The 144,179-nt window shown below is 41.3% G+C and overlaps 2 protein-coding genes across 5 annotated transcripts; both read left to right on the top strand.

Moving 5' to 3' along the window:
- The first annotated feature begins 54,463 nt into the window (after positions 1-54,463).
- CCDC112 (coiled-coil domain containing 112) lies at positions 54,464-75,139 on the top strand. Of its 3 annotated transcripts, XM_048503952.1 has the most exons (10): positions 54,465-54,843; positions 60,134-60,249; positions 63,331-63,452; positions 64,401-64,490; positions 65,344-65,419; positions 65,814-66,198; positions 69,118-69,528; positions 71,884-71,979; positions 74,585-74,703; positions 74,779-75,139. In XM_048503952.1, the coding sequence occupies exons 1-10, from the start codon at positions 54,793-54,795 to the stop codon at positions 74,807-74,809; spliced, it is 1,497 nt and encodes a 498-aa protein (XP_048359909.1). In that variant the 5' UTR covers positions 54,465-54,792; the 3' UTR covers positions 74,810-75,139. The 3 variants fall into 3 exon arrangements, with proteins under 3 accessions (XP_048359911.1, XP_048359909.1, XP_048359910.1); XM_048503954.1 differs by lacking the exon at positions 74,779-75,139 and having other exon boundaries at positions 54,464-54,843; positions 71,884-72,030; positions 74,585-74,720; XM_048503953.1 differs by lacking the exon at positions 64,401-64,490.
- Positions 75,140-76,842: 1,703 nt separating this feature from the next.
- On the top strand, positions 76,843-118,943 carry PGGT1B (protein geranylgeranyltransferase type I subunit beta). 2 transcript variants are annotated; one of them, XM_048503649.1, is made up of 10 exons: positions 76,843-77,046; positions 80,902-81,020; positions 87,607-87,674; positions 98,235-98,386; positions 101,750-101,882; positions 106,322-106,367; positions 109,919-110,103; positions 110,717-110,825; positions 112,840-112,899; positions 118,288-118,424. In XM_048503649.1, exons 1-9 carry the CDS (start codon positions 76,901-76,903, stop codon positions 112,863-112,865), a joined length of 984 nt encoding a protein of 327 aa, XP_048359606.1. In that variant the 5' UTR covers positions 76,843-76,900; the 3' UTR covers positions 112,866-112,899; positions 118,288-118,424. The 2 variants fall into 2 exon arrangements, with proteins under 2 accessions (XP_048359606.1, XP_048359605.1); XM_048503648.1 differs by lacking the exon at positions 112,840-112,899 and having other exon boundaries at positions 76,846-77,046; positions 118,288-118,943.
- The last annotated feature ends 25,236 nt before the right edge of the window (positions 118,944-144,179 follow it).

Genomic DNA, 144,179 nt, shown 5'->3' with positions numbered 1-144,179 from the left:
GGACTAATAGATCTACGGAGGACGCCATTGCCATTAGCCTCCACACTGCTTTGACGCATCTGGAACATCAGGGGAATTATGTGCGAATGCTCTTTGCGGACTCTAGTTCCGCATTTAATACAATCTCGCCATAAAGACTGGTGACGAAACTTGTGGATCTTGGACTCTCACATTCAATCTGTTTGTGGATTAGGGACTTCTTGTCTGGACGTTCCCAGAGGGTTAGACTGGGAAATCGGGTTTCCTCAGTTCTTACTCTAAATATGGGAACACCACAGGGCTGTGTGTTGAGTCCTTTACTGTTCACCCTTTATACATATGACTGTACTCCTGTCTATCATAGTAACACCATTATCAAATTTGCTGATGACACAACGGTGGTGGGGCTCATCTCTGGAGGGGATGAGTCTGCCTATCGGAATGAAGTGGACCGACTGCTCTCATGGTGCAGGGAAAATAACCTGGTTCTTAATACTAACAAGACAAAGGAGCTCATAGTGGACTATAGAAGCAATAGCTCAGAAATTCAGCCCTTGACTATAAATGGAGATCAAGTGGAGCGGGTGGCTAGTTTTAAATTTCTGGGTGTTATGATTAAAGAGGACTTGACCTGGGGCGTACAGACTGCCGCGGTGGTTAAGAAAGCCCAGCAAAGACTGTACTTTCTGAGACTTTTAAGGAAGCAACAACTAGATGGAAAACTTCTGGTGTCCTTTTACTGCTGTGCTATAGAGAGTGTCCTAACCTACTGCATCTGTGTATGGTTCTCCAGTTGCACAGTGGCGAATAGGAAGGTGCTCCAAAGGGTGATCACTACTGCACAAAGGATTATCGGCTGCCCTCTTCCCTCCTTGGAAGAAATCTATAATTCCCGAAGCCTAAATAAAGCCCAAAATATTCTGAGGGACCCGTCTCATCCAGCACACTCTCTTTTTAAACTGTTACCATCTGGCAGACGATACAGGGCCCTCAGAACTAGGACAAAGAGGCTTAGAGACAGCTTCTACTCTAGAGCTGTGGCTATGCTAAACTCCGCTGCTTCATATTGATGTATTTGGGGCTGTGTAGGGATGGGTGGAGGAAGGGGAAAGTGAGGATGATGTATGAGTCTGAAATTGTGTGCATCGAGGAATGCTGCTGTAAATTTCGTTGTGCGTGCACAATGACAATAAAATGCTTATGCTTATGCTTAGGAGAGGTTGCAGCGTTCGGGACTCTTTAGTTTAGAGAGGAGATGTCTGAGGGGGATATAATTGAAGTCTATAAAATTATGCATGGGGTAGAAAATGTTGACAGAGAGAAATTTTTCTCTTTCTCGCGATACTAAAACAAGGGGGCATACATTGAAAATGCTTTGGGGAAGAATTAGGACCAACAAAAGTTCATGCAACGCATGATTTGTGTTTGGAATATGCTGCCACAGGAGGTGGTGATGGCCACTCACCTGGATAGCTTTAAAGGGGGCTTGGACTGATTTATGGAGAAGTTGATCTATGGCTACCAATCTTGATCCTTCTTGATCTCAGATTGCAAATGCCTTAGCAGACCAGGTGCTCAGGAGCAGCAGCAGCAGAAGGCTATTGCTTTCACATCCTGCATGTGAGCTCCCAAAGGTATCTGGTGGGCCACTGTGAGTAGCAGAGTGCTGAACCAAATGGACTCTGGTCTGATCCAGCAGGCTCTTATGTCCTTAAGAACAATATGCAAAATTACCATTTCTGTTCTTAAAGATTAGTGTCTTCTGTTTCAGTTCTTTAGAATACAGCTCACATGTAGGTGAGCCTAGGCCACCAGAAGATGGTTAGATTACACCTGTTGAAGGCAGTTTGACAGATAACCTCACCTTCTTTGACTGACCATGAAATTGTTAGAGTCCAGCATACTTCTTTTTTTTCCTCACAAGCTTTCATCAGCATATATTTTCTTTCCACCTACACAATCCTCTCTACTAGAGTTTTCCCACACACCGGTACTTCCTTTTATGTTACATTTCACTTTTCCAGTCTCTTCCAGGTCACACTTTCTTAATTTTAACCTTCCTCTGCAAAAAGAGAGATAGAGTACATGGATTTTTTTCTGAGTCAAGAATGCTTTCCAGAGAATAAGACCACTGCATCATAGTATAGCATGTAATTTTATTTCAGTGTTCTTCAACTGTGTCAGTTTTTTACCCCAGATTTGGGAATGTGCCTATTAAGAAGAAAGTTTAATACTGCTTTCTCCCTCCCCATTATCAAATACAATTAAAATAATGTAGGTTTCTATTCTTTTTGTTCCTTACTTTGAAGAATTCTTTACAGGGTTGACTTGTTTATTTATAATAGCAAGTGATTTAAGGTTAAGAAAACACTTTCAGAGTTATATGTGACTGTATTCAAATCTGACTTCTGTGTCAATCATCAACCAGGTGAATAAATTCTAGTCTAATTCTGCCGTACTAGTGTAGCATAAGAAGCTATACACACTTTCTCTGATTCCTATTTTGTTTGTTTGCTATTAATTGCCCACCTACGAAGAGATTAAGGAAGATTTGACATTAGATACCAAATTCAAGAACTTCAAATGATTCATCCAGTGGTGCGGCTATGATTGGAATCTGTCAGTAAGGGTATGATTAGGCCTGGATGCAGCTTTTTAAGAGCCCTGGCACGCCAAAATGAACACTTGAGAATTTTTAAAGCTGTGTAGAACCTTCAGATACTCTTAAGCAGGATGGTATTTTAGCTTTTTGCACATAAGCACTATTTTACTAGTTTCTATCCTACTAGTTTCAATGGACTGTGAAGTTTTTAGATGCAGAAAATGACAAAGACTCTTTATGCCCCCTTCATGTGTCCTTTCTTTCTCTACTGTCTTGTACGCTTAATTTTTTAAAAAAAAGACCAGCAGTGTATGTAAGTTTCAATTGCCTGCTGTCCAATAATATAATACCTCAAAATCGTATGCATAATTGAGTAATATAAGGCAGCTGTGTAACTGGAAAAACAAATGTGATCCTGCCACTATGACCCCTTTCGCTGGGACCCTGATTCCTCACAGATTTGAATAACTTATGGGGTTTTTTTTAAGCCATGAACCCTCAAACTATGTGTTTTTGTTTTTGTGCAAGCTCATGTGTGTTGCTTTTGTGCAAGCTCATGCTGCCCCTTCTGCTTTATTCCTTATTAATGCTTTTCTTTCTTACAGACATTTTGTATTTCAGTCTTGCACATAGGAAAGAAGTAAATTTGAAACAAATCCATGTGCGAGGGAAGACACTTGAAGCTGCGTTACAATGAATACGACTGTAGGTTTGTCAAGATCAGTATTACCTACTCTGGTAGCATCTCTTTAGACTCTTAGGCACAAGTCTTCCCCATCACTCTGTATCTGATATTTTTACTGGAGATGCTGGGAACTACATGCCTTGCCAATGCTCTACCACTAAGCCCTCTCTGAGGGAGGGAGTGCTCAGCTTACATCTGGAAAAGGTGTCTTATCTGTAGTAATTGTAATTTGTAATTGAGCAGCTTATTCAAGATGACTAGGCCATCTGGGCATTCACTGAAATGTGATTTGGGTAACTATAATGTGGTATGAGTCACAGACAATTGCACACATTATATGACTTCCTAGTAAATGTAAAGCAGTAGCTAACTAGAGAGATAATATGGTGCCTGTCATTTCAGGACAGATATGTCAGACATTAAAACAACAGGTGTCTGAAAAACTGAGATCCTTGGAGAAAAGAATACACCCTAAATAACCAAGTGACCACATTTGTTTTGATTACTGGTTGCCTAGTTACCTGCATTGTAACTCTAATGCGGGAATGTACAGTCACAGAAATAGTTTAGGTGTAATGGCACTTCTGTGTCAAATCAAATGGCTTGCCTGACTCTCCTGAAGGGGTCATGAACATAAGTGACAGCATCTGAAACAGCAGCCACCCAACCAGTTTGGAAATCTCTTTTGTTATGGATTTTAGCCCAGGGGCAAAGCTTTAGCACCATTATTTTTTACTTCTGAGGCAAACAGAATGTATTTTCAGTGACATTTCTGCCAGCATATGCAATTCTTCCTGCAGTTGGCTTACAGAGTGTTTTAGCTTCTTGCTTTCTTGCATTCAATAGCTTCTTGGGCTTCCATTTGAGGTATACCTGTTCTCTCCATACTCCACTGAGAGCCAGCAGGATTACAGTGTTGGATAAGGATCTGGGAGATCCTGGTTCAAATCCTCACACTGCTATGGAACCTTGCTGAATGTCCTTGGGCCAGTCATATACACTCAGCCCAACACTGATGCAAGCTGCTTTGGGGTACCGACTGGGGAGAAATGAAATAAATACATCTTCATCCTAGTACTGGATTTGGCAGGAAGGTGCAACCCTGGGAAACTTGTGGTATCAATATGTTGTGACAACAGCATTTCTAGCTATTTTTACATTGCTCTCTTATCCTAATATGCATATAACATTCCTTAGCCAGTTGAAAACCACCTTGTGCTATGCCTAGGCAAGTCAGGGTAGCTGGTGTGAATCTATGCATTCGTTGCTGCTTACTTGCATGCGTGCTAGGTTTCGAACCTTAAACCAACAAACAAACTATAGTTGATCAGAAGTGTTTATTGAGAAGCATCAGCGCACCAAAGCTTGGCAAACCCAGTTCTGGGGAAATCTGGCTTTTGCCATTCCCTTTATCCCTGGTAAATCCCCCCTCCTGAATTCCCAAGAATTTGTGAAAAACAGTCCTTGGAGCTGAGGCACCCCAAGGTTGGTGGCAGATAGCGAGGGAGAGCCACATGGCCTTTTACCCCCACGAGATAACGGAAATGACTCCGTGTCTCATGGGATCAGGGTATCAGGGGTAAGCCTAGTTATCTACAAAGTGTGTGAAACCATAAAGTAATGATCAAGGAAAGAATGCCCCAGATAGCAGTGGTAACATATAGCAGGCTGGTTATATATATCTTTTAGTAGCATTTGAATTGTAGCATTAAGCAGTTACAATGAGATAGGAATGCATATTAATAACTTAAATACAAACCCCCTTACATTGTGGCCTACTCACCCACTATAGAACATTCAAGTAGTGCAGTAAGGCATTGTGATGGCTGAAATCTTTGATGACTCTGAAGCAAATTATGAATTACTAATTAAAAGATAATGTATTCATGAAACACCACACTATCAGCTTACAAAATTGATACAGAATACAACTATGGTCATTTGACTGTGAAAAACGCCAGGATTAATGAGATGTTGTTACTTGGTTTTCTTCACTCTTCTAATTACATTTAATTCAAGGGTGGATCATGTTGTTGTCCCATCTGCTCGAGTAGGTCCACTGAAACCAGCCAGACACTTCCATGGATAACTGGGAACTAGGCAATTGAAAAGAGTGTGGCTGTGGTCATAGAAATATTTTTCAACCATGAACTGGGCAGATACAGCTGGCAGAGGGGGAGCTTCCACAGGGACATATGGGGACAAATGCCCTGGGCGGCCGCCGTTCGGTCACATGGGGGGGGGGGGACAGAAAATCACAAAACAAAATAAAATAAAACAACAAACCAACTTCACCTGTGAGAAACTACCTAGCCAGTTCTTATATAGCATATTTATACTATTTTCTAATCCTATTCATTACTAGTATTCTAATGCAATAACCTTAATCTAGTATTTTTATTTTTCCTTTTACATTTGTTAAATAATCTTCAAGTAGCATTATCTAATTGAGCTCAAATAACTTTCGTAAGTGTTCCAGTTTCTTTTGAAGGTCTCTTCGTCTTCCCTTAATTTTCAGGTTAGTTCATCAGCTTTCATTATATCAAAGATCCTCTTCTCCCAGTCTTTCATTGAAGGTGTTTTCTCAGATTTTCAAAGCTTCGCTATCTCTAATCTTGCCGACGTAATCAAATATAAAAAAGATTATCATTCTTTTTAATTATATTATCTGTCGTTATGCCAAGGATTTTTTCAGGTTTCATTTCCATTTTTTTCTCAATTCTACTGATCACTTTTTCCAGAATTTTTTAACTAACTCACAGTCCCACCAAAGATGTAACAATGTTCCAATTTCTGTTTTACATTTCTAACACAATGGACTAGTTTTCCCATTTATCTTGGACAATCTTATTGGGGTTAAATACCATCTATGGAAGAGTTTGAAAAAAATTCTTTTAATTTTACAGAACAAGTGTACTTATTATTTCTCTTCCATAAACCTTCCGATTCTTCCATTGTTAAATTCCGCCCTGTGTCTTTAGCCCATTTTAACATAACCTCCCTTACAGTTTCTCTGTTTTCAATCTGTATACTTTCTTCACCAGTTTTTTGTCCTTTTTTAATGCTATGTCCCGTTCATGATCATTAATTTGAAATCCCCATTTTTCCCTGTCTTTGTTAAATAATTCCATAATTTTCATTTCATTTCATTACCTTTATTAGGCATAGGATAAAACAACAATCAGACTAACAATAACAACAATAGAAAAGGTTATTAGGTGATCAACAGATTCCATAATTTGAAAATAACTTAACCAGTGGCATTGTCCTCACCATTTCTTATATCTTTCCTTTCTTTATGTACCTAAAGGCCATTTTTCTTTTCCATTATATCTTTAAACCTGAGCCAATTTTCATTTTCAGCAAATACTATAATCTGTAAGGATTCTATCCTTGATAGCCAACTGGGTATTCCTGAATAAAAAATATCTCTATATTTTACCCATACTTTACCTAATGCTTTTCTAATCAGGTGATTTTCCTAAAAAAAATTATTCTTCGTATCATTAGATGGCCATAAAAAATCATGCCAGCCTTTATGCATTTCCACTCCTTCTAATATCAATGATTTAGGGTTTTCTAACTTGATCCATTCTTTAATCCATAATAGGGTATTGGCTTCAACGAGGGTATTGCAGTCTGGTACTGCAAATCCTCCTCTACTTTTTTCATCAATTAATGATAAGTACTTTAATCTAGTCTTCCATTTACTCCAAATACATTTTTATATTTCTTTTTTCCATTGTTTCAGAGGGTTTGGTGACAAAATTATTGGCAGATTTTGAAATGAATACATAATTTTAGGTAATATATAATTTTAAATTATCGCTATTTTTCTCGTCATAGAAATTTGTAACTTGTCCCATCTATCCATGTCTTCTTTAATCTCTTTCCAAAAAAATTTATAATTGTCTTCAAATAAATAATTATTTCTTCTTCTTACATTTAATCCTAAATATCTTACTTGGATTTTCAAAACCTGTCATTTCAGTTACCTCCCTCATTTCTTTCTTCAACATTATGCATTAAGATCTTAGTTTTCCCTTATTTATTTTAAATCCCCATAGGTCACCAAACTCTTCTAAAATTTCCAATACTTTAGGAACGTTTTCCTGTGGATCTTCTACAAATAGTACTACATCATCTGCATAAGCTTTATACTTATATGTTTGACCTCTATCTTAGTACCCTTCCAATAATCTTTCTTATCAATTTTTTTGTTTAACATTTCTAATTGGAGTATAAATAACAGAGGAGACATAGGACAACCTTGTCTGGTACCTTTGGTTATGTGATAAGATTTTGTTAATGACCCATATAATATAATTTTTGCTGTTTGCTCCGAATATATTGATTTTATGGCTTTTATTAAATTTCCTTCCATTCCAATCGCTTTCAAGTTTTCTTCTAGAAATAACCAATTGACATTGTCAAATGACTTCTAGGTGTCAAGAAATATAATAGCTGCTTTCTTGTTGGTTTTTCTTCTTCTAAACACCAGTATTCCATTATATTTAATATGATTCTAATGATATCTTTTGTTTGCCTATTAGGCAGGAAGCTTGCTTGGTCTATTTTTATATAGTGAATTAGAAAAGCTTTCAATCTATTAGCCATAATGTTAGTGAATAATTTGTAATTCTGATTCAATAATGATATAGGTCTAAACCGTTTAGGTTCAAGAGTCCTGTCTTTTCTTTGGATATAAGGGAAATATAGGTTTCATTCCAAGACTTAGGTACCCCCTTTCCTTCTAGTACATTATTGAATTTTTTTCCAGTTTTGGGATAAGTAAATATACCAATTTTTAATAAAAATTTCCTGTCAACCCATCTGGACCTGGGGCCTTATTTTTTTTTTCATGTTCTGGATGGCTTCTTTAATCTTCTCCTTAGTAATTGGTTTATTTAATTCTTCCAAAGCTTCTTTCTCAATTGGAGGCAATTTTAAATTTGCCAAATATTTGTTCATTTTCTCTTTGCATGGTTTTAATTTTTCTTTAAGTTTGCATAATATTAGGTATCTTCCTATCAAATCCTCTTCTTCAACTATTTTGTCTTTAGCTTTGGTATGTTTTATAACTCTAGAATCTCTTTCTTTTCTTATTTTGAAGGATAGCCATTTCCCAGGTCTGTCAGCCCATTCGAACTCCCTCTTGTACACTTGACACTTAACTGCTCCATCTTGTTTTAAGTTCTAAGCCGAAACAGCAATGCTGTAAAACTTTGTAAAATGGAATTGGTCAACCCACTCTTCAAATAAAATTCCTAAGCTATGCACAGCCCATGCTATTTGTCAATCCTGACTTTTTGGAAGGACATCATAAAGAAGGTGAAATGAAATAGCATAGTAATGATGTGGCCTACCCTGTGTCTAGTAACATATTGAATCAGAAAAAAGTCTCTTGTCAGGATTGCTGGGTTGGCCAGGAAAGCTCATTAGACTCATAGATGTGATGGGTGTTTCCCAACAACAACAACAATCCACAGGAATGCATCAAAAGGCCAGGAGCTGTAAAGGCAATGAAGAAAATGTGCCAAAGTACAGTGTGGGAGATGTTTTGGATTTCAGGATTGTTCCAGTATATCCCCATTGAAGTAAACAAAACATCTTTTCCAGAAGCAATTGGCACACATTCTGAAACCCAGTGAGTTAAATGAAGATACTAGATTACAACAGAGTGAAGGACAGAGAAGCCATCATACTTTGAATACATACTCATAATTCCATTTGTGACCACGGAAACATAGATTAATAGCTCTTCCTAGTTAATTTATGCAGACCAAGGGTGTGACTTTTCTTATGGCAAAGAAGCTTTAAGTAGTTCATACTGAAAATTGCATGTCTTCTAAATAAGAAAATGCTTTGTTGGTGTGTATGTGTGAAAAAGGAACAATTCTATATGAAAGGATACCCAGTTTCTGGCATGTGAAAAATAGCCTTTTCACAAATGGAGTACACCAGGTAGATCCAGGGTTTCCACCCTTCCTGTCACACCTGACTTACAGGTTTTCCTCAAGCCCCGAGTGCATGTTTCCCAAGTAGGATTGCAACTGTGGCACACACAGAGAAGTTACTTCAGCCTCCCCCACTCTCTGCCCACACCATCTTCCTGAGATTTAATGGTCCCGGAAGTGCACTATTTGACTCACTGCAGAAATCCATATATGCATTCATGGGTTTAACACATAAGAGGCCAAATAGCAACCCTCTCTCCAGGAGTGTTTCAGGTCAAGATCATGAAGTGGGGGAGAAGGCTGAAGACTTTTCTCCACATGCACTTCAGTTGTGATCTGAATTAAGCAATGTGTGCATAGGAATTTAGAAGAACTTGGAAATCATATGTGATTGTTATACAGAGGAAAAACTCCATATTGTCTGAAGAGACTTTTATTCTGAGATTTATTTTTGGAATAAAATATAAGTCAGTTGAGAGAAGGTAAACTGTATCCCACTACACCTGTTCAATAGGTTTGTATACTGAGGCCCAAACACGTTAGTGACAACTACGATGCTGTTTATACCAAACACAACAGTAGAGAGAAGACAAGGTTAGATTAAGCTGGAATTTACAAGGTAAGGATTTCACAGAAATGCATATCTACTCAACAGAGAAAGTCAATTATGTTGGAGTTCTTTTGCTATCATGTTTTAGTAGGGCGAGGGAGCTATTCCCTTTTACAGGGAAATGGAAAAACTACATCCATCTCAGAAAATAGTTCCTCAGTCCTGTCACTTTGAAACTGTGTTTGTGCATATACACTTTGGTCTGGTTTCCAAGGTGGTAGCTGAGTCTATATGCTGGTGTTCTGGCAAGTCACCTGTAGCTCTCTACAGCTCAAAAACTGTCCAGATTTCTTTGCAATTGTTTTTTCTTATTGCACATTTATGGGTTCCTTGAATGTGCCTATTCTAAAGCAAACATCTATATACTGACATGTTGAATATATATCACCTGAGTTCCAAAAACAACAAGAGTAATAACTCAGACATTTGGCTAGAAACATCTGAGAGTTTTGTATTTGACTAGATTTGAGTCCATTACAGTGACGTAGGTATAGAATTTTTTATGGGGGCGGTTAGGGGGTGGGGCCACGTCCCCACCCAGCCCTGCCCTCGGCCTCAGTGCTTATGAAAGCAGCTCTCTGAGGCCAGGGATGGCAGACTCCGGGCAGAGGCATAGCTAGGGAAAATGGAGCCTGGTGCAAAATCTGAGTCCCCCCATTGGCGGCCACTGTGATGCTGGAATCCACTCCAAACAGCATCACTTTCAATGGTGTTTAAACTAGGGAGCCCAGATTTTCCTTTTAAATCCACCTTAAAGGGAGAATCTGGGGTCCCCAGTTAAAACAACATTGAAAGTGATGCTGTTTTGGGGTGGATTAACACTTAAAAATCCAAAAAAATAAATGGGGGGCAAAGCTTTGGACATGTAATCTGAGAATCCCTGAGAATCCCCCCTTACCTACGTCCTTGGTCCATCAGCACCTTAGCAACCAATAAGATTCAAAGCTGATTGGATACCAGTTATCTGACAAAAAGGAGCTTTGACTCGCAAAGCTGATACCCTGAAAATCTTGTTGGTCTCAAAGATACTACTGGACTCGAACCTTGCTCTTCTGCTTTCCTAAAATTTCTGTTTTGACTATTAGCTTTTGCAAATACAGGAATAATTTGAATTGCGTAAAAATAAAAGGAAATGCTATATATTATTTAGTTGGTAATGAACTAAACACCTACACACATTGCCATCCTAGGCAGAGTTGTCTATGTCTAAATCCATCACCTTGAAAGGGGTAAGTCTGCTTCTGTCTTACCCCCTCTGTCTTACTATACTATGGATTGACTCCATAGAGGAAACTACAGCCCACAGTTTGCAGGACTTGAGCAAGGCTGTTAATGATAGAGCATTTTGGAGGTCATTAATTCATAGGTCACCACAAGCTGGAAGCAACTTAATGGCACTTATAAGAAACACATACATTCAGCCTCTTAGCCGATTTCCTTGGATGAGAGCTTCTGTATCTTGGGGCTGGATTCAGCCTGCTTTTCCACTTGCACAATTTTCCTCTTACTTTTTGTCCCTACAGATCATGCGATACCTAATTTAGCCTGATCAGATGGGAGCCTTCCTTATTTCACCAGAAGAAAACCTGGCTGGATCCACCCCTTGGTTTCTTCGCATGAAAGGATGCACCTCAAAAAGGCTTGTGCAAAGTGTGATACTGGCTGAGGGGGGAAAACCCTCACAAGTTGAAATTTTCCCTCACAGTGTCTCATTTGAAGTGGGCATACTGAGGAAAGCAGCACTTAGCTGCCAAATAAAAGTAAAAGAAATCAGTTAAAATTCTGTACTGCTGGAGTTAGAAAGTCATTGGACATGGTTGGTGTAAAGAACTCCAAAATGTATCAAAATGACACAGCATTATTCCTCGAGTCTTGGATGGAATTTAGATTTTGTGGAGGGCAGCCATGTGAATGGAGTCAGGATGGGAGGCCCTTTTCCCTACATGCCCTTTAATATATAAATGTTATTGTCTTCCTCTCACTTCTCTTGAAAGTGAGAGGTTCCAGAGGAAATACTAACCTGAGCTGGTCCACTTTGGAGGAAAAGCATCCTGGAGACAAATGATGTTCTTGTAATATTTATTTTATTTGCAAATATGTCAGTACAACATGTTTGTTGAACAGCCACCTCTTACATATCAGTTGATCCACTACCCCTTCAGATCCTCAGAGAAAGGATTTACCCTCAAAGTGCTTCAGCCATCCCACAGCGTTGACTGCTTCTCTCTGTCTCTTTTCTCTCAGTTCTAAAACTGTTGGTTCTTCTCTTCTTATACATCCCTCCCCTTCCCCTTTAACCAGGGGTGACATCTCCAGGTTCTTATGGGCACTTGGATCACAGCCTTTTCTGAATACCCAACTTGCTGAGGGTAACATGTAGATGACTGTAGAATGCAATGGCAAGCTACCCCATAAACATAGTAGTCTGCCTAATAAATGTTGTGATGTAATGACATCCTATGGGTCAATAATGACCCAGTACTTGCACCTTTGTCATTTTAAAGTTTCATTGAGTAGACATCTACAGTTAATCAGAAACATTACTATTCTTTTGGTGTAGGCTCCAGGTCCCCTATATTTGCCACAGTAGACCAAGCCTTTAACAATATACTATTTGTCACTTGGTTGGCAAGTTAGGAGTTTCGTGTCAAAAACCGGACCGGAAAATATAATACAAGACACACGTATGCTGCTAAAGTGGCATTCAATGTATTACCCTCTTATATTTCTAATCTTACAATACATGAAATACAAGTGCAACAATGCTTATAATATTACTATTCCAAGTGGACTTCCTTAAAAGGAGCGCAAGGATTTTTTGGCACGTGCTTAAAACAGTTCACTCTCAGTTTCGTGCACATTCAAAACAGTCCAACGTATTAATCCTGCTTTTCATATATTTGTATCAAAAACTATAGTCATAGGATATTATCCTGACATTTGCAAAGTATATTCTTCAAGAGTATGATGTTATTCTGGATACGTGGCTGAAATCTTACTGATCCCCTTCAGGAGTCCATTTAAAGGAGCCTTGTTGCAATGCGGAGAAGCATTCAGCAAGCAAAAGTTCAGCAAGCAGAAGCTAGTCACAGAACTAAAGCTTTTCGATGCCTTCTTCAGTGCTCCGCCTTCAATAAGCAATATAATAAATTAAAATTCTATAAATATATATACATTCTCATAAAACTGTATGTGTCAATTTTAAACAATTTTAATAAATACGTGTTAATAAATATTTACCCAAACGGTGGTATGTTAAATATATATGTACATTCATTTCATCTCTATTTTATAATAAATAATTAAATATTAATAAATACCATGCACTTACATTTGCCATTATCCTTATCATTCTAAAAGCTGTTGTTCTCTTAATGGATGTCATTCAAGCATGGTATGTGGTTCCATATATCTATTTCCTATGTGATTTGCTGCAGCTGCTTTTTCTATCTTAGTGTTTTAAAGGGACCACATCCAGCTAGCACTTCATCAAAGTCCATTATAGGTAACAAGAAAAATCTAATTCTCTATTTAGACCTATTTGATATGATTTTAGAATATAAGACCATTTAGTTTCTTGTTGGAGGAGCACTCCCTCTTTATATCTATATTGCTCTCAGATCGCTGATGATGGTACAAAACTACAAATTGGAAATCCTGGGCTGCATGTTGCTTCAAAATAAAAATGCTCAACTAGTGGTTCGCCTTCTTTTTTTGTTCTTATATTACTTATGTGTTCTTGCATTCTAACTCTCAAGACACGGTTGTCATTCCGACGCACACTCAAGTCACAAGGGCAAATAATCATGTAGACACATTCCTTTGTTCCACATGTTGAGAAATGATTTATTTTCCATGTTCTGTTTGTGCGTGGATCCTTAATTTCTTTAGTGTTTAATGATTGTGGACACATGGTGCAGTGTCCACAACGATGGTGTCCTTTAATTCTAGATCTAGTGTACTGTCTATTTTAATATCTGCTCTTATTAGTTGTTGTCTTAAGCTAGCTGTACGTCTAAACCCAATTAAGGGCTGCAAATGAGCATCCTGGAATTTCGGACAGTATGTGCCAATGCTTTTCCACTATGTCTTTTATACTAGTGGCTTTAAAATCATAGTTTAATGCCCATGTTATTCTAGACTGTGTATTCTTACTTTTGTATTGGAGCAATTGTTGGCGTAATCCTTTGATCCTATTAGGGCTCTACTTAGAACAGATTTTGACATTTTATTTCAGTCCGAGAATTTTGTTCCCTGTGAACTCGAATTGAAGCAAGTCATTTAGCCAGTGTAATAGTTCCCCCACATCACAATTGGGCTGCATGATGAATAGCAAGTCATCTATATATCTGCAGTAATATAGAATTTTAGAAAAAAATGGATTTGATTCTTGCATGATATATTGGTTCTCAAAATTGGACATGAACAAATTTGCGACACTTGGACCTAGGGGTGACCCCATGCTCAGGCCGGATTTTTGAATATAATAATTGTCTTTGAATCTGAAATATGTGTATTCAAATATTATTTCAAATAAGGAGATCAAAAAATGTGTGGGGGGTTGTTTGAATTCTCTAGTGTCTAACTCTTCAAGGGGTTATCCAAAATCTGTTCTAAGTAGAGCCCTTAATAGGATCAAAGGAGCCCCACGCCAACAATTGCTCCAATACAAAAGTAAGAATACACAGTCTAGAATAACATGGGCATTAAACTATGATTTTAAAGCCACTAGTATAAAAGACATAGTGGAAAAGCATTGGCACATACTGTCCGAAATTCCAGGATGCTCATTGCCGCCCTTAATTGGGTTTAGACATGCAACTAGCTTAAGACAACAACCAATAAGAGCAGATAGGCCAGACAGTACACTAGATCTAGAATTAAAGGATTGACTCATCGCTGTGGACACTGCACCATGTGTCCACAATCATTAAAACACTAAAGAAATTAAGGATCCACGACAAAACAACAGAACATGGAAAATAAATCATTTCTCAACATGAACAAAGGAATGTGTCTACATGGATTATTTTCATTCTTTGTGACTTAGGGGTGTACGCCTGAATGACAACACGGTCTTGAGAGTTAGAATGCAAGAACAATGCAAGTAATATAAGAACAAAAAAAAAGAAGACGAACCACTAGTCGAGCATTTTATTTTGAAGCAACATGCAGCCCAGGATTTCCAATTTGTAGTTTTGTACCATCATCAACGACTATAAATAGATATAAAGAGAGTGCTCCTCCAACAAGAACTAAATGGTCTTATATTCTAAAACTATACTCAACAGGTCTAAATAGAGAATTAGATTTTTCGTTACCTATAATGGACTTTGATGAAGTGCTAGCTGGATGTGGTCCCTTTAAAACACTAAGATAGAAAAGCAGCTGCAGCAAATCACATAGGAAATAGATATATGGAACCACATACCATGCTTGAATGACATCCATTAAGAGAACAACAGCTTTTAGAATGATAAGGATAATGGCAAATGTAAGTGCATGGTATTTATTAATATTTAATTATTTATTATAAAATAGAATGAAATGAATGTACACATATATATTTAACATACCACCGCTTTGGGTAAATATTTATTAACACGCATTTATTAAAATTGTTTAAAATTGGACACATACAGTTTTATGAGAATGTATATATTTATAGAATTTTAATTTTATTATATTGCTTATTGAAGACGGAGCACTGAAGAAGGCATCGAAAAGCTTTAGTTACGCTGACCAGCTTCTGCTTGCTGAACTTTTGCTTGCTGAATACTCTCCGCATTGCAACAAGGCTCCTTTAAATGGACTCCCCTGAAGGGGATCAGTAAGATTTCAGCCACGTGATCCGCAATAACATCATACTCTTTGAAGAATATACTTTTGCAAAATGTCAGGATAATATCCATGACTATAGTTTTGATACAAATATATGAAAAAGCAGGATTACTTACGCTGGACTGTTTTGAATGTGCAATCTAAACTGAGAGTGAACTGTTTTAAGCACGTACAAAAAAAATCCTTGCCTTAAGGAAGTCCACTTCTGGAATAGTATTGACATAAGCATTGCTGCACTTGTATTTCATGTATTGTAAGATTAGAAATATAAGAGGGTAATACATTGAATGCCACTTTAGCAGCATACGTGTGTCTTGTATTATATTTTCCGGTCCGTTTTTTGACACGTTCTTTGAGACGCACGTTTCCATTCATAAAGTTAGGAGTTTCCCCTAACTGAAATAGATTTGTCTGGGGAGCTTAAAGGTGCTGTCTGGTTCTCTAAGTCATTACATACCCATGGGGATACATCACATCACAACATTTACTAGGCAAACTATTGGGTAGTTTGCCATTGCATTCCCCAGTCATCTACACTTTACCCACAGCAAGCTAGGTATTTGTTTTATTTTCCTTGGAACGTTGGAAGGCTGAGTCAATCTTGAGCCAGCTACCTGAAACCGACTTCCAAGTTAGGATACAAAAATCTGTGATAAACTGGTTCAGTATATTCAGCTGAATTACAGAAGAAGTGCCCACCTCAAAAAGTTCTCAGCCTTACAGAATGAAACTAGATTCTGCTCCTACAGAGTCAGCATTCACTAGGTACCCAAAGCTGCTTACTTCATATATGCATTACTTCATACATACAACTTCTTCAATAGTAACCTTGTATATTAGGAAAAAATCACATTGGCCATTTCCGCATGGGCCAAAACGCTCATGTAAAACGCCGGGCCCCAGGCCGCCGTTGACAGGCCGCTGCCAAGGAGCAGCAGCCGCACCTGGCTGCTCCTCTTCCTCAGGGCGCATCAGGCCGCCTAAAAAAACAACTTGAGGGAACAGCATCTTCGGTGGCCAGCGGTGCCAACAGCACCGCCGGGAATGCTGTTTTTTTTTCACTACTCTGTTTCGGCCTGCTGGCCTCCGAAGCCTCTTTCACTGTCCTCCCACCCCCTGGAGGTCGAGGGCAGTGTGGGGGCAGGGCTTCGGAGGCCAGCAGGCCGAATGCATAGGACAAGGTGAGTGGGAAAGGGAGAAGGTAGAGGCGGAGCCGCCTGTCTGCCGGCCTCTCCTGAGGCCGCACGCACGCTTGCGTGCGAACGGCCTCCGCCCCCACACCGGCAGAATTCTTGCCGGTGTGGGGGCGCCTGGGGGGCCGTGCGGAAATGGCCATTGATTGTTGTGAACTATGATCAAACTATAGTTTCCAAGAAGCAGTGTGAGAATCCATATGTGCATGGAATTATTTATGCATATGTGCCACTAATACAAGCCATGACTTAACTCTTAGAAAACAGCCTTTAAAAAATAGAATGGTTATCAATAAATGCAATGCAGACACAAACTTGAGTCAAAGGGAGTTCACCAGTCATTAATTCCTTCCTCACTTGTCTTTGTACTTGGCATGGCTACTTTGCATAATAAATAAGGGAGCGTGCCAGATGCAACATTTGACTAAGACAATCTATCCATATTATTCTTGTTTTGAGAAACAAATGGTTCATGCAACCCCTGGTGCTGTTTGTGCCACTTTTTGCATGCTAGTTCTGAAAGATGCTTAGAAACACTCTTGTGGTTCTTCCAATAGGCACCCAAATCAACATAGCAAACCCCTGCTGTGTAAACCTCTCATGGACCAAGCACTTTTAGTAATGGCTGAAGCAACAGAACTCTAAAAATCTTAATGTGACTTTATACAAAGATTTGCAAATTTGGCATCTGCCTTATTCAAATTTACATCTATATTCTGTCTAACAAGAAAGTGCTTCTGCTAAGCACAGCTCTTCTTGGTAGCCTTGCAGAAGAAATTATCATGTTTTCTTTCCTATCTGTAGGAGGAGTGTTGCTAAGAGACTGATTTTGTTATACGTTTCAGAGACAGTGCTTAACTTTTGTAATAAAACGATTAAGAATGAATTCCTGAAAACCACTATCATCCACCATGTGTAGAGAGTCCAGTTTTGTAAATCACGCTGTGCCATTCTTTTGACTTTAAAAATAAAAATGAAAGTTTGGGGATACAGTCAGACGTGTGGTAACCAGTCAGTGTTTTTTAAAACATTTTTCTTTAGTGGTACTGTCTATTTTGTTTCACTTTCTGCAATTAAACCAGCTTCAATCATCTCTCCCTACGGAGTAAAGCCTCAAATCATACTAGTAAGTAAGTATGATGGCTGGTCAATGATTGTAATAAAGTAACTAACTTATTATTCGTTCTGCCTCCTTCGTTTCTTTGCTTGCTTTTTATCTCAGGACCCCTTCCCAGCCCTAGTTTTCTCTGTGTGAGTCTCTGTGTCAGCAATTTTCCCTTCCCTTCCAGAAGTTGAACAGTAAACTGCTGTCCACCGAGTAATTGAATGGTCTTTCCTACACCTGCTCAGCCAGTCAGTTCCAGAAGTGTCACTGTCATGAATACAATACTTTAGAGATAAGATCCCCTCTGATACTGCTGGGTGCCAAAGTAGCCATTTGAAAAATAGTTTTAGCTCCATTAATGTTCACAAAAATCTTTGGAAACAAACTAAGCAGCAGCATTCTTTGTCCTCTGCATGCTATTCAAGTATTCCACGAACAGAGTTCATGGCTTACCAACCATCATGTCAACAGATATTTGATGTGAATATAGAGAAGTATTTGAAATGTAGTTTAAAGTAATTGTCTTGGTAATGCTAAATCAATTTAGCCTGCCAGTCCTTTTGTTTTAGGCTCATTTTTAGTGATAGCTTTTCAACTGTGGCCTTGGTGGCTTTTTTCCCTTTTCAACAAGAAGTTCAGTATCGAGTGAATGTATTTGTTGACATATGAAGAAATCTCAGTGGCACTGAATGGAGTCCATAATGAATAGGCTAAGCATTAAATACCTCAAAGGAAATGGTTTTAAAATCCTTAATTCAACTAGGCACAAAAAGGGTCAAAAATCCATGTGCAAGATTAGCCCTAACATTTCTTCTTCTACCAAGCATTGTCCCACTGATGCAGGGTTTCTTGTAGAACCAAAGAATATCTGGATCCTAAAATTTCATCCTATTCAAATGAACATAACAGGGTGTGGGGGGAGAAATCATTCTTTAAATTCCTAATCCAAATGTCCCAAGCAAAACAGACCTCTCCTTTAATAATTATGTCATTAATATGACGTGTGAACATCACCATCTGGCTTGCCCAGAACCATCCTGGAGCTGGGACAAAAATAATTCCCTTCTTCCAGAATGCACTGTGTTCCTCTCAGATAAAACTATTCATTTAAATGGATTCCCATGTAAGATTCCCAGATTGCTTAAGTTCACTCGAGGCTGATGCAATCCCATGGAAGGTTTGGCTTTTCTTTGAGCAGCTGTCCCTTCCCACCCTTGTCAAACAGAGCTTTTCAAACTCCCCTTAGTATCAAAATAAGTCCATCATCTGTTTTTATTTCACTTATGGAGCACAGGAGTAACATTCGCCCTTCTCTGTCCTTGCAGCAGCCATCTGAGGTAGGTTATCTTCAAAGATATTGACTGCTTCACTCACTGAACCTTTTGGCAGAGAGAAGGTTTTAACTCCTGACTTCCCCCAGTCTTAGGCCAACCTTGAGCCTTCCCACAGTAGAACTCTGGCAAAATGGCTATAGTAGGGTTGAAGGACTATCTCCTCCTGAACTGTCCAGCCCATGGGTTGCCTGCTGTCTGTGGCTCCACCTTCACAGGCGAAACAAGTAGTACCAGAGGTGGGATCCAGCAGGCTCTCACAGGTTCCCGAGAGTAGGTTACTAATTATTTGTGTGTGCTGAGAGGGGGTTACTAATTGGTGATTTTGCCACGTGATTTTTGCCTTAGTTAAGCCCCTCCTCTCAGCAGTAGCACGCAGAACTTGAAGCAGTCTAACAGGAGGTGCACCAGCGTGCGTGACAGCCTGCGCCCGCGTGCATTTGTTTCCCGCCCAAGGACCGGCGCAGCAGCTGCATCCTTGCCACAGACCCGCCCAGGAATGCCCCACCCCGGAATGCCTGGTCACGCCCCCGTCGTGCCCCGCCCAGCCCCATTGGTGCTACGCCACAGTTTGAATCCCACCACCATGGAAAATTACTGTTACTAAAATTTTTGGATCCCACCACTGAGTAGTACCTCGCAATGGGGTTTTTACTGGGGAATGCCCTTCCTCTTGAGACTCATCCAGAATCTATTTTATTATGATTTAGGCACCATTTATCTTTATACAGCCTTTTAATTGATATTTTGCATCCTTATTTGTTTTAAAGCCTGAGGAATGTTTTAGTGTTGTTTTATGGCTTGTTTTAATATTGACAGTCATTGATTTCTACCATTTTTGAAAGGAAAAATCCCTTGTTAATATAAGATCAAACATGTTTTAGAAGATGGTAACTTGAAAATGAAAACAAATCAATGAAAACAAAGTCACTGAGAATGAAAGAAAATAAAAACAGTAGCCACAGACTGGTCTAAAGTAAACGTGAGACAAAATCATAAGAGAAAATGCATAAACTGGTTATTGAAAGTATTCCTGGGAAGGATTTATTTGCTACTGCTGTTTTTATTGACAAGATAAGAAACATGTGTTTCTCTAAAACATGGCAATTTAAGAAATAACAGCTATTAGGAAACATTTTCCAATTTTGATTGTTTGTTTATGATCCTTGAGCCACAGGCCTCTGAAAGGAAAACTTGCTAAACTCTTGAGCTAATAATGTTTAAGGAATGCTCCATAAAATCTTTCAGAATCTGCCAAAACATGGCCAAGTTGAAATGCTTCCATCTAAATGTCTTATGTAGAAGCTAATGTAAATCAAAAAGTTTTTCCATTATGGAAGATGGAATCAATAGTTTTGCATTCTGATTCCAACATGCTTATTAGAAGCCCTACCAAATCTAGTGGGATCACTTTCTGATAAGTTTAAAATGCAATCTGTAGGCCCATAAAGTCATGTGGAATAATAATAATAATAATAACAACAACAACAACAACAACAACAATAATAATAAGAGTTGGTTTTTATACCCCATTTTTCTCTCCCGTAAGGAGTCAAATTGGCTTACAATCACCTTCCCTTCTCCCGCCCTCCACGCCAGCATTTTGCAAGGTAAGTGGGGCTGAGAGAATTCTGAGAGAATTGTGACTCGCCCAAGATTTCCCAAGAGTGAGGAATCAAACTTCATTCTCCAGGTTAGAGTCCACCGCTCTTAACCACTATACCATACTAGCATCATTTTGATGCATTTAACACTACACCTCAACCTTTATTGGCATATCAGCATAAAAGACAGGTAAAAATATGTATCCATATATAACATAATAGATCTTGAGGATCGGCTGCAGTACTATAGAAGTCTTACTCTACATTTGTAAATACATCTCAATAGATAGACTTAGAAATTTGGTTTTTGGTTATATTATCAACATCATTATTCAACAGGTATAGGATATTTTGTTGGCCCAATAAACTTTTATTCTTTGCCAGAACCAGTTGCAAAAGATTTAGTCTAGTTGTCTCATATAGAGTGCAGTACAAAAGCACATGCTCGAGCGATTCTACACAGTTCATGGTGCATGTGCAAATTCTCTCATAATGGGGAATTTTCAACTGTCTGCCTTGCAAAAAAGCGATGGTAATACATTACATCTTGCATGAGTAAAGGTGTGGCGCTGATTGGACCTTGGCACTTGCATGAGTAAAGGTGTGGCGCTGATTGGACCTTGGCACCTTGGCACTGAAAACTTTGATGGCCACTGGGACAAATTCATGGCCCTTGGTGTAAAAGAAATGTATCAAAGCCATGGTGCTGTTTTTACTTCCTGCAATCGCTAGATTGCTGTGTGTGGCCCAGTTTGCTTTAAAATGAAAGTTAAGGCCCAAATATTTGAAATGTTTAATTTATTTATTTATTTTATTTATTACTTAAACTTTTAAACCGCCCCATCCCCGAAGGGCTCTGGGCGGTGTACAACACAGAAATGTAAATACAATTAAATAAATTACTAAAACCATTTTAAAACAGCGATAGCAATAAAAGAGGCGTCCGCCAACCCCAATTTTAAAATTCTCCCCAGGAAAAGGGAGGGGGAGGTGGCGAGCCATGTTAGATGGAAGGCCCAGGTGTAGAATCAGCTAGGGGCCAAACTGGAGGGGGCAATTTGACAAAGAGGTTTACCATTTAGTAACCATCTAGCCAGCTTGTATACGTTTGAAAAGACCATGATCTTAGATTTTCAAAATTCAATACTAGCGAATTGTTACTGCAGTACTTCCATTTGTTGAGGAGATGTTTTAAGCCAACTTGATCTAGACAAAAGGATTGCATTATCTGCATATAAAATAAAATTGGAATATGAGCATTTCTTAGCCATGGGGCATGTAAATCGATTTCTAGCTGGGTTGGAGCAAGATCATTCAGAAATAAATTAAATAACACTGGCGCCAAACACACAGCCCCGTTTAACACCCCTTGTGACTGATATCTTAGGGTGAGTAACCCTGAGGGAGTACACTTTATTTGACACATAGTGTCCCTATGTAATGCCTTTATAAGGGTCAAGAGCCTACCATCTATTATGTTATATATGGAGATATCTATATCTATACATACTGATATGCCAATAAAGGTTGACTTGACTTGAATAAACTATAACACTGTGATGGATTAACTAATCTCTTCATTCATCTCCCTTAAATCTACATAATCTACAAACAGATTACTTGATTTCCCTTAAACATACAAGCCAACCATAAAGCAATAAGACATCATGCACCAGAAATGTCTCCCAAGCAAGTCCTGTCAAAATAAATGGGAACTCTACAAGAAATATTCCTAGAAAATGGTGCCAAAGGTAGAATATGCTGGTGACCCTCAAGTATTAGTGTGAAACATCCTCTTTTTCCTATGGTATATTTAATATGGTTTAGCATGAAACTGGCAAATGCTTGAATTTTAATACATGCCTTTTCTCGAGAAAAACGCTTCTCCCTTTACAACAGGGCAGAACAGCTTCCACATGAAACAATGTGCTCTGTTCAGATCTGGATTAAAGTTCCATTGTTTGTTTAAAGAAGATCCTTTTGTTCAATTAAACAAAGCTGGGAGGAAGGGGGGGATGTTTGAGCAATCTATTTCAAACCTATTCATTCTGCAAGAAAACTAGCAATCTTGTGAATTGGGTTTTTAATCATAAAGTTTTCTGAAGCATTTTCACTTGACATTAAAACATTTTTAATGTTTCTGTATATTGTAATGAAAATATAAAACCTGAAATTTGTTTTTGCTACAACTGATATTTAAAAAGGCAGCCTTCTATTGGCTGTCCTGGGTTACATTTTACACAGCATGTGAAATTCATGATGAAAGGGCAGTTCAGAAATGTTTGGTATGCTGTGGTGCAAACTGTTTTGCTATTGAAGGAGTCTTCTTGTTTTAACTCACTGTCAAGGTGGCTCAAACTGTTGTTTCCATTTACCAATGCCTGATGAGACATCCTGTGAAAAACTAGGTCTAGAAAAACTAGAACTAGAATGGTATAACACAGAGGTGTAGGTTCCAGGGGGAAGCCTGGGGACAAACGCCCCGGGGAGCTATCGTTGGGTCACATTCCGCCCCTCCATACCCCTCCTCTTTCCCCCCCTCGGCCCAGTCCTGTACTGCCAGGCATCCCATCCAGCCCCACCCCAACAGACCCAGTGGAAGCAGCAGCCAGGCACCCCTCAGCCCCCCCCCCATCTGGCAGAGGCCACTACCCAGTACCACTGCCCAGCTCCACCCTGCCAGGCTGTTTGCTGGCTAAGGTAAGTGGGGCGTGGGGAGCATGGGAGAGGGTTGGGGGGGCACCCAAAGCAGGTGTTGTCCCGAGCGCCATTTTCCCCAGCAAACATCACTGCTCATAGATCACAGGATCCATGGGCAGAGCAAGCTCTCCCAGCCTCCCCACCATCCTCAGGAAGCCTTCCTGCCCATGGATTGCAGGATCCATGGGCAGAGCAAACTCTCTCAGCCTCCCCCCCCGCATCCCCAGCAAGCTTCCCTGGCACAGACTTTAGGGAATTACAAATTGTTTATTGTATGCGTGCTACTAGATAGGACAGAATTAAGTTCCTGAAGGAGTGGTGTTTGCTCCCTTTAAAAAGAAGACACCAAGTACATGATCTGTTGCTAGAAAAATCTCTTGAAACCTATGGATTTTGGCCATATTTTAAAAATCTTTTTTGGCATCATTTTTGATGCTCTGTGTAAATTGACTTTTCTGCTTAGGGTTTATCACCTAGGCAATTTGAGAACTCCATATCTCTCTCCCCCTCGCCCCAATTTTGTACTAATTGTTAAAATCCCTTCTATATTGTTAGTCTTAAGGGCTTTTGTGTAAAAGTTAAAAGTTACTACCTCAATCTCTGCATATATGCCAAGCCTGATGCTGCTTCCGGCCTGGAGTGTCATACGAGAAAACAAATGAAAGCCATTTGGAAGTGTCTTTTGGGGTCCTTTTATTTATAAAGGAAGCCACAGTCCTCAGTTTGCAAGACTTGGGCAATAGGTCATTTTGGAGGACATTGATCCATAGGGTTGCCACATGAACACACAGACAACTCAAGCTGATAGTCTGCTAAAATTCTCTTGTTTGCTTCTGTAACCAACATAAATTTGCAGTATGATCTTTAGCTTGAGCATCTGGCATTTCTTGTTCCATATATGGTAACAAACTTTGATGTAAGATTTTGAACATCATTGCACTTGCATGAGAAATTAATGTGATAGTCCAGTAGTTGCTGCAGTCTTTGATGTCTCTTTTTTCAGAACTGGAATGTAGATGGAGTGTTTTCACTCTTCAGGCCATTATTTATTTTTCCAGATTTGTTGTCATACTCTTGTTAAGGTTTTGATAGACTCTGTTTCTGTGTCATGGGATAGTGTTGTTGATATCTCATCTACTTCTGATGACTTGTTTCTCCCTTTTGCTTTCAGTGAGCTTTCACTTCACTTTCTAAAACTGCATAGCCAGATCTCAGGGTAATTTCAGTTTGCTAACAGAATCAATGAAGCCACTGGAAAAGTTGCAGCTGCTGTTGAAAGTTTGAAAAGCAGAGGACACTATACTTTCTTTTGTACTTTCTTTTGCACAGAAGGAAATGGCATCAGGGCTGAACAATGTAAAACGTGAGAAATGTACATCTATAATGACAATGATTATGTACCAGAGATCCATTGGTTGTGACTCAACAGCACAAATATTCCATGAGTGTACCCACAATGTTCTCCTCTTAATGTTTTGTGGTGTTCATCACTGCAAACACCAGTATACAGATGAAAAGTCCAATGACATTTAATATGGAGATTAAGACCATTTATGCACATATGTCCTCCACTGCTTTCAGCCTACATTCCCATCAGGATTTATCACGGGTGTAGCTACCATGGGGACATCCGGGGACAAGTGCCCCGGGCGCCACCTTGTGGTGGGCGCAAAAATTGCAGGTTCGTTTGTGGCTTTCTGTGTTTTTTACTGTTTTTTCCATTTTGGCCTGCAGGGGGCGCGGTTTTTAGGCTAGTGGCACCACAATTTCAGGCTATCGTCAGGTGACAGTCCTGATGATACCAGCCAAGTTTGGTGAAGTTTGGTTCAGGGGGTCTAAAGTTATGGACCCCCAAAGGGGGTGCTCCATCCCCCATTGTTTCCAATGGGAGCTAATGGTAGATGGGGCTATCATTTTGAGGGTCCATAACTTTGGACCCTCTGAATCAAACTTCACTAAACCTAGGTGGTATCATAAGGATAGTCTCCTGCTGATACCACCCAGGCTTGGTGAAGGTTGGTTCAGGGGGTCCAAATTTATGGACCCCCAAAAGGGGTGCTCCATCCCCCATTGTTTCCAATGGGAGCTAATGGTAGATGGGGCTACCCTTTTGAGGGTCCATAACTTTGGACCCTCTGAATCAAACTTCACTAAACCTGGGTGGTATAATCAGGATAGTCTCCTAAAGATAGCCTAAAATTTTGGTACTGTTAGCTTAAACATTGCTCTCCTGACAGGCACCCTCAAATTTTCCCCGGGTTCTCTCTTTAAATCCACCCCCTTTGGAGTGGATTTAAAGGGAGAAACTGGGCTCCCTAGATTAAAAAAAACAATTGAAAGTATTGTTGAAGGCTTTCCCAACCAGATTCAACTGGTTGTTGTGGTTTTACAGGCTGTGTGGCCATGGTCTGGTAGATCTTGTTCCTAACGTTTCACCTGCATCTGTGGCTGGCATCTTCAGGGGTGTATCACAGAGAGAAGTCTGTTATAAGAGAAGTCTGGACACAGTGTATAACAGACTTCTCTCTGTGATACACCTCTGAAGATACCAGCCACAGATGCAGGTGAAACATTAGGAACAAGATCTACCAGACCACAGCCACGCAGCCCAGAAAACCCACAACAACCAACATTGACAATGATGCTGTTTGGGGTGGATGGGTGGGAAATCTACCCTGAAACAGCATCACTTTCAATGTTGTTTAAACTAGAGAGCCCAGAGTCTCTCTTGAAGGTGGATTTAAAAGGAGAATCTGGGCTCTCTAGTTTAAACAACATTAAAAGTGAAGCTGTTTCAGGGTGGATTCCCCCCCTTCAAAAAATAGCATCACTTTCAATGTTGTTTAAACTAGGGAGCCCTGGGTGTGTTCAGATTTGTGTGTTGGGGCATGTTCTATAATGTGATGGTGACTTTGAGATGACCTGGTGCAAAAAAATGTTGTTTGGTTGTGGTGGGGGAGGGACGCTGCCCATATGGGGGGCGCGCGCGCGCAAAACTCAGATTTTGTCCCGGGCTCCATTTTCCCTAGCTACGCCACTGCCTCAGTGGGGTATAATGCCATGGAGTCCACCCTCCAAAGCATCCATTTTCTGCACAGGAACTGATCTCTGTAGTCTGGAGATAAGTTGTAATTCCAGAAGATCCCCAGGCCCCACTTGGAGGCTGCCATCCCTACAGAGGAATTAGCTACTTTCCTCTTACTAGTAACTTGGTTGGGACCAACTGCACCAGGCCAATCCATATTTCATTTCTGTTATGTCTACGAAATAGCTTCCTAAAGTTGATTTGAATCTTTGAACAGAATTAACTTTATTGTCCCAAAAGTATTCTAATTTGATTCCACTGCCATGAACTGGTGGTGCATAAAAATCCTGCCTGCTAGCACTGAACCTTGGTAGCACTTTTACACGTGCCAGCAAACACTGTGATAATTGGAGCTTCATCTGACAAACATGCTGTACATATCCACCCTCACCTGACTCATTTGTGTCCACCCCTGCAATTTTTCTTCACTCCTACTGGTTTGATGCTAGTGACGTCAAAGATGTATGCTGAAAACTAGCTGCCAGTACTGTTAGGCTTTTGCATCTCTGTGGGTTGCTTGAACACCCATTATTTCTGAAGTATCTTCACAGAGCAGGATTTTTTCTTCATTTGCTTTGCCCTCTTCCCCCTTCTCCTTTTGAAACATTTTGACTCAAGCAAGCTGATTCAAGAATACTTTCAATAGACTGCTGTGCTGCTGAATTTTAAAAAATGACCTTTCATTTTCTTGCTACCCTTACTGATGCACGATTCAGTCTCACTTTGGGAAATTTGCTAAATTGTGCTCTTAGATTAAAAAAAGAAAAAAAATGAAAGCATTTCTCTTCAGTCACGACTCTGACTGAAACAGGCTAATCTTCCACCACCCCTTTTTTAGTGAGCAAGAAAGCATCTAACTGGAAAAGCTGTAAGACTGGGAAAGTACAGAATGTATGAGATCTAGATCCTTTCCCCCTTCAGCTTATATAAATGAAAATAAGTATTCAAAACTACCAGTTGTATTTGAGTATGTCTCTGCTATGGGATTAACATTATAGCACTCCTAACATGGAATCCTCAGAAGGGGTCTCCAGCAGAATTTTAGTATACTCACAAAGCCACAGTTCATGGGGTTCCTAGGGGGCCATCATGGCCATTGAACCAGTTAAGGCCAATATTTAAATCAGCAGTAAAGGAATGCACTGACTTCCTTGTGAAGAGGGACTGCCCCATTATCAGATGGGACATTAAAAAATAGATTTTCTGTGATCAACTCATAACCAGCAGGAAGGTGAGATGTGAAAGGTATCACAATGATGTTAGTTCAAGCTGGGGATCCATGACTCATGAGTGGTGGAAAAGCCTGCCCACAAACCTTCTCCTTTAGGGTTCTCTAAGCTATCAGGGGGTTGAGCAGGCTGATTTTTTCCTTCCTTCTCTTATCCTTAACTGAACTTCCAGTAGTTGTCTACATTCCTGCCTCCTGGAGCATATTCAGTCCTTTTCTGCCCACTATTGTTAATGTATAGTAATATTTTCCTACACAACTGGGAAGTCCCGGAAAATGTAAAGATCTCCACTTTGCTTGTGGGTTGCCCTTTGTGGTCATATCAGAACCTAATCACTTCCATTAGAAGGCATGATCACTTTGTGGTGCTAGAATCTGCTGGAATGGCATTCTGTCTGTGCCTGTCTAGTGAAACTATCTAAAAAAGAAAATATAGTTCAATCACCCCTCTGATGGTGCCAAGATTCTCTCCTTCATAAGTAAAACTTACATTTTAAGACAAACAAGTTGCTCCCCAAAAAGGAAATTACACTTAAAAAATAATAATACCTACCTTGGCTATAATGTTCATTCAGTTTGAAAATCTGTTCCACTTTCTATCATTCACTTACATTCTTACACAAAGAAGAAGAGAAGAAGAAGAGTTTGGATTTATATCCCCCCTTTCTCTCCTGTAGGAGACTCAAAGGGGCTTACAATCTCCTTGCCCTTCCCCCTCACAACAAACACCCTGTGAGGTAGGTGGGGCTGAGAGAGCTCCAAAGAACTGTGACTAGCCCAAGGTCACCCAGCTGGCATGTGTGGGAGTGTACAGGCTAATCTGAATTCCCCAGATAAGCCTCCACAGCTCAGGCGGCAGAGCTGGGAATCTGGGAATTCCTCCAGATTAGACACACGAGCTCTTAACCTCCTACGCCACTGCTGCTCCTAGAAGAAGATGATAGAGGTTCTGGGGTGACTTTAGTGAGATACATGAAACTGCCTGAGGTCTGCACAAAGTCAGAAAATCAGCTTATCTTTGTTTGCCTGCCTCTCTACTGCTTTACTTTTTATTTGCAGCACTGATTAGCTTAGTAAAGCAGAAAGGTGAATAAAAACTGAGGTCAGTCACAATTCTGTACTGGAACCATATTTTAGGGAATTTCTGTTACAGCTGCTTGTAAAAGCTTTGAAATCTGCCTATGCCTTGGAAGTGAGAGAGGAAAAAAACAAACATAAAATAAAAGGTAGCAAGCAAGTAAATGTACATGTGGGTCTTAAAATAGAATTAGCATGCCATTATGACTGTGGGTATGGATATGAATCACAAAATACACAGCCTTCTTTCAGGAGAGGAGCTTAACTAAAAGCAGACTTGAAATTTTACCTTGACTCATCAATTCATATCAGATTGATTTTAAATATTTGCCGAAGTGCTTAATTTATTCTAATAGCGGTCAGCCAAATCTGAGGATATTTAAATCTAGTGATTTGAGCTATGAATGAGCAAGACAGATCTTTCTACAAAACTGGAAAAAACACCCTAGGTTTGTGAAAAAATCTGAAATCTAAAACCAACCAACCAACAAACAAAGAAACCAACCCACATAAACTGGTTTTTTATTTTAAAAGAAAGTTGAAAGGAGAGCAGTAACATTAACACAGAGATTCCCTCCATGGCTGTTGCTAGGCAACCACACAATTCCAGGCTGGATTTCAGTCAATGAAAGGTGGTGGTGAGAACTGAATCCATTTTAGGGCTGTTTGACCTTCGAGAATGGGCACATTGGAACCAGACCTGCTCCAGACTGGAAAATTCCTGGAAATTTGGAGGTACAGTCTAGGAAGGAGGGTTTGGGGAGGGGAGGGCCTTGGCTACATATGACCCACCCTCGAAAACAGCCATTTTCTCCAGAGTGACAGACTTCTGATCTGGAGTTCAATTGTAATTCTGAGAGTTCTCCAGGTTGGCAACCCTAGGCTTAGCAGCGACCATTGGGCAACATGAAAGCATCTAATTTGAATGACTCAGGCCTAGCTGCTTGCTACTATTCAACAGCAGGCACCCTTTGAAAAGCTGTGTGGTATAGCAGTTAGAACTTCAGAAATAGCATCTGGGGAACCCATGTTTGAATCCCCATCTTTCCTTGGAAGCTTACATGGTGATTTTAGGTTAGTCACATACTTTCAGTCTAACCTATCTCACAGGGTTGTTATGAAAATTTAAAAGATTAAAAAGGAGGAGAGAAGAATCATGTGTTGGAGAAAGATGAGGTAGAAATGAAGTGAATAAATAGTGCATAATCCTTCTTTCCCACACAGAGGTGAGCTTCTGCATTATGGACCAGCTGCAGTTTCCAGTTAACTTCAATTATATTACATTATATTATAGTGTTACCGTGCTGCTCAGGATAACACTTTCCGTCTCAGAGGTATCCCGCTCTCGGCAGCGCCCAGGAACCCAAGCAAGACCCGACACGGCTCGGATAAATAAAAGTGATTTATTGAGATGCTGACCTAAGTGTCAGCACCTCCGCTCCGCACAACAACAGCGCTGCCTAGCAGCCTTACAACACCTTAAGTACACTTTCCCCCGTCGGGAGCCCGGGAGAATCAAAGACAGCCCACCACCATTCATTAACAGAATTCAAAACAACCAATCATTCATTTGCAACCTGCAGGAACCAATCAGAGTTCGATAAGCATTCCCTTCTTGAGTTTCGCGCCAGAGTAGGGCGAGGCGATGACGTGTCCACTGGCGGGAAAACACAAAAGGTTTCCCCAGGTGTCCGGGGTCAGGAAGCAGAGGGTGATGACGAGAGCTTCCTTATCTGCCTGCTGACAGGATTAGGCAGGGCGAGGCGCTTCGACTGAGGTCTTCCTTTGTCCGCGTGCATCAGGAACCTTTACACGTGAATAGGATGTGCCCAGGTGGAGCGGAGATGGCTCTCTGCCTTGGGCTAAGGAGGTTCCATACAGTCACAAATACAAAGAAACTTACAAATCTTATTTCACTATCTAATACAGGTAATTTCTATCTAGCTAGCACAGAGAACAGGACAGTTTTTAAACCTTAATTCGAACACAGTCCAGAAGTGGAGGAATTTCACTTCTGGCTCCGCTATCAATAGTACATACATTATATTACAATAGTAGTATAATGTAATAGTATTAGTAATAGTAGTAATACTATTACTAGTAATAGCAATATAATTATATTACAATATTAATATATTGAGGAAGATGCAGAAGAATGGATCCATGGGGCCATTTGATGGTGCTGATGAAGGAAGAGACCTTTCTAAGATATAACTGATGAACTGACCAAAGCATGCTCCTGTTTCTTAGTAAGTAAGTGTTAGGGTCTGTTACTCTGGTCATCAAACGAGACTCAAGAAGCTTTCAAGAGCTTTATTGGAACTGTGTCAGCCTAAGGCTCAGATAGCCGAAAAACGGAAATGTGGCTCTCTGACCTCTGGTATATACCTATAAGTTACAGAAAGGTTCAACCCATAATCCCCCAACCCTCGCATTCCCATAATATCAGCATTATAAAGGATGGCGGGAACAGAAGCATTGTTTAAGGACAGGCAGTTCACACCTTCGGAGAAAGGCAGATAAGAGCGGACAGTTAAGCTCTATTGAAAAGTTACATGCGAGGGGGGGAGGTCTCCTTGGCCTCCTTTGCCTCGGGCGATGATAATGGCTGGGCCAGCTGTGGCCTTGATGCGGAAGTGCGAACTGCCAGGCTGAGAATGGCGCAGGCCTGACAGTAAGGCAGGTTTAGGAGCACTCCTAGGTCCTTCACATACTTATGAAAGGACAAAGCAGTACCATCCACCCTAAGCAGATGGAAACCCAGCCTATTACTTGGCAGCACATACCATTCATAGGCGAGCATACATGCTGGCTAGATTCAACATTATACCATCCCCGCTCCATAGAGGAAGACTCAAGGGCTCACCGAGCGATAACAGGTTATGTTCCTGTAATCTGGGGCAGCTGGATTCTATTCTGCATATCCTTCTCCACTGCCCATTATACCAGGAACCAAGATCCAGATTGTTAACTCAGGTCATTGATCCTATCGAGGCCCACCCAGAGCCAGTCAAAGTAATAATTCTTTAAAACTGTAATGATTTTAATGGTTGTCTTGTAGTCTTGTAGTGGCAAAGTTTCTGGCCGAGGTCTGTAAACTGAATTCTTGACCAATGTGAAGTTATCTTTACCATTTTAACTGTATTTTAAATTAGTCTGTTTTGTATGCCAGGCTATGGAATAAAGGCTATCAAATCGACCACCCTAAGCAGATGAATACCCCTCCCCTCCCCAGCCTCTGGCTTCCCAGCCTACAGCACCTCGTGTCCATATGCCTATCATACTCCACACCACTCTCATGTTTGCACAAATTGGCATAGAAATGAGAAGGGAGAAAATCAGTAAATGCCAAAAGGAACATTTTTAAAAAATAATAATACCTACCTTGGCTATAATGTTCATTCAGTTTAAAACTCTCTTCCACTTTCTATCATTCACTCACATTCTTACACAAAGAAGATGATAGAGGTTCTGGGTCAATATGGCACATTGTAAGTCACACTATAATTATCAAATGTGTGTACCTGGCTTCTCAAAAGCACGCACCTGCTTCTGTAAATGAGGGAGGCAAAAGTGAATCCCAGTGCAAAAGTGAATCCCTCTGCCACATCATTTCAGTATCACATAGTGGTGGCGAACCTATGGCACTCCAGATGTTCATTGCCTACAATTCCCATCAGCCCCTGCCACCATGGCCAATTGTAGTCCATGAACATCTGGAGTGCCATAGCCTCTTGAAAGCACTTGTCTGGAGCGATTCAGCCCAGAGATTGCCTTTTCTCCCATACTCCACAATTGTTGGTTAGTAAGATTACCACACATGGCTGTGCAATCACAGCAGAAAAACAGCAATGGCTTCACTTAACCCTTGTGCTAGTTATTATTTCTTCTGTATGGTCAATTTTCTTACTTCCTGTTATCTAGTGTTACCAGCTGCTGGGAGAAGATTCCATCTGGACAAAGGCAACACGTCTGAAGAGAAGGCTTTGATGGCTCTTCTGCATACTCTTCAGTGCATACTCTACTGTACATACTGTGTTCAAAATATTCTAGATAGATCACTGACAGTGCAGTTCTCAGCAGAAGCATCCCATTCTATGTCAACAAGCTCATAAGGGTGTGACTGTGCTTAGGACTGTCCTGTGAGCTGATTATGAGAACTAGTCAAGTCATTATTTTTTCTGCTACAATTCACTACATTGTTCTGGTGGGTTTTCCGGGCTGTGTGGCTGTGGTCTGGTGGATCTTGTTCCTAACGTTTCGCCTGCATCTGTGGCTAGCATCTTCAGGGGTGTATCACAGAGGGAAATCTGTTACACACTGTGTCCAGAGAGAAGGGAATGTTTGGGGTATATATTGTCCATGTCCCAGGGTGGGGAACCAATCAGTAAGTGTTTGGGTGGAACTTGATATGCAGAGGTGTGATTGATAATATTGTATTGTGGGTGGGGGTTTTCAGTCCAGGGAGTGATTCACCTTTGCATTCCCTGCAGCAGCAACAGTCTTAGTGAATGCAAACCCTGTGTCTGGGTGGAGTCTATTGCCTATGAGCCTAGCACGCCCTTGGCTTTTGATTTTGGTGTTTTTAATTACTGGTAGCCAAGTTTTGTTAATTCTCAGAGTCTCTTCCTTCTTGTTTAAGTTTTTTTGGTGTTTATGGATTTCAATGGCCTTTCTATGTAATCTGACATAGTAACCTTCCGAGTTGTCCAGAATGTCAGTGTTTTCAAATAGAATGTTATGTCTAGTTTTGTTTAGAGCATGTTCTGCTACTGCAGATTTTTCAGGATGGTTAAGCCAACAGTGTCTTTCGTGCTCCTTAATATGTGTCTGAATGCTGCGTTTTGTAGGTCCCTTCTCACTGGACACAGTGTATAACAGACTTCCCTCTGTGATACACCTCTGAAGATGCCAGCCACAGATGCAGGCGAAACGTTAGGAACAAGTTCTACCAGACCACGGCCACACAGCCCGGAAAACCCACAACAACTAGTTGAATCTGGCCGTGAAAGCCTTCAACAATACATAAACCTTCATAGTTGCTAATCTGCTTTGATCCCCAAGTTGGCTATTCATTACATCTACAGAGGCAGTTTTCACAAATTTGCAAAAACTTTGGTTAGATAAGAATCATAGAGTTGGAAGAGACCACAAGGGCCATGCAGGAATGCAGTCAGAGGACTCCTGGCTGATGGCCATCTAGCCTGTCTAAAGCATTCCAAAGAAGGAGACTCTACCATACTCCAAATCAGAGTATTCCACTGTCGACCAGCCCATACTGTTGGAAAGTTCTTCCTAATGTTTGGCTGGAATCTCTTTTCCTGTACTTTGAATTCATTAGTCCTTGTCCTAGTGTCTGGAGCAGCAGAAAACTAGCTTGAACCATCTTTAACATGACATCCCTTCAAATATTTAAACGTGGCTATCATGTCAGCTCTTAACCTTCTCTTCTCCACACTACACATGCCTAACTCCCTAAGCACTCATCACTCCTCATAAGGCATCAATTTTTTTACCATCTTGGTGCCCTCCTCTGGACCTGATCCAGGTTGTCAATATCCTTGAATGGTGGTGCCTGGAACTGAACACAGTATTCCAGGTGAGGTCTGACCAATGCAGAATAAAGTGGTACTGTTATGTTCTTGATCTCTAGACACTATACTCCTATTGATGCAGTCCAGAATTGCATCAGCTTTCTTGGCTACTGCATCACACTGCTGACTCATGTTCAGTTTGCGGTCTGTTAAAATGCCTAGATCCCGCTCACATGTTCTGTTATCAAGCCAGGTGTCCCTCATCCTATATCTCTGTGTTCCATTTTTTTGCCCAAGTGTATCTCTGTTGAAATTCATTTTATTGAAATTTATCTCTGTTGAAATTCATTTTATTAGTTTTGACCCAGTTCTCTGATCTGTCCAGGTCATTTTGAATTCTGACCTTGTCCTTTGGGGTATTAGCAACCCCTCCTAATTTGGTGTCATCTGCAAATCTGATTAGCATGCCCTTCTGTCTGTCAGGAAGTTTCCCATCCCTATGTCCTCCCTGGCCTGATTGTGAGGCCTTCTTCTTAAAGGGCCTGCCCTGCCTCCTTTCCCTCATGGAACAAATGAAGTCCTACTCCCAACTTGCTCTCCACCCTAACTAACTCAGGCAGGTGCCAGTCACCACCTCCTTCCTCATCTATCCCACCTTTCCCTGACTTGACTCTTCCTCTTCCCTCAGGCAGTGGACTGTCCTGGCCCTACCTCAGGGATGGAGCGAGGGGGAAGTGCGCTCGGTGCACGCACATGCCCTGCACCCCTCCAAGCCCCCGTCTGCCCCTGAAACTCCCCATCCCACCCCCACCATGCCCCTGGAATGCCCTCTGCAGGGGCACGTGCCCGGTGCATCATGCCCCCTGTCCCCTTGGCACTACATCCCTGCCCTGTCTGCAATCAGCCCTCTCCATGACTGTCAGTTCCCTGCCATGATTATGGCTGCAGGTAGGAGCACTGGATTTGTCCAGGGGGTTGACTGTCTCTTCAATGGCTTGGGGCTGGCCAAAGGCCCACCCTTGGCCTCTGAGAGCCCCTCCCTGATGCCCATTACCATTAACATTGGTGACAGGATGGCTGACACCATGGCTCTCTGTAATGCTGGGAGCAGCTAGATTGGCTTTCTTTTGTCAATCATTTATGCTCTTTCAGTGAATTAGAGATCTTGGCAATGGCTGGGATTGAACTAGCCATTGCTCCCTGTCTCTTTCCCTCTCTTCCTTGACCAGAACATGTGACTGGATACCATCACACTGAGTGCAGCTCTGTCTCTGCTGACAGTCACTGATGTGAGAGCACTGACAAAATAAAGTGTATCAATAAATCAGAGACAGTTATACATTCAAGGAAGGAGGTTTCTTTATCAAGTTTTTAAAAGACAGCATTACATTTACAGGGGGTTGGCATTAGTGAGTGCAGACAATTTTAAATTACTGTCAATAAAATTCTTACATAGATATATAATAAATATATAATAATAAAAATAATTATAAATATATTATATTTATTATTATATTCTTACATCGATATAATAAAATTCTTACTTAGAAGGAATCTCTGTATAGGATGTTACAAGAATTCATAGACTGTAGTGTATCACACATGTACTTTTTTTTCCCCAAAATCTACATAGTTGGTTCCCCCTTTCCATGGCACAGAACACTTTACAGACAGCATATACAGATTTCAATATGTGGATTTCTCACAAATTTCTGTGTTAACCTGTACAGCAATAAGTCATAATACAATTTATAACTATGGGACAAATAACCTTGAGGAAGCAATTTAGGTCCCTTCACTTCAATTCTCTTACTTGTTTAATCTCCAGGAATTTTTAGAGCCCTTTAAAATATTTTCACTTTTTCCCTTAAGCCCACTTATGCATCAATCTTCTTATTGCTCTTCATATCAAATAAAATGCTCTGCGTGCTAAGAAAGGCTGCTTTCCCCTTTCACATGCTATTAATGACTTGGACCCACTCAGCACTTGGGCTAAGTTAAGTAAGGGGTATTGATTTCACTCCCTGTCTGCTGTACCTATGAGAGTTCTCCTTTTCTGAATGTAATGAGTCAGCTCCTTTGCACACAGGAATGCTGTATGTGCTTCAGAGAAGTGAAAAATCAATCAGGCTCTCTTATCAGCAGAGATGCTTTTAAAAGAAATCAGCAGTTGAACATACAACCTGCCTTATGTTGACACCATGTTTACTCCTACCTGTGTGTTTACTCTCTTAAAATCTGCTGGAGAATTTGTTTGGTGGTGGGTTTTCCCCAATGATTTTATCCTCTCATGGCAACCCCTACTTTAAATCCCACCCCAAAGGTTCCCTGATCCTCAGGAGTGTGTTTTCAATTAAAACATTGAGAATTTGGAAGATGCTTCAGGTTTCCCATAGAGCTGATCCCATTTCCTTGTAAAGGCAGGTTTATTTACTTATGATACAACTTGGGCCTAAATTTACTTATGATACAACTTGGGCCTTCAGCAGCCAGTCATCTTAACAACACAGTTTCTTCTTTTCAGAGCAGGCAGATGGCCTCCACTTGAACATGTAATTTATTTTTTTAAAAAACTGTATTATCCTTTGTCATGTTTTGCTACAGCAGGAAGTTATAGAAAGAAGAAAAAGATGGCAAAATTTGTTTCCATGCTCTAGTCTGCTTATGGTCACTGGACACACCCCTATATTCTGAGGGAATTATACTTCTATGGATTCTGTACATTGTTATTCCATTTTCATACGTAAATAGTGGAAGGCAGTCTTGTTGAGAGGGATATTCCTTCTACCATTTTTTTAAAGGACAGAGGAGAAATGTACTGCAGAGGTCTGATCAAGATTTGTAATTCTCTGATGGTGAATTGACTTTTTTCAGCCAACTGCTGGACAATCTTATTCCCATTATGTTATTTGTAGACAGACCTGTTTCAGTTAACCAGTGTGCAAGGTTGATTTTGGTTAATGCAAATAAAAGGTAGTTTACAGAAAAGGTTTTGCTGCACGTATGAAACCTCAGAAGTTTGGTACTGTTAATTTTTGTTATTGTTGAAATTCAGCTATTGACTCCCATAGGGACAGCATGAACAATCTCCTTTCAGAGATGTTAGAATGTTTCTGGCAAAGCTCTTTTGATACTGAAGACAACCTTTGCCTGCCCTCTTTCTTTTGTACAAGGAATTATTTTCAGGACTTGGATTCCTTTATTCTTTCTGAAAAGCTATGCATGAAACCAGCAGCCTTCTTCTTTCTTTCTTCCATCAGTTTTAAAAAGCTTGGACCTTGCTAAAGTTCACTCTTTTAGTTTCTTTTAAAAATATACAACATTGTAAAGGAGTAAGAGGAATGAAGGCTGTAACTGCCATCATTATGATTCTTTGGAAGGCATTTCTTCTTTTACCATTGCAGTAGAGAAATCCGTTTGTAAGTTTATTTGAAACTGAGCACAAAAAAGATGCAAAACCTCAGTGCCTTAGAACTGTCACTGGCAAAAGCATTTCAGTCCTTCCCAAAAGTGATGCTGATCCTCCCCCCACACACTTTAAAGTATCTTCAATGACATCTTCTTCAGTTTATCTACACATCAACCAATATTCCACATGATTCAGCTAATTCTGTTTGCATTTCATAACAGAGAGCAGCCAACAGCCCCAACCAATTTTTGAAGCATCATCTAAAAACAAAATGCAAGATATAAACAAGGAGAAAAAAGGCTGTTGACAGTTACCAATCTGTTTTATCCATTTATTTCAGCAAGCAAAGTTATTCTGCAGGAGCATGGGAAGGTTTCAGCAACTGGCTTGCCTAACAGTTTCATAGGCACAGACCAGCCAGAGGAATTTGGGCAAAAGCACTTATAGGTCTAGACTACCAGAATCAGAAGTCCTGGACCTATCAGCACATCTTTCTGGAAGCCCTGTGCAAAAGGGCCCCTGGGATTTTAAAATAATATATAGAGATATTTAAGCATTATTTCCTATTCAAGCCCTTTCTACGCCCTTTGCAAATATTCAATTTAAAATTGTGAGCCTGCGGCAGAAAATATCTCTATGAAAACATTAAAAAGCAGATATGTGGGTACTGATTGGCATAGGTACCAACTAGTATTTTCTAGACAACACCTGCTGGTCAAACCCTAGAGCCGTGGTGGCGAACTTTTGGCACTCCAGATGTTATGGACTACAATTTCCATCAGCCCCTGCCAGCACACATTTTCTTTCTTTCACTAACTATAAAAATGATTGGTTCTTAAATTTAGATTGTCACTGAAATTGCTTATTCTCAATTTATCCTTCTTTTATTCACCCCTCCCCTTTTCTATGAATATGACACATAACGCTTCAACTGTTATCTGTGGCTGATTGTGTGTTTGCAGCAAAACAACAAGCAGTGGCAAAACAAAGAAATAAAAAATAAATTTAAGTGAATTCAAAGGGTGGGGGGGGAGGGAACAGAAGACACCTGAGAATGATCACAAGGATTATCTATTGCACCTACAACCCCCTCAAACTGATTACACTATGACCGTTTCTGCACGGCCCATTTATGACGGCCTGGGGGCGCCAAAAAAGGCGCCCCCAGGCCGCCGTTCGCACAGGTCGCGTTGCAGCAGCGGCGACCTGACTCTTCTTCCCTCCCCCCAGGGCGGCGTCAAGCCGCCCTAAACAACAACCCTTTAAAGGGTTGTTGTTGGGGAGGGAGCGTCTTCCCTGCGGCGCGGTGCGACGAGGAGGACACCGTGAGTGGGGCGGGGGAGGGCGCAGAGGCGGCTCCATGCGGAGCCGCCTGCCGTCTGCCGGCCTCCCCTTTGCCTGCTCGCACGCTTGCGTGCGAGCAGGCTCCCGCCCCCACGCCGGCAGAACTCCTGCCGGCATGGGGGCGCCTCCTGGCCGTGCAGAAACGGCCTATGTGTTATAGTACTACATTTGATAAGTGTATTATAAAAGATGACTTGCTACTTATGGTTGCTCATACAAAAGCCTGGATTCTAGGCAACTAGATCTATTCTTATATCTCTTTAACTTTTTAAAAGCACATGTTGCCATTAGGCTTGTTCCACATTTACTGAACCTTGACTTCCTTGCTGTATTGCTGCTTTGAGCTGCATCCACAAAACACTGTCCTCTTTCTGTCTTGTTTCTGTGTTTTTCCTTTTCTGCAATATTTAGGGCCTGCCCACATCAGGGACCCTTTCCTTACCAGAGCCCCCAGCCACTATGTTTACCCTACGCTCTATTCCCTCTTCACAAATCTAGGAACCAGTCGCTTGTAGCCACAGACCATTGTAATGTCATTTGTATTACCAATTTTTAATAAAATTAGAAAAAAAGGCTTCCAGTGCCACATGGGGTAGATGTCAGTTGTTGGGGATTGAGTCAACGCAAATGAGGAGAGCACTAACAAGCAAATGCTCATGTTCACAATGACACTGAAAGCTGCATGGAATGTTGTCACCATGTGGAAGCAGCTTCCATTGTTTTGTTTTAAGCATAATCCAAGAAGCTGGGGGAGGGGGTGGATCTTCATGATATAGAAAGGCTGACTATAATGAAGTCTGAAATCCCTTACAAAATAGTAATTTTAGAAGAGAATGGTTGATGACTCAGTATGAAAAATAAAGCAAATGCATGAGAGGGTACAACATGTTCCCCTGACATTATAGCATGGCAACTTAAGAAAAAGTATTAAATAGCACTGAAGGGAACAAATAGAAAGAGATTTTCAATCCCTTCTGGGAAGTAATCAATAAGAACAGTTCCTTAGAATGTGCCGTGATGACTATTTGCGGGCTTTAGAATATCGCCTACTACTTGCTAATTCCTATTCAAGCTGAACTACATAAAAATCACAGGCACAAAGGAATAAAAAAATAATTGCAGTCCCACAAACAAAATAGAAACATACAGCACGAAAGTACTCTGAAAAAAGCCATCAGACAATACAATGTTTTCATCATAGGTAATGAATCTATGAACACTTTTTGTGTTCCACAGCTGAAAAAAACTATCATTCCCTACAGTTTTCATTAACAGTTTCACTTCTGAAAACTCACACTCTGCAGAAAGTTTGGCTGATAATGTTTTTTTACAAGCTTGGCTGAGCTAAAGGAAGTGAAGAAAAACAAACAAAAAATTCAGAACCTCTAGTCACTCACTAGAAAATTAACAGAAACAATATCACATCAAGAAGATCTGTCCCTCCTACTGTTGGTTCTGCCCTGTGCACATTTATACTAATGATGCTGCTGACTGAGGACAATAAACCAAACCTACATGCAGTATAGTGATTAGTATGTCTGACTAGGATACAGGAAACACCAGTTCAAATCCTCACTCTGCTCTGGAAGCTTGCAGAGTGACTTTGGGCCAGCTACACACTCTCAACCTAGCCTATCTCGTATGATTACTGTGTGGATAAAATGGAGGAGAGGAGAATAATGTAATCTACTTTGGGTTCCTCCTTTGGTGAGAAATGTGGGGTATAAATTATATAAAATACAAGCACATTTTTTCTTGTAGCACCATATGATTAGACAGCTGTTGCTGTGTTCCTAGCCTTGTTGACATGCAGCCACTTCTGAAATTTTGAGAAAGGGTAGAGAATGCCAACACAAAATGGCTGCCAAAAGGAAAGGAAAAGCCCAGAACACTGGGACAGTCTGCAAAATGTTGGAAAATTCCAAGTTAAGCATCCTCTGTGGTGAAGGAAGTAGCTTAAAAATCCTCCAACCACCAAGGAAATATAAAGATGACTTTCTTGATAGATCTTTGTGTGTTTTCGTAAGGAAAATGTGCATTGCATTTCCTTTTTCCTCTAGAAGCTGGAATGTTGATGCTCGGAGTACTGAAGTGTAGTAGATTTACAGTGAAGACTGCATGTCAGTCACAACATGAGACAAACCTCTAGGTGCCGAGCTCCCACAATCTGCAGGGCAAATATGGTGCTAAGCAGGAGTCTGGAGATAGAAAAATAAAACAGACATGTGAAGAGAGAGCAGCCTTTCAAAAGGTATGCACTTAACCACCCACACAGAAAGCAGTATTAACTGTGGCAGTTCAGTGACATTCATACACACAGAGGGATTAAATTGTTCCGAGAAGCAGTAGGATGCTGAAAACAGGCAAACTGTAACCGAGAGCTCCAAAATGCACTCACTGTCCTTTTCAGACTGCAATGGGATCAGGCACTCAGGATGTTTTGTGAAAATGGAAAAATAAATTCCATACATTTGAGAAAACTGAAGTCATTGTTCTAAACAATTCACACAGAATCTCAAATCATGAGGGTTTATATTTTTCTTTTTATTATTAAGAATAAATATGTCAGTTTTCTTTCCCTGAAGTTATAATTCACAAGTCATTGTGGAGCAGAAATGGAGTGTTCCTTTGACTAGAAATGCTCTTTCTGCATGGAAATTGGATTTATACTCTACATACTGGATCCCATTTCCTCTAAATCAATACACAATTAAATGCAAGCCCCTATTTCTAAACATAGTTGAGGTGTACAGGCTGCAATCTGCAAACTATTTATGCTGAATGTATTGTTGAAGGCTTTCACGCCTGGATTCAACTGGTTGTTGTGGGCTTTCTGGGCTGTGTGGCCGAGGTCTGGTAGATTTTGTTCCTAATGTTTTGCCTGAATCTGTGGCCGGCATCTTCAGAGGTGTATCACAGAGAGAAGTGTGTTACACACTGTGTCCAGTGAGAAGGGAATGTTTAGTGGGGTATATATTGTCCATGTCCCATTATTGTCCATGTCCCCCAGAGTGGGGAACCAATCAGTAAGTGTTTTGGGTGCTATGCAAAAGTGTGGTTGACTGCATTGTATTGCAGGTGGGGTTTTCAGTCCATTTAGTCCAGTAGCAACAGTATTAGTGAATGCAAATCCCATGTCTGGGTGGAGTTCATTGTCTATCGACTTGGCTTGCCCTTGGCCTTTGATTCTGATGTTTTTAAATAGTGGTAGCCAAGGTTTGTTATTTAAGCTGGAGTTTGTTCTAAGTATCTCTTGGTGGAAAGGAATGAAACTATTGGGATCTGGAGGCTTTTGTGTGTGCGGGGTGAGTGGGGTGGTGCTGGTGCTGGTGGTACTGGGCTCAAAGCCTCCTAATGGCATATTTACAACTTTTTTGAGACTGAGAAGACATTTCTCTTTCATGATGCATAAAACACTATGGATGGAATATGATCATCTGTGTGCAATGGCCTGTGTTGTAAGTTTGTGGGACAGAGAAATTATGTGAGTCTGTGATGAGATGATTAGGTGTCCAGAGTGTCTCAGTCAACATCCAAATACAAATGACCATTTTTGTCACACAGCAATTTACCATAGGTACATGGAACTACTCAATAAGTTGGTGGACTCTGTTGTCCTGCCAAGTTGTTGCTTCCATGCAGTTTTTTCAGTTCTTTGTCTCCACTCCTTTTGACTGCTATTACCTCACTACAGCTAGAGGGTTTTTCAGTGGCAATTCTAGGACTGGTATATTGAAATAAAGTAATAATGATCTATTGCAACATTGTGCAGGCTGTACATTTCCCTTGTAACACCAAACATAAATACTAGAAACTTACTGTTTAAAGTAGAAACTAGCTCTTTATTGCTATAAATTGCCATCAGTTGAATAAAAATCAATAATTTTTAAAAAATCAGATTTTGTAAAATAAAATGTTTTTTGAGGAAAAATCTATCTGAAGATAGTTCTATATATTATAGTCTAAAGAATATTCATTATGAAATAAGGTTTACAGTAGTTTTTAAATATGTAGTATGAGACTGTATATTCATGCAATTTTTAAAAAATTTGGTAAATGAATTTTATTAATACATTCACAACATCATGCTCTTCCAGAGGTTTCAGAACAGTTGTTTTCAGACATTTTTCTATTGAGAAGGTATTGTCTGCAGAGATATCATGCTTCTTCACTGAAAAAATATTATAAAATAAACATACAAAGTAGAGAAAAAGACCCAAGTACCACTGTCCTTTTGCAAATCTATGTACACAGAATCAACTTCATAACTCTTAAGTGCTAAGTTTCAAGAATTTCAATTAACAGAAGATTGTTTGCTGTGAATAGATCTGCACAAGGAGCTAAGTGTGAGGAGGGAGGAGTAAGCAGTAAAAATGGAAGTGAAACCCCTTGAGCAGAATACTCCACAAATCTTGGAATCTTTGTGGGAATAGCCTGAGGTTTATCATATTATTCTCTCCCTGTAGAAGATAGTCTATAATGGCAGCAGGTCATAAGAGAGACCCAGTATGGGAATATTCTAATGAAATTCCTCTACCTACGGGTAAGGCATGCATGCATTCAAAATGTAACAAAGAAATGTGAGACATGGTAGCCTAAAGTGCTGTTCATGTAGAAAACCATTATTCAAATCTAGTCTTAATAACTAGTGTAGTCAACCCACTTGAGGGTCGCCGGCCATGGAATAGGCTGACGACGATGAGGAGGTTTCATCTGGCGGAGAGCGTCAGCAACAGGAAGCGCGGGATTTCGTGATCCTGACAACTCTGCCCTGTGCTGATCTCTGGCACCTTTTATTAGGGTTTCATTGTGGGCGTGTAAAGGAGGTGGGTAGGGAGATGAGCGGGAGACCGGGAGACCTGGAGATCATCATGTGATGCATGATCTCACCTGGCTACGTGGCGGAGAGGGCGTAAAGCGCCTGAGCCTAATCCTCACCTGGGGCAAGACCATTGTCCCTGCGCTCCGTGGTGGCTGAACCAGACAGTACATGACCCGTGACTCATAGGGGGGTGAGGAGTGGCGCGGTGCGACCAGCAAGGCCGTGGAGTCCGTTAGGCCCCAACGTTTCTACCACGGTGCTGCTGGGTCAGCAGTGCATTACTACATCTCCTCCCTTTTTACATTTTAGAAAAAGGGGGGACCAAAATGCTACGGGGCGATTTAAAGGGACGCTTGTCTCCTCCGCCCGCCTGGTCAAGCTGACTAAGCTGCTTGTGTAACATTAGAACTTGGCTGCGGGTAAGTGGAAATTCGAGGGGCTTCTTGCACGCTACAGGCAATATTAGATATACATTGAACGGGCAAGATCCGATAACGGCACAATAATTAAACCAATGCAGAGCTGTACAATAGCACTCAACCATCCTCCCGGCAGCCAGCTCCAGAGGGCTGACCACCAATGGGGCAAAACATCATACTTCAGATTAGATACAACGTCTTGCAGCTCACGCACTTTCATGTGAATCAACTGGGAATTATCAGAAAGATTAAAACAACACATATTATGTACATTCTCACACAACCTTGGTGATGTAACAATAACAAATAATCAATAGCGCACGCATTGTTCAGGGTCGCTGGTGGTTCCTGCTGCTCGGAGGCCAGGACGCCCAGAGCTGGAGGTGGAGTTGATGGGCTTCGCGAAGGGCACAGGCCAGCCGCCAATAGTCTTGGTGTTACAGGAAACAAGTCCGGGCTCCCACAAGGAAGTTGCGAGGGAGACAGGCTCCGCCTTGGAGAGGGCGACCGCCGGCCGCTTCACATGAGGGGTCGAAGGCAGAGGCTGGAGCGGGCGGCGTGGCGGGCGTCGGCTCCTGGGGTGGAGCCTGGGTAGCAGAGAGTCCCGCAGACAGACAGTGGAAATGCAATAACAAATAACATAACTTCAAAAAATTAGGGCATGCAATAAATTTAAACAATAACAAACATGGCTAAACCATACATAGGCTGGATGATGTACGGAAGGAAGGCAAACCCGTGGTTGCATAATTGTCCAATGCATGGCTTTCGCTGTTTGGACTACCAAAGCCACCATGGCATGCTAGAGTCCATGGATTTCTCAAGAGCCGAGGGAGAGCTACTGATAGTCTTTAGCTGCAGGTTCAGTGATTCTCACCAGAGCAAGGTTGTGGAGAGAAGGCTAGTGTTCCAACACTATTCAAGCGCTGAAAACAGCCGGAGAGTTCCAAGGGTTAATCTATCAGGAATGTTCCTGGCTGCAATTCCAAGTTTCAGCCAGGGCTGCAGAGAGGAGAGAGAATGGCGCCAGATGAGGAGCAGCCAATACACAGCCGCCAACCTTTGAGCCATAGCTGGTCCGAATGGCAGCCTGCTGCGATCTCCAGGCGTGGAAGAATGGGTGTACTGGTTCCAGAGAGTGTCCCTCCCATCTCGCCCAGGCTGGGGGGGCACCGCCCTCTCGATGTATGGCGGGTCGGATCCTCCAGGGAGGCCCCGCCTCCATCTCCGGATGGGGCTGGTCTGGCATGCATGGCTGACTCCTGTATGGAAGAGAAAACAAGCCGACGCTTTTCCCAGGGTTTTGGCGTGCTGGCTGAGTTAATTCGCTCTTATAGATGACAATGGAAAGCCCAAGCCCCGAGTGGGGCGGCAATTTTGATAGAGAATAGAGAAGAGTACTTTGATATGGTCTGCTGGATGAGACCTTGATTAGGTCAGTAGGGGGAACTACTCCCCCCCTTCTTTCAAGTATTTTGGCCAAGCTTTCGTTAGGGCGAAGTTGGCCCATTCCGACAATCCATCACTTGCAACATTCAAAGCTGCTTAAGAGATACAAGGCAGGAATTGCCCGGCGCTTAGGAGAAGGGAGAGGTCATATCCAGGTCGGATGTTTGTTTGTAAAACAATCCCAATCACCGCCTTGCTGTGTGGGTTTTTTGCAAAGCAACTTAAACAATTCACAATTATAGTCATATCGTAATAGCATCTCTAGGAAAGATGTAGAGAAGATGCAAAGAAAAACAGTTCCTGGGCTTGGAGGTCGATCTGGCAGAGCAAATTGAGAGGGGTTGCAAAACCCCTTTATCAGATCCTAGATCTAGATGGGGTGCCAGCCCATTAGAAAGAGGGAGGGTGTGCAGAAAGGAAGGCAGGGGAAGGGTTTGGAAGTCAGCTCTACCTTCCCTCCGGGTATGACTTTGGGTCGGTTTGAGCTCGCTTCCTACCTTCACAGCCGGAGGCTGTGTAAGATAGGTGTTGAGAGACCCCTTGGCACTGTGACTAGCCAGGAGCCAGCAGAGAATGTGGGAGCATGAAAATGATTTCGCTTCATATAAATCCCTCGCTACGCCAATGTGGCAGTGTAGCCCGTGATGGGATCTAAGGAAAAGGTTCTCAAGGAGAGGTTTGAAGAAAAGTTTTGAAGGTTTAAACTAAGATGGAGGCGGCTTGAAGCAGGTCCCATCGGGTATCCTGGGGAACACGCACGAAGCTGTGGTCCCCGCTGCGCGGATGCTGTAATGGGCTGCCTTTCAAGGCATTGGCACATAATCAGAAGGAGAAAAATTTTAATTGAAGCACAAGAGCATAGCTTAGAAGCAATGGAAAATCCCCTATGAGGGGAAGACTTTAGGGCCCTCTTGAAAGGGGGCAAGACATGCAGAACATACATAGGCATACAGAGCAAAATAATATAAAGTAACAAGGAGGATTACAACTCTGATTTGAGATCTTGCTCTCTCTGAGGTACTGACGATTTTGCTGCCATGGGAGCTTTGAGCTTAGGCTTTGCACATTGGTGCGAGAGGTTATGAGATCTGGTTTGAACCTTACAGCTGGAGAGGGCCAAGGGGCTTCTTCTTCATCGAAGGACTTTTGGCTTAAGGCCATTGTGTGAGCATCTTCCTTTCCATGCCTCATTGTCCTGTAGATTGGCTATGGGGCATTCTGAGGAGGGTTCAAAACGGCAGTCCTCTTCCACAGCATTTCTTCTGCTGCAATTCAGTGACTGTGGACTCTGCAGAGATTTTTGAAATGCGTACATTCTGGGGCACTGGCGGAGGCATGGTGACTTTGGAAGTAGAAGGGGCTAGCAGAGCAGGAAGTATAGACGAGGGGAGCGAGCAACGAGATTTTAGATTAGCTGAACTTAGATTAGACTTAAGTGAGAGCATAGAGGCAGGGTGTTCAGGGTGAACTTGGCAGTTTCAAGCGGGATGTTTGTCCATACTTGGATGTGGATGGCTCCTTGGTGCATGGGGTCGATGACCCCTGGGATGATGAACAACCCCTGTTCAGCGGGCGAAGCTTTGGCAAGACTCAGCCTAATGGTCTCCGTGGGGATGGGATCACTATACTGGAGCTGGAGCAGCCGGCATCTCAGGGGAGCTCCGGGAAGGGTTTGAGGTGCGGATCTTTGTTCCCGGCTGGGGAGATGTCTGGGCTGGCCTCCCCAGCTGGCATTGGGAGCCCGCCCTAGACTTTCCTGGGGGTCTTCGCCTCTGGGGAGAGACCTCCTCCGTCAGGGTTGTAGGCCCCCCGCCGGCAGCAGCCTACACCGAAATGTCCTGGCTTGCCGCACTGAAACACTGTTTCCCGGCTGCCTCCATGGCAGCGGAGAGGGCGTATGCCAGAAGGCTGGCTTGATGGGCTTAAAGACCGATATCCTGGCAAGCTTTGAGCATGTCGGCCAGCTCGGGTTCCTTCCTAGGCCTGTGATCGCTGGCGGCACTCAGCGAGGCGTTTCTCCTTGGCAAGGCGCTTTGGCGGAGTTCGCCTGGCCTCCTCGTCAACCTGTTTCTTGAGGGCCTCCTGGAGCCTGTTCACAAACTCGGGCATTCTTGGGGTTTTGCCGGATGGTGGAGAAACTCTGGGTTGGCTGGCCGGCATTGGGGACTTTGATAAATGCCTTATAGGCGCACTCAGAGGCAACCGTAAGGGTGGCCTCAGGCAGGACAATCTGATCGCTGGGGTTGGCGAAAGCATCGAAACCGTGAAAGCTGGGCTGCTGTGTAGGCGCCGAGGCCGGCTGCCCCCTGCTAAGGCATTGCTGGCGGAACTCGCCTCCCAGATCACAAATTGTGTCGGGCTCAGAGCATGCGGAAGGTGGTCTTCCAGTCGCCCAGAACCATTAAGTGACTCGCGACTGCTCCTCGAAGCATGCTTCTCACATATGGGCTGGTGATTCCTTATCGCCCCGCGACCGCTTCGGCGGAGCTCGTGAGGATATTATAGCTCAAGGGGCGGTACTCGACAACCCGCCGAACTATGCCATCCTCGGGTATCTGTGAAGTGGACGGGCACAATGCAAGGATATCGCATCGCCTTCTCCGGCCAGGGTTTCTTTCTTCTGCAGATCGTGGGCTAATAATGCCTGGGCGTAGAAGTTTTGAAACCCGCTTATTACGCGGGCGCCACGATGCAGCGCTTCGAAAATGAAGGCGGAGCAGTAGAGGCCGAACCGCTGGAGAGGTTTGGAATGGGCTAAGGAGCAGCAAGGCAGAAGGAGGACAGGCCCAATTTAGTGGATAGAGAAAAATTCGCTGAAATTGAAGGTGAAAGATCAAAGCGAGGGCTGCCTACAAGCAAGGGAGCCATAGGTCTGCAGGCTGATATTTACATAACATTGTCTCCACGCCAGTAGCGCCACATCGGGCGCTACGAGGCTCTGTGCTAAGAGTGCGCCTCGATGTTTTCCCCAGTCCTTAAGATTCAATGTCCTCTGGGTACCATGGACACTGAGCTTCAATCTCCTCAACCAATTTGGCGCAGCTCCCTCTTTACGGGACCCTGCCGCATTTCGCTAACGCTTTCAGTTCGCCGTCAACGTGCTTTGTCATAAGCCCTGCTTTTTTGCAAGCTCCCATACTCACCGGGTGTTCCGGCCGGACGAGCGTCCTAGGACGGTCTCTGGATGCGCCGATCCAGAGGACAGGCTTATACCGAACGGTGGTCCCTGGATGCCGATCCGGACTTCGCAGTCGCCCTTCCCCAGGCGACGGTGAGCAGGGTGGTGCCCCAGGATTCCCCGGTTTCGCGCACCAGCTTGTAGTCAACCCCGCAGGGTCGCCGCTAAGGAATAGGCGGTGACGGAGTGAGGTTTCTATCTGGCGGAGAGCTGCCAGCAACAGGAAGCTGATTTCGTGGATCCTGACAACTCTGCCCTGTGCTGATCTCTGGCACCTTTATTAGGGTTTCATTGTGGGCGTGTAAAGGAGGTGGGTAGGGAGATGAGCGGGAGACCGGGAGACCTGGAGATCATCATGTGATGCATGATCTCACCTGGCTACGTGCGGAGAGGAGCGTAAGCGTCTGAGCCTAATCCTCACCTGGGGGCAAGACCATTGTCCCGCCCGTGGCTGAGCCAGACAGTCCATGACCCGTGACTCATAGGGGATGAGGAGTGAGGGTGCGGTGGGCGACCAGCAAGGTCGTGAGGGTCCGCTACATGCCCCAACGTTCTACCACGGTGCTGCTGGGTCAGCAGTGCATTACTACAACTAGTGATTTAAATCATGATTTAAATCAAATCCACTTTAATTGCCAAGACATTACTGAGCTGTAGTTATTTATCAATTACTAATTTTAAAAAGTTCCCAAAAGACCTTTGGTGGGAGAAATGGCAGATGTGGGGATGGGGGGCTAAGATAAGGACAATGGTGCAGATGTGGGTGGCACCTGCAAAAATGTGTGCATTTCCATCCACGTGATGAACAAATGCACTTTGACTACAATCTTTTTTTAAAAGTCTATAACAATCTTGGTTTAAGAAGATTAAAAGCAAAGCAGGGGAAACCTCAAAAGCAGAAGAAATGGAAGCTATCATGTGATTATTTCTCAAAATTTCCATATGGAAACAGCCCTCTGCTTTGATCTTGTTGGAAAGATTGTCTGTATACACTGTGTAGATGGGAAAATGCATATTTTTGAAGGTCCTATCCACCCCAGCACTAACCTCCACCCTTTTACAGCAATTAACTTCTCTTCACCCCACCAGAGGGCTTAAAAAATAAATAAATCAGAGATTGCTGGATCATTACAGTACAGCAACATTTTAACAGTCCAGTGCCACTACATTCTAGTTCCTTTAAATTCACAGCTTTCATTTTTTAAAAAAGTCTTGAGCTGGCTTCCCTGTTCAAATGCAGTATAATCCCAAACACTGCTATACAGAGGCATACCTAGACAAACTGAAGCCCTGGGCAAAACCTGAGTTTGATGCCCCCCCATGGGCGGCCACCCTCCCCCACCATGACCAAACAATGATTTTTTCCACCAGGTCATTTCAAAGTCACCATCACATTATAGAACATCCCCAAACTCACAAATCTGAACACAGCAATGGGCCATGCCACACAGCAGAAATAATTTTTGGAAAACCTTTTCAAAATGCTTTCAAAATGTTTTATTACTGCTATGAAAACATTTTATGGTGTTGTATCCAGTCCCCCCAATTGGCCCAGATTCTCCTTCTAAATCCGCCTTAAAAGGAGAATCTGGGGTTCCCAGTTTAAACAACATTGAAAGTGGTGCTATTTTGGGGTGGATTCTCCCCCACCCTGAAACAGCATCTCTTTCAATGTTAAAACTGGGGACCTCAGATTCTCCCTTTAAATCCATGCCGAAGGGGGTGGATTTAATAATAATAATAACCTTTATTAGGCATTGAGATAGTAAAAGAAAGAAAGAAAACAAGCATTGGCAGGAAGGGAGTGGATTTAAAAAGAGAATCTAGGGAAATTTAGGGGGTGCCTGTTGTTAGGGGTGCAATTATTAAGATAGCAGCACCAAAAATTTCAGAGTATCTTCATGAGACCCTACTGATGATACCACCCAGGTTTGGTGAAGTTTGGTTCAGGGGGTCCAAAGTTATGGACCCTCAAAGGTGTAGCCCCCATCTCCTATTAGCTCCCATTGGAAACAATGGGGGATGGGGGCACTCCCTTTGGGAGTCCATAACTTTGGACTCCCTGAACCAAACCTCACCAAATTCGGGTCATATCATCAGAAGAGTATCCCGAAAGATCCCTGAAATGTTGGTGCTGCTAGCCTAAAATCTGAGCCCTCTGCATTTTCCAAAAATGGAAAAAACACTGAAAATACAAAATCCCCCACAAACGAAGCTGCCCACTTTGCCCAATGGGAGGAACGCCTCTGCTGCTATATCCTCCCCTAAACCCATTGACTCCAACAGATGTTAAAGGATCAAACTCTGCCTAGGACAGTGTTTACAATGTATACACCAAGGGTCCCTAACATGGTGCTTGTGAGCTCCATAGTGCTCTCTGAGACCTTTTCTGGCACCCACCAAATGATTTTAGGAAGTGGGTGGGTCAGACAGGTCTTCTGCCCAGCAAGGCTTTATATTCACCACTGGAGATTTGCTTGGATGTGCAGATTTTTTAAAACTGTTGTTCTGGCAGCTGCCACCACAGTACAAGGATCTGCACTGTATGACTTAAGCAAAGCTGTGGAAATTGTTTAATGGCAGGCTCTGCCTCCTTCAGCAGCCATTTTGTTGCTGTGCCCACCATGCCATGTTAGAATTCCAAAAAAGGTAGGGGACCCCTGGTTGTACACTTTCCCCGTTATAGACCAGGAACAAAAAAAAGGGTTAGGCATTCCCTTTTAAAAATGAATGCTGAGAATCTAAAAGGGATAACAAATACTGGTAACAGATGACTATATTATTGCTCAACAGCAATCTAGTGGTTGTTTATTTTAAAAAAGCCCACAGTGAGTGGGAAATGGCAGCTGCACCAGGCTGAGGCAAGGAAAGTGGGTGGGAGAACTGTCATGAAGACAATCCATTGCTGCTGTGAATGCTTCCAGTTTTTCTTTTTAAAAGCAGCAATTACTAGATCACTTTAGCATGCTAACATTGTAATGATCTACTGCTACAATCTACTCACTCCTCTGAATTCCCTGTTTTCTTTTCATTCACATTGGCAACCAGAGCTATGTGGAAACTAATGGCAAATTACCACAGCAAACTGTCACCTATTTTCACCAAACCTTATGCACTGCAAGAAGCAAAGTGCTAATATAAGAAAAATACCTTGAAATGAAGAAAAACAAGTGACTGTTATTAAGATAGAAATGATCTATGCAAATTCAAAACATAACTTGAATTAACTTAAACATGTGTTCAGATGGACAAAATCTAGATGACAGGTGGACCCTCCTTCCAGCAGGTGCCGTGTTCATAATTAGGGCTGTGTGCACAACTGTGTACCGTGTGCAAAGTCAGATAAGACATGGGCACCTGATTGGCACCTCAATTGTATATAGTTGGCACAGACTACAGGGTGATGTGTGCCTGGAAACACCTGTGGTCTGGCGGAGTACTTTGACAGTAGTTAGCAATAAACAGAACTGCACTGGTGACTGTGTGTCTTTCGGTTCTTGTTTGCATTGCATCCTGCAAGGTGACCTACTCACGAGTAAGCCGCTGCTTCAACATAAACATCATTACAGAAATGCCTTATTTTAGCCTCCTGTAAACAAAACCTTACAGAGCCAGTGTGGTGTACTGGTTAAGAGCAGTGGGTTTGATTCCCCACTCCTCCTTATGAAGTCTGCTGGGTATCTTTGGGTCAGTCACAGTTCTCTCAGAACTCTCAGCCCACGCAGAGACAGTAATGGCAAACCACCTCCGCACATCTCTTGCATTGAAAACCCTATGGGATCATCATAAAACAGCTGTGAGTTGACAGCACACACAAACATAGCCTATTACTTCATCCTATATATTATTACAAAATAATTTAAGTACAGTAAGACTTATTCCAAGTAAATGTGCTCACTATTTAATATGTTAGTATGTTTTCCATGTTTATTTTAAATGGCCTTTTTATTTGTTTTACTTCTTTATTTTGCATCCAGTATAAACAGTATTCAATTTTATCAACGGGGGAGGGGGGGGAGAGAGAACAAAAATTAAGCCTTTTCTCACTGGAAAAAAATGCTGGACTGATTTTATCTTACTGGGGTGGGGTGGGTGAGCCCTGATCTGGATAGCCCATGTTAGCCCAAGCTCAAGAGCTTTTCCAGTTGGCTCTGGTTATTATTTCGATGGGGGCCAAGTTAACCAACGAAATCCAGGGTTGCTTCGCAGAGGCGGCAATGGCAAACCACCTCTGTTAATCTCTTGCCTTGGAGTGCCCTCCAAGTCGCCATAAATCGACTGTGACAGCCCGGAAACCACTCAACACTTCACCGACTGCGATTTGATGGAGGAAAAATACAGATAATTTAAATTTCCCCTTGCGGCAGGAAAATAGCTGGAGTGGCTTTTTCTATACAGAAAACGACAGGGCACATCCTCCCCACATTGTTCTCTTCTTTGAAAAAGCCACCCTAAAACAATCTGTAACGCGCATCTACTCTGCAAGAGATAGGCTATTTTCTTTACCAGGAGGAATTCTGGTGGGCCGCTACCGTCTCTGAGCTCGGATGGGTATAGGGCAGGGGTTGGGAACCCGCGGCTCACAAGCCGCATGCGGCTCTTCCGCCGCTGTTCTGCGGCTTCATGAGCCAAGCCGCCGGCCCCATCCTCGCCCGCCCTGCAGGCAGCAGGGCGGGTGCATCTATCGCCCACGGCCGGCTAGGCCGCGGGCTTGCTTCCCGCCCGCCCCGCTACTTGTGGGGCAAGTGCTCTCCCAGCGGCCGGCCAAGCCGAGCCACCGGCCCCATCTTCGCCCGCCCTGCAGGGAGCAGTGGGGGCGCATCGATCACCCAAGGCCAGCTAGGGGCGAGTGCTCTCCCGGCAGCCGGCCAAGCCGAACCAAGCCGCCGGCCCCATCTTCGCCCGCCTTGCAGGCAGCAGGGCGGGCGCATCCATCGCCCACTGCCAGCTAGGGGCAAGCGCTCTCCCGGCGGCCAGCCAAGCCGAGCCACGGGCCCCATCTTCGCCCGCACTGCACGGAGCAGGGCAGGCGCATCCATCGCCCAATGCCGGCTAGGCCGCTTCGCGGGTTTTGCCTCCCTCCCGGCTCGCTGGTTGCGGGGCTGCTGGCCCCATCCTCACCTGCCCTGCAAGCACGGGGTGAGGGGGGGGGGCGCGAGCAAGCAAGTGGGCGGGGAGCAGCCGGGGGAGGCGTGAGAGCCAGCGGGTAGGGGGGTGAGCGGGGAGGGTGAGCCAAATGGCTCTTTGAGGGGAAAAGGTTCCCGCCCCCTGGTATAGGCGTAGCAGCGGCAGAAGACGAGGAGAGCAGTTTTGCGCACGCACGCACACAAACACACACACCGTGGCTATGAAAGGCTCTAGAGGACAAGTCGCGATGGATGTTACTCCCGGTTAAACAAGCAAGATGATGAAGTTGCACGAAAAAGCAACAATCCACTAGTCCGCTGCGCACCTCAGTGCACAACTTTCCGGACGCGCTCCACACATCCACGCGGCAGTCACAGAATTGGTAGTGCGCATGCTCGACGGAACTGCAAAGGAGAGGCAACCAGCCCCCGCCCGGCCCAGCCTCCTCTTTGAAGTCCGGCGGCTCCACTCAGCGCCGGTGAGGTGAACCCGCCCAGTTTTTTGGCTTCCAAGATGGCCGACGTAGCAACGGTGATACATGCGAGGAAATCCGGGAAGCAGGAGGTAAATTTCTCTCTCCCTAAATTCCCTTCTTCGTATAAGTTGTATCCAGGGATCTTCAGTTTGGAAGACTTTTTTTTTTTTGCCTGGCGTCGGACCCCGATGCAGCTTTCGGAAGAAAACGTGTGTCAGCCTCGAGGCGGAATGTAGGCGTGTCCCTACCCAAACAGAAGACGCTGGCGTGACCTCTTTTAGGCTACTATCTGTATGCGATGCTGTACTTGGCTTGGTAATTTGGTAGATTTACATATTACTGAAGACTATTTGACACTGAGGTTTCGAGATGAAATGCGAGGCAGAAAGAGAGAGAATGCTTATCAAATCGAAGTTAGGTGTGTTCCTTCATATCTCTGTTGCAGTCTAAGGACAGCTGCATATAGTTGGTCTCTATAGAATGAGCCGAGGGACACACCTTTCTCATTAAACTTTTACTTAAACAGGGAATCGTCCCATTCTTTACCCTATGCAGGGAAAGCTCTTCATATATCCACAGTGCCAAGAACTGCCTCACAATGAAGATAATAGCGTAGCGTCACTTTTTGCAGATGTGTCTGTGTGCAAATGTGTCTGAATCCCCATATAACTGGCCAGAATTTTTCAGCACCTTCATTTTCAAATTTTCAAATTTTGCTGTGCTGCTAAAGCACCGGTAAAATGTGTTAAGACATTTTAGTGTGTGGCTGCTACATAATCTATTTCTGTTAGATTGGAGCTTTTTATCTGTTTAGGCTTATATACTTCCTTTATTATAGGCACTCTGTATATTTTCTGAGTAGGATACAGCAAATGTAGTTTCCTAATCTAGTCTAATCTGTGTCCTGCCCTTGTGGTTACAAGATGGAGGAGTGTGTGCGCAAGTGGAGATGTGAAAAGGAGAAAGGATATTTCCCTGACAATATCAGTCTACACATCAAAGAGAGAGTGTCGGAGCAATAGAGAAAGAATGCCCGGTGTCTGCCGCTCTGATTCTGTAGTCCAATCTCCTTCCAAAAGTCTGGGGTTAAGAGGTGTGTAAAGTCCTTCCAACACTCTATCTCAATGTCTTTTGAGTCCTTCTGTCAGATTCATCTTTCTTAGATCCTCAAATCGAATTCTAGGGAATGGCTTGGTACAAATGTTTGCAGTAATTTTCACTGCTGGATAGCACATCAGCTTGAGTGGTTGATCTCTGGATAGTTTGCTTACCAAGTGGTACTTCATGTCAGTATGCTTGCTGTACATATTTACATCTTTTTGCTTAGGTAGGGATATACAGCTCTGATTGTCCTCATGTACTTTTACGGGCTGTGATATGTTTATGTCAGTAGCTGGAATAGCCACTGCATCACTTGACAACCCTGTGCTCAGTGGTGGGATTCAGCAGGTTCGCACCACTTCGACATAACCGGTTGTTAAAATGGTGCTTGTAAACAATCAGTTGTTAAATTATTTGAATTCCCATCACCGGAACTGGTTGTTAAATTATTTGAATCCCACCACTGCCTGTTCTCCTGTTATAATGCTATTCTATCCTGTTTCTTACTTTACCAGCTTATGGGCCCTCCTGCACAGAAAAATATGTGACCACTGGTAGATTCTCTTCCTTATTTCCTGCCCAGTCTGCATCGACATATGCCAGTAGCTATGGGCTTTCATTGGCTGGTAACTTACGCTTATAGTGAGCAGTGCTCTTCAGGTCCCTCACAAGTCTCTTAATAGCATTCCAGCCTTTGTTAGTTGGTAATACAGTCTTTCTACATAGTAAAATTACTGCTGAATTAATGTCTGGTCTCATCACTGTGCTAATGTAAAGAAGCTTACCTAATTCTTCACAGTATACATTCTTTGCAGATAGTTCTTGTGTGTTGTCTTGCTGCTTTACATAGCTCACTTCCTTGGCAGTTGGTGTTGAGTTGGCTTCTTCCATCCTCTGGAATTTTATCAGTTCTTTGATCTTTTGCTCTTGGTTGATGAGAAAATTTCCATCTTCCCCCCTCTGTACTTTAATGCCCAGGTAATGTGAGACATTGACTCATTAGTGATGTCTGCTTGTTCAGATGATTCACTATTTGTTGTCATCTGGATTTTCATATGCTATAATCAGATTCTCTCTGTGTGTTAACTGCTGTCAAGTCACTTCCAACTCATGGTGATCTTATGAATCAGTGTCCTCCAGAATTTCCTATTGTTAACAGCCTTGCTCAGGTCTTGCGAAGTGAGGGCTGGGAAGGATCACATTCGCTTCTCTTGAAGTTTGCTTGAAGTAGCATCTCATTCAGTTTTGTGTTCCAAGCTCTAGCTGCTTGTTTGAGTCCATAGATGCTTTTCTGTAGTGTGTCTACAAGTCTCTCTTTGCCTTTCTGAATAAAACTGGGAAATTGCTACATGTAGATTGATGTAATCCTCTCGTTCTCCATGCAAGAATGCAATCTCCACATCAAGGTGCTTAAGTTGCATTCTACTAGCAGCGACACTTAGAAGTTCTTCTTCTTGAGGCGGTTGTGATATTTCGTCCCAGAATGTTTATGTCCACTGTTCTTGTGAGACAGGAAAGTTGTTTGGCTGGAATACCTTTGGTTGAATGTATTGATCACCTCACTTCACTCTCTATAGTCTGTCCCTGTTGGTCAGGCTGCTCTGGTTGATGGTCAAGAGTTGCCCCCAAGCAGGATTGTCTCAGATTACTCACCTTTTTTTCTTTAAGGCAGATAGCACCTGGATATGCAATCTGTCTGTTAACTTCAGCACATATGTCCTCTGAAGTTAGAGCTTTCTGGCTTTCACACACCTCCTCTGAAGCTGGAACTTTCTGATGCCGATCTTGTTGGTGCTTGGATCTAAAATCTTATAGTCTTTGTTTAGCTAAATACCCCACCATTCTCCTTTCTGTGGCCCTGTCATCTAGCTTAGACCTTTTTTCTTTTGGAATGTATGCAGAGGCCTTGCTCTCAATGGAGCATGCTAGATTTATGGTCATACCACAGCTCACATGGTGTAGTGTTTGTGGCTTTTGCGGGTAGTCTGTTTTGTATGTATATGGCTGTCATAATGCAATCTCCCAAAAATTTGTTTGGTAGGGATGCCTCGTTGAACATGCATCTTACTCTGTCTAACAATGTGCAGTTCTTCCTTTCAGTTGTGCTGTTCTGCAAGGGACTGTAAGAAACTGTAATCTGATTCATTCTCAGGAATTGCTGTGTATCATTGGACATGGATTCTCCTCTGTTGTCTGTGTGCAGAATCTTTGGTTTTCTCCCAAATTTGCTACATATGCCTACCTAGTCTTTTAGCTCATTAAGCATCTGTGACTTCTCACTGAGAAGGAATAAAATGTTATATCTAGAAAAATCATTGAGAAAGATTAGAAAATACTTAAATAGTAGGCATTGGTAGTGCTCCATAGATATCACTGTGGATCAGGACCAGTGGCTCCTTTGTTCTGTTGCGCTGCTTTGGGAATGACTTGTTCACTGCCTTGAACTTTAATACTGCTATATTAAGCAGTATTAAAGTGAAATTTGGTTAGATAAATGTCTCAAGTCAAATCTTGCCTTTGCATCTCTGAAATTGTGTGAAAATGTGTGTGTCCGAAATGTCTATGGCATAAATGGATACATTTTTCTTGGTTATATGATCTAGCAAGATTTATTCCCTCCCTTTGTATGTCATAACATTGTTCCATGAAGTCTGTTTCTACTCAGTATTGCCTGAACGCCTTCTTCAGCCTCTTCTATATAGTAAAGGTCTTGGTGTCTAGTAGCCATCATATAAAATCTCCCATTCTATTCACTGTTAACACTTAATTGCAGATTGTCAACATCAAGTTTAGAGACAGAAATTAGACTGCTGGTAAGTTCTAGAATAAAGAGTCCATCTCTGTTTGGTAACTTGCGAGGAGGAGGAGGGTTGGATTTATTTCCCCCCGTCTCTCTTGTAAGGAAAATCAAAGGGGCTTACAAACCACTTTCCCTTCCCCTCCTCACAACAAATACCCTGTGAGGTAGGTGGGACTCTCAGAAGAACTGTGACTAGCCCAAGGTCACTCAACTGGTGTGTGTTGAAGTGCACAGGCTAATCTGAATTCCCCAGATAAGCCTCCACAGCTCAAGTGGCAGAATGGGGAATCAAACCCGGTTCCTCCACATTAGAGTACAGCTGCTGTTAACCACTACGCCTTCTGCTCCTTTTCACATTTGATTGGAATTCCTTTGACTGGGGGGAATCCAATTCCAATTCCCCTTTTTCATAACAACAACACATACTTCATTTTCCAGGTAAACAGTATTAGAAATACCTTCCAGTTCAGTTAAGAACTCTTATTTGTTCCATATTTGCCCTTGAATCCATAATAAGTTTATAAGTCTTAAGTATATTGTTTGCCAAGAAATTGAAATGGTTTATTTCACTCCATTTGGAATTTGATCTATAATTTTCCTTTTCAGAAGTTTTTTGGTGTTCTTTGTGAGCTTGCTGTCTCGATATCTAAGGCATGCTGCTACCTCGTGGTTGACTTTGTTACAAAAGAAGCAATGAACAGAGACAACCAATCTGTCTGTGGGATGAAAGCCGTCTTCATCTGTGGTTTCAAAGTGGCCTCTTAATAGCATTGCCTTGGCAACAGATCTTTGCATTTTGTTCTGGCCGCTAGCTGCAAAATTGTTTCTTGAGGGGTTGGGGGGACAACCCCTGTTATTTTATGAGCAAATTCCTCAGAGAAACAATTTGCATTTTGATAATATTTCAGCAGTTCAAAAGTTAGCTCAGGCTGTGTTTCCAAGTGACTAATCATATTTGCATAACCTAGTAGCAAATTTAAGAATAAAGCACTTAGCTCGGCATCTTGCTTGTTCAGCACACGCTAATTGAGTAAATAAATCTATCAACTGGCTCATGTAAGGTGAGATTGTTCTAGTATTGAAACCTCCATGGCTGTTTCAGCATCTCTGATAGAAGATAGGAATTTGTTACTCATAGTAGAAATGATTAAATTTTTCACCTTTTTGTCTAATTTCATCTAATCTGTGTGTTGATCATCATCATCATTTGTGGCGGGGTGGGGAGGGGGCTTTCCTCTAAAAGCAACTTCTAGCTAACTTCACCTTGTTTATGAGGACAGTCTCAGTTTAAGAGACAGTGAAAGCTTTCACTTCCAGCAGCTTCTATATTTTATTGTTACACTTTGTGTGATGTCATTAAAATGTGAATAATGTTAAGCCCAAGTTAAGATAATTAGCTGTTCCTTTCCCCCGTTTTTGTTACCTTGTATACATTAATGCATTGTTTCTGATTAAAATAATTTTAATCTTCTTTGTAGAATGACAGTTCTTTCAGTACTCCAAATGCTGATCAAAATATTTGGAACTGGCAGAAGAAAGCTGAACAGATTAAGAAAGCTGAATTCATAAGAGAAGGAGAAAAGCTAAAAACTCAGTAAGTTTAGATCTTGTAATGAATTAAGAATCCCCAAAACAGTAGAGAAACACTATTAATGTAACAAAAGTTAAATATTTTTCCCAGATGAAAGTATCGTAAAATACCTAAGTACTGACATTCTTGTTAAACGCAGATAATTATAACAACTTTCATAGTTCATCTTGATAAATGTGCAGTTTGCATAACCTTGACATCTGTATAGTGTATATTAGGTTATTTTTTTATTTATTCATTCATTTAAGTTATTTATAGTCCATAATTCTTACTGGGTCTCAAGTCAGATTACACAGTATAATTTATGTACAATCAACAGGATGGGGCATCCAATTAACAGTACAATAGGTCTGAGGTAACAGAAATCAGAAAACAAACAGAAATCTAAAACTGAACTGAAACAAACCAGAAACAAGGAATGGGCATTTCAACCAGATACAATGATAGCCAGCAATGGGCTTCTATGGTTATGTGCTTCTGATATTAGACCTCTTCAAAGTATATGGCCATAAGAAACTGACCTGCATGTATTGAGATGTTAATCAGCATTTACTCTTAAATGACAGCCCCATTCCTCATGATTATTCTAAAGAATGATAGTTTCTTTGTTGAATGTTAGCAATTTATGCCCAATATTAGTTTGCTTGTTGAAATGTTTTTGATTTTTCCCTTATGAATATGTCTTTAAAATATGCTTTGGTGTGCACTTAATCATGACAGTCAAAGGTTTTCTTCTCACGTTGCTGCAGAATTCATGAACTGATGCATGTGAGTGGCTTGCTTTGAAGTGGCAGCTAACTGGAGGAGAAATGTAGCAGTTTGCATTTGGTGCCATTATTGTGAGCACTGGCCAAAAGTATAAGATGTCTTATGGATATTATGTTATTAAAATGGAGCTGTTTAAGGTGCCTTTGTTTTTAGCTTGCTGCTAGAATATCCTATCCCAAGAAAATACGTTACTTAAAAAATGGTGGTTTTTTTTCAAATTTGACATTCAGGCTACTTGAAAGGGTTTATATTTGATTTGATTGATTGTAAGCCGTTTAACAGGAAAACATGACTTGTTAATTTGCAGTGTGTGTTGCAAAGAGGCATTTGTCAGCAAAGGGATACCAAGCAGAAGTACCTGCTGTCACAGCTGCTGTTTGCTCCATATCAAAGCCTTGTTGCTGCTGTGCCTTTATTTAGAGGATGGGTAGAAATGGCTCTTGCTCTTAGGATACAACCATGAGCAAGAGTAATTTAATCGCATCCTCTAATCCAGGTGCAGCAGCATCAGTGCTTCCACATTATAGGTTTCTTTGCAGTTTCCATGCCTCAAGCTCCACAGTTGCCATTTTCCACTCTTGTCACTGGAAGGCTTTTTTTTTTAAAAAAGGTAATTGATAGATTTTTACAACATTATAACATTATCGTGATCTGTCTATTAGGTTTTCTGAATTCCTAGCTTTCAGTGGGAAAGGTTTGCCTCTAGTCCCTTTTGTTGCAGAGGAAAAAGGCACATCTCTTTAGTGACAGGAGCTTGATACAATTTAAAGCATTAAATGTCTGGTGCAATTTAAAGCATTAACGCTCTGGTACGGTAGACAAATCGTTATAACAGTATAGGAATTTCCCAAGCACACTATAGTATATGAAATTGCAGTGCCATACAGCCTGTGTCTATTGAGTCCTGGTTTTTGTAAGTAAAATAACAGACAAACACATGAATCTGGATTAAACATAATTATGAACAACATGGGTAGTCTCAAAAACGAAGGCCTTATTATAGCCTTTTAAAATACAGCTAGAAAGGAGCTGGTGATTTGTTGGGAAGATACAGTTCTTTCATCAACACACACATGTGCAACCCTTTTAGTCTTCAAAGGACCAGGTTAATGGCCACAGGAGTACATATTCCCCATTCAAAATCAGAAGATAGTTAGAGCCCAATTCAGATTGGGGCGGGGAAGTTGTGGCAGCTGGGGATGGTGCTGCTCCGCCTCCAATGGAGCTCTGGGCCATGCAGCAAGCAGTGTGTGTGTGTATGTGGGGGAACCCTGGTGTCACTGGGAAAACGCCATTGAAAAAAATTACTTACACCACGTTTTTGTGGTGTAAGTTACAAGCTTGTGCCGGGGCATTCCTGGGCTGAAAGCCTGGTGGAAGCCAATTACTGTCAGTTCCACCTTCTGGGAATGCTCCTAGCCCGCCCCAGGTCTGCTGGCATCTTTCTCTCCGCTGATACAACAGTAAGAGAAATAATAAATCAGACGTGGAGTTTTAATAAACAATCTGAAAAAAATTATAATGGTAGTCCCAAACATAGGGCATGAAAAGAGAAGAAAGTCTTCTGTACTCTTTTCCACTGTAAGATGACAGTAGAATCGTATATTAATCTTCCATTTCCTGGACCTTATTTGTTCAATGTGCCACTTGGTTCCAAGTGCCTACCTAATTCTGTTCCCAAGGCACTAGGACCCAAGTGGATTATTCTAGAACAAAGAAGGCCTAGGCAAATGGCAGATTAATATACAATTATACAGTCATCTTTCGATGGAAAATAGTATAGTCACTTTCTCGCACAGTCTAAGCGGTTGGCAGCTATTTATAAATGCTGCTCAAGACATTCTGAAGGCGCACAACTACTTGCTAAATTTTCTTCATGCTTTGTTGCATTTAATAAGGATGAACTGTGCCTATCAGTCATAGACAGAACAAAAGTAGTTTTATATGTTGACTTATTCCTTCTTCTCTTGCTTGTTTTCTGTATTATGTATGGTATTTATACAAAAGACGTTTTTAGTAAGACTTCTTGAATATAATCATATAGTTGCTATAAACAGATATTAGTCTTAAATGCGGGGAGAAGAGGGAACTGGAGTGCCTTGGAAGAAAAGATGGAATAGATCAGTGGTGGCGAACCTTTGGCACTCCAGATGTTATGGACTACAATTCCCATCAACCCCTACAATTGGCCATGCTGGCAGGGGCTGATGGGAATTGTAGTCCATAACATCTGGAGTGCCAAAGGTTCGCCACCACGGGAATAGATAGTTGCAGTTTGTCAAACATGCTTTTAAAACCTTAACTGTGTTTTCCCAGACTTATGAATATTGAAAAGGATAAAAACAGCCTTCTCTTCAACAAGAAAAGTGACTTTAGAATGGAGTTCAGCACTCTAGAAGAACTGGAATACAAACTGACTAAAAACCGGAAAGAAGAAAGTAAAAATATTCATTTTTAATTTCAATTTATTCATTTATCATTTTGATAATTAAATTCCTGTAAAGGATTTACTGTTATATTACATGTTTCATGAATAAACAGACTAGAGTGATATGTTTGCTCGGAATATATAATCTTTTCCCCCTAACGTTTAAAAGAATGAATCCCCCCCACACCCCTTTGAGAACAGACAAAGAGTACAGACATTAATGCTACCTTGACATTCAGATGTATGTGTGGTGACTCAGATTTGTAAGATCGTCTTTGAAAGTGTTTCCTTTTGGGTATCATAGGTGATTTATTAGAGGCACAGAAAATGTAATACACTAACTTTGTAAAAGTTGTGGGAACAGGTTATTGAAGCCTACTAGAAGTAGGCTTGTGAATTAATCATCTTCGTGTGCACACATACAAAGAGAATTAATTCACACACCTAATTCACATATGTTTGTGCGTGTGCATATATATATATGTTTGTGTGTATGTAGATTTATGTATGTGCTAGACCAGGGGTCTGCAACCTGTGGCTCTCCAGATGTTAATGGACTACAAATCCCATCAGCCCCTGCCAGCATAAATAATGCTTGAATCAAGATTGCATTAAATTATGCTGTAATTGATAATTGTATAGTTGTATGTATTTAATTGCTTTAAACTGTAATAGTTATATTGTAGAGACTAAAAAGTAGTATTAAATGTAATAAAATAATCTCTAAGGAAGGAAAAAATGTCTCTTATGTGGAAAGTGAATATAAGTTGCTATCAAAGATAAAGATGTATGTGAAGATAGTGGAAACAAGCAAACTGATCAGACATGAGAAGAACAGATAATATTGAGTTCCTAAAAACCTATAAAATATAATTTTATATAGTAGAGTTCCAAAAAAACGCAATAAATGTGAGTTGTAACAACCTGGTTTAAAGTGAAATCACCTTTTCCCCCATAGAAGTTAAAATCCAGCAACAACTGACAAAAATTCATAATAATGTTAAGGGCCTTCAGCGGCAACTAAAAGATGTGAAACCAACTCCAGAATGTAAGTCTTATTAATGCTTTTTGTAAGTTAAAAGATGTCTTGTTTTCTTGTGATTTGGATTAACCCTTTGTTTGTGTTAGCAATGAAGTGATCTTGGCATTTCTTGGGTCTGTAAGTCAGAAAGAGGTTTCAGTGTGATGTTGGATGACTCTGGCTTAAATTAATTTGAACTACAGTTGAACCTTAACACAGTGCTATACATATTTTTTTTTTTTGCTGTCAAGTTCACAGTTGAGTTTTGGTGACCCCATGGGGTTTTCAAGGCAAGAAACATTCAGAGGTGGTTTGCCATTACCTGTGTAGCAAACAAGGACTTCCTTGATGGTCTTCCATCCAAGTAGCAGCCAGACCCAAGGCTGTTTAGCTTCTAAGATGTGGCATATTTGGGCTATTAGCCTAGGCTATTCAAGTCAGGGCTGGATATACTTAGCAGGGAGAAAATCCTGTTGAAGACAGAGAGTGATTTCTCAGTAAACTGGTTTAGGATCACTCTGAATGTGATTTTGAGTTGCAGAATCTTGCCCACCTGTTGTTTTTAATGAGGACTGCTAATCTGTATTAATTCTAGTTTAGCTGTCATGTAAGAGCTACTTCTTTATCTAAAATTTTCTGACGAGGACAATGGAGATATCCTTAGGGTGAGTTGATTGTATGCTAGGATATTAGTGTTCATTGAAAGATATTATGAACAGTGTGGGATGTTAGTGTAAATAGCAATTTCCTGTTTGTCTGCAATTTAAATACTTTAATACAAAATACTTTAAATTGAGTTGAATTATCAAATACATTTTCTGTACCATCTTATTTGGCAAATGCTGTACATTCTTAATGTCACTTTTGTTCTGTTTTGCAGTTGTTGACAGACTCAAAGAAATTATGGAGGAAACTGAAAATGCAATAAATAACTTCAAAGAAGAACAACGAAAAATGTATGCTGCTTTCCTTGATTCAACCTGACTGTAGTTAGCAATTTGTTTGCAAATAGATATATAAGTATTTGAAAATAAATATGCATTTGGCTATATTGTAGTATAGTTCTCTGTTTTTTCTCTTTGCCATACAAAAACTTCTGAATATTCCTTTGCCTGAATTCCTTTGCCATACAAAAACTTCTGAATATTTCAGAAGTTTATTGGCCAAATCCCCTTGGTTTCAAAGGCATTTTGTGATGTGGTACAGAGAACTGCATTTTGTGGAACACAAGACAAAACTTTGCACAATTAACTATAAGTTTCTTTAGATTTTGGCCCTAGTTGTAGAACTACTAGATAGTGTTTTGCTATTCAATTATTGGTTTTTTGTTTTGTCCATTGCACTTTACAGCTATGAGGAGCTTATAAGACAGGAGAAGACTTCTACTAATGAACTTAATGGCTTGGAGAGAAAAATTGAAAGGTGGACACTAGGCACTTCAGAAACAAAAAAACATTTCAATCAAGGCACAGTTCCAGTAGATAAAGAGATTCAAAATCATCTGTCCAATGAAATACTAGAGCTTGAAAGGTTTCTTCAGCAAACAGGAGGAAAATACGGGGGGTGGTATGAATATGATCATCAAATTTTTCTGAAATTGTGGACAAAACATAAAGGAAAACCATCATATATTGAGGAAGCCCGTGATTATTTCCCTGAAAAAACAGAAAAGGATATTCAGCAACATGAGAAATGGTATCAAGAATTTCTAATTTTAGAAGCAAAAAAAAAAGAGGTAAGAATTTTGCTGAGCTGTACTTGCATGTCTAACAGCATACATGTTAGAAATGATACAGAGATGTCACATTTTTTCTCATCTCTCTGGCTCTGTGTGTTGCAATGGCTTTTATACTTTACCTGGTAAGTGAGACCTTACCAACTGCTGTAAACATTTTTACAAGAGAGTGTATTATTATGCGGTTGCAATGACCAGTATCATGGATGAGCTTTTCTTTGGGCAAATATTTTTTTTCATAATACTTTTTATTAATTTCCTTCTTTAAAAAACACATTGAACATAAAACATACATGAAGCCATTGAAACACATAAGACATCAACAAATATTAACATGTAACAAATGACCCACATTTACAGTTACCCAAACATAATCTATCCTACCCCAACTACCCATAACAATAACACATAATTCAATACATCTAAATCAAATCAGTTACTTCACTATTCTTTGGTAATTTAAATAAATTTCTTTTCTTATCTAGGCTGTTTCAATATCCCATAATCATGATTTTATCCCTTTTATTGTGAAGTAACTGCCCAGTACTTATTGCTTTGGACTTCCCCTGTTAAGTGACTGAATCCATATTTATTTTTCCCTTAATAAAGGTATACAATTAATTTCATAATATAACTTTTTTGCAGATTAACTTATTGCAATATAATTTTGTAAACCATTTCATATTATATATTCTTCAATCATCTTATCCTTTGAACTCTTTTCTAGATATATAATTAGCTTTCCCCAAGTTTTCAAAAACTTTTCTTGTGGGAGTTCTTTCAATCTCGTCGATAGTCTGTCCATATTTAGGTATTCTATAACTTGGGTCATCCATTCTTCTTTTGTTGGTGAAGCTTCATTCTTCCATACTTTGGCTATCCGCATCCTTGCAGCTGTAGATATATATAAAAATAAGTCAATATTAAGGTCTGGAATTTTCTTTATTCCTAATCCTAAAAGATATATTTCTGGAATTAGTTCAAATGATACCTTTGTTATCTTTTTCATTGTTGTGTGTATTTCTTTCCAGAATTTTTTGATTTCAGGACAAGTCCACCACATGTGTAATAATGTTCCAGTCTCTTTCTTGCATTTCCAACATAGTGATGAGTGGTCTGGATATATTTTTGCTAACTTATAGGGTGTTAAATACCATCTGTGTAAGAGTTTCAGGAAATTTTCCCTTTCTTTGGGCAAATATTGGGCTTTTATGGAAGATCACACTGCTGTCCCCACAACCCTGCATCATTTCCTCCATCTCTGTTCCCAGCAATTTCCTCATATCTGCAGAGATATAGCCTCAGGGAAATGCCATTTTTTAACTTCTCTTCATAACTGTGCCTTCAGGAAAGTCAGTTCATTGTTTGCTGTCTCATGTAAAGCTGCTGAGCATTGGTAGAGTACTGCTGCACAGGAAGCCAGTAAGTTCAGTTGCTTTACTGGTCTGTGCTTCCTTTGCCTCTGTTGACCCCCTTCTACTTACTCTGGTGTCTGATGAAATGACTGCTGAAACTGTGATTACTGATAATCCTGATATCTTCCTCTACCCCCAGTCAGGAGGGAGGTCTGTGTGGTTACTGCTCTGTTTCTGCTGTCTCCTGCTTAATATGCCCCTTTCGTAAAGCCACTGCTCAGTGCAGAAGCTGCTTTGCTTACCAGTGATGAAATCCCACCATTTCTAGTCACCTGTGTTTACTTGAATCTGGCCTAGCAGAAGCTAAGAGATGTCACATGCGCCTACAAGGGCCATACCATTTCACAACCATATTACTTTGTACTAGTATTTTGATCAAATATATCTGTTTAAAAGAGCTGGTTTGTTATTTTGTCAATTGAAACAAATGTTTTGAAAACAAAAAAATGTTTAACCAAAATATCATATTGACAATGTTGCATGAAACAAAATATATGCACTGTTTTTGTGTTAAAAGTCTGATCATGAACATTTTCATGGGGATTAAGGGCTTGTCTGTATATCCTACCTGCTGCCTTTCTTTGGGAATATGATCCATTTGACATGTAAGAAGGTCAATCTGATTGTTACGCCTGTGAGCACATATAAGATTTGTGCTGAGAGAAAACTGTTCCAACTGCACATAACATTGTTCCCCATAAATGGCCCACTTATATGCTAATGTTCATCATGCTGACCAATTAATGGAAGTCTCTATTAGACTTGCAGTTTAATTATGGAATTACACATTCCATATGTTTAAATTTCAGCTGCTTTGTCTTCTCCTGTTCAGATAGGGGCTGGAATAGAGTTATTGCAGCAACAAAACTTTGGACAGGAGAAGGGCACTTTGCACCATGTAATAAGGCTATAGGACTTAGAAGAAAACAGCTGGTGGATAGAAGAACAGAAAACTGTAATGTAGGGGAATAGGTAAGTGCTCTTCTTCTGAACAAAGCTTATTTGCTACAAATCATGCTCTCCTTGCCTCAAATTGCAAAGGAGAAGTAGTGAAGCAGAAAGCATTGTTTTGCTTTAAGCTAATCATAAACTCATATACAACTTACATTACTGTTGCCCTTCTTTAAAAAACTGCACAGCACTCTAACCATGTAACCAATCACTGAAAAAAAACCCTAAGTGGCAGGGACTCAAACATATTGGCAGTTAATAGTAGTAGTATTATTTTCTTACAGTCAAAGACCAGAACAAAAATGTATACATATTGGCAGATAAATACTTCTTCCATTTGATGCACTAGGCACAAAGATGTTAATTTAACAAAGAAAAACTTTTCAATAAAATTCTGTCAACCTGTCTTCTGTATTTAGGGCTATGACAGTTCCTAAATGCTTAGTTAGCTGCATTCCATTAAGTTTGTAGATACTGTCTAAAAATTTGAAAGTTTCTTCAGTCTTGCATGATGGTACATGAAATGTAATTTAGTTTTTCTATTATAATCTAGTCTATTAAAAAGTGGAAAACAAAAAAAACACAAGAAAGAGAAAAAATCTTAGCCCCAAAAGAGTTCCCAAAAAAAGCACACTCCTCAGATCTTCAGCGGGAAGCTCAGAAGCAAAAGGCTGAAAATGAAAGGAAAAAGCATTTGGAAGACCTTGAAAAATGGAAAAGACAAAAAGCAATAGAACATGCAATGAAGCAAGCTGCTCGACTCAAAGAAGAAGAAGAGAAGGAGAAGAAAATGCAGAGAGAACGACAGCGGCAGTTCCAGATGAAGTTGCTACTGGAAGAGTATAGTAGAAAGAAAAAGGAACAGGAAGAACTTGTGAGGCTTGAAAAAAAGACAATAGAAGAAGCTGAAAGGGAAGAGAGGAAACGAACTGCTGCAGAAGAAATTCTGAAGTTTCAAGAGCGAGTGAGTAGACTTGTTCGCATTTTGTGCATGCATGTGTGTCTATAAATGTACTTTATGTTCTCCTATTTGTGTGGTACCACAGAAGTAATAGGGATTTAATAACATTTCATTATCTATATCACATACTGGATATCAATAAAATCTCTGCCCCATGCATTCACCATTCTTGGAAGAAAACAAGATTTTCTGCACTGACTGATGTGGTGAGGCAGCGATTCTCTGGCGGATTCCGCACAGGCCAAAAACAGAGGTGTGAGGATGGTAAAAACACAGCATTGTAGGAGAACTTTGCACAGCTACCACTGCTGAAGCAAAGCTGCAACACCTTATTTTCTTCCCAAACAGGGTATTTGTGAATTGCTAAACGGGCGAGTCTTTTCAGAAATGCCGTTCTGCAACCGGTGCCGAGCAAATGGCCAGGCAGGAGGCCCTTCTGCTCCTGCTGCACTTGTGGTTTTAAAATTTTCTGGTTCGTGTCTGTGTTGCCACAGAAGCGCACAGGGTCGTATTGGAGCCTTGTGGGATGTCAGCGTGGCTGTGGGGGTTCATGCGGAGCTACACAGGAATGGGCAGCCAACGAAAAGCTGATTTGCATGCGGTCCATAGGATGCCCGGCCATGTGACCATCCCGGGGCAGCTGCATTTCCGTTTATGCCGACTGCACTCCGCTGTTTTCAGGCATAATTTTCATTTCAAAGGCATCAGTTCATCTGGGATTTTTGTATCAAGCAGCTAACAGAGCATGAAAAAACATTTCTCATCTGAAATGTACAATATACTGCCTTCTGGCCTGATAGTCTCCTCTGAGATTACAGGACCACATGAAAAATTTGTTTAGTTTATGTGTCTAGATCTAAAGTGGCCACCCATTCTGTAGTCAGTGGTAGGTATACACAATTTGAAAGTATATTTACTTTGAAGTAACTCCTGTTGATTTGGTTGCAGCTCATTTCTGTTAAAATATTTGGCATCTCTTGTAAATAATTGCAGGAGCAACATAATTGCATCATTTGGTTACTGTGTGTTAGTTCAAGACAGCTGGTAGTTAATGAGGGGGACCTTTAATATCTGAATATTATGGTGTAGCTTTCATTTTCCACACTCCCTCCTCCTCTACCTTTTACTCCTTGTCCTATACTGCTTGTTTTGCTTGCCAGTGCTTTTTAGCACAGGACTATTTTGTTTTCCTCTTCTTTTTGTAAATATATTTTTATAGCCTGACTTTTTATACTTAGAACTTTATTAAAAGGTCACTCCTTTTTATAACTCTGCTGCGTTTGTTTTTACTATGCTAAAGAACTGGGTAGTTTCAGTTCTTCTGTCAATTTCCAGGTGTGTTTAGGATTGCAAACAGTGAAACTGAGGAGGAAAGAAAAGAAATTGGTTTGGGTTACATGTATTTTATGTTATTTATAATTGTACCTAGTCATAGGAAAGATGCTTATGTGTGACATCCCCACATGTACAAGTGCAATTTTATTTAAAAGTGTATTTTGTATTATGGGAAGGGGTTATATATAGCCAAAAATTGATGAATTTTGATGCACAGTTTTTAATATTTATAATTTGATTTAAAATTTTGGAATATAAATTTAACTTTTTTGTAATTTACTTTTATAGTTCCATATATGCATTTTTGTTTTTGTTTCTCTGGATTGCATCCTGTTCCTGAGCGCTGATTTTGGGTGGTCTTTCTAGTTAGCAGAGTTTCAGTCCTAGGCTGAAATTCTGCATATGCTTATCTGGGAGTAAGCCCCAATGAACACAGTGGGACTTACTTTAGGGTAAACATGTGTTAACTTTATTAATGGAAGCAGAAGTTAAATCATCCAAGTATGGAGGAAATTGTATGGCTGTTTCTGTATGGCAGATTTTCTGTATGGCAGATTATTCTTGACAAAATTATCATGACTTAAGAAGTAGGTAAAAAGTGCCCTGCCCAAGCACTGAGGTGGCGTCACATCAGAACTCAAGAGCTAGTTACATATTATATCAGACTAGTGGGGGATGCATGAGGAGGAGTGGGTGAATAACTAATTTGAACATCTTCTCCATGGATACGCACACCCAAATCTAGCCCCACTGAGAATTGTTTAAACCCTGAAGAACTTGAGCAAGCATGAACTATATTTAGGCCAATTTTTAATTCTTAGTTTAAAAATTAAATTACAAAGTCTTATTTTTCTGCATAGCTTTGAGGTTCACTGAGTAGGCAGAAACCCCAGCCTTCCCTGTAAGGGGTCTAGTTTTGCTGCTTTTGTGCCAGGCCCAAACCACCCACTGTATCATTAAATAGAGAGGGTGCTTTTATGTTATTCTTAGAATTAAATGATTCTTTTGTTGTATTTTTTCAAGGATCTGCATAAACTTGAGCTTCAGATTCTAGAAAAACAGATGAAGGAAGCAGAAAAGACTGAAAAGGAAAAAAGACTGTCCAAGTTGAGAGAGAAGGTAACACGAATTTGTCATGCAGCCCAGTCCTAAGCATGATTTCTCAGGAAGGTACCCGGAATTTCATATTATAAAATCTTGCCCATCACATTTCATATTAAAGAACAGATGTGATCTAGCTTGCAAACGTTTTTTTTTTGAAATATGAGAAGATTAGGTTCTTTGAAGGGACCAGCTTTACAGTATGTGGTATTTTGGACCCAATCCTGCTGCTCATGGAGGGGTTCAGGAGCATGTTCTGTGATCTTAGGCTGGTTCTGCTGCCAATGCAAATAAATGATGTGGGCACAGTCACAGTCACAAAAAGATTAGAGAACTTTTTAAATAGTTATTCTTGCCACTTTTTTTCCCTCCAGAGGGAAGACAAATACCAGTGGAACTTAATGTTTTTAATGAAGCAAAAGAACTTTAATTCTTCCTGTTCTTATCTTGCCGTAAGGCTTATGCTGAAGGGATGATTTAAAAAATCATAATGGTTTCTTTCATTCCAAGATGACATTAATAATAAAAAGTCAGAATCTTATTTAAAACATGTGCAATCATTTATTAGACACTTTTGTGAACTTGCTAAAGGAGTACTGGTTAGCATTTTTTATGTTCTACACATACATTTGAGAAACAAAAAGGGCTGGGGAGGAGCCTACAACCCCGTAAAACTAAACACATCAAAAAAGGTTGAGGAAAAAAGTATGCTTGTCCTTAAAAAAGCAAACTTAATGTATTGTCGAAGGCTTTCACGGCTGAACTCAACTGGTTGTTGTGGACTTTCCGATCTGTGTGGCCGTGGTCTGGTAGATCTTGTCCCTAAATTTATCCTTAAAAAACTAATTCACCAACACAGAGTCAATGAATGTGTAAAACTAATTATGTAACAGTAGTCATATAATGAATGTTTTACATATCCTACTGACTCTGATATTGCTACTTGTTAACATTTAGGCATTTCTCTTTTTCAAGGATAGACCTACATTTTCCCCCAACCTTTTTGCTTTGTTCTAGCCCTTACGTTTTGGGGCACAGTGTTAAAAGTTCTAATCTCAGTGTCATTAACTAGCCTACATGCATGTAATGTTTTTGTATCTTTCTGCTTGTGGTAATTATTGTATCTGTTATCTGAAAATGCGAGTCTGTGATATAGCACTAACAGCATAGAAAATGTATATGTTTAGCCATGATTAATTCCATGTTTTTAAAAAATGCATTTGTGAATAATGATTCCTGAAAGTCACATATTCATGCCCACGCACTTTAACAAATGTTACACTTCCTAGCTGTGTCTGGAAGTACTACCATTGTTACCATTATTTCCTCATGAGTCTAAGGGTTTGGCATCCCTAATTCTGTCCTGGTGAGAAAAAGTTTGTAGGCCAGATACTTTTGTGCAGCACACAATGCCCTTTATTCTGATTAAGCATGTACTGTATGGAGCTTTCTGCATATTCATGGATATATTTAAGCTTTCCTCCAGTTAATTTGCATGTGCACATGTCCTAAGTATATTTTTCTCTTTCTAAAAGTCATAACAAATGATTAGCAGAGAGATCCATGAGTATTACTGCTCTCAGTTACCAGGATTTTTAAAGGAAGAGGTATTCAGAGGTACGGTAATTTGCTATTGCCTGCCTTCATGTCACAACCTTGGTGGCTTCCCATCTAAACATTAACCCCTAGGCCAACTCTGTTTACCTTTCAAGATCTGATGACATTGGGCCAGCCTGGGCTACCCAGGCTAGGGCCAGAGATCTATGGATTGAGTTAATCACCTTTTTTTTTTGCCATCAAGTGACAAACAACTTATGGCAACCTACTTGAGTTTATTCGGGTAAGAACTTAATCACCTTCCCAACCTAACTGTTCCTAACCTAAAACTTAGTTTTGAAATTTATTTATCTAATAGCAATGTGTGGCCCCCACATGTAGACATCTAAATCTGCAGATTGGGGCCACACTAACACTAACTGGCTTTTCTTGGAAACTTGGGGAATCCCCAGTTCACAGAAAAATCTGAAGTCTTGAAAAAATACTGTGTGTGTGTGTGTTAAATTTTCTCCCAAATTAAAGAGTTCTGTCTGTATATGTGTGACAGAGTGCTTATCTTGATTCTGGGGAGCTGGCAGCAATAGATACCAGGAGATGCTCTTGGCATAGCAGTACACAGGCTCAAAGGTGGCTGGTGAGACCTGAAGCTGCTGTGGGCTTCGCAGTGGGTAGGGGAGATGAGATTCTTCCCCTGTTTCACCCCCGCCCCCCTTAAGTACTATAGATAGCTTAGGGAGCATCTTAAGCATGTCTATCTGAAGTCCCATTTTATTCAGTGGAGCTTATTTCCATAAATATGTTCTCAGGATGGCATTGTGATTTACTATCATAGAAACATTTTTCCTAGAAAGAAGACCTGTGTTCATGTTTTTTAAAAATCTGGAAATGGTACATCTGCTCAAGTATACAGAAATGAAATGCAAAACAAATTGGTTATGACATTTTTGGCTTCTAAAACAAAATCAGCAGTGCCATGCTAAACCTGCCTATTCAGAATCTTTCAGTTGAGATACAAAACTAATGTTCACAGTTACATTTTGTGATTTACAAATTTAATTTCAAATAGGTTGAAATTAATGTACCTCGAGACCCATGTAGGCTGTACAAACCTACAAAAGTTTGGGAGGAACGGACAAAAGAGATTGGACCCATGGGTGCAGAGCCACTTATGCATATTCCACACAGGTAAGGAATTCTATTAAAATAAACAAATATATTTTAATTCTATTACAAGATACTCACTCTAGTTAATTTTTATAGGGCTGTCCCAACCTGGCGACAAGGGCTATAGCTGGATGTCTACTCACAGTTCGACTGAAAAATGCATACATGTATGTGTAAAGTATCTTATTGCATTACTTTGTTGATTTCATTACAGGACAAAAGGATTTCATTTTGTATTTATGATGAAGTTATATAAATGGGAATTGTATGTTAAGCTAAACAAAAAGATCAGAAAGCTAAACACAGAAAGATGCAGAAAGTAGAGGCTGTATATATAAAACCCCATTTATTTCTTAGATCCTTTGCCTACTGCTTTATGACTATTATAAACCAAAGTTAAAAATGCAGTTCTCACTGATGGATAATATTTTGCTAAATAAAGTTTGTTACATTCTTATTTCTTCTTCAGATTGGTTATTGGCTGATATTCTGTTTAACCATATAAATGCAAGTGGCTGATAAAAACATTTAGTGTTCAGAACTCAGACTTGAGATAGATCACCCTAAAGGAGTGCTGGGGAAAATATGGTTTCCTAGCTGCCTATCCTCTAAACCACGTTTAATCTCAGTAAAACCAAGTATTAAGCTGCCAGTTTTTACTTCCACATTCTGGTCTTTATCAGAGAGTTATGGGATGCTTTACTTTGAATGGTATAGTGCAGACACAATTTAATTTCTCATTCTTTAGGGTTTTTAGTTCTTTAGAGCAGAAATTTATGGTGTACTTTCTGGTACCTTGCAAGACAAGAGTTGAATCCAACTCAGAGGCGTATTATTATCAATATTGTTGTTATTGATTCATCTATTTGTATTCCACCCTGTTTGCCGAGACGCAAGGCATATCAGCAGAAACCACTTCAGATGGGAGGGGAGGGGACTGATGACCACACACGTTCTCCCCTAATTGCAGCCCTATGTCACACCCAAAAGTAATCCAGAGTATTGTCGAAGGCTTTCATGGCCGGATTCAACTGGTTGTGGTGGATTTTCCGGGCTGTGTGGCCATGGTCTGGTAGACCTTGTTCCTAATGTTTCGCCTGCATCTGTGGCTGGCATCTTGCCAGCCACAGATGCAGGCTAAATGTTAGGAACAAGATCTACCAGACCACAGCCACACAGCCCGGAAAACCCACCACAACCAGTATTCCAGAGTGTTGGTATTACGGCTTCAGAAGGAAGGATGCAAGGAAAGTGTGTACTGAGCTCCCATATGAAATATCCAAGTCATCTGAAGCATGCAGCAAAATACAGAAGGGCTTTCTCTGAACAAACACTGTCAAATGCTGAATTAAAAGTGAAGGTAAAATGGATTAACCATTCAGAAAGCTGATTTAGTGGTGGAAAGTGCCGTAAAGTCAAAGCTACTTTATGGCAACCCTGTAGACTTTTCAAAGCAAGAGATGTTCAGAGGTGGTATACCATTACCTGCCTCTCCTGGACTTCCTTGATGGTCTCCCATCCAAATGCTGATGCTGGTTAGGTTCTACGATGGGGTTCAGCTACCTGGGTGAGGCTGATTTATCTCTGCTTTATTCCTTAACCTCCTTGCAAACCCAGCAAGGGGCTCAGTGATAGTCGTTTAACATTCTTTTATTGAGGGAAGTGAAAAGCCTTTTTTTAGGAAGTGTATGTGTGTGAGGGGGGGGGGTGTACAATGGTACATGTGACCCATTACTGTCACTTGCCACTCTAGAAACAAATTTAGAATCTGACTTGGGTCGGGATGAACATGTTTATACCATTGTAAAAGATCGAGGTGACGGCGGGACCTATACAACTATAATTCCGTTATGGTATATTTTCCCACGGAAATTCTTGTCTGTCCCGTCACTGTGAAAGCCTCGCAGCTGATCTGGCCTCGGGCCTATTACTTATCTGAAGCGAAGTACAAATACGGCGGGCGAACGCCGCTTGTGCGAAAGCTTGCACCGCCTGCAATCTGGCCAAGCTATTTCGAAGCAGCTTCTCGGCCCGTGCTGCTGACACCTGGCCCCGCCTTCCGCCTCCGCAGGGGGCGGGGCCGAACGCCCCTCCTCCTCTGGCTGCACCTCCCCGAGAGCGCCGATGCCCCAATTAGCATAGCGTTGAGGTCGTGGCACGTGACCGGGTGTTGCCGGTGACGGACGTTGCGCGAGAGATTTGGGAGCGGTTGGCTAACATGGCGGCGAGCACAGCGCTGGGGGAAGCGGAGGGGGGCTTCGGCGACGCGGAGCGGCTGGATTTCCTCAAGGAGAGGCACGTGCGCTTCTTCCAGCGCTGCCTGCAGATCTTGCCCGAACGCTGTTCATCCTTGGAGACCAGCAGGTATTGGGAAGGAGGAGAGCAGCGAGAGCGCTCGATGGGTGCCTTAGGAGATGGGCAATGAATGACGGGCTCCAAGGTACCCGGTAATGGTGACCTGAGAAGACCGAGCATCCGGCCCTTCTCTCTTTCTTGGAAGGGTGGGTGGGGACGACCTTTACTCAGCGTTTTGTGGTGCGAAGGTGGCAGCAGTCGCCGGCTCTAGTCGGGATCTTCCGCAGAATGTTCTGCGTCTGGTTGCTAAAGCAGCTTTCCTCACCGCGAGGTCTTGAATGCCCATCCCTTGGCGTTGCAGGGCAAGCTATGATCGCTGCGGGCTGACGGAGACTGGCTGTGTGTAGTTTTTTGGGATAGCCGCCTTGGTCCTCAGCAGACCAGCTAGGTTCGAGCCCGGGAGGCGGGAGCATCCTAGGGACCAACGCGATTTTCAGGGTGTGAGTTTTTGAACAAGAAAGCTCCCAAACTCTGTGTATATTCAAAGGTGATTTTGCTCATCTACTCTATAGTAACTGAAAATAAGCGGGGGTGTAAACCAAACCCTGTCTGAATAATGAGTAATGGTTACTTTATATGTGTTACTTTGGTTTAAAAGGTTGTGTGTGTGTGTGTTGGGGGGGATGCCTCATGGGCAGGGACGGAAGAATTGGGTAGAGAGGCTGTGGAACTTCTTGGGAATAAGAACCAATTTTATAGTCCCCAGTTGTTCAGTGTTCCTTTCAGAGTTGTGTACAACACTTAATCTTGTTTTTATTGAAATAATGTCGTAACGTCAAACTTTCTCATCCTTTTAGTTATTTCTATCTCTTCTTTGTTACCACTGCAGGCTTTTAGTCTGTTCTGTAGTGCTCACTGGAAGTGTGAAGCTGATGCCTCCCACACATTCATTTTATCTTTTTTCTAAGCACTTTTTAATTAATTAATGTTGTTCTGAAAATGAGGGACTTGCCAGTGTACCGAATTTAAGATCTGTGGCCTTGCTGGCACTGATGGTCAGGGTTAACCTCCCACTGTCACTCTAACATTGTACTGTTTCCTGGACCTTTAAACTCACAAGCAAATCCAGATAAGCGTGGCAGGAGCGCCTATGTTCAAATGAATATTTGCTATGTGCTGATGCGTTGGGGGGGGGGGGTTTAATATGGTGACCCCATAGAGTTTTCAAGGCAAGAGATTTACCATTGTTTTCCTCCATGTCATCCCTGTAGTCCTTGGAGGTCTCCCATCAAGTACTTGCCAGAGTCAAGGCTTAATGTTTGGCTGGCCCAAGGTCACCCAGCAGGTTTCTATGGCGAAGTGGGGATTTGAACCTGGGAATCCCAGATCGTAATCCAAAACCTTTGATCACTATAGCGGCTCTCTTGTTTGCTAATCGTGACCCTTATTTCAGAAGATCCAAAATAGCTATCAGTCTACCCCAGGGGTAGGGAACCTTTAATACTCAAAGAGCCATTTGGACCCATTTTCCACGGGAAAAGAAAACACTTGGAGCCGCAAATAATTTTTGTTGACACATTTTAAAAATAAAAGATAACACTGTGGTATATATTGGGTTTTTTTACCTTTTTACTCTGCTCATTCTGGAGAAGCACATGGATGCGTCCCGCCCTGCTGTCTGCAGGGCGGGCAGTGATGGGGCCAGCAGCTTCGGCCCTTGCCAGCCGCTGGGAAAGCGCCCGCCCCGCCTCCAATGGGAGTGGGCGAGGAAGCCCGGCGGTATGGTATTCCAGCCGGCCGCGGGCAGTTAGTGCGCCCGCCTCGCTGCCTGCAGGCGCGAGGGCAAGGATGAAGCTGGCTTTCGGCCTTCGGCGGCCGCCCGGAATACACCTGACCCCCCGGCCCAATGGGGTGGGCGAGAGGGGAAGTCCGTGGCGCGGCCCAGCCGGCCATGGGCAATTGGTGCACCCGCCCTGCTGTCTGCAGGGCGGGCAAGGATGAAGCCGGCGGCTCAGCTTTGCCGGCTGCCGGGAAAGCGCCCGCCCCGCTCCAATGGGGCGTGCAAGAGGGGAAGCCCGCGGCGCAGCCCAGCCGGCATGGGCAGTTGGTGCACCTGCCCTGCTGCCTGCAGGGCGGGCAAGGATGGGGCCGGCGGCTCTGCTCATGGAGCCGCAGTGCAAGAACAGAAGAGCCGCATGCGGCTCTCGAGCCGCAGGTTCCCCACCCCTGGTCTACCCCTTTCAGTTGAACTATTGGTTTAAGCAATTGCTCCCCTTTTTCAGATGAGTCAAAGCTGCAGAGTTGCAATCCTATATGCATGCTTATTTGGGATCAAGACCCTTTGAATCCAGTGTCTTGCTTTTTGAATGAAAATGCAGCGGGTTGAGCCAAAAGGACTTTCTCAGACTAGAAATAAATTTGGAATTTTCTTGAAATGCCTGAAAATCTGAAGGGAAAACAGTTTGCTGGAAGGAAGTTGAGGAAAAAATCAAAATGTCTATAAAATAATCTCTAGAAATTTGAAATAGAAAAACATGTTTAACTTTTTTCACGCAACCTGCTATAATGTTTTCCATCCTAAACTGGTGGGCAGCAGTATAGGAATATCATAGAAAGCTATGTTGGGTTGGAACTCAAAAGACTTTGCTGCCACTGATACCTTTTAAGATATGTATAAATGGATCATGTAGAAAGTGAATTGAAGAATAGGATTGGGATGTGAAATTTGACAGTTAGCATCAATTAGGGCAATCTAGAGAAACAATGAGTAAGGGGAGATGGTAGAGTTTTATAAAATCATGTATGACATGGAAAAGGTAAGCAAGGAGAAACTTCTCTCCCTCTACCATAATACTAGAACCTGGGGCAATCCACTGAAGCTGAAAGGTGGGAGATCAGGACAGACAAAAGTGTGTAGTTGGTTTATGAATTTTTTTGTCTCAAGATGTGGTCATGGGCAGCAGATTAGAAAGCTTTAAAAGGTGACTGGACAAACCAGGGCAGCCCCTCCTTATTAAAGGGCTGATAACTCAGCTTTGTTGGAGGGATTCATCGTTTTTGTTCCACTGGTCATTTAAAAAATGATGCATTTCTTGCTTAAATAAGGGAAACAACCTCACATACCCCCTGTTGCATTTTCTATTGAAGTATAAAGGGCAACAAGTAGCTTTTATTGTCTGCCCTTTAAGATGTCCTGCTTCTGCTCAGAAAACATTTGTTGGTTATTTTATATGTCATCCTCCTTTTAGTTTTATTCCTTCATAACTTTGCAAATTTGTGTGGAAATTGTTTATCACATTTCAGAGCTTTGGTAAATAAAGCTACACTACATTTAATGTAGAAAGTAAAGGGAAAATCATGTTTAATTATCATTGGTGGATGTATTTTGCAGCTTAAATGAGTCCTCTCCCAAGCCTTAATTACTTGTTTTATCTCATAAATACTGTAAGCCAACAAAGTGAAATTAACCATGACAAACTTGTCGGAGAAATGATGACACATGTGAAACACATCAATAGAGTTTTACCACTCCTTAGTAGGAGTTTTTGTTGAACCTGTTGTCTAGTTAATTAAACATGCTCTTATTTCAGTTTGCTTACTGGATCAAAGGATGTTAAGTGGTATGATTTCTGACGTGCAAACAACATAATCCCTATGTAGGTAGTGCAGAGCAATGTCAAATGGGTATGACAACATGATAAAGCATTAAGCTAACATGGATAGCCACCTTCTTACAAGCCTGCGGCTTCATGTCAGGTTATAGCACTTGCATTTGTTTCAGTTCAAGTTGGAATTGATGTACGTAGAGGTATCTTATGTGAGGCTCATGCTATTCAAAAATATGAGCTTTCATATATAACAATCCACTTGTTATTGATGACAGGTAGTAACCCCCCCCCCCTTTTTTTTTTTTTTAAATTTCAGGTTGACAATTGCTTTCTTTGCTCTCTCTGGCCTGGATATGTTGGATTCCTTAGATGTGGTGAAAAAAGAGGACATAATAGAATGGATATATTCCCTTCAGGTTCTTCCCACTGAAGACAGTGAGTGAGTTTTTAATTTTTCTTTTTAGACATTCATTATGTTTATTTGCACCATTTCCTGCTTTTGAGAAGTGAGGAAGAATTAGAATTTATGCTCTACTTTTTTCTCCTGTAAGGAGTCTAAAAGCTGCTTGCAAACTCCTTCCCCTCTTCTCCCCACAACACACACCTTGTGAGGTAGGTGGGGTCGAGTGAGTTCTGAAAGAAGTGTTAATAGCCCATGGTCACATAGCAGGCTTCAACTGCTCATATGGAGGAGTGGAGGTTCAGTCCCAGTTCTCCTGATTAGAGCCCACCTGCTCTTAGCCACTGCACCACTGGAGTGTTTTTTATTCACAAAGAGAGTGAGCAATTGCAATTCCGCTGTAATATCAGTACATGCTCAGGAGTTCTAAAATTACCACATCCTGATTAAGATGGTTTTCAAGATGGCGTCAGGACTGGACTGGTGAGAACACAGTTCTGCTTGGATACTTCTTTTGGAGTGTTAAGAGTGATTGCAAGGAACATAGGACGGCTTAAGCACAGCTGGGGAATTATAAACACGTCCTAACTTGTAACAACACTGAAGGCTTCTATATCAATACTGAGGAGTTTCTCTCTGTTTTGGAAATATGCTGTGATAGGGTCATAAATTGTTTCCCTTGACATCATCAGAACTGTTTGAACTTCTATGGGTGGGGGCAACATTCAGCAAGAGTACTGAACTTTGCTGTAGTATATGGATGTGTTCATGTAGACAAAATATCTCCATTGTTTCTCTCAAACTTCAGAAGAGTTTGTCAGGGTCGTTGGTACACTGAAGTTAGAAAGTATTTTTTCTGCTCTCATTTTTTTTGTTTATGAAGCTGTTTAAATTTTACTATAGTGCATAGGTTACTAAATTGTCTTTCTGTTGAATATGTTCCCCTTCCTTAAGGCTTATTAGGCTAGCTTTACAGGAAAAATATGTAACTTTCTAATGTGATCACTTGCCAGAACTGTAATTAATTGCCTTAATGGTTGCCAAGCCAAGCTTTTCACTCCTGTGAAAAGTAAATGGAGAAATAACATGTGAGTTGGTAGTTGGTACAGAATGTAGTAGCGAGGCTCCTTACAGGGACCTGATTTTGGTCATGTATTCAACCTGTGTTCTGCCAGCTGCATTGACTCCAGGTTCAAAGTTCTGGTACTTACCTTTAAGTAGCCCTATAAACAATCTGGGGCCAGTATACCTACAACTGCATTTCCAAAACACTTGCTTAAAATCTTCATTATTACAGTCACATTTCCAGTCTACTTTTTTTTCACTCTGATTTGTTTGGTTTAATTTGGGGGGAGGGATTGTTAAATACCATTGGTAGATTGTTTTAAAAGAATTTCCTTCACCCTGATGTTAATAGAAACTGTTGTGGATGTGGAACTATTTTGCTAGTTACCTTTACAAATCAATTCTGGCCATAATTTTGCTGTTTTTTTGAAAGTGCTGCATTCCATAATTAAAGTGTCAATGTATGTATATATATTAAATCATAAAGGAAATTAATTTTTAAATTGATGGAAAACTCATGCTTTATCTATTTCCTTTTTTGGGTATTTTTCTTCTGGAAGAAGTAAAACCAGTTGGTCCCTGTTCTCTGTGTAATTCCTGTATATCATACACATTTACTTTTATTTATTGTTTATTCTATATTTTATTAATTTTATATTAAAATAGCATAACATAATCATAGATATAATAAAATATAAAAGAATAAACCTTCACTGATAAAAATGACTCAAGGTTACATATTTTAAAAGAGTCTTGACTTTTATCATATTCTAAATTCTGTAAAGCCATTCTTATCTATCATTATTCAACTAACAAACTCTGTTTAGATTAGTCTTGTTTTAAAGGTCAGAAAAGATGAAATATCTGCTACACATTTATTATATTAACTGCAAATCAGTTGCCATTCTTTCTTCTCAAAAACATCTGCAGATAATAGTGTACTGGATCTCTTTTTGAACATTAGTACCATATTTTAGTTGCCATTCTTCTCCAAAACATTATTTAGACACGTCAATGCAAGAAATATAATTTCAATTTCTCATGAAACTCCTGTTTTGGACATTTATTTACAAGACTGTTTAGCTTTGCCATTGTAGTGTATTCTCTCATCTTGTCTTCCTACATTTCTTGGCCAGGTCAAGTGTCTGCTTTCCATCTATATGCCAGTACCACTCTGGCTGCAGTTAATGTAAGAATAGTTCTTGCAGTTTTCCTGGCAAATTCATTGGTGGAATTCCCAATAATATCGTCTTTACATCCAGGAGTCAGAGGAGAAAACAGGCTTTTCCCCACCTGACTGGTAAGCTCTCTGGTCAGTTTCCTCAGCTTGCGCCTGACTTTTTGTGTGCTGCTGAAACGATTCTCCATTTGCTGAAGTTTGCCCCTGGATGTTTGCAGGCTCCAATCTGGGTGTCCTTTTAGCTTGAAGAGTACATAGTTGTACTCAGCTCATCCTGCCGATTCTGGCAATATATAGTTTTCCTATTTTTTTAAAGTTTTGATGAGGTGTCTGTAAAGAAACGCAGACAAGAACACGCGAATCTTCGCTGTTCAGAGAACTGGTCTACCTCTCATTGAAATGTATTAGGACTGTGTAGAATTGATCAACCCAATGCTTCTCAGTGGGTGGTAGACCAGTCCTCTGAGCAGCTAAGATTCTGGTATTTGTGTCTGCAAATCGGCAGCTGAGTACAACTATGTACTCTTTGGGATGAAAACCACCCAAGATTGGAGCCTGCAGAGCAAACCTTCGGCAAATGGAGGCAGGGGGAGTTCCCTCAGCAACGCACAAATTGTTGAGTGCGAACTGAGGAGGAAACTGATCAGAGAGCTTAACAGTCGGGTGGGAAAACTAAGATGCCTCCTCAACTCTGCACAGCCAGGCAGGAGATGTCTTGCAGATGACTTGAAGGAAAAAAATCCAGCTTTTAGCAGCTTCAAAATAAGATGCCTTGGGCTGAAATAAGGTGTCCTGAGGACGTTTTGGGAGAAAAGCTGTGTGGAGTCCCTCCCCAAGGGGCTTTTTTTGTTTTTGCATCCTCAGAACGTCTTATTTGTGCTGTGTAGAATGGACTTATATTTGGATTTTTTTTCTTTTTGGGGGGGCATGGCTACATTGACATTATTGCAACTGGGTGTGTGTTTTTAAAATTAATTTTAATTGTAATAATTTACCATATTTCTCTGAACACAACAAACTTTAACATCAAATTTTAATGATATTCAGTATTTGATGATATTCATTTAGCAGCAACTCTTATTTTTGATGATATTCATTTAGCAGCAACTCTTATTTTTGAACACTTGCTATTCAAATCCTAGTTTTCTCCATAAAATAGAATTCCTCTCCCTGAAATGTCTGACTTGAGTCATTGTTCTGACTCCCTGCCTGACTTATTGTTCTGTTTGTGAACATTTCAGACTTTTCAGTTGTAGTACCATTTTTTCAAAGAGCTGACACTAGATGGTGTTGTTCCATAATTGAATGTAAATAAAATGCTACCATTGACAGCAGTCACAGAAGTACTGTAGAGTAAAGCTACCTTTGAGTCCTCTGACCTTTAAGGCAATTTTATTTTGTAACTGTGTGTTTTAGAAAAGTTATTGACTATCAAATTGGTTTTTCTTTCTGTGGCTTCAATGCCTTGATTTTTTAAACGAAGGTTTTCTGTTGCCCATAGTTTTAACATGCAGTAACACTTACAAAACCCAGATCTCTTTACTTGCTTTCTTTCATATCAAAATTAAGTGCAGGAGCTTCACTCCAGCATTAGCTTAGGTACAGCATGTTTGCCTCAAGTTCCTCATGAGAAGTGGCTCCAACGGTGCCCGTAGCTGCTGGTCAGCATGGGTTCTCCCTCACATGCTTGATCAAGAAGCATTTCCATTGACACAGGATCTATGTTTTACACAGTACCAGATGTGTAGGGCCTGGATAAGTCAAGGAAAAGACATTCATCACCTCTTGACTTTCAGACTCTGGTAACATCTGACCAAGCACCACCAGATGGGAAGAGAGAAGCTGGTGAGATTGCCAAGTGGCCAATACCCAGCCATGAAGTGAATCAACCAGCAACCTCACCTTGTGTTCTCCCTACTGCATGTAATAAATTATCCCCAGTAAGTAAGGGACGGCAAGTATCTCTGCTGGAGATGCTTGATGAAGGCAGCACTAGGTTGCCAAGAGGTGGAAGCAGGTGGCAGAGAGAAGGGTCACCCATCTCATCAGTTGAATGATTGCAATTGATGGGATGGTCTTCAGAGCAGCAGAAGAAATTGGGTTCTGTGAGCTCTTTAAAGATTCTTGTCCCCGTTACAGGTCAGCTTCTCGCACCACAATGAGCAGGAGCATGATGCCCTTATTGTACAGGGCTGCCAGGGACTACATAAAGGGACAGTTGTCCTGCACTAGTGAGAGAACTGTGCATTTCATGTTGACATCTGGAAAAGTCCTCAGATGCATCATGCATATCTTTAACTGATGGTGCGCTAGTGGCAGCCCAGTGTCAGGGGTCTGCAACCTGCGGCTCTCTAGAATTGTAGTCCATGAACATCTGGAGAGCCGCAGGTTGCAGACCTATGCTCTAGGTGGAGATAGGGAGACCGATGCTAGGAAGACTGAGGGCTGATAGACTGGTTATCACAAGGCTCTGCTCTTGATGATCTCCACACTTTGAACAACATCTCTGCTGCCATCAATCGACAGATAGCAGACTGAGTAGGCAGAGACATCACTATGGTGATTGATGGCAACTCAAACATTAGTGGCATCACACTTGTAGTACATTTATTGTGTGGCCCTCCATCTTCACCTTGTAGTTCAGGATGCCTTGGAACTGTGTTCTGCAGAGAATCTCAGACTGGATGCTGTTTCTCATGCCTTCTAGCATCTCCTCCAGCATCTCATGAGTCAAAGCTCATGCAGTGTGAAGGACCCTCATCTGCTTTGTGAGAAGTAGGTGCTGACAGACTTGCCAGAGCACTACCTGTTTGGTGACACCAACACTCACTGGAACTCCACCCACATCATGTTTGAATGTTTGGTGTAAAGAAGGGAGCCCTTGCTGCCTTTTTCCTTGAGACTGAGGTGTTATGGAATTAGAGTCAGCTCAACCCAGGTGAGTGGTTGACTGTCTCTCAAACTGTGGAGGTCCTTATTTACTTATTTATTTTTTCAACCTTTAGTTTTCTTTCCTTATGTGGGTTCAGGGAATCTTACAAAAATTGATTAAAACAATAAGATTAATGAATAAAACATTTCCATCTACTTGCATCTGCTTTAAAGACTTTTTGCAGTTGCTCTTCTCTAACATGGCAGTTCTGGCTCTAGTTATTCTCTTGATCCAAATGGCTTTTGGGAACTTGGCTGTGATTCTGGTGCCAGATGAAGGAGGTGCAGATGTTCTTCCAGCAGTTCACTCTGGTCTAGAGGCTACAAGATGGAGTGGCATCCCACCTTGAACTTCCTCCTATCTGCAGAAGATCTACATATTGGAGACCAAGTGTGACTTGTGTATCAATGGCAGGATCACTGAGTGGGCCAGAAAACTTGTGTGCTGGACAGATAAGCTCTTCCAGCAAGCATATGCAGCCTAAAGGGGCACATTGTTGTCAGAAGGGGGCAGGGTAAAAGCAGCTTCACTGATGTTTATCTCTCAGCTCCTCTGCTAGGCAGAATCTCCTCCAGGGCAGCTATCAAGATGGCCTTGGAAATGAAGCTCATTGGATCGACACTGAGCTCCTCTGGAAAATGAGGTGCATGAGAGATATAGCTTCTGCAATGGAGAGGGAGTACCTTGTGGAGCCCTACAAATTGCAGTCCATGAATCCACTGAACTACTGGGCCATGATGGAGTTGATCTGGCTGGACCTCTCTGCCATGGCCCAGAGGCTCCTCTCTTTCCCTCCAATGATCTTGCAGAGTGAGCATGTTTTTTTTCCCATCTAGATGACAATATCAGCCCACATCACTAATGTCTACACCCCTGGAATGTTGGTCAGTTGGCTTCCCCGAGGTCAGCATGGCTCTATTGAACTTCCCAGTTTTGAACTTTGGGGTTGACTGAAGTGAGCATTTAATTGTGCCCTTAGAATATGTCTTGGACAGTCGGGAGTAACATTCTGCCCAAAATGAACAAGTCAGAGGGAAGAAGTGTCAGGGTAGTTTCCCAATTTGATTGGTGGTCCCCTCTCCAATCCCTGATGAAATTCTGAATCTATCTGCACCATTGGGAACAATTTCAAACTCTGTTAGATAGATAGGGTTGGCTCAAAGGAGAGTCACCTGTAGCTATATTGCAAATTTGGAGCCTTTACCTTTACAGCCAGCTTCCCTCCCCTGCCCCCCCAACATTCCCATGAAACTTTAATGTTGGTAAACAAATTTGGATATCAGAAAAAAAGTTTAAAATTTACTTGCATGGGTATTCAGCTTTTCAAAAAAAAATTGGATTTAATATATTTGAACCGGATAAATTAAAAAAAAGGTCACAATGTTCTTGAATGCAGAGGATTAAATGATAGTGCAAGGTGAAATTGTACTTTTTAAATCTCCAGGATCAAACTTTCACCGCTGTGGATTTCGTGGTTCATCGTATTTGGGAATGCCATTCAATCCATCCAAGGTTAGTTAATTCTATATTAATGGTGCGTGTGTGTGTGTGTTTCTGAACATTTTCTCTTTACTTTTAACAAATATTTATTGTATAAGCCTGTGAGGTAAGTGTTGGCCTAGAAGGCATCTTGGAAGCTAAAGAAGTTAAGTTAATCAGAAAACGCTCTAAACAGCGCAACATTTCTGTGAGGAGGTAGTCATGATCCAAATGGCTTTTGCAGTCTTCCTAATGATGAGTAGAAAGAAAAAAGAAGTGTACAGCTTCCTAGACTTTAAAATCTATCAAAATGGCAGTTGGGAATGCTAATAGCAGCTTTTATAATATTATGTTACATCTACTACGACTTGCCACAAGATTTTGGGTTCTAGATGCATAGGCAAATCTTAACTCATACTTTTTCTTAACTCATACTTCATGCATTCTTACCTGCCTTTCCCTGGTTAATTTCTCCCTCCTAAGCATAAATCATAAGAATGTCACAATAGTTAACATTGAACAAGTTTATATTACTCATTTTTAGAATGTATAAATATTTATTTATTTATTGAGTGATTGGGAGTATTTCACATCCATGTCATGTATTGTTTAGGTCAGGAGATTTTGGGGTGAGTAATTACCGTATATACTCACGTATAAGTCGAGTTTTTCAGCCCTGTTTTAAGGCTGAAAAATGCCCCCTCGGCTTATACACGAGTCACTGCTTACCAGCCGGCTCTTCAGGCCTCTGCCGAGGCTGGGGGCATGGCCAGGACGACCTCCCTGTAGCTGCACAAGCCGCTTGTTGCTGTCCTCCTCAGAGAGTGAAGGGGAACCCTGGCTGGCTGGGCTTCCTCAAACCCGGGGAGGCAGAGGGAGCTCCTTATTTGGGCAGTGACTCCCACTGATGTCATTGCCCAAATAAGGAGCTCCCTCCCAGGGAACGGGGAGGTGGAGGGAGCTCCTTATTTGGGCAATGATATCAGTGGAAGTCACTGCCCAAATAAGGAGTTCCCTCTGCCTCCTGGCTTCCCACCTTCGGGTTATACGTGAGTCAATAAGTTTTCCCAGGTTTTGGTAGTAAAATTAGGTGCCTCGGCTTATACACGGGTCGGTTTATACACGAGAATATATGTTGCTATGTAACTGATGAAACTTTTGATTAGTAATGAATCTCTGCATCTTTTTGTCACATTTGTATTTATGCATGGTTTTGTCACATTCATTTGTATTTCTATCACCCTTAGTGTTGCAGCTAATACTGCAAACTATTTGTTTGTATTTCTATCACCCTTAGTGTTGCAGGCTAATACTGCAAACTATTTTTTCTCCATTGAACTGAGTGGATCTTTGGTGATGCAAAGGTTAATACATTGCTTTAATGCTCAGAACACTGTAGTTGCTTGAAAACTTACTTTAATGCAGTGTACCAAATCAGGACATACCTCACCAGAACATTACTTTGATGAAATCACCTGTGCAGTTCTGCTGATGTCCAGGAAAAAACCTTTGATGTTTAAAAGTGAAATATCAGCTTTTTTATCAGAATACATCTAAGGCTACACTTGCCTGTGCTGTAAAATTTGTGTCAGGAAGGACAAGCAGGGTTCTGTAACTTGTGTTCTTTTTGTATTTTAGGGAAGAGGGCCCTTCGGGGATCGGGCGGTATATAAATTTAAGAAATAAATAAAATAAAAAATAAATAAATAAGAAATATTCTGGAAGAAAAGGGCATAGAATTTGTGAATGGGAACAATATCATAGATTCAAAGAGGTTAAAGGCCAAGGCACAGTAGTAACAGCCAGAATCTCCTCAGTTATTAGGTTCTTGGTAGGGAGTAAATAAGTGGAAGCCAATTAGGGGTGGGCTGGCCATTTATTTTCTCAGGAGGAATCCCAATGGGCATCTGCCTTGGAGGCTACCCCACCCTACTTTTCCTAAGGGGCCATCGTAACCTTGCAGGCTGCTCTTAATGTTGTTGTCTTCTGCCTCCCAGTGCTGTCCTCCCTAGTCCATGCTGGGTGTATGTGTGTAGCTGGCAACGGGAAAGCTGGTGTGGCATTGTAATTTGAGTGTCAGACTAAGACCTGGGGTAACCAGGCTTGAATCCTCACTCTGCAGTGGAAGCTTGCTGGGTGACCTTGGCCTTTCACATTCTCTTTGCCCAGCCTGCGTCACAGGGTGGTGGTTGTGAGGATGAGGTTGGAGGCGGGGAGAGCAATGTGATAACCTGCTTTGGGTCCCCTTGTGGGAGAAAAGTGGTGTACAAATCAAAAAACAAGTAAAACTGGCTCTGCAGTACAAGTAAAACTGGCTCTGCGGATGAGCTCTTCTTCACATGTACTTCCCTACAGCCATGCTTCACCTTTAATGCTTGGGCTAAGTTACCCAAGGATGGGACTGGCCAGAGAGGAAGAAGGCTTTGAAAGGGCACTCTGGCACATCACAGCAGCATCACGAGGCACTGGAACAGAGGGTGCAGAAAGTCCTGCCTGTGTGCAATCCCTCAGTACCACAGATTTCTGGCAAATAATGTGTATAATAACAATCTCCATTTAGAATAGGCTCAATCTTGTTGTAGAACATCCTTTTTAAAATAATGGAGCCCCTACTCTCCCTTTTTTTCCTTCGCCTCTAGGATGCCTGTGTCAAGCTCCTGGGCCACTCTTGGTTTTCCTAAAGGTTAGGGTACAGTTCCTTAAACAATTAGACTGAGGCACCAGGAAGGTCTTCCTGATTCAGTCCTATCTTATTCATTGAGTGTGCGCTTGACACTGCAGACTGCAAAGGGAGAGCAGAAGATAGCTAAGAGCAGCTGGAGCAGAGCCCAGTGTGACGAATGCACTTATCCTGCATTCAGTTTACAGGGTGGAGTCTGCCCTGAAAGAGTTAAGCCCTGGCCAGCCCTGATTGGCCAGAGAAAAAAATGCAGGTACTATAAATAGAGTCAGCGAGAGTGCTGAAGGCTTCTTTTTGGTCTTTTTGACTTTTTGGCTCTGTCTGTGAGCTTTTGTGCCTTCGGGTACTTTTTGTGGCAGAGTGAGGAGATTCTGCCAAGATCTCTCACTGCTGTTGTTTGTTAATAGCTGAGGAAGCTATTAAGACATCTGAAACACCTGAGTCTGGAGGAGAGTGACCGCCACTCAAGTGTTTTGAGGGAAAACCTCTGACAAGTCTAAAAGTCTGTCCTCCACAGTTAACACCAGTCTTGGGAGGCCCAGTCCTGTGGCAGAGAGGCCAAATTTGGGATTGTGGGAGAGGGAGGCTGTTATGCCAGAATCCCACCGGGCGTAGACTGGGTGTTTTGTTTAGTGGTTAGGTACAGTGGACTAGAGTCTGTCAACAGAGAGTGTAAAACCTTTAAAGAAACATCTTTTTCTGAAGAAAAATATTACTAAAGAGACACCTGCGAGTGTCTAGTAACGTTTTAAAACTTAAGTGAAGTGCCATTAACATCTCTGCAACCGCTAAGCTCTGAAATCATTAAATTCTGAAACCAACAAGCGTAAATCCTCTCAAGTTACCTGAGAAGCCTCTTTTAAGCCAGAAATAAACGTTTTAAGTTTTTATTCAGTTAAATCCGTTCCAGTCTCTATTTTTGTCTGTGTCTGTGTTCCCAAAAAGAGTGGTGACCGTTTCATCAGTTTGTGTGGGCTATAGTAAAATATATTTTGGTGGCAGCGAAGAAAATCAAGCTAATTAACATGAAGGCTCCTAAAACATCTGACAGGAATCCTTCCTATAGAGCAGAATATAACACCCAGCAGGAACTGTGCTGCTGCTGGGTTCTGCCCCAGCCATCTTCTGCTTCCTCATGGAATCATAGAGTTGGAAAAGACCCCAAGGACCATAAAGTCCAACCCCCTGCAATGCAGGAACACACAATCAAAGCATTCCTGACAGATGACCATCCAGCCTCTGTTTAAAAAACCTCCAAAGGAGGAGACTCCACCACACTCCAAGGTAGTGCATACCATTGTTGAACAGCCCTTACTGTCAGGAAGTTTTTTCCTGATGTTTAGGTGGAATCTCTTTTCCTTCACCTTGAACCCATTACTCCTGGTCCTAGTCTCTGGAGCCTCAGAAAACAAGCTTGCTCCCTCACCAACATGACATCCCTTCAAATATCTAAACATGGCTATAATGTTACTTCTTAACCTTCTCTTCACCAAACTAAACATACCCAGCTCCCTAAGTCTTTCCTCAAAGGGCATGGATTCCATTTTGGTTGCCTTCCTCTGGACCCGTTCCAGCTTGTCAGTATCCTTCTTGAATTACGGAACTGTACACAATATTCTAACCAATGCAAATAGAGAGGTATAATTACATCCCTCAATCTAGACACCATACTCCTATTGATACAGCCCAGAATTGCATTGGCTTTCTTGGCTGCCACATTAGCTTTACTAATATCAAGGTATGCTACGTCCACAGCATTCCATTCATCTACCAAGCTTGTTGCTCTATCAAAAAAAAGATAAAATTAGTCTGGCATGACTTTTTTTTCAGAAACCCATGATTATAGCAAGTGACTCTTGAGATTGCTTCTGTCAGTTCTTCTAATACTGTGGGATGTAGTTTATCAGGACCTAGAGATTTGAATTTGTTTGAAGTAGCCAGGTGTTCCTGTGGTAACTCTTTATTCTGTGCTGAATTTCTCCTATTGTATCTTCTGTTTCATTTTCCCCTGGATGAGTACTGGTTCCTTTTTGGGAAAAGTCTGAGGCAAGGAAGGTGTTGAGTAGTTCTGCCTTTCTCCATCCCCTGTTAGCATTTTGCCATCTTTTCCATGCAGTGACTCTATCCTATCTTTTTTCTTCCTTTCGCTATGGACATAACCAAAAAAGCCTTTTTTAAAAACCTCTCTGGCAAGACTTAGCTCATTGTGAGCTTTAGCTTTTCTGACTTTCTCCCTACACATCCTGGTTATTTGTTTGAATTCCTCTTTGGTGATTCCCCCCTTCTCCATTTCTTGTACATGTCCATTTTAAATTTACGCTCATTTTAAACTTCTTTAGACATCCATCCTGGTTTCCTTAGATACCTCCCATTTTTCCTCCTCAATGGAACTTTTTGAAATTGGGCCGTCAAGATCTCACTTTTAAGAAACTCCCAGCCATCATGCACTCCCTTCTCTTTTAGTATTTTTGACCAGGGATCGCGCCCAGTAGATTCCTAAGGTTACTGAAATCTGCTTTTTAAAAATCTAGAATGCATGTATGACTACACTAAGCATCCCCTTTCCACTGTATAACAAACTCCAGGAGAACATGATCACTCCCACTTAAGGTTCCTACCACTTCCACTCCACTAATCAGGTCATCATAATTTATTTGTTTGTTTGTTTGTTTATCATATTTATATACCGCCCTCCCCAAAGGTTAGGAGCCATTCCCCTTGTTGCTTCTTCCACCTTCTGGCCATGAAATTGTCTGCAAGGCAAGTGAGAAATTCGTTGGACCTGGAAGAGTTTGACTCCCAACAAATATCTGGATAATTGAAATCTCCCATGACTACTAATGCTTTCCTTTCTGAAAGTTTGGTCCATCTGTTCCAAGAATGCATCATCCACCTCTTCAGACACAATGAGATCAGTGCTGTTTCTCTCCCTTAATTTTTACCCAAATGCTCTCAACCTGGCTTGCATGATTTAAGTCATGGACCTGCTCACAGCTGTAATAATTTTTATGTATAATGCTATCCCTCCTTTCCTATTTGATCTGTTTCTCTAAAATAGGTTATACCCTTCAATAATTATGTTCCAATCATGAGACTCATCCCACCAGGTTTCAGTGATGCCTATAATATCATATTTGTTTTGTTGTGTTAAGAGTTCGAGTTCTTCTTATTTATTTCCCATGCTCTGTGCATTGGTTTAGAAACATCGAAGGCCATGGTGCATTTCCTCTGGCTGCTTCTTTAAGGTTTTTTCCCTCCCACTGTTACCTTCTTGACCTATTTGCTCAGTTCTCTCTATAACCTTTGGACTACCATCACTATCATTTGTTGAACTCCTGTCTGCTTGAATACTGTCTCCCTCCCCCACATAACTCAGTTTAAAGCCCTTCTGATCAAGATTGTGAGCCTCCTGGCAAAGATGTTTCTACCTGCAAGCATGAGGTGCAGCCTATCTCTTGCTAGCAGTCCCTCTTCATGAAACCACAGACCATAGTCCAGAACCCAAATTGTTCCTGGCGGCACCACTTGCGAAGCCATTTGTTCCCCTCCACTATTCTATTCTTTCTTTCCCTGGGCCATGTCCTTCAACTGGGAGTAAAGTTGAAATGGCAGCTTGTACATCCTTCTACATCCTTCCCAGAGTCTCAAAATCCCTTCTGATGTCCTGAAAGCTATGTCTTGCTGTGTCGTTTGTTCCCCCGTAGATCAAAAGGAAGGGGTAACAGTCAGTGGGCTTCACAAGTCTTGTCAGCCTCTCAGTGACATCACGGATTTTTGACTCGGGGAGACAGCATACCTCTCGCAGCATCTTGTCAGGTCTGCAAATCGCTATTTCTGTTCTCCTCAGCAGGGAGTCCCCAATCACGACGACATGTCTCCTCTGAGGTTTTGCAGGGGCCATTCTGTGGGCTCAACCTTCTATCGCTTGCATATTCTCAGAGGTCTGACTCTGAGCAGCAGAGCAGCAGTGGCGCAGGAGGTTAAGAGCAGGTGCAGTCTAATCTGGAGGAACTTGGTTTGATTCCCAGCTCTGCCACTTGAGTTGTGGAGGCTTATCTGGGGAATTCATATTAGCTTGTGCACTCCCACACATGCCAGTTGGGTGACCTTGGGCTAGTCACATCTTTTTGGAGCTCTCTCAGCCCCACCCACATCACAGGGTGTTTGTTGTGAGGGGGGAAGGGCAAGGAGATTTTAAGCCCCTTTGAGTCTCCTATAGGAGAGAATGGGGGGATATAAATCCAAACTCTTCTTCTTCTTCTTGCTCCTGTGCCTGTTCCTTATCCTCACTGAGAAGGGAGAGACCTTCAAATTGATTTTGAAGCTTTAAGCTCACAGAATGAACCCTAGTCCCTCTACTTCTTTGTGTCACATTCCTCCAATTGCCCACTTCAAATGTTTGAGAGCTGCTATCTTCCTTGGAAAGATCCCCAATATGTTCCTCACCCAGTATTGTCTATTTCACTCTAACGAGGAAATCTTCCTTTTTCCTAATGTCTTGAAGAAATCTTCCTTTTTCCTAATGTCCTCTTTGTAATCTCTTGAGAATCACAAATGCAATGAATAGACTGAGGTGGGAGCCAAGATATAGTAACATAATTGCTAGATGAGCTAAAAGGGGGAAGAAGATCTACAATAGCAAGGGAAGCAACAAATGGAGTATGGGGTAAGCATCTTGGAGAACAACAAAAGAGATGGCGGGAGGGCCTGGCAAGAGAAGAGACAGAAAACGGGTACTATATTCAGAATTATTCTAAATTCAACTCTTGTTACCTTAAGTTCAGAGGTTCCCTGAGACTTAAATACACCCCTGCTTTGTTATAAGGTAGTGTGAATTGTCTCTACAATCGTCATTCCATCTATACTTTGGTTTATCATTAGAGATTCCATTTAACATAGAAATACAAATAGGAATCTTACAGGATTGACAAAGCATAGGTTCAATCGTTAAGCAAATTTATTCACAAATAAATCCCATTTTATTCAATGGCACTTAGTCTCTTAAAAGTGTTCTTAGGATACTTCTGACAACTGGATAGAATACCAGAGTTTATTTTCTTCACTGCAGTTTTGTAGAATGTTCAGCAAAAGTTTTCTTTAGCTGTAGCTGGAAAAAAATAATTATTGCTCTGAATTGTTTTGGGGAAAAAATGAAACTCTGTAACAAGGTTGTGGTGGGTTTTCCGGGCTGTGTGGCTGTGGTCTGGTGGATCATGTTCCTAATGTTTCGCTTGCATCTGTGTCTTTCAGAGGTATATCACCGAGAAAAATCTGTTACACACAGTGTGTGACAGACTTCCCTCTGTGATACACCTCTGAAGATGCCAGCCACAGATGCAGGCAAAATGTTAGGAACAAGATCCACACCACGGCCACACAGCCCTGAAAACCCACCACAGCCCGTTGAATCCGGCCATGAAAGCCTTCGACAATACATCTGCAACAAGGAATTCTTTGCTCCTCTGGAAATTATGCAATATCTTTTATTACGATTGTCCAAAATACTACAACATAGCATGCAAGCCTTTTGAGTTCTTCAGGTCTCTTCATAAGGAGGGAAAAAGTTTTTGTAGAACGTGAACGCCTGTGTACAGTGTTTTGTTTTGATTGGTCTTAGTAAAATATGTTTTTATATTTTGCTATGGACCAACATGTCTGCTTTGTTTAATGTTACTAGTTTATATTGTTCTCAGAGGCCTTCTGTGTCCTTACTACTGTCCTTCCCTTCCAGATAGCATGGTTAGGAGCATATCTAAAATAGCCATTCCCCTTGTTACAGATGGCATGATTACATGCTATCTAATTAGACCAAGTGGTCAGCAGTGGTTTTTACCCATTGTTAGATAAAGAATAGCTTGTGATTGCAGATGGCTGGGGGAATCTTACAATATTAGAGTTTGCCAGCTGTCAAAACTCAAATTAACTTTCTTCCTCTCTTTGTTTCCTTTCTTCTTCTGTGTGTCTTTTGTGGGGGTGGGGGATTTTCTTTTCTTCAGTGACATGCATTGATGCTATCGGCTAATATTTCAGTCTGATTGTTTTGCAGCAGCTGCTGATTGAGGGAGCCTGCTCCCCTGTTGTGGCTGCTCCCACCTCGGTGTCCCTGCTAGATCTGCCCACTTCAATTAACGTTCCTCCCCTTCTTGTTCCCCCAGATGTCTTTAAAGACAAGCCTTACATGCTTCTGCATGAAGTAGATTCATTATTTTGCACAATGTCTTCGCAAGTATTTCAGGAAGTCCTATTGCCCCATTCCCATCAGAAAAATGAGGTAGCACATCCTAAGTCTCTATTGTGGAATCTGCTTTTTGGTGTGACTGCGCTTATACACTGTAGGATTTAGGGGCTGGGACTTTCAGTCTGCTAGGCTCTGCTTTTTCTTTGCTCAAAAAAATGAAAAGACACAATTGAAATGCTTGTTTCCAAGGCTATTTTAGCTTCCTTGTCTTCCTTGTAGTAGGCCCAGTTTAGGCTTGTGTGTGGAAAGGCCAAGCTGTGGGATAGAAAGTGAACTAGAGTAGGACAGAAAGAAGATATTCTAATATACAAGTTCAGAGGACCAGCTGGGCCTTCCTAATCAAGTACAGTACGTTAGCAGGCTGGTTCATGAACTAAAATTCCATTCCAAGCATTTCTGTCTTGCTCTTACACTCCTCTGAAAAACATAGCTTTTGTGAGTGACATACAACATAAATGTCCTTTATGTTGCATCATGTTAATAGGTTCACACTTTTTACATTTGTGTTAGAAAGTTTAAAAAGAAAGGCGAAGTTTTCAGTCTACCTCATGTGTTCAATATGTTGTGTATTTGCATAATAATAAACTCATGGATGTAAGAGAGAAAATCTGGTGTTAGGTGCAAGACAGCCAGCAAGTTTGGTTGACTTAACTCAGGGGTCTGCAACCTTCAGCTCTCCAGATGTTCATGGACTACAATTGGCCATGCTGGTCACCAAAAAATCTCCTATAGGGGAGAACAGAGATACGCCACGAAAATTGTGGCATATCTTGACTAGCATCTCTTCTGGCACCTGGGGCCCAACTGGGTGCTGGAGGCTGACTAAGGTTGGCCCTGCCTCCTGGAATGCTCCTGGCCATGCGTGCACAGTGTTTTGCTTTGTTGGATCTGGACAATGGAGGTAGCTTCCGAGTTTGGCAGCCGCCCGGATAAGTTGCCTATCCACTGGTGCATTTGCCCCTTGCGCTGGCAGAATGGGCACTCACGGCAGCAAAGGGGTTCACTGGCTCCAAAGGGGGATTTGCTCACCCCCCTCTGGATTGGGCTGTAAATATGTTGTGTTCTAAATAAACTTGTAAAACCTTATTTTACCATTACTTGATATCAAAGTCATGTAAACTAGGATATTTTATGTAAATCTTGGAGGCTCCTGTAGGAAAATGGCTCTTCTGTGTACTTTTAAAAATCTTTGTTTGCTCAAATCTCTCTTCATGGATTCCGGCTAAAACAGAAGTCCATCTTGTCAGTAGAGAGTCCAGTGATATATTTGATCTATAGCTGTCTTACTGACCATTTTCTTGTAAATTATTTGCAGAAAGTACTTCTCAATTACTATCCAGGCATACAGGATTTTGGTGATTGAGGACTTATAAGTCCCAACTGCCAACAGTTTGTAGCAAATCTATGCAAAATTCTTTTTGTGTCAGAAACTTACCCTTGTCTTAAAACAGCTGTCATGCTTCCTACAGTCCACTTGCACAGCTGCTGATCTGTGTGGGTCATGTTGAGGTGGGTATTTATATACCGTCTTTTCAGACTAGTCTCCTTGATTCATGTTTCATGATCAGAGATAGTTCTGGGGAAAGATTGGTTTGTGTCTAAAATAGACATTGATGTTTCTGTGCAGTTATTGTTCAAGATAGTAAACTGAAACCTTCATTCTTTTGTATTTCAGGGTCCTGGTGTTTCCCATCCCTATGATAGTGGGCACATAGCAATGACTTATACTGGCCTCTCCTGCCTAATAATTCTTGGGGATGACTTGAGCCGAGTAAATAAAGAAGCCTGCTTGGCAGGACTAAGAGCTCTCCAGCTGGAAGATGGGAGGTATGGCGGATTCCATGGTGCAGGGAATTACTTATTTTTAGAAAGGAAAAACTGGATCAAAATACATTATGCACTAAGTATGCATTACATAGGAATTAGTCTAGCTAAATCTAGTTTGAACACCTAAAGCTGCCTTATCTTGAATTAACCATCATATTAATTCAATTGAGGTAGGTGCACCTGAAGTCAGTAGTCACCAAAAGTCTGCTTAACAGGTTGAATGGCAGCCTGTATTTCACAAATTCTTTCCAAAAAAGACAATAAACTCAGTATAACAGCGGCTCTCCAGGATGTCAGGCTGAGATCTTTCACATCACCCTCAACCTGATTCTTTTAGCTGAAGATGCCATGGATCTTCTGTATGCCAAGCAGATACTGTACTACTGAGCTGCAGTTCCTCCCCTAGGAAGAAACCAGTGGAAAGACAAACAAGAAGAAGAATCTTGTTTGTTTGTGTGCTTTATTCCTTTCTCCCTTACTTCTGAGACCAGGGCACTCCTTTTTGACTTTTACTTAATTTTAAATAGAATTAAGGAGAAGGAAAAGATTGATATGGAGCAGAGGTACATTGGGGTCCAAATATATTCAGTTGATCTGAACATCCTAAAGCTGGAAGGTCCATGTGTTCCAGTAGTCTGATGTTCTAGAAATCATGAATGCATAAACAGTTATGCTTTCTTCATTATGCACAACTTACTGTTGAATAAGCTTTAGCTGGCTTGGTGTCTAGGGGTAAGTTCCTGTTTACCCACACCTGGCCCTGATCTTTTGACTTGTCTTTCAGACTTGCCAATTCTTTCTCATTGTTCTATCTAGTATTATCTCCTTCCACAACAAGGCTTCTTTCATGTACTATAATTTTGGTTTGGCTATAGTTACCCCCCTCTCCCCCAATTACTTGAATTGCCCCTTCTTTTATTTATGTCGTAAGCACTTCAATAATAGGCTAGTTCTCTCACTGACAACAAAGCAGGCATTTTATAATCCAGCATTTTGCAGGAAATATTTGCTTCTGAAGAAAGGCTGAACTTTCTTGAAGAGAAGAAGTCAGATTGATCAAGGCAAAATGCTTACTTGTCTTCTATATTATGCTAAGTGAATTCCTCCCAGTATTGCTGTGGAATGCTTTCCATTTCTGGAAATATTGTGGGGGAGGGGGGTGAATGTGTAATTTTATTTGAGATTAAAAAGAGTTTACTTTCTGTCACATGGCAGGGTTTTGAGATAGTATTGTATCTATGAGGAGCAGAAAGAGGATTCTGATTATTCAGAACTCTGATTCCAGATCCAAATTTTGCTGGCAATGAAAGCAAGCAGTTGAAGGAAAACTGCGCACATGTTACTTTAATGTATTAAAGGTCGTTAAGTTTGTTTGCCAAAGTGTATGTAATGCTATAGAGTAGACAGAGATTGGTACATTAGAGGAACATAGGCTAGCTATAAATTATTCAAGTTTAACATCCAAATGTAGATCTTAATCTTCTCACATGTGGGTTTTCTTTGTTATGGTACTTGCAGGTATACTTGACTTGTTTTCATTATGTATATATGAAAAGATTTTGAAATGCTTGGAAAGTAATATTTTTATGTTGACTGTCTAGATTGTTGATCAGTTTGAACACCTTTTGAGCAGTAACTATGTAAAAATGTAATGAAAGACTGTTTTTATTGAAACTAAAACTGCCTGTATCTAACCACATACTCTGAATACTGAATTATATGTGTTCTTAAGAGAGGAATGGCCTTCTCCCTTTCCTCCCCACCTTTGCCCCAGTGCGGTTCCTAAGGGCCCTTTGGCCTACATTTAACATATGTTTTGTGAGACTTGGTGGGCAGCCACTGTGGTTCAAGCTTCATTAACCTGTGGTAGTTTGAATATCATAGACAGGATAGGTAATATCAAGACTATGCAGCAGGAATTAGTGGGGAAGGGTGAGGTACACAGGAAAAAGAGGTTTTCTCACAGTCTGGTTGATGAATAATTTGAGTGATATTGGTCTGTTGTGTGTTGTTATTTACTAGCCTGCAGGTCTCCAGTACTATCTAAAAGAGCTTGAGGGATAGTATAATAAATGCCATTAAAATTACTAAAGAGCTAAACGTCTTATTTTCAGTGTTACAATCTATAAAATTATGTATTACACACTTGTGGCTTTCTCAGGGCTGATTGACATATAGTGGACAAGTGGCTACCACATTAACTCTAGAACATATATGTGCGAAGAGTTCCCAGACACCTGGAGGTTTGATTCAGATTGGAACTATGGCATGATTTTAAGCCTCTTCTCATGCTCTTTTCCTTACCTGAAACAACTCTGGAGAGTTGTTGCTGGCCCTGTTGTGAAAACTTGCATGTAGTCTTCCATGCTTGTAAATTTTTCCAACAAGCAAAGAAGGGCTCTTTTCTTTGGGTGCTATGTTTCTGAACTGAATCAGGCCAGAATGCACTTGAAAATTACATTCCCAGAGGGTAATCTCCGAGAATATCGCCTCGAAATTCCACACAGACATAATACTGTGTGAATCAACCCTAGTATTTTACATACTGTTGGTATAAGTGTGGTTTCTCTGTCTAAAGTTTAATGTATTCTTGAATTTGCTCAAAATGGGAGCTGTTAAAATGTAAATTATCAGTTGTGTTCCATAGCACCAGTCACTGGGGAACATTGCTGGGTAAGAAATTCTGATGAAGATTGTTGCAGTGACTCCTCTGGAGCAGTGTGATACATCAGCAGATGGAAGGATACATGCAATAAAACCTTTAATTATCTGGATAAGTTGCATGAGCTTCACTTCTGTTCATTTGTCATTCTGATTATCAAAAGGGTGAAAGCTATGAATTATAATGCATATTCTTGTAGTGCATTCATATGTATGTGCTACTGCTAACGTTAGCTTAGAACATGGAAGCGCACTGTTCCACTTTTCCTTTTAATGGGATTATAGCCATAAAAAAAGGCAAACCAGTTTCCTCCAAGACTTTGGACACTTTTCTGATGAATGCTCAATTTCCCTAAAAATTGGTATTCGTTCAAAGAGCATAGTTAAGGGCTGCCTTGACTGGACTGAGATAAATAAAATCACTTATATTTGGTTTAAGCTTCAGGTGCCTGATTTTACTACTTCCATTGATTGAGGTTTTCCATTAACTTTAGAAGAAGAGAGCATAGAAATAGGAAAGACACAAAATCATGAGCAGGCACTCCCATTTTATTGAGCAATGGGCACTGTTTGTAAGTCCAAACAAGGAGCCTCTGTATCTTGTATGTGGATTAGGCAGATTTCAGTTTCTTTTATTCAGTTTCTTTTAACTCTGCAAGAATTGTTGTAACATATCAATTATAACTTCAATATATGTTTCAGTTTTTGTGCAGTCCTTGATGGAAGTGAAAATGACATGAGATTTGTATACTGCGCTTCTTGTATATGCTACATGCTCAACAACTGGTCAGGAATGGATACGAAGAAAGCCGTAGACTATATTAGGAGAAGCATGGTAAGTTTTATCAAATAATACAAGAATGTTTGTAGTAGCTCTGCCTTTGTTGAAACTAAAATGAGATAAGATTGTTTGACTTGCTTTAACTTGTTTGTAGACTTCCAAAAGTGAGGGAGCTTGATGGACTATCTGTGGAAGGACCTGGAAGAAATCTTGCGTAGAAATGAAAGGGGCTCTACTTCCTGTAGAACAGTGGTTCTCAACCTGGAGGTCGGAACCCCTTTGGGGGTCGAACGACTCTTTCACAGAGGTCACCTATGACTCCCTGCATCAGTGTTTTCCATCTGTAAAATGGATAAATGTTAGGGTTGGGGGTCACCACAACATGAGGAACTGTATTAAAGGTTCGCGGCATTAGGAAGGTTGAGAACCACTGCTGTAGAAGCTAATAGTTACAAAAACGGTTGAACTTGCATTGGGGAGGGGTTGAGGAAAGGAAAGGAGGGGCAGTGGATTTAGTTGTATAACTCAGTCCTTATACTTTGTAATTTGCTCACACTTAGAGCCATTTTTTAAATTGAAGAAGATCAAAAATAGGTGATGGGGAGCATTTGGATTGTCAACCCCATGGGTGCTGCCAGTTTGCTGGAGGAGAAGTGGTAGATAGGGGTAAATGTTTAATCATTTTCCAATTCACTATTTTTTCCCCATTGTAATCTCTCTCTCTACCTAGATCAATTCTCTTCCAACTAAACATTCAAAATACAATTTCTAGGCCAGTGAAGAAAAGGGTCAAAAGGAAGAAGTATGAAGCAGGGAAGGGCTAAACAACCCCTTCAAGCTGTCTCTTCCCTGTGGATTGCTCATTGCCACATTTTCATGTGTCAGTAGCACTTAACAGGGTTAGAGATCCTGTTTACCACTGAACCTACCAAATCCACTGGCCCAGATTGCATTCACCCAAGAGTTCTAAAAGAGCTCAAGCATGAAATTGCTGATCTTCTCACTTTAATATGCAACTTATCCCTGAAATCAGGCTCCATCCCTGAAGACTGGAAGATGGCCCATGTCACACCAATCTTTAAGAAAGGATCTAGGGGGGACCCGGGAAATTACAGGCCAGTCAGTTTGATATCTGTTCCTGGTAAATTAGTAGAATCTATCATTAAAGATAAAATTATTAAACATGTAGAAAAGCAAGACCTGCTGAGAAAGAGTCAGCATGGCTTTTGCAGAGGCAAATCCTGTCTTACAAACTTACTAGAGTTCTTTGAGGGTGTAAACAGGCATGTGAATAAGGGGGAACCAGTGAACGTTGTCTATTTGGATTTCCAAAAGGCTTTTGACAAAGTTCCTCACCAGAGACTATTGAGAAAACTCAGCAATGAAGGAATAAAAGGGGAAGTCCTCCTATGGATTAAAAACTGGTTGAGGAACAGGAAGCAAAGAGTAAATGGGAAATTCTCACAATGGAGAGATGTAAGGAGTGGTGTCCCCCAAGGATCCGTTTTGGGACCAGTGCTCTTTAACCTATTCATAAATGACCTGGAAGTAGGGGGGGGTAGCGTGGTGGCCAAGTTTGCAGATGATACCAAATTATGTAGGGTGGTGAGAACCACAAAGGATTGCGAAGAGCTCCAAGCGGACCTTGATAAATTAGGTGAGTGGGCTAAGAAATGGCAAATGCAGTTCAATGTAGCAAAATGTAAAGTGATGCACATAGGGGTAAAAAATCCAAACTTCACATACACGCTACAGGGGTCAGTGCTATCAGTCACAGACCAGGAAAGGGATTTGGGCATCTAAGTTGATAGTTCCATGGGAATGTCAACTCAATGCATGGCAGGTGTGAAAAAGGCAAACTCTATGCTGGGGATCATTAGGAAAGGAATTGAGAATAAAACTGCAAGGATTGTCATGCCCTTATATAAAGCAGTGGTGCGACCGCACTTGGAGTACTGTGTTCAGTTCTGGTCGCCACATCTCAAAAAGGACATCGGAGAAATAGAAAAAGTGCAGAGAAAGGCAACGAGGATGATTGAGGGACTGGAACACCTTCCTTATGAAGAGAGGCTGCAGCGTTTGGGACTCTTTAGTTTGGAGAGGAGACGTCTGAGGGGGGATATGATCGAAGTCTATAAAATTATGCATGGGGTAGAAAATGTTGACAGAGAGAAATTTTTCTCTCTTTCTCACAATACTAGAACCAGGGGGCAACCATTGAAAATGCTGGTGGGAAGAATTAGGACTAATAAAAGGAAACACTTCTTCACGCAATGTGTGATTGGTGTTTGGAATATGCTGCCACAGGAGGTGGTGATGGCCACTAACCTGGATAGCTTTAAAAAGGGCTTGGACAGATTTATGGAGGAGAAGTCAATCTATGGCTACCAATCTTGATCCTCTTTGATCTGAGGTTGCAAATGCCTTAACAGTCCAGGTGCTCGGGAGCAACAGCCGCAGAAGGCCATTGCGTTCACATCCTGCATGTGAGCTCCGAAAGGCACCTGGTGGGCCACTGCGAGTAGCAGAGAGCTGGACTAGATGGACTCTGGTCTGATCCAGCTGGCTTGTTCTTATGTTCTTATGAACCTCTCATTCCATCTTGACTTGTCTTGTACAGTAAAGCTCCATCTGTCTCCCAGTACAGTAGATTAGAATGTATAGTTGGATGCCTTTGTTAGACTTTTCATTCATGTCTTATGTATGCAGTAGTAATTTTTATGCTGAGATCCAGTGAGAAACTTGAACATATTTATAATAGCGATATTTGAGATCTCTCAGCTCCTAATACTTCAGTGGAAATTTACTCAATACTAACTTATTTACATTTCCCTATTAATTCCTGAGGAAGTCCAATAGATGTTGAATTCAGTTGTTGTAGTAATATTGTTATTATACTATTATTCCTTATAGGAGATGCCTTGAAGCCCTGCAGCCAGAGCTTTTCGCAGCATAGGGCAGTGCAAATAATGGAAAATGAGAGATATTCTGTTCAGAGATATGTTTTTGAATATCTGTGGAGTTTGTATCTCATTATAATGCAGACTAAATATAGAACTGATGCAAATGATTGTGTTAGTCTTTCTACAATTCTGGGTTGTTCTGTTATGCCTCTTTATTACAGGCAAAATGCATTTCATTGTTGAGAAGCTGTTACTAAACAAAGATGTGGTTTTATTTCTCTATACTTACATCGCTATTTTGCAAGAAAATGAGGCTTGTCAGAACTTTCCTTGGTTGCGCAAATTGCCATACTAGGGAAGTTCATGTAATTTATTTATTTATTTATTTATTAAACTTTTATACCGCCCCATCCTCTAGGGGCTCTGGGCGGTGTATGTTATGCAGCAGCAATTCTGCCAAATCAGTAAATGCATAGTGTTGTAGCACTCAGAGTCAACCACTGCAGAGTTAAAATTCGCTAGACTTTAGGTCATCCCAAAAAATGCTCATCAGGACTCTTTAAAACATCCTTCCTAAACAGCCTGTCCTGATTACTGCAAATCTAATGGGCATGGCAATTAAGAACCCTTTGTGAAGTCTTAAATTCTTACCCAGTTGTGGTGCAAAATGAATCTTGTTCTGCTTGACTTTTTTCTCTGTGATTTTGTCCCTCTTGATAAAAGCATTTTATATACCCCCAAAGTGCTGCTAGTTCCTTACCATGAGTCTTGAAGATAGATGTGCTGAGTTCAGTAAACAAGTCCAGTTCAGCATATCTTGTCAAAACTTTCCTCAGCAGTACAAACTGGCATACTGGAGAAGTTCATGTTGTTTGGTTAGGCAACAACTGATGTTTCTTCTTTGTCTGCTGAATCCTTAGAATGTTGTTCTGCTTAGAATCAGGATTGCCTAACTAGTATGAAGTAAGTTGTTAACTCATGAGTTCTCAGACTTACTTGCTGTGATAAGTTCCACCATTTTAAAACGCTTGCTGCATTGCTAGCCAGCTACTCAGGCCTCATCTATGCCTTCTACAAGATACAGAAATAAATACTATCCTATTGATTTATGGAACTCTTGGGTTTGAGTGTTGACCCACTTCCTCTTTGTGAATGGCCATATTCTAAGTATTCTTTTTTAGCTTTTCTCATATTATTTTCATGTAACTCATGAGTCAGAATTCTTAAGTCATTCATGTGTGACTTCATTGATCATAGATCTTCCTGGGCTGGGAATGTTATATAAAATGGGTGTGAACAGTGATGAGAAGAACCACAAGGGGTGTCAGAAAGCCACATGTGGCTCCCACACCACTGAATGTGTATCACTGATATAAAGCACAAAGTAATTATGAGATTGAAGTTGATTTGCTTTCTACATCTGAAATTCACTCTCAATCTTTGAATTGTTGTAATCCACAAGGCAACTTTTATAATTTAAAGTGGAATCAACTTTGGGCAGAAATTACTGAGCATGATTGGAAGCTTACTCAAACAAAGCTTGTGTTAAAAGTTCGTGTGAATAATTGCTTTTTGGCTTTTGTTTTTCAGTCCTATGATAATGGGCTTGCACAAGGAGCTGGACTTGAATCTCATGGTAAGTTCATTAGTGTGAATATCAACGTCTTTACAACAGTAGAATAATTTCTGCATCAGGATTGCAAAGAGAATGTATATTTTGAGCAGTTCTAATGTTGAATTTTTGTAATCTGCAGAGACTCGCTCTTGTGACAACAATAGCTACATTACTCACGTGTCACTGACATGTTCTATCCTGTTTGGGGTCATTACATTGTATTTTTTCCTGCCTGTCAGATCTGTAGTCTGCCACATGTAGATGTAGTTGGAACCCAAAACTTGTAGGTATGATAAACATGCAACAATAATGTAAGATTGGTAGAACATTCTTAACTGGTTTAGGGTATGTATCTGAATTAATTTTAATCAGCATTAAATGGTTAGATATAATTATGAATCCAGATTGAGAGGCAAAGGGAAAACTTCTGCATGTTTGGGAGGTGGAAGCACGTGACTTTGGGACTTGATCCACTAAACGCCAAGTATTTCTGAGTAGTATATTTTTACCCACCCTTCCTCTAAAAAGCTCAGAGTGATATATATGGATTTCCTTTCCCCATATTAGCCTCACAAACAGCCCTGTGAAGTAGATTAGACGCTGTGTGGCTGCCCCTAGGTTGCCCAGTGAACTTCATGGCAGTGTAAAAATGTTAACCCAAGTGTCCCAATATAACACTCACTCCCTGCTACACTACAGTGACTTTTTATATCTACATTGGGTGTTATACTGTAGCAAATGTTACAGTCCTAGAAGTGGTAGCGTGGAAGGTGGGAAGAAAGGTTGCAGTATCTTTGTTTTCTTTGGCTGAGGCTTGCTTCCAAGCTGGAGCAAGAAAATGATTGTTGTTCTTGCAGCTTAATTATTGTAATGAAGTCTGGTGTGTTTTTGTTAACTATTTTCTGTGGTCATTCATATGCAGACAAATAGTGTCAGCTAACTAGCTAAAAGGCCATAGAGAGCTAGCGTGGTGTAGTGGTTAAGAGTAACAGACTCTAATCTGCAGAACTGGGTTTGATTCCCCACTCCTCCACATGACCGTCAGATTCTTACCTGGTGAACCAGGTTTGTTTTCCCACACATGAAGCTTGCTGGGGGTCCTTGGCTAGTCGCAGTTCTCGTCAAACTCTCTCAGCCTCACGTACTTCAAACTCTATCAGCCCCACGTACCTCAAGGTATCTGTTCTGAAGAAGGGAAGGCAGCCGTAAGCTACTTTGAGACTCCTTACTGGAGAGAAAAGCGGGGTATAAAAACCATTTTTTCTTCTAACATATTTGAGCTTAAAAAATGAGGCCAAGGCAAGTGCAAAATAGGTAAAAGTATAATTTGTTACTAAGATAAAAATTCCCTTTGCATTTCATCCAAGAGGCCTCTTCAGGGAATCTTTAAATATATAATTATATTACCGAGTTTATTAAAATAGTTATTGTATTAAAATTATACAAGTAAATAAAACATTAAATTTAGTCAGAATGCAGGTTGTACAAAATACAAAACTGGAATATCATCAGCTTCTGTAAAAAAGAGATATTGCATCAACTAGACCAGTGGTGACGAACCTATGGCACGGGTGCCAGAGGTGGCACTCAGAGTCCTCTCTGTGGGCACTCGTACCCAGAGTTTGTCATGTGGGGGGGGGGGCACAAAATTCCCCCCCTCACAAACACATCTAGGCTGGCCTGGGTCACTGGACATGACATGCACGCACCATGGGAAGCAGGAAGGACTCAACTGGCGGGCCTGGTGCCTGTGCTTCGGGTGGCTGCTACCTGAGGCAGGACAGAGACAGAGGAGGTGGAGATGCTGGAGAGGCACAGAGCAAGGAGTTGAACAAACAAAACGTGCCTTTCCAAACACTGGGGAAAACTCAGACCCAAGTTTTTTGCCGATTGCCTGGGCAGATCAAGTCTAGGGAGGAGGAACCGAGATGAATTTAGGAATTTTTTAAAGGTCTTTGCTAGAACTGCTTTTATTTTTCTGTTCCTGTTGCATTTTTGTGGGAAGTCAAGTGCTATGATGACATGTGAAGGAAAAACCACAGATCAGATGGCTGCTCCACCAATTTAGCTTTCCTGAAGTTATCCCACCCCTGGCACAGCATTCTTGCTTAGGATTGCCTTCCTTGACTGCCTTTTTACTTCTACTTTGTGGTGGTGGGGTTATTGGGTTTCGGACAGCTAAAGTTTTACTTCCCTCTTCCCCCACACCCCTCCCTCTTCCCTTCAGGGAGATTATTTGTATTAAACCTAAGACCTAGTTTTGGGGAAGCAGTGTAGGTAACCCTGTTAAGCGCTGTTAAACCCCACTAATTTTCATGGGAAGAACTAAAGTGCGATCCTTTACCTGGGAGTAAGCTCGGTTGCTGGCAATGGGGCTTGCTTCACAGATAAACTCCCTCTAAGTGCATTGATTCACCGGAATTCGAAGCGTTGCATGAATTTGCCTCCAAAGACCAAACCATGACTACCACCAAAGCTTACTCTTGAGTAACCACAGCTTGGAGCTGTAGCCGGCCATTTTTTCTAAGGCGAACCATCGGTATTCAGGTTAAATTGCTGTGTTGGCTTTTTTTCAATAAATAAGTGGGTTTTGGGTTGCAGTTTGGGCACTTGGTCTCGTAAAGGTTCGTCATCACTGAACTAGACATCTTGTTGAGGCTCACCCATCCTGGGGAGAAGGGGAGAGAGGAGGAGTGGACCTGTCATTTGGTCATGGCCCACACATCCTTTGGGGAGGGAGGGGGCCCATCATCTGGTCGTGGCCCACCCACCCTGGAGGAAAGGGTAAGGAGGAAAGTGCGGGGGGAGGGAATCCATCATCTGTTTGAGGCTCATCCTGGGCAGAAAGGGGGTGGATTTATAGCAGGGTCCTTCCACTGGCAACTTGCAACTGAATTTATACTGAACAGGTTGGTAACATTCATTTAGGCTCAAATAAGATTCTTTAAATTTGAGCCAAAACAGTTTTATCTCTCATGTACGAGGACTTTTTTTTTGTCCTCTGGGCAATTTCAAGGACAAATAAGTTTTAGCAGTTTTGTATTTTGTATATGGTACAATCTGTATTCTGACTTTATATAGTGTTTTATTTTCTTGTATAATTTTACCTAAATAACTATTTTATAAACTTTATAGTGTAATTACGTATTATATGTTGCAGATTTCCTGAAGAAACCTCTTGAACAAAACACATAGGGAATTGTTATCTGAGTAACAAATTACATTTTTACCTATTTTGCTTCATCTGACTTAGCCTTATTTTTATCTCCTGTGACAGGTGTAGCCCTTTTATTTCTCCTTAGTAACACATTTGAGCAGTTTCCCGGCCCTTCTGCTTAAACATTAAACTGTGTTGCCCAGCCATCTGTTTTTTGTTTCATGTTGGCCTTTTTGGCCAACTGAATGGCATTATAGGACTGCATTGCAAATTTCAGATTGCCCTATACTTCTTGGAACTAGTTTAATATATTGAGTTTTGTGTACTGTGTTTTGTATTCACTAGGGTTTTATATACTGTTCAGATTGAGCCTCATTAGAAACTCTGTGTAGACTACAAAACTTGAATCTTACAGGGGGCTCCACTTTTTGTGGTATTGCATCACTGTGCCTGATGGGTAAACTGGAAGAAGTTTTCTCTGAGAGAGAACTTGACAGGATAAGAAGATGGTGCATCATGAGGCAGCAAAATGGCTATCATGGCCGACCGAATAAGCCTGTAGACACCTGCTATTCATTTTGGGTGGGAGCAACTCTTAAGGTAATACAAAAGTAGAAATAAATTGCTAAAATCATAGTAGCATTTGTTTTCCAATTGCATACTTCGTTGTTATTTCATGTAGATCTGACATGCTACTTTGTCATTTTATAATTCTAGTCATATTTTTCTTCAAATTTTAGACTGCTTTTCCACATTCAAAGCAAGTTAACAACAAATCTGAAGTTCATAATGAGTAATCCAATAAGAGTAATAAATGTTTAATTAAATAATCTACATATGCATAAAGATTAAAATAATTATGTATTAGTTAAGGAAAATAAAATCTTAAAATTCCTCTGAGAACAAAAGTGATATGTGATCATTATCTTTTGGGAAATGTAGTTCTAGAAAATGGGCTGCCCCAGAGACAGACTGCAGTATCACTGCCTCAATTGTAAACAGTTGTGTTGAAGGCATCATCTACAGACCCTCATTTTTCCTGTCTAAGACAATAGGCATGTGTATCTGGAATTATTCTCATAGTGCTCTCCTTTTCTTCTGAGAGGTCAAGGTATAAAATACATTGAAGTGATGCTCTGCTTCACTGCTAATACCAATAAAGTTTGATAATACTTTTATGGGATTTTTTAAAAAAAATTTGCTTCTCTTTCAGCTTTTGAAAATATTTCAGTATACAAACTATGAAAAGAACAGGAATTACATATTATCAACTCAAGATCGCCTCGTTGGTGGATTTGCTAAATGGCCAGACAGTCATCCAGGTAAATGGGGGCACGGGGGGGGGGGTGGTGGTGGTGGTGTCCAAATACGTTAAAAAATGAGAAAATAGATTCCTGCTTTTGACAGGTGCAAGAAGAAGGTTTCTGTACGATATTCATGAGCTCTCAGCAGTGCTAATCCTTAACTGGCGAATATGTGGTTTTGGTTTATCAGACAATGCTAGTGCAACACTAGTTTGCATGGTAAGCTGCAGAAGCAGAGTTGCTAAAAGGTGAGTGTGAGAGCTGGATATGGAGTCCAAGGAAACAGTGGATTGGCCAGATTTGAGAATTGTAACAGATTACTGTGACTAATGAAAACCCAAGCAGATTTTTGAAGAGTTCCAAAAAGGCTCTTACAATCTTTGTGAAATGATGAGAAAGTGGAACATAGATTTAATACAAGTAAATCAAGTGTGACTTCAGTTTCACTTATGCTGCTCAGTCTCCAGCAAAAGAATCTTGGAGGTTGTGATGGATCTGTCAAAGCTTGTTAGACACAATGGTAAAATGGAGCTTCTGTGAATAAAATACCTGTTTCTGGGGGCAGTCATGGGAGGAATTGTTGTCTTCCGCTGCTCTGTGTTTCCTGTGGAAGCATCTGGCTGTGCATTATTGGAAACCATAATCTGGACCATATAACCCAAAAGTACAATCCAGCAGGACTACTGTAACAGATAATAAAAGCCGTGTTAGTACAGTGTACTACAGTATTAATAGTTGTACCCATTGTTCTAGCTTCTGCTTAATCTTGCAGTTTTCAAAAATTAAAGGTCAGTGGACTCTTTGCGCTTCCAGAAGATACAAAATATACTTTACATGAAGACAGTTTTTTGGGAGAGGACAGTAACTCAGGGTCAAACTTCATGCTACAACATACATGAATCCATTTAAAAATGTTGTGAGACCCCAATTCAGGTAAGACTGAGATGCTGAAGGGCTTTAAAGCATAACCAGCATCTTGGGGAATCCCACTTCCCCATCCCATTTTCCAGAATAGCTGTACATGCAAACACTATGGAGCCCCAATGAGGCAAGTGCCCCCATCAGCACTATTTTGTTTCAAGAAAATAGCATGGAATAAGGAGGTGAGGAGCCCCTCCAACCACTGCTCCATTGTCCTGATCTGAACTTATCTAACTATGATAAGGCTTTGTTGTATGTTGTATGTTGTAATGTATAGTTTGGTTGTCAGTGAGGCTGTTCTGGCAAATTACCATTTTTTTATTTATAGATATGTTTATGGACTGTATGGAGTGTAGAGTACCATATATTGCTGTCAGAACAAAGGCACCCTTTTTTCCTTCTTAAACTTAATAATTTGCTTTATCCCCCTCCCTCCCTCACTCACTCTCTCTCTCACACACACACATAGAGCACGCACACTGTGGAAACAGTTTATGAAAGGTTTCAACAGTACTTGAACAGTACCAAAGTTTTGGCAATTAGGTGAAGATTTGAATCTGCTAAATCTGAAGATTAATTGTCTACTTTGATTTTTACTGGATAGGAGTACATTGTGTTCCTTTTCAATTGAAGTATCTGGAATGCCCTTGAACAGCTTTCAAAACTCCAATTAATTAGAAAAAAAAGAAAGAGAGCCTTCCAGAAATGGAGTGTTGGATGTTCCTTCTCAGTGTTCAGAGTGTTTAGGTTTTTCTCTGAATGCTGTTAAATATCTGTTTAGAATTTCTGGTGTTCAGATATTCTCAAAGTGAGATACATTTTTCCTGACTCTGGATTGCACATTTTGATATTCCTGTGCATTGTGGTTGATATCTGAAGGCAAATGAGACCTCTTTTACATGTAGCTGAACATACTGAATGCAAGACTGGGTGCACTTCTTAAGATCTCTATGACACACCTTTACAAGGTTTGTGTTAGTGGAAAAGATTTTTTTTGCAGGACTTACTATGTGTCAGAACTTAACTCTGGCATGTGGTTTTACTTGCTAGAGGTGAGCCCTGTAGCCTCTAAAGTCTATTAATTTATCTGTGTTGATTTCTCCTACTATAGAAGGACATTCTACCAGGTCCAGGTAGCATCTTTTCCAGACTTCTGCTATTCTACAGGAAGGTAGGATAGAATAAGTTAACTTAAGATAGTTTTCAGAGTTAGAACAATAGCAGTAGCCAGTTTCATCTCTGTTTCAGCCAGTGTTTTTTGGTGTCCTGCTCTGAACCAGTATCTTCTGTAGAGGATACTGCCTCAGTTAAAGATGCATGCAGTCTAGATTAATGATGTATCTTACTTCGTTGAGTAATTACCATAGCCTCCTTAGGTAGCGGAACTTCTGAATCAGAGGGCATACTTTCCTAGATTCAGTCTGTTGTATTCCTAGTACATAATGCTGATGACTTGTAAAACATAACTGTCTTTATGATCTGATTGAGGGACATTGGACTGGATCCCAAGATACTCTTCTATCTGTAACACTGGCAGAGGAGATGGGGTGATGTTTGCCAGCCCTTCCCCCTCATTTTGCCTTCCTTCCGGTACTGTTAAGGGAGTTCCCCACCTTAAGAATTTCAGGGGTCTCAGTGGACTACACTGGGTAGAAGGTAGATGGAAAAATCCAGTTCCACTTGTGAGACTTTATATCCTACCCATTAATAACTGTACACTCTCCTTTGTAATCTGTAGAATTAGTTAGAATCTCCACAGAAATATATGTTGCTTTTTTTGTTTTGAATCATCTGGGCATATTCCATGTTGATTTACTTGGCTTTAAGTACTGATACCTCTATTTCAAGACTCTTGGTAAATCTTTATTTATACATTTGTTTGGGTTTGGACTCACTCAAATAAGAAAGCAGTAGGAAATGTCCAAAGCAGGGTCTCTGCTTTGAGAAAACATTGCTATAACAAAGACAACCTTCAGTTATCTGAATCTTTGCCAAGGTTATTAAGTAGTTGCTATATGGATTCCATACATATGTAAACTTTAGACCCCTAAATTTTTCAGATTAAATTTCTGAGAGCCATATTTGTGGCTCCCCACTATGTTCCTAATGCAGTTTTGTATCTAGAAGTGTGATTAATTCCTGGATGTTTGTGCATGGATTCACAAGATCAATTACTGGCTGAAGCTTGTTTCTTGCACTTCTGATGCTAACAGACACCTTTCTGTCAAAATGGAAAAGGCTTCATTCAGTGAACTTACAATCCTTTGGATCCTAATATTTTAATAGTCTTGGGTTATTCCAAAGCCAAATAGAGCAAAGGATTTGGAATCCCCAATGTCAATGCACTTTAAGTTCTGCAAAATAACATAACTTTAGGAACAAAAATGTGTGTTATCACACTTTCTAGGTAATTTATTGATTCCCAAACAGGGAAGCTTGCACTCTGGCCCATCTCAGTGTTCTTCCATATTGAAGTGCTTGGGTATAATGCTGTTGCATTGCCTCTTCTATAATGAGCTTAGGTTAATATTTATTATACCTATTCTAAAAAAAAACACCCCATGAGGATGGAAGGAATGGTATACCTCCTTTCTTCTTGCAGACTTTGAATCCGAAACCTCAGAGTTCTCAGGTTTTGTACAGCTGCCAAATCTACTGAGTTATAGTGTTGATTCCGTGACACATATTTTCTCCTTAATATATTTTTCAGTTTATTCTGCTGATCTGTGATTGTAATAAATAAATGATTGGAGAAAAATTTGAAGAATTATAGATTTAATTTTTTGTCTTTTCTAATACTATCCAGAAAACATTTTTTTCTAACTGGCTAAAACCTTTGAGAACATGTTTAATGGCTGGAAGTTACTGTTGCACTTGGCTAACTGTGCAATCAAAAGGGGCAAATGGAGTTTTGGAAGCGGCACGGAGTTGCATTGATGTGGATGCCCACCAGTGGTGGGATTCAGTGTGGTTTGCACCACTTCAGCAGAACCGGTTGTTAAAATGGTGCCTGTAAACAACGTTAAATTTTTTGAATCCCACCACTGGAACTAGTTGTTAAATTATTTGATCCCACCACTGGAACCAGTTGTTAAATTATTTGAATCCCACCACTGGTGCCCACTCCACCAGCAGGATCTTTGGTGATGGGCAGGAAATAACTGTACAGGAAATAAATTAGGGGCAAATATGCTGATGAAGAAGAAGAGGAAGAAGAGGAGGAGGAAGAAGAAGAAGAAGAAGAAGAAGAAGAAGAAGAAGAAGAATTGGATTTATATCCCCCCTTTCTCTCCTGTAAGGAGACTCAAAGGGGCTAACAAACTCCTTTCCCTCCCCCCCCCCCGCACAACAAACACCCTGTGAGGTAGGTGGGGCTGAGAGAGCTACGAAGAACTGTGACTAGCCCAAGGTCACCCAGCTGGCGTGTGCTGGAGTGCACAAGCTAATCTGCACAGATAAGCCTCCACAGCTCAAGCGGCAGAGTGGGGAATCAAACCTGGTTCCTCCAGATTAGAGTACATCTGCTCTTAACCACTATGCCACTGCTGCTCCTGGGGCTATTAACCTGGTGGCAGGGCACCTCACAATGAAGTGGGCACCCAAACACCAAAGCAGTTGCTCGCCCGGCCCTCTATGTCCCAGGAACCTATACCGATATGGGTGGAGGTGTTTCTGTGGGCGGGTCCAACTTTAGTGCAAGTTTGGCCTGGAAGCACCCCCTTTAGCAGCTATGGACTTTCTCAGGAGAGAAAGGAGTTTATCCTTCTCCCGCAGCACCAGCACTGCCAATTTTCTCTTTGGAGTCAATTTAAAAGCCAGCAGTGATACAGGGATGATGTACTTATGTGTGATGCAAGGAAGGAAAATAAATGTAACTTGTTCATCAGCAAGTTAAATCCCATGTAGGTAAAGACCTAAGTGTTGTCTGAAGTAACTAATTCCACTTTCATTCTGCATGCTGTAGTTGCAAGTGGCCCTGGAGTTGCCATCTTTTTTTAACCTTGAAGATTTAATTGAAGCAAATAAAAATCAATGTATGGTTTAAGTTGGCAAAGTATAAAGTAGCTGACACAGACATCTGTATTGGTCTACTTACATCTTTACTATTCACACAGTTAGCTTAACTTAATCCTATTGCCAGTTGGTTTATAGGAGAGAATTTTGAATATGCTTACAAGGTTTCTGATATTGCTAGTAAGCTTGGGAGGTTCTGTATGCATGAGCTGTGATTGATATGTGTAAATTGGTTAGGTAGAAAAAACTTTATATGTCAAAAGTTTTCTGCTTATGTAGTGATGGGGGTTGGTTTGTGCTTTCAACAAGGCTCATGTTTGGCTAGAGTAAATTAAAGATTCCTGAAAAGTGTCTTGACTGCCAGATTGCATTGAACAGGAAGCTGCTTTGAAGCACTGGTAGGACTGAGAAGTAAAGCTTTATGGGACCTAACCTGGCTATTCTGTGCAGTTTGCTAGTGAACATCCATATATAAACAGCAAGTTGTAGGCTGGGTTATGGAAGGAGAAATTTTCATGTGCAGATGCATCTGGCCAGAAACAGTCACATTCAGAGAACTCTTATACTTTCTGAACACCACTGAAATGGGGTGGCAATCTAAGTACTTACACTGACCTTGGCAAAAATGCAGATTTTTAGCTGTGAGGACCAATGTCTGTATTTGCGTCAGAAGAAGAATATGAGGTTTATGTCAGGAATCTAAGGAAACAGGGAAACATTTATTAATCTTTTGGCACTGTGATTTTTCCCCTTTCCCCCCCTGTGAGCTTAACTACCTTTTCTGTGGTTTCAAGACCTGTGCTATGTGATGTGAGAGTAGGTGGTAGTTGTATGTTTTAGTCAACTGCTCCCCCTGAGAAGACTTAAAGGGGCACCTCCCTTAAGTTCCATAAAGCGTGAGTTCTTTTCTGAACCAAAAAAGGACGCAGTTCACCTAATTAAAATTATTTTCATTTATTCAAAAAGAATGCAGATTAATGACATCTGTAACTACACTCACAAATAATGAAGAGAAGAATGTGAAAAGCTGCTATGAATAATAATAGTATAGAGAAAGCTAGAATAGTCAAGTTCATACAATTCATAGTAGCGTCGCCTTCATTACATAGAAGCAAGCAGGAAAATAATACTTAGCCAGGAACAAAGAAGTTGATCTTGAAAAAAGGCATGAGATCAAGCAGCAAGACAAGCCAATAATCAAAGTAAAGATGGCTCCTAAATTACAATAATCTAAGCTTTATACTAAAGGCTAGGTATCACATGGCCTAGAACCTCCAGTCAAAAGGCCTCTACTAATTAGCGCAGCTGAAAGAATTTTAGGTTATGTTATCTATCGCAGGTGCCATGAGTCATAAGCTAACAAGTTAACATTGGAATTTGAGCTCCAATTATCTCTCCATGGTCATCGTGGCCTTGAGCAGCTAGGCATCAGGAACTGCCAGCTGAACCTGATAAGGGATAGAGACAGAAAAACTCATTTTACTCTTACAAAAAATCCTTGGCAAAATGGCTGCTCTTATGTTAACGTCTGAAATTCAGCAAAGTACACATTTTTCACACATCCCTTAAGCTTTTTCTGCTAAGAGGTTGAAAATATATTTGCATGTTCTTCTGCAGGATTATGTGAGTTGAGTATTCTATCAGTATTTGAGGGGAAAAATTTAGTCTGGCAGAGACTTGGGGATTTGCCAGAGAGGCCATTAAATTATTTCCATTGTGAATTCAATAATTTATGCAAACATTTGCAAGTAAATTCAGGTGCTTTAATTTTTCCTCACTCCATTCTATGGATAGCTGGTAATTACAGTATCTTTTTTTTCTTGTTTCAGCAGTATAACAGAAAACAAAACAAATTTTATCACCTTATTTAGAAATAATTTAAATACTTGCCAACACAGAGTGAGACAGAAAGTTTGTAAAAAAAGAAAACATTGTACTTACTGTAATTAAAGCTAATGGTGTATAATATACTTTTGTATTAAAAATAAAAACTAAGAGACTTTATTAAGCGTGTAATTGTGACTTATAAAAAAGTTCTTCTGTGGTAAGGGAACTGACCCCCACGGGGGACTCTGGGGCTGGGGAAAGGTTGCTGATGTGGGTAGCGTAAAGAGCCTGACTTTCCCATCCCCATGGTTGTTGCCCTGGCTTGATTATCATCTTTCCCAAAGCATTACAGCAAAGCAGATGGGAAAATATCACAGGAAAGGCAGGGAAGACCCAGGACATTAATGGAAGCACCACAGTGCTGTGGAGTAGATGGGGGGAAAACCACTTTTCTACAACATCCAAGTCAGGGCTCAAGGCAAACAACCTCAGTACAGCTAGTTGTGGTGGGGTTTTTTTTGGCTGTGTGACCGTGGTCGGGTAGACCATGGCCACACAGCCCAGAAAACCCACCACAACCAGTTGAATCCGGCCGTGAAAGCTTTTGACAATACATTGAACCTCAGTACAAGTGATCAGATCCCTGATGATGGGAAAATGACCTAAATGATTGGTTTCTAATGTATAATACTCTCTGTTCTGGTTTCTCCTTTTCCAGATGCTCTGCATGCATACTTTGGGATCTGTGGCCTGTCATTAATGGATGAGTCTGGCATTCGTAAGGTTCACCCTGCCCTGAATGTAAGCACAAGAACCTCAGAACGCCTTCAGCACCTTCATCAGCTCTGGGCAGCCAAGGACTCTATACAGTGTTCAGATGAAGTGCACAGTGCCACATGACAGATTCAGACTCCAGTTGAGCTTGATAGCATATTTGTAGCTCAAGGTTAAAGCCATGTATAACCAATGTGCTCTTTTAAGTGCTGGAATCATACAATCAAATTCACATTACTGGCATCATTTTGACCACAGCTGGCCTTTAGCCAATTATTCTGGACTTGGATTGAGAAGACATTGCTTTCCCCTTCAAATACAGCAACATAATCTGTTCTTAAGAATCTCTTCAAGGCAGAATTACTAACTAGTTACATTATGTTACTTCAGACAGTGCAATGGCAAAGGGTAATAATAATGAAAAGGATATCCAAAATGTATTTACTTATTTTCATACTTAATCTTTTGAGTTTAATTGACACAGCCTTCGTATAAAGCCTTTTAAATTAAGTATGGATTGCTAAAAGGTGTCCTTTTAAAATAGATGGCAACTCTATAACCTTTGTAAAAAAGCATAAATTAAAATTATTTTATTCATTATATAGTAGACCAATGTTTATTTTGTTGGCATTTTAGTTGTTATAAACCAGCGGTTCCCAAACAGTGCTCCATGGAACATTTGGTGTTCCAAAAAGCATCTCCAAGTGCTTTACAAAGAGATTGGAATAAATGGGACAAGATCTCCAAATTGTGAATTTGTGCAGCCATGAACTGCATATAGGTACCGGTAAGTATTGGGTAGAAATTATTTAGCTCCTGCAGCATGCTGTGAAGCAGTGCAGATAATAAGTATTATAGACTGAAGTATATGTCATGCATCAGCTTGGTCAGCTTTGCCCACCTGCACTTTCTTTGTCCACAAGCTGACATGCGTCACAAGACTTGCAGAAGGCTCTAATGTCCTTTCCCATACTTGGCCAATAGTTTATTTCATGTACTCTGTCTCTTGTTTTGTTGATGCCTAAATGAGCAGCTATTTTTTTCCTCATGGGCTAGTTGTACTATTTGCAGCCCGTACTTTCTGGGAATTACCGGCTGCTTTCTTTTCTCCCAGAGTGCAGTACACTTTCTCTTCCTAGACACTCTGTTCAGTCTCTGCTTTATAATCATAAAGGTGCAGGGATTCTCCACAATCACTTCATCTAGTGAGTTCTCTGCTGCCTGCCACAGTTCTTTCAAATAATCATTCTGCCTCTTTTCTGCTAAAAACTGTTGCATGGATTCCTTGTACCAGCTGCTCACTGGGCTCAGCTTGTGATGTCTGAGGCTCTGCTGATACTGTCAGCCCTTCTGAAGACTGAGGCCTACTTATTACATTTGCTGTCTTAATCTGGTTTATCATTTCCTTGTAAAATAGGCACTCCTATGTCATCCCAGAAGTCTTCCCCAGAAGTCTTTGTACTTGATGGAAAATTACTGCCTGTTTTACTTCAAACTCAGCCCCACTAATCCCTAATACAACAGGGTTGGTCTGGCAAATACTGGTATTTTTGTACAGATGGAGTTTAATTAAAGTGTCTTCTACCCAAAGCCTACTACCAATTTCTCATAATTTATTTCTACAGCCTTCATATAATCTCTGTTTAGATGTTCTTTAACTTCCCAGACCTGCAAGACTTTGATTGGTCTCTCAGGCTGGCTTTCCTCATTTTGAACAGGGTTATTGGGTTGGTTTGACAGGATCTGCCTTTTTAATAAACTTGACAGATTTGGCAGTAGTTGGTGTTCTGGCTTTCTCTAATTTTGCACAATGGGATTTTATATGTCCCTCTTCTTGACAGTAATAACAAGTGATCCCTTCCTTTCTGCTTTTGGGGGAAAAGAGTTCCACCTTGCAGGGTTGGTTTCAGATGGATCAAACTTCCCTGAGGGGCCCCAAACTTTCTTTTCCTGCTGGGTATTGGTTATATGAATCCTTCCATGTTCCCTTCTATTTCATCAGGTAAAGTGGCACCTTGCTCCACTGTGTTCAGTTTTTTGTCCCTCGGGGACCCTGCTTATAGAACTATCCTAAACGTACCAGATTATTAACTTTGTCAACCCATATTATCGCCAAAAACTTAAAGGACATAGTTGAATGTATGCTGGATGGAAAAGCCACGGAACTAATAGGCACAGTTCCTTTATCAAATAACACAATCTCTTGATGAACTGGGGACTTAGTAGAGGACTTAAAAGCTAATTTCATGAATAAAATGCACTAAATTTTTGCTCAAATGGATAAATCACCGACTGTAGCCAGGTTGGCAATTTTAATAGTATTTGTGTGCTACCAGTACTTGGACTCTTTTCAAGAGAATCTGCTTGCAACACAATTGGCGTTGAAATTTTCAAATTAATAGATGCATTTTTCACAGTTGAGTGGCATTCCATTGGATAATTGCGTTGATGTATGCACAACAGTGCGAAAGCCATGACTAGAAAGACATCCAGTGTTATATCAAGAATAAAACAAAAAGTCAAGGAATGTAGCAGTAGCCACTGCACCCTCCACCGTTTTTCCCTTGCTGTGAAAAAAATGCCACCTTCCCTAAAAGAAGTCTTGGACAAAAGTGTGAATATAATTAATTTTATCAAATCATGACCCAAGAATAAAATGCTATTCAAAATGTTGTGTGATGACATGGGCAGTCTATGTACGTCTTCACACAGCAGTAAGGTGACTTTCTCATGGCAAAACTTTGACTCGACTCTTCAAAAGGAAAACTGAAATCAGAACCTTCCTGGTTGATGACAACTTTTCTTTGAGAGACTTGGTTGTGTGATGAGCGTTGGTTCATGAAATTGGCATATTTAGCAGACATTTTTTAAAAAGTTAATTACAAGGAAAAGCAGTAGGTATCGTCGCTCTATAAGACACATATGTGCAAAAGTGATCTTTTCAGAAAACAATATTTAAAGTTCCAGCCTTTGATTACTTTCTATGGGAAAAAATTAAGTTTAGATTCAAATTTAAGCTATCTAGAATTTTGAAAAATTAATTCATGCTTTTGCTATATATACATTGGGGAGAGCAGCTATACGGAACCAGGAGTACCTTCTGAGTACTACCGCCAAGGTTATATCTCAGCTAGTGTAGTCAGCAGAGTGCCGAGTAGTGTTGATCTGCTGCTTACACAATTTGATACTCAACTTGAATCACCTTTACCAATACCGTCAGTGAGGACATCCAAGTATGTGAACACAGTCCCACAGCAATAATTGATATTGGGACGTTTTCACACTATAACTGGCTACACAAGAAGTCAAAGCCTCTAACAAATACACCTTTCTACCTAGGCTGTCCAGTTTCTTCCCTCCCCTGCTCAATGAGGAGGAATAAGCACCTGCTCTCTGCTTGAAAGGCATGACTTCTGCCAATAGGAAACTGTCAAGAGAATGTATGAATAGGAATTCACAGTTCTGTTGAACCCTATACATTTTTTTTATTTGTTCAATTTATATACCGCCCTTATTAGAAACTGCCACTTGCATCTGAACTAGGCCTCCCTTGGTACATCCCTCTTCAGAAAAGTTAGATAACTGGCCCCAAAGTGATCCAGCTGGCCTCTACAAGGGACTCAGGGCGGTTCACAACAATTAAATACATTAAAAACATGAACAGCTAAAACATTCCACCCTCACAAAGTTAAAAGAACCATAATTCGTTGATGGCGTCAGAAAGAAATTATTTCTTCCCCTCTTTCTCTTCCTTGCGCCCATGAAAGACCAGATGTTAATTTATAGCGAAATTCGATGTTACCCCAGCTGGCCAAACGCCTGGCGGAACAGGTCCGTTTTGCAGGCCCTGCGGAAACTCTGTATGTCCCGCAGGGCCCTGATCTCACCTGGGAGCCTGTTCCACCAAGTAGGGACCAGGGCTGTAAAAGCCCTGGCCCCTATAGAGGCCAGCCAGATCACTTGGGGGCCAGTTATCTAACTTTTCTGAAGAGGGATGTACCAAGGAAGACCTAGTTCAGATGCAAGTGGCAGTTTCTAATAAGCCTTGAAACACTGGGAAGGCAAGTGGACCCAATGAGCTAGAGTATCCCATCCACAGTATCGGATATGAAAGTCTTGGATCTGAATAGATAATATCCAACTGTACAGCCAATTGCTCTGTACAGAGCTGGAGATGCTGACAGATCTGAAGTGTCCTCAGTGCTAAAACCTGAGGCACTTTTCATATCCTGCTAGCCATGTATTCTGCAGTTCCTCAAAGGGCTTCCTTGCTGAAGCAACACATGGTCTATAAGTATTGATTGAGTAGTTCTGCATGTTCTCAATTTTTCTTAAACTGACCAAGGTGACATTTATGAAGCTACTAAACATTAAGGCCTCTTTCCTAGTGGCAGCTGTGTCGGTTCTTCCTGTTGTGTAAAAATACTATACATATTTAGTAGTGTATATTTAGTATCTAAACTATTAGCTGTGGGGGTGAATAGGATAGTTGCTGTGAAGCTCTTCATCTGAACTCCTGGCAACAGCTTTCTAATGGCTGCCAGGAAATCTGTGAGTGGTTGTCCAAAAGACTGCTCTTAGCTGTAGGAATGTGGCTTTAACTAGTGCTGCTTCCAGGGTATGGGGATATATAGGAGAACTGTTTTTCTAGCTTTTTCTTATTGGATGAAGTGCAAGGGATGGGGATAGCAGTGTCTTATGGGCATTAATTAATTTATTTGAGCCTTAATGTGTATTTTTAAGAAAACAAGAACTTGCATGGAACATGTGCAAATCTTAGTAATTCAACTACTTCATATTGATTCTTTCATTCCATGTAGTATAGCTGTCCTGGAATACAGGGAAAGCTGAGTTTTAATCAGGATTTCTTTGTTTATGTTCTGGAAAAGACTTTTAGCTTATTTCTGTGTTTTGTGGTATTGTGCAGGATCCAGGGCAATGTTTACATGGGAGCAAAGCCTTTCACCTGCAGAGTGAGATTTTTTTTGCCTAACCCCTCTTGTTGCAGTTCCAGATGTCCCCCAAAAGTAGCATTTGGAGCTATAGTGGAAGGGAGCAGCAAAAAAATTATTCTCCATAGGTGTATGTCCTTGCAGTGCATCCATAGAAACAGTGCTCTGGATCCAACCCACACTTTGTACACAATTTGGAATTCAGGCTACAGCGCTATTTAAACATTAACTTTGCATTTCTTCCGCTAGATGTGTGTTGGCCAATTCAATGTACCCACAGATTCTCCCTTGTGTACTCCCATTTGATATCTAAGGAAATTACATACCTACACAAGCCTGACTTCTGCCTGGTTCATAAAAAAGATGTGGTGCTGTCTACACTGGACTTGAATCTGCAGACTTTCACATTAAACTCTACTTAAGTATGGTAGGAATGTGCAGCTGTACAGTATATGGAAATAGCAGATAAGCCAAGGCAGTCTCCATACCAAAGTAAACAGAAGTTTTTCTTGTAACTTGTTCTCATCTAAACAAGTATGCTTGGTAGATACCAGAAGGATAAAATCCAGTAAAAACAATAGTATGCAAATCTAAGATGTAGTAAACTGCACTACAACAACTAAGTGTGAACAGTAGTTTAATAGGGCACTAAGGCAAGACTGGCATCAGCATATCCTGAGGTGGGATAGTTGTCAGGACCCGCTGCTGCTGTCCCTCCGCCAGTGCAACTTCGCTGGCCATTTGCTTGCAAGTGCTTCACTAGCCATGGTCCTAGTGTCCCAGTACTGATGAGGAAGTGTATGTGAGTTGTAAACAGTGGCAGGTACTCCTGGTGGCCTCAGCAGCAGCAGAACTGCTAGTTAGATGCACCAGTGAATGCTCTTGGGCATGAATGTGGCATGTTTAGCTATGAGCACAATCAATCAGAGGGGAAAGATGCACTGTCAGTTCAGCGGAACACAAAGGTGTGTGGGTAAAAAGGGAAGCTTGAGAGTGGGCAGAAAGGGAGTCCTTGGCATTGTCTACCCAGGACCCCCCAAAACCTGGAACTGGCACTAGATCAAGGAAAAGATTGGTGCAATAATTTTCTCTATCTGCACTTTTTTTGCATGCAGCTTGAACCTTATATTCTGTAGATCTGTATTTTTCTACAAAGTGACAATTTAATGTTTGTGACATAGACAATGGTTCTAAAAGCACAATTTAAAATAATTTATTTTTAGTGATATGTTACTAAATTTAGGAAAAGCAACCAAATGTTTCTGAATGGATCATTTGACTGCATGGGCAGTTAACTAATGATATCAAATAACACACTGCAAGCTGCAGAGGAGATTGACTAGCTTCTGTGGTATGAGTGTCAGGGAAAATACTTTTGTTTGTAGCACGAAGTAATCTGAGCCGTGATTCCCGGGAATTTGGCAGTGGTGTTGGACTTTCTATTACAAAGTATGTCATCAGTCTGTTTATGGAAAAGGTTAATACCATCAACTGCCAACGCTTCTAACTTCGCCTTAATATCCTGTGCTAAGTCTGATTTTTGTATCCATGAGGGTTGCTGAACCGCAATATTGCTCAGGGAGGAGGTCCAATAACACTCCTCCCCTCTCCCACAAATAAACCTGATAATGGACCATGATGCTAATTATGCCATTGATGTGGACTCCAGTTGTGTTGCAGCTATTGGCAAGGCAATTTCTGTTTCGTTGAGCCTGTAAATAAAGCAGATCTATGATCCTCTGGCCATGTCTATCTCAAGTGATATCTCTTACCCTCCACTTGCCTGGTGTTGACAGCTTGCTACTCTCCCATGTGGGACTGCACAGAAGGCCATGACTACAAAGAACCATGTTGCACTTACTTGTAACTGTTGTGCACTGAGTGGTCTTCTGTGAAGACACACATATTGTCCCACCTTCCCTACTGAGATCTATCCCTCTGACATTTGGTACCTTCCTCTTGGCAGCTTCAAGGGGAACTGAGAAATATTCCTACTTATTAGTTGTCATTGTTTCCTTTTTTGAAAAGTATCAAGCTTTAGAAATATTTACATGCATTTTTCTCTTCTGTATGCATAAGGAAATTAATATTTCAAAAGAGCATTTTATATTGGGTGCTGTGTGGTTTCCGGGCTGTATGGCCGTGTTCTAGTAGCATTCTCTCCTGACGTTTCGCCTGCATCTGTGGCTGGCATCTTCAGAGGACCTGATGTTGGGGAAGCAGATCCTTCAGATCCTCTGAAGATGCCAGCCACAGATGCAGGCGAAACGTCAGGAGAGAATGCTGCTAAAACACGGCCATACAGCCCGGAAACCACACAGCACCCAAGTGATTCCGGCCGTGAAACCCTTCGACAATAGCACTTTATATTACTGTTTAGAGCTTATTTAGGATGGTTTATTCTGAATGTTCTGCTAACTCAACTTCTGTTGCTTATATTCATCATTCATCATTTATCATTTAGCCTTTATTTGGCATAAACAGTGTAAAATCACATCTAAATCGCATCAAAATACAAACTTGCAACATATAACAAATTAAGTTGATTCATACATACTGTTGCTTGTGGGATATTTCCAGCAGAAAGTTCGCAGCCATTTCACAGAATGTAGCATTAGAATTATTTAATAAGAACAATAGTCTGCTTAGTTCATCCAGCTCGCTAGGTATCATAGAAAGCAACCTAGAGTATTTGACTCTAATACTTGCTGATTTAGGACAACGGAATAATTGGTGAGTTAATGTTTCTAATTGATTTGCACCACATGAACACACCCTTTTGCACATTTCTAGGTTGTTATATCTACCTCGTAGTATGGCAGAAGGGAAAACATTGAAGCGAGCGAGTGAAAAAACTCTTCTCAGTTGCTTATATGCAGAAATGAAAGGTAGAGATGGCATTATGAAAACTGTAGGAGGAATCAGCTGAGCAAATTGTAGCCTCTGAAAGTTTATCAAATGTTCACTTGATGTGTGATCTCTCAGCATGTAGTCCTCCCTCTGTTCAACTGCAAGCAGCCCTGGCGTGTCACTTTCCATATAGCCTATTAACTGCCCCTAAAATACACTGCTGACAAGGAAAAGGATTTAGCAGGATATAGGTTTCAAGTATGAACTCAAGGGTTTCCTGTTATATTGGTGACAGATGGATATTGCAATGTAACTTAAAAAATCCTAAAATATAGTGCAAGAGTGGTTTCAAAATGCAAACACACAGGCTGCCTAATTTTTAAAAATTGAAGCTGGTAATCAGTAATGCTGTTAACAAGTATCACTCCCTCTTGTAGCTATATATAAAATGCTAAACTGGAATGCAAGTCTTGACTGTTGTCTCCTGGTCTCTCTTAAGTCAAAGATCCTCAACTTTGTCGAGACTGGGGTAACTTTTGGAATTTTGAGAAACATGTTAGATGCAACCACAAAATTGTTGCCATGGGCTAGGGCTAATCCCAAAATGGTAGGAAGTTTCAAGTCCAACATGGAGGCATCTTTTGGAATAGTTGCTCCCTGCAGACAAAGGCTATATCTTTTAGACTTTTTTTTTTCTTGAAGGAGTGCAACATGACAAAGAATCTTTGCTGAAATATAAAACAGAATAAATCACAAACATAAATACATATTTGCAGGTCTAGGGTTTACAGTGTCAAGGGACTTTACCTGAACTGAAACCAGTATTACCAGTAAGCAGTTGGAACTATGCAGAATAAGACAGGGAAAGGATTGACTATTTGAGAATCACGCTTTTACAAAACAAACAAACCAGTTTCTCCTCTAGGAATAGCAAGGGCTGCTAAGCCTTAAAAACAGCGTGAAAAGAATATTCTATACCAGGGTTTTAAACAAGTTCAGCAGTAACTGTTGTGTTCTGAGGTATCTGTTCCAGCCAGGGTACTTCCGGAAAAGAATGGCACCATCAGTGCTTATACTCACAGTTTATTTGTGGTTAGGGCAGATCTTCTGGTAGGTGGTGCTGCCACTGTGCCCAACTCCAATGTAAGTCATTTCACCCACATTATAATCTCATACTCATGGGCTTTTCTAAAGCACCTCCTTCTCCAAAGAGATGGAGGAATACCAAGACTGGCTATGCTTAAGGGAAGAGATACTATAGGGAAGAAGGAAGTGGGCACTGGGAAACACATCTGTGGATCCCAGGGGAATTGCTTTCCTAATAGCTTCAGGGATTCCTTGGTGTGTATTTGCTTCCCTGCAAGCAAATATTAATGCAGAGAAAAGTTTTTCAGTGTAGGAAACTCATTGAAAGCTAATGTCAATAGGAAGCTACATAAGACACATACTCATATTGGATGTGTTTTAAAGCCTTAGAATCTGAACATCAAGCACTGTGAACATCCTGTGTGAAATTAAATGCCCTTTTCTCTGACAGAATGCCATGACCTTTTGAATGAAGTCCTCTAGATGCAGATAACTTGAGCAGGCTTGGAGCTGTCTGCCAGAAAGGGACAGACAACACAAGCCGTTTGTAAGATAGATGTGTCAAGAACTGGAATGCCAATTGCCAACTGCCAGACTTGTATTAGAGAATTACAGCCTTTCTTTGCACATACCAGAAATGTTTGTTTTAATGCCTGACCTGCTTTTCTACAGTACCAAAGTAGTAACCTTCAGTTTTACAATTGCATATAAATCATAGTTCTGTCATGTTAGCTCTGACGCGGGATGGTGACTTGGAATTGGGATATACGTAGTGTGGGCCTCTTGTATGTCTCTCTCAAAAGTGCATGCAGACTGTGGAATGCTGTTGGAGACCAGCAGTTCCCACGACTTTCCTTCTAAAAAAGGCAACAAAATTCTGCTGCAGCTGTTGGTCTGATACCAAGTCTGACTGGCTTCCCTCTGCTTTTGCTTTTCCTTCCTTTCATTCTTGCCCTCTCTTGGCAGTTGCCCCAGCTTTGCCTACTACCAGTGAATGCTGTAATTTAGTGTCCAATCGTCTTTATTCAGGGCTGAGCTGTCCTAGTACAAATTGAAATATTTTGTACAGGTTTTCAGGCTTTGGACTGATCCATGTGATCACATGTGTATACTGGTAGTGTGTGTGTGTGTGTGTGTGTGTGTGTGTGTATGTTGGCAAGATAGCAAAAGCTGTTATGAGTGCCCAGAACTCAACCCACATTTACGAAGCTACAATAATTACATGCCTGATTAGTCATCAAACACCTGCCAAATTAAAAATGCTTTAAATTACTTGTGGAAGACATCAAAGCTTATAGCTGAAGGGAATTTCAGAGTTCTCTTTGAGAGCTCTATCAAGAAGCTGTCTATATCCAGAGGGCTGTGGAGATTGTGATGTGCTAAAAGGGAGGAGGTGGTCATGCACTGGATGAGGGCCAGTAATTGAAGCTCAGCTCTAATAAGACTGAGAGTCTGTTAGCCAATCAAAAGACCAGCCAGAAAGTAAGTAGTCAGCCTGCTCTGAACAAGGTTCCTGAAGAGGTCACATTTTATGGTGCTGTGACATATATGCCTACACATGGAGGCCCAGATCTCATCTGTAGGGCATACCACCCAGCTATGGTGGATGCTGCCCTTCCATGACAAGTTTAACCTGCACACAGTTTTCCATGTTCTGATCATGTTCATGTTGGATTACTGCAGTACGCTGTAAGCAGGACTGCCTTTGAAGACTGATTCAGGGTCAGCTAATGAAAAATGCTGCAGCAAGCTCACTTGCCAGTATGAGCTATATATGAACATACCTTTCTTACTGAGAAAGATTTGAGGGAAAATTCAAGATGTCGGTTACTACTCATAAAACTGTTAAGAACCTTGCACCAAGCTTTTGAATTTTAGTTGCTACCTTTTCAGTTAGTAGGTTTTGGTAGTTTTCATACTTTTTGTTGTACATGCTTTCTTTGTCCCTAGCTCAATCAGATGTCTCCCCTCCCCACCATTTCTATTGCTCTTCTGATATTGTAATATGTAATTATATTTGTTGTATATTACATTGTACATCTATATATATAAAAAGCTAACAGTGTTTTTGTTGATGACAGTGTACCTCAGTAACTGCTGGGCCAATTCCTCTGAAAATTCCCAGCCACTGTAGTCAGCCAGGCGAGAGTGTTTTTAGATGTTCACATACCTGAAATTTCACACCTGGCCCAGGTAAAACACCTTTTTCCTGGCGCTCCCTGGTGAAGGACATGCAGCTGCCTGTGTGTAACTGTCACCCTTAGAATGTTCGTGCTGCTTAGAATGTTCACTCAGACGGCCAGATATGAGCAGTGAAAACAGTACATAGGCAGTAACTCGAGTGGAAGTGAAACACATACACACACATACACACGAGGGAGAGAGGGAAGGGAGGGAGAGGTAGGGGTGGCATGCAAGGGAAGAGAGGGAGGGAGAAGAAAGGGACGGAGGGGGAGGCATGCAAGGGAAGAGAACAGAGGGGAGACAGTGAGGGGTGGCATGCAAGGGAGGGGAGGCAGGGGGCCCAGCATCTTGATATGACCCACCCACCCTAGCGGAGGGAAAGGGAGGGGAGGGGTGGCATGCAAGGGAAGAGAAGTGAGGGAGGAGACAGAGAGTGAGGGGGGGCATGCAAGGGATGGGAGGGAGGGGCCAGGCACCCTAGATTCCCTGAATACTGCGGTTACAGTTAAGAAAACCAGGCACGCATTACTCAGGAGTAAGCTTGGTACATCAACCGTGACATACTTTGAATGGCTGCGTCGTGCCCCTCAGAGGGTTTCCTCAGAAGCGACACCCATTGCCACCAACCAAACTTACTCCCAGGTAAAGGATCATGACCAGCCAGCCTAGATGTGTGGGAGGGGTGCCTTTCCATCCCCTCCCCCAAGGAATGCGGTGCACACACATCACTGACATCGCACAGTACCAGGCTGCGTGTTTGCATGAGCACGTACTGCTGGCCTCTGCAATTGATTTGCTGCTACTGTTCCTTTCCCATTTCACCACAATAAGCCACAGCAAAGTGTGGCTGGGCCCTGCTAGTATTGTAATATGTTCTCCCAGCAGAGCTGATTTTGATGGAAAATAGTTTAATAGTTTTTTTTAAAGTACTGGACATTTTATTGTTGGCCTTTTAGAAGAAGAAGAGTTTATATTTCTACCCCCTCCCCCCCGTTAGAGATATAAGCTAAGGGATTGTTGTGGTAAGGGGGAGGCAACAATTGGAAATCTCTCACTACAATCATTCAGTCATTCCAGCAGTGCCCCTCCACCATTGAGCTGTGCCCCTGCTCCCGAACTCCATGTGGGGGGGGGGGTGCAGTTCAAGACTGGGCTTGGCTGGACTGGCTTTAAACTGAGGTCTCCACCTTGCAGCCCACAGTTTAAAGCTAGACCTGACCAGGTGGAAGCCAGCATTGAACTGCAGGCTTAGCCTTGCTGGATTCAGCTTTATATTGCTGGCTCTGCCCCCAAAGTCCTCACCTCATGACACTAAAATTATGGAATTCCCTCCCCAGAAAGATCTGGTTGTCCCCTGTTGTCACTGCCTTCCACCAACAGATGAAGACTTTCCTTGTTTTCTTTGGTCGTCGCTTAGTGACCCTCCTTGCCCCAGCTTCCTGTTTTCTGGTTTTGTACAGGGGTCTATGATTGCATTTTGTTGTATTGTTTTATAAACTCACATTTTAAAAACTGTCTGAATGTTTTGAGTATTTGCCACCTTGGGGACCCTGAATTGGTTGAAAAGGTAACAGAAAAATGTTTGAAAGGAATAAATAAATCATTTATTATACCCTTCCTTTCACCTCAATGGGGACCAAAAGCTGCTTATATCATTTTCCTCTCTCCAGTTTTATGCTCACAAGATCCGTGTGAGGTAGGTTAGGTTGAGAGTGTGTGACTGGCCCAAGTTCACTTCCATGGCACAAGTGAGAATTAGAACCTGAATTTCCCAGCCCTAGTAAGACATTTAACCACAACACCATGATAGCTCATTGTCCGCACAGGAAAACCCAGGTGCAAATACTTGATGTAGTCTGAAAATACAATGTTCAGTAATGGGTGGATGCAGATAGTATTGACCAAGTAGTATCCTACTAATCAGCTAAGAGTGATTCATTCCATCAGCACAAGGCACATCCCTCTGATGCAAAGTGATCTTCTTCAGGTGGGTTGTGCTCTATGCTAATGGCATGTTCAGCTCTTAGATGCATGGAATGGTAAGATCTGTTCGTTTGCTCCAAATCGGGTAAATAATGTATGTTGCTAAGTAGAAAGTATGTCAAGAAGAATGGAACAAAGGGATATCATGAAATCTAGCAAATAAATTGTTTTGAAAATATTCCTTTACCCTCTGGAGTTATCTAAAAAGGCCCTGCTGTTCGGTGCATTAAAAGCAGAATTGATTAAGCTGGAAAACCTTCTGAGAAGCCTTGCCTTGGCTCGGGGGCACAATTTAATTGCCCAGCAGTACTCATCTCCTTCCCATTTCCATAAATCTTTGATTATTGTGTGTGTTTGTTCAGCCAAATTAGTATGTTCAGCCAACCCTTCTAGCCCCAATTAATTTTTTTTAACTCTAGCTATATCTGCAATGGTCTGTTTTCCATCTATGTACATTTCAACTCCATGCATGTTTACTCAGAAGTAAGTGCTGCTGTGTTCAGTGGAATTGGTTTCTGGGTAAGTGTGCCTGAAAACGCAGCCTGATTTAACTTTGCTTCCAAGAGAGGTTTGTAGTGGTGTTTCATATATATGGTGTAAGCTTGGAGCTGCAGCTTATAAATATGTAATAGTAAGCTGACAGTTTTGCATGAAATATTCATAGTGGTCTACATACTTAACCCATATTTCTGCCATGAACTCTCTCTCTCTCTCTCTCTCTCTCTCTCTCTCTCTCTCTCTCTCTCAAGAATATGTGATATATGGAAGGGGATTGTTTCAAGGAATATCTGGAAAGAGAAAGATCAGATAAGAAACAAGAGGGTTCAATGGCAGTAGTTCAGTAGGCTTTGTATTGAATTGAATTTTTGTTATTGTAACTGGCCTTACACTCCCCAAACCTTTTCAATTCAGAATCCTTAACAAGGATTTTTCAGTAACAATTTGGCACCTATCCTTAAGACACATTTTTGGACACAAAGGCACTGAAATCAGCAGGATTTAATTGTGAGTAATTGTTCCAATATGCTGCACATATCTTCTTGACCTGATTCCTATTAGCAGTCAATATTTATTGAGTGAGAGAATGTGAGCGAGAGACAGACAGTGCTGACTGCCCTGAGAGCCAAAGAATTGTAGTTTGGTTATCTGATAGAAGCCCCCACCCCCCCGCCTCTCACCTCAAAAATGTTAGTACCTCTATGCCTCTGCTGAGGTACGACAGATCAAAGGGTAATGGAACTAAGGGCCTACAACAGCCAATAATTTAAAATGTTGTCAGTTTTGTAGTTTGATCTTGGGTTAAGTTCCATCGCTGATGGTTGGAGGGGAACAAGCTTACTTATCTCAATGTTTTTTTGTGGACAAAGGCATAGGGAAATATGATATTGGAAAGAAGAAAGGCCAGGAAAGGGGAAGATCCCTTTCCAGATCCCTTTCTCAGATCCCTTAGCCAGATCCCTTACTCAGCCAACAGCTGCCAGGCAGTCATGTCAGCGAATCAGTAAATCTAAGGGCCAAATTAAAACTATGGGATCCACAGGTCAGACTAGAGGATGGCATAACATCTAGTTTGGTCCTAATAAAACTGCCATAGTAGGTATCATCAAGGTTGGGTTAGATAAGCAGTAACATATTGATCTTTCTCATCTCTGGCCACCATTTTCAGGGTACAGCACCAGCCAGATGAGGTAGAAGAAGAGAAGAGTTTGGATTTATATCCCACCTTTCTCTCCTGTAAGGAAACTCAAGGTGGCTTACAAGCTCCTTTCCCCACAACAGACATTTTGTGAGGTAGATGTGGCTGACAGAGTCTGAAGAACTGTGACTAGCCCAAGGTCACCCAGCAGAAATGTAGGAGTGCAGAAACACATCTGGTTCACCAGATAGGCCTGTGCCACTCGGGTGAAGGAGTGGGGAATCAAATCCAGTTCTCCAGATTAGAATCCACCTGTTCTTAACCACTAGTAGAGTTGGTACCAACCACGCTGGTAGTTGGGGAGCAGGAGCTGCCAACAACTGTTGGGCTTCCATCAGCATTACTGAGTGCTCCTTCACTCAGAATCAGTGTATAAATTTGAAGCTGTACTCTTCTGAAAGTATGGGGATTCCACTGTTATACCACCCACCTCACAACACAACAGCCTCCCTGCCTGAACTCTCTAGGTTTGATACTGAGGTCCCCAAGGCTAATTGTCTAGCCTTGGTGACTTCAATATATGTGCTGATGACAGCCAAGGATTTACTGTTTACTATGGCAACTAGAGCTGTTATAATGCAATATGGTCAAAGCGAAGGAAAAAATGGAGTGGAAAAAAAACCATTTTATAACATTCCACAGAAAGATCCCTATGTGTTTCACACACTGCTGCTCTTAGCAAAGCAAGGGCTTTTAAATCAGACCCGTAATGATTTAGACTGAGCATTCTGTATTTTGCTCATGACATGACCACCAGGTATTTTGCAGTTAAGTTCACCTGCAACTGCCAGGACTTGAACTCTAATAGCAAGCACTGTTACAGAATGTTACCCGTGCTTAACTAAAGAAGAGGTAGTTCCAGCTGCTTTGAAAAAGGCATCTTATTAAATTTTCACTATTGCCACTAGAATCCAAATAATTACTGTTCTGTTGTAAATATTTCCGGTTTAAGACAAGGTACTCAAATGAGCAGTGACTATCCCTGAATTTTCATGAAAGAAAATTATTGTTTAGACCCACCCCAAATCTGTTTCATCGCAAGGCTTTGGAGCTGAAATTTCTTTGGTAATCATGTCGAACAGTTTGTTCGGAGGGGTGTGTGTGTGTGTACGTGTGTGTAAATATTTGTTGATTCTCCTGAGTCTCTCAGCAGCCTTCAGTACTATCAAGCATAGTTTCTTTCTGGGCAGATTAGAAGAGAGGGGTGTTGCAGTGATTTCAGCTCTATCTGATTCATTGGTTGCCAAGGGGGGTGGGTTCTGGGCGATGCTGTTTGAGTCCATGTCACATGTGCTGTAAGATCCTGCATGTTCTATCATACCCCTCAGGCTTTCCTGCATCTCTATGAAGTAGCTGGCTGAGGCATCACGGATATACAGATAAACACCAAATTCTGTTCCTTTTCATCTGATTCAAGTGAGGTGGTGCACATTCTGAATCTTTGCTCAGAAGCAGTATTGGGCTGGATGAGGGCCAATATAGTGAAGCTCCATTTGGGTAAAATTGAGGTGTTCTTGGTCAATAGTAAAACTAATATAGAGTCAAAGAATCCACTCATTCTGAATGGAATCACTTGTCCTGGAACAGCAGCTTGGCAGTTGGGTGGTGCTATTGTACCAGGATGGGCAGTTGAAGTTCAGATCCTCTCTGTTATATAAAGCACCTTTCATCAATTTAAGCTCATGCACCAATGTAATTTGGCCACAATTATCCAAACACTGATCACCTCCATGCTGGATTACTGTAGTGCACTTTACCATGGGGCTGACCTTGAAGGTGGTTTTGAAGCTGCAGTGATGTACAACGCAGCAGCCAAACTGTTGTCTGGTACCTCCTATAGAGAATTACAGCTTTCTCCTGGCAGTTCTGCCAGCTACTAGTTTGCTATTGGGTACAAGTTTTAGGGGTTAAAAACTTCTGGCTTTGACCTTTAAAATCCTAAATGACCTGATAGAACCACAAATATCTATAGGAACACCTTCTTCCATATATTCCAGTCTGTCAGTTCTTTGTCACAGACTCTGCTTCATCTTTCATCTGCAACAAAAACAATTTGGGCTATTACAAAAAGCAGGGCGTTTTCAGTTGTCACACTGCATTTGTGTGAGGGTCTCCGTTCATCTGTTTTTTTGGCACCAGACTTAATGAGTGTTGGCATCAAGGAAATATGTTTTTGTCCACCTGGATCTTTTGTTTTATAGTAGATGGATGTATTGTTTCTATTGAGTTGTGTTAGCTTTTTGGTTGATTCTTATTCTGCTGTTTTCTTATGTTTGAATTAGCTGAATGCTTTTACACGCTTATATGGTTTGCTGGCATTGTTCTCAAGGTGGTCTTTGTTTTGGTAGGAAGGGGAAATATTGTGCCTTTCCTTGATAGTAAACTCCCTTAGACCAACAGTTCTAAGGAAAGTATCCTGGTAACCACCTGTTACCACTTAGGATCTCCTGAGAATATCCAGACTGACCTGCTGAGAATGTATTTTTCCCGCACAGTACTAGAGCAAAATGAAGTGATAGAGGAGAAACCCTAGAAAATACCTTTTAACCAACCTGGTAGAACCTGTGAAGTTTTAGCATCCAGGGAAGAAGTTAAGGGAAGTATTTCAGATAAATACATTGTACACTAAGTGAAGCCAATAAAGTCTTTATTTTTTTAAAAAGGGTTTTTTTCTAATTAAAAGATTAAAAAGGAAAAGGGGTGGTTGGATTAAAATGGTGTTGAAAGGGAGCAAAACGAAAAAAGCACAGGGAAAGGCACAAAGTAACAATAGCATAGGAATATTTAAATGAAAAGCAATATAGTTGAACCAACTGAGCCAACTGCATTACCAACACTGTTGCAGGTTCCTCAGAGCATGTGCAGAGTCCATTGTGGAGTCTTTAACTCCTACTTGTGGACCCAATTTCCACTGAAGGCTGAAAACTGAAGATAAGGAAAAATCCCTGATTTCTAGATATTTATGGTAAATGAACTGGGCCTAAACCAGCTTCCTTTTAAAGAATGACAAGCTGATTTCTCCAATCTCATGCAAATCCCCATTTCTGATGTCAGAGACTAGCGTTTCCAGTTAAAGCCATATCAAGTGTAGTCCCACCTCCTGGTAATAGTTCTGAACTTCCCTGATAAACAGATGGTCTGAGCTAAATCAAATTATCCTTTGTCCAAAAGGGGTTAAGTTGACCAGGATTGTCCAACATAGTACGAAAGTGACTAGCTTGCAGGGGTCCATGACCCCAGACACTCTAGATGGCTTATCACAAGTTTTAGGATTTCTGTCAAAGTCTTAACAATTTTTTTAGTGTGGCTATGTTGTTCTCAGTTGGCTTTGCTAAAGAGAATAGATAGCTGAATCCACAATTCTATCAGTTTCGTCAGCATGGCCAATTGGCCATGCTGACAGGGGTTGATGGGAATTGTAGTTCCTGAACATCTGGAGAGCCGCAGGTTCCCTACCCCTGCTATAGGCTATAGTGTAGTGGTTAGAGACCCAAGTTCAAATCCTCACTATGCCACTGAAGTTTGCTGGGTGACCTTGGGCCAGTCACACACTCTCAGGCTAATCTCTCTCACAGGGGTTGTTGTAAGGATAAAACAGAGGAGAGGAGAAAGATGCAAGGTGCTTTGTGTCCCCTTGAGGAGGAAAGTGGTGTATACATGAAGCAAATAAATAAAATTACTGTATTTTTGTACTTCTGATTTAAGTTGCCCAAAAATACTTCAGCCGAGGCAAGAGAGAGAAAGGAGAGGCTGGAATATCACCTGGAGACCCCATGTACATCCTGCTCTGTTTTCCTTAAAGAGTATATGAAATAAACATAGAGAGAAGAACTATAGCCTTAGATATCCCTGCACCTATAAAAACAGCCTACCATTCTTGCCATGTCTCTTATAGTTGGATTAAAATGTGTGTAGCACAATCCTGTGCATGTTTGTTTAGAAGTTACCTACCATTGTGATCAATGGATAAGCGTGCATAGGATTCTATGAGGAATCCAGCAGTGCAATTTTGCCAGGTTACGATGCCAATAGCAAGGAGGAGAAGGAAAGTATTGGACTAACTACAGCAGCAAGCCTTCCAGTGAGAAATGTCCCGTCTTCATTAAATTTTTGAGCATAATAAGGGAAAGATTTCTCTGTGGATGCTGACAATTTCCATCAAAGGCCTTCCCTAAGGATGGAGAATAATTTACGTAAAATTAATTAACTACTAATGTGAATTCAATCTTTTAACTAATCTGGGTCCAGAAATCTTATATGTTTCTCTTAGTGCATCTCAAATAATAAAAGCATATCTTATTTCTTTCCAGAGTGAAATGATATCGTTTTAAACTGATTCAAATTGCTTTTTTAAAATGTTGATATATTATCTATAGGTCACCTTTCTTACTGTGACTCAATGCAGATTTTATAGTGTAAGTCAGTACAATGAACAGGAGGGGGTATCCAATAAAATGTACTAGGATTTGGGTTGCAGAAATGTGAAAACAAGCATAAATCTGAAAGAGTTGAAACAAAGCTGAAACAAAGCATAAACATTACTATGATACATTAAATGTTACAGGAACTGCATAGTTGTGTTTAATACAAGGCAGTGCTAAACTAAGGAAAATAGATTGTTCATGATACTTTCTGCTGATTTGTTTATTCAGTTATTTCTGCCTCCGTTAATCTGACTAACAGTGTATTCCTATGCAAGGTTATTCCATTCTAAAACCATCGAAAGCAACATGCTTAAAGTGCATACGATTGCAACATGAGTGTTGCCATAAAAAGAACAATATTTGGAATCTCACTTTTATTTTTACTTTCACTGTGTTTTAAATTTTATATCCCACGCAGATAGATCTTGACGGCAGGCAAGTTAGCTCATACCTGTGCATAAGATTATCTGATCTCTCCATCTTCCATTCTCTTCAAGCACCACAGAGCTTGAAGAATATGGGAAGGGGATAGATCTTGCGTGCGGAGGTGAGAGCAAGATCTATCTGATCTCTCCCCCTCCTATGCCCTTTAAGCACTGCAGAACTTGCTCAGCCCTGCAAACAAAATTTCTTAAATCTCCCCACTTTCCATGTGCTTCGAGCACTGCAGAAAGTATAAATGGACCAGGGAAAAGAATTTCTAAACAAAAAGTAGAACAAGTGTTAAAACAGCATAGAGTTTTTCACTTTGTCACCAACAACAAGGTCAAAGCTATTGTGATCGAGAGCTTTAATACCAAACTTAAAAGTAAAATGTGGTGTTATTTCACCCCCAGTCGCTTTAAAGTACATAGATGTGTTGCAGGAGTTGATAAAAAACTATAGCCATAGCTTCCACAGAACTATTCAAGCATGGCCCGTCGATATGAGCTCCTCTTTGGCCATATGGAAAAGTGTATATGGGCAGAGGAATATCTGCCTAGGGAAAAGAGGTACCCTCTGTCCCCGGGCGCCACTAATCTGGTCACGTGGGGGCGCAAAATCCCCCCCCACGTGACTAGGAAGATGGAAAGGCAGCAGGAAGTCCTGCTGCCTTGTCGTCTTTGGGCGCCCTTGGCCCCACCCATGTTGTAATTGATGTGGGCAGGGCCAAAGAAGCCTGGGAATACCCCTCCCAAGCCTGGCCTCCCCCTCCCGGCTCCCAGCCGGCAGCCGGCAGTCCCTTCTGCCCTCCCTTCTGAGGAGAGCAGGAGTGACTGGAAGGCTCCATCCTTGGCAAATTGTTTTTATAAGCATGAGGGTGGGACTTGGGGGCAGGGCATCACCCCTCAGGGGCATGGGCCTGCCCCAAGGCCCGCTCCCGTGCTTATAAAAGCAATTTGCCAAGGACGGAGCCTTGCAGTTCTGTCTGCTCTTTCCAAAGGAGAGGGCAGAAGGGACTGCTGACTTCTGGCTGGGAGCCGGGAAGTGGGGGCGAGGCCTGGGGGTGGAACTCAGGAGGCCACCCCCCTGACCCCCACCCCCAGACTTAGGGGGTGTGCCTGGAGAACAAGATGTCTCCGGGCACCATTTTCCCACCATACACCTCTGTGTATGGGACAACCGTGCTGGTCCCCAAAAAACAAGCAGAGCTTTTGTTTAGCAAGAGGGACCGTGTGAGGGTCTCTAGAACAAAAGGCACATTTGAGAAAGGATATGAACAGACATTTGCAGATGAAATCTTGATTGTAGAACATATAATCCAAAAGGAAGAGAGGTTTGTGTACAGTTTGGTAGATTTTGACAGTGAGGATATAATAGGGGGGGTTTACCTGGAGAAGTTGCAGAAAGTTAGCAACTGGAAAAATATGATATATAGGATTGAGAAAATTATAAAAATGCGAACAAATAAGAAAAAGAAGTATGCCTATGTAAAGTGGAGAGGCTGGCCATCTACATTCAACAGCTGGGTGGCTGCTGAAGACATTACAGAGCAGTGTGGAAGATGAGGGGTTCCACATCATGCTTCCTAGCAATGTCTCTATGGACCTATTTCCGGAAAACACAAGCTTTTCTTCACAGTGTGTCTGTTTAAACCACTACATTTGTGGAGGAAGTGGGAAGCAAGAATGATTGAAATTCACTACCTACATAGCAGGTACAAATTAACTATGCCAACATGATTTTTTAATATTTCTGACAGCATTAATAATAATCAGGAGTTCTACCTGCAACTGAGGTATTATTGGAGTATGCCTGAAATAGCTGGTTTTATGAATAACATGTCAAAAAAACAAGCCCCAACCCCTTTAATGTTGATTTTTACCATGATCCAACCAATGCCATGCTCAAATTTAATGGCTCTGGTATGTACACTGTCATTATGAATGAAGAATTAGCCCTTGTTATGGGGGAACAAGTACCTGCCAGCCCCCTCCCCCCTTCCAGATTTTGAAGCTGGAAACAGCGTGAGAGAATATATAAGCCTTGTGCAAATGGCTGGAAAGCGTCTACAAAATAGCCTACGCCTGATAAATTGTGAAGAGTTTGCACAGGGATACACGCTGTTTGCCTTTGACTTGCCTTTGATCAAGCGTGTGGTGATCATTCTATCTGATTAAAACGGGGAACCTGAGAGCTGAAATACGCTTCATGTATGCATTACTCCAGACTGTTAGTGTGACCCTGTATGGTGTGTTTGGAAACATAAGAACATAAGAAAGAGCCTGCGGGATCAGACCAGAGTCCATCTAGTCCAGCACTCTGCTACTCGCAGTGGCCCACCAGATGCCTTTGGGAGCTCACATGCAGGAGGTGAAAGCAATGGCCTTCTGCTGCGGCTGCTCCCGAGCACCTGGTCTGTTAAGGCATTTGCAATCTGAGATCAAGGAGGATCAAGATTGGTAGCCATAGAGCGACTTCTCCTCCATAAATCTGTCCAAGCCCTTCTTAAAGCTATCCAGGTTAGTGGCCATCACCACCTCCAGTGGCAGCATATTCCAAACACCAATTACGCTTTGCGTGAAGAAATGTTTCATTTTATTAGTCCTAATTCTTCCCCTCAGCATTTTCAATGTATGCCCCCTGGTTTTAGTATTGTGAGAAAGAGAGAAAATTTTCTCTCTGTCAACATTTTCTACCCTGTGCATAATTTTATAGACTTCAAACATATCCCCCCTCAGACGTCTCCTCTCCAAACTAAAGAGTCCCAAATGCTGCAGCCTCTCCTCATAAGGAAGGTGCTCCAATCCCCTCAATCATCCTCATTGCCCTTCTCTGCACTTTTTCTATTTCTTCGATATCCTTTTTGAGATGTGGTGTCCAGAACTGAACACAGTACTCCAAGTGCAGTCGCACCACAGCTTTATAAAGAAGGAGTAGTAGTAGTAGTAGTAGTAGTAGTAGTAGTAGTAGTAGTAGTTTTGATTTATATCCCCCCTTTCTCTCCTGCAGGAGACCCAAAGGGGCTTACCATCTCCTTGCCCTTCCCCCCTCACAACAAACACCCTGTGAGGTTGGTGGGGCTGAGAGAGCTCCGAGAAGCTGTCAACATTTAAACAGAATAAGTGTCTTTTGTCAACAAAATAATCAGATGTGCGTGCTTGTTTTTAAAACATTTTATAGTCCAGTTAACCATTTTTTTAGAAGCAGTTAAAAAGGGTTACATTTTCTGTTTTTTTAAAAGAAGAATTTATAGTGTTTTGCTTCAAGAAATCGGTCTGTGAACTCTTCTGCTCTTCCAGCAGCTGATGAGCATTTTTGCTTCCAGCTACAGAACATAAGAACATAAGAACTAGCCTGCTGGATCAGACCAGAGTCCATCTAGTCCAGCACTCTGCTACTCACAGTGGCCCACCAGGTGCCTTTGGGAGCTCACGTGCAGGATGTGAAAGCAATGGCCTTCTGCTGCTGCTGCTGCTCCTGAGCACCTGGTCTTCTAAGGCATTTGCAATCTGAGATCAAGGAGGATCAAGATTGGTAGCCATAGATCGACTTCTCCTCCATAAATCTGTCCAAGCCCTTCTTAAAGCTATCCAGGTTAGTGGCCATCACCACCTCCAGTGGCAGCATATTCCAAACACCAATCACACATTGTGTGAAGAAGTGTTTCCTTTTATTAGTCCTAATTCTTCCCCCCAGCATTTTCAATGAATGCCCCCTGGTTCTAGTATTGTGAGAAAGAGAGAAAAATTTCTCTCTGTCAACATCTTCTACTCCATGCATAATTTTATAGACTTCAATCATATCCCCCCTCAGACGTCTCCTCTCCAAACTAAAGAGTCCCAAACACTGCAGCCTCTCCTCATAAGGAAGGTGTTCCAGTCCCTCAATCATTCTCGTTGCCCTTCTCTGCACTTTTTCTATCTCTTCGATATCTTTTTTGAGATGTGGCGACCAGAACTGAACACAGTACTCCAAGTGTGGTCACACCACGGCTTTGTATAAGGGCATGACAATCCTTGCAGTTTTATTGTCAACTCCTTTCCTAATTATCCCCAGCATAGAGTTTGCCTTTTTCACACCTGCCATGCATTGAGTTGACATTCCCATGGAACTATCAACTAAGATGCCCAAATCCCTTTCCTGGTCTGTGACTGATAGCACTGACCCTTGTAGCGTTTATGTGAACTTTGGATTTTTTGCCCCTATGTGCATCACTTTGCTTTTTGCTACATTGAACTGCATTTGCCATTTCTGAGCCCACTCACCTAATTTATCAAGGTCCTCTTGGAGCTCTTCGCAATCCTTTGTGGTTCTCACCACCCTACATAATTTGGTATCATCTGCAAACTTGGCCACCACGATACCAAATTATGTAGGGTGGTGAGAACAGAGGAGAGTACTTTAGTTTAGTCAGGACACTCAAAAGTTCATCAAAACCTTTAGGTGGGCATGAAAAAGAGAGTGGCTACATCTGTGTAATACTCTAAATGAGATCCAACAAGTGGGTTCCAGCAACATATGTTCCTTTGCAAAGGAACATGCCCTTGTCATCCCCAAAAGCTACTTCTTTGTTTGGATTCATTTTTCTTTATCAGCATGTGTGCACTGGCTCTGTATCTGTAAGGATTATTTTCTAACATCTCTTCTGAAATGCTGCCAATTTTTTCAACAGCTGGGGCTGGTATTAACTGGCGGGGGGGGGGGCTGCCTTACAAATCCAGCTTGGTTTTTTTTTCTCCCATTCTTATGAGAGTTGAATATTTCTGAAGGAGGGTCCAATAAAACTTGGCTTTTTCCATATTCAATCAGGTCGTTCCTCTCTAGAACACTCCTCATCTCTTTACCTAGAGAATGTACAACTGTACTTTTGGTGCTTTAATCATCTCTGTGTGGTTGAGCATTTAGATGCTTAACTGCTGCCTTGGAACCAGATACATCTTCTCAGTATACCAAATCAGGAAGGGATTAAAAGGCTGGAAATCAGAGGCAGAGCATAACCAAACACGGAACCAATAAATTCACCTGAGTGGTTCACTAGGCATTTTTTCTTTGTAAGAGAGGTTTTGATGCTTCCCAGAGCTTCAATGACAGAGCACTTTTCCCTCAGCACAGCTCTTTGGTGTGTGTGTGTGTGTCACACCTTTTAATGCATTTAGAGCAATTTCTCCTATAGCTTTTATCAAATCAACGTTGTGTAGTGTGTGATGCACCCTACATGTGCATCTGTTCAAGCTTGGTAGATAAGGAGAATGCTGTGGACGTAGCATACCTTGATTTTAGTAAAGCTTTTGACAAGGTACCCCATAATATTCTCGCAAGTAAGCTAGTGAAATGTGTACTAGACCATGCTACTATTGGTAGATGGATTTGTAATTGGTTGACTGACTGAACTCAAAGGGTACTGATCAATGGCTCATCTCATTCTGGAGAGAAGTGTCTAGTGGGGTGTCACAGTGTTCTGTCCTAGGCCTAGTGCTATTCAATATTTTTAGCAACAAAGTGGATGATTGAATAGAGGGGATGCTAATCAAATTTACAGATGACACCAAAATAGGAGGGATAGCTAATACCCCAGAGGACAGAGTCAGAATTCAAAATGACCTGGACAGATTAGAGAGCTGGGCCAAAACAAACAAAATGAATTTCAACAGAGATAAATGTAAGACACTACACTTAGGCAGAAAAAATGAAATGCACAGATATAGGATGGGCAACACCTGGCTTGACAACACTACATGCGAAAGGGATCTGGGAGTCTTAGTAGACCACAAACTGAACATAAGTCAGAAGTGTGATGTGGTGGCCAAGAAAGCCAATGCGATTCTGGGCTGTATCAATAGAAGTATAGTGTCTAAATTGAGGGATGTAATTGTACCTCTCTATTCTTCATTGGTTAGACCTCACCTGGAATATTGTGTACAGTTCTGGGCACTGCAATTCAAGAAGGATTTTGACAAACTGGAACGGGTCCAATTTCCAAAGGAGGGCAACCAAAATGGTAAAAGGTCCATGCCCTACGAGGAGAGACTAGGGAACTGGGTATGTTTAGTTTGGTGAAGAGAAGGTTAAGAAGTGACATGATAGCCATGTTTAGATATTTGAAGGGATGTCATGTTGAAGAGGGAGCAAGCTTGTTTTCTGCTGCTCCAGAGACTAGGACCAGGAGTAATGGGTTCAAGGTGAAGGAAAAGAGATTCCACCTAAACATCAGGAGAAACTTCCTGACAGTAAGGGCTGT

Source organism: Sphaerodactylus townsendi, linkage group LG07 (genome assembly GCF_021028975.2).
Source record: "Sphaerodactylus townsendi isolate TG3544 linkage group LG07, MPM_Stown_v2.3, whole genome shotgun sequence".
Classification (NCBI taxonomy): Eukaryota; Metazoa; Chordata; class Lepidosauria; order Squamata; family Sphaerodactylidae; genus Sphaerodactylus; species Sphaerodactylus townsendi.
Note: the sequence above shows the minus strand (reverse complement) of the source record. Positions and strands in the feature narration are given on the sequence as shown.

Coding starts and splice junctions, on each gene's coding strand:
- CCDC112 (XM_048503952.1), top strand. CDS start 54,793: ATGGCCGACGTAGCAACGGTGATACATGCGAGGAAATCCGGGAAGCAG. Junction 64,491..65,343: donor TGTGAAACCAACTCCAGAAT/GTAAGTCTTATT, acceptor TCTGTTTTGCAG/TTGTTGACAGACTCAAAGAA. Junction 74,704..74,778: donor CTTATGCATATTCCACACAG/GTAAGGAATTCT, acceptor TAATTTTTATAG/GGCTGTCCCAACCTGGCGAC.
- PGGT1B (XM_048503648.1), top strand. CDS start 76,901: ATGGCGGCGAGCACAGCGCTGGGGGAAGCGGAGGGGGGCTTCGGCGAC. Junction 81,021..87,606: donor GGTTCTTCCCACTGAAGACA/GTGAGTGAGTTT, acceptor TTAAATCTCCAG/GATCAAACTTTCACCGCTGT. Junction 110,826..118,287: donor ATGGCCAGACAGTCATCCAG/GTAAATGGGGGC, acceptor CTCCTTTTCCAG/ATGCTCTGCATGCATACTTT.